Source organism: Podarcis pityusensis (assembly GCF_964106645.2).
Source record: "Podarcis pityusensis genome assembly, chromosome: 2".
Lineage (NCBI taxonomy): Eukaryota > Metazoa > Chordata > Lepidosauria > Squamata > Lacertidae > Podarcis > Podarcis pityusensis.
In genome coordinates, this window is record NC_138029.1 from 745483 (window position 1) to 888996 (window position 143514).

Sequence of the window (143514 nt, forward strand, 5' to 3'; positions counted from 1 at the left end):
GGGATCGTGCTCGGGGGTGGACACGGACCGCTCTTATTGGTGGGACGATCAACCAGAAGTGGGGTGGCGAAGGGGGCCTTGGCAAGCAGCATCGCCTGAAGTAACAGGGGGAGGGAAGGGTTTGGATGTGTTGGGGGAGGACCCCGGTTTCGAGCACGCATACACTGAACTGGAAGCAGAGGAGATCGACGTCGATGAACTGTATCCAGCGTCTACCCCCGCTACAACGGAGCTCCCGGAACCTGCGCCCGAGCAGCGGGAGGGGGGAAGGGGGGGCTTCGAGGGGGGGATGGATGTCAGGGGTTCAGGGACAGAGGCACAGGGTAGGCAGGAGATGGAGAGCGATGGGGATGAATCCCAGGACAGCGAGGAAGAGGATGACAATGACTCTAGGGATTCCATGAGTCTTTCCAGTGAATCAGAGGATTCCCAGAAGGGGGCGCCGGTGGTCAAGGCCAGGGGAGCCCCAGGGGGGACTTGTCAGGAGCAGGGGGCCAGCGGGGGATCCCAAAGTGGCAGCTGGGCGTCAGGACCAGCCTCCCCGCCAGAGTGCAGCGAAGGGGGTGGAGGTTCCAGTGTATCAGGGGAGGCGGCTCCGGCAGTAGAGAAAGGAGGGAGGTCGGAGCAAGCCACCCTCCCGGAAGGGGAGGGGAGTAGTGAAGGGAGTAGCGTAGCTGTCAAAAGGAAAGTTAGAGGTTGGGGGCGCGCGCCAAGTTCAAATGTAGAGGCGCGCGGAAGTACAGGGAGCCCGGAGGAGGGGCCAGGTCCCAAAGCCCGCAGGAGGGGGCAAGAGCAGTCTGATTCCGCGTCGGAGGAATCCAGGAGGGGCGAAACCCCAGCGGGCAGAAAGACCCTGCGGAAAAGGAAAGAGAGAAAGAGGTGGAGCAGCGCAAGCCTCTTAAACTGGTGCAGGGCAGGGACAGATTCGGAAGGGACTTCAGCGGTCTAAGCCTAGCAGACGTAGGGCTGCGCGCCTCGGATCTGAAGCAAACAATGAACTGCAATAAACACTTTTGTATATAAGAAAAGAAAGGCGTTGGTCTTTTGTGAGCTGAGACTTGAGGCAGCCCTGACAACAGGAAACACAGATCACGAAAGAACATCAAGAGTATTGATAAACCCAAATAAGGAGTAGAATTCATTGCAGCTGACAAAGTTAAAAAAAAGAGGAGTGGTGGTGTCAGGGGTTCAGGAGCAGAGGCAAGGGCAAGGGAGGAAACAGAGAGCGAGGGAGAGGAGGCAGAAGAAAAGATGAGTGATGACGACGACCCGAGATCTCCGAGTCTTTCCAGTGAATCAGAAGATTCACAGAAAGGAGCACCAGTGGCCAGGGCAAGGGGGGAGCCTAGGGGGACACCCCAGGAAGATAGAGCCAGAGGGGACTCAGAGGGGAGCAGTTGGAAATCAGGACCAGCGTCACCGCCAGAGAGCAGGGAAGAGGAAGGGCGCCAGGGATCAAGCGCTGGCAGCTCACAACAGGGGGGAGGGCACGAGTCAGGAGTGGCCACACCTCCATCGGGGAGCGAAGAAACGGTCAGACGGAAGGTGGAAGGTTGGGCGCGCGTGCCAAGTTCAAATGCACAGGAAAGTGGCGCAGTAGGCAGCCCGGAAAGGGAGCCAGGTCCTAAAGCCCGCCGAAAGGAGGGAGAAGAGTCAGGGGGGTCAGCGTCAGCGTCAGAGGAATCCCGGAAGGAAGAGACCCCGGGGGGCAGAGGGACCCAGAGAAGAACAGTCAGGCGGAAAAGGTGGAGCAAGGCTAGGATATTAAGTTGGTGTACAAGGGGCGGAGACTCAGATGGAGCTTCGCCGATCTAACCATGAGACGTAGAGTTGCACGCAGCAGCTTGAGAATGGAAACTGTAACTCAATAAAGACTTTTATTTAATGATCGCTGGCTAGCGTGATCCTCTGTGAGCTAGGATCTGGAAGCAGCTCTGACAGTAAGCTCCATCTCTAGATTGTGGGCATCTACGTCCTCGCGGAGAGGAGAGAAAGCGGGTGCCTACTAGCGAGCTCACGAACGGCAGACAACATGACGGCCGAACAGCAGATAGTGGAACTCAGAGAAGCAGTGACACGACTGAATGCCGAGGCTCTTGCATCCAGGAAGAGAGAGGAGGACGCAGCTGCCGCCTACAGGGATCTCCAGGTCAGGTTGGAAGTGCTTACGAAGCAAGGGCAACTGACACCCAAACCGGAGGGGATTGGGTTGGGGAGACGAACAGGCGGTCTGGTCTCTCACTTCGATGGGAATTTGCAACAGTACCCCAACTTTAGAGCAGATGTAATGTGTGCACTGCAACTGCTGAACAAAGACTTTAGAGATGAGCAAGAGAAGGTGGGATTCATCATGTCCCATTTGCATGGAGATGCTAAAGCATGGCTGCGCAATTTGTGGAGAGATAAGGATCCGGCGCTCCAAAATGCGGATGCCTTTATTAAAGCGATGGATGGGTGCTTTTTATCAAGCATTGACGTGGATCTTGCTCGGCAGCAGATACATGGACTGAAGCAAGGGAGGGCCAGCGTAAGGCAGTACCATGCCCGCTTTTTCGCTTTGGTCAGTGCCCTGGAATGGGACAGAGATTCGGCTCCTGTAAGAGACCTGTTTTGGGAGGGATTGCACGGCTCGGTTAAAGATGAAATTGCGAGGGGGGAGAGACCCCGGACCACGCAGGAGATCGTTCAGAGGGCGCTGGCGGTGGGGGTGCGGCTGGAAGGACGTCCGTGGAGCAGGGACGAAGGGCGTGGAGGGCACGAACCAGCCAGGGGCTCCTCCTTCCTTCCCAGAGAAGCAGCGCGTGCGCAATCCACGCCTCCGCCAGGAGGAGGAGCGGAACCTATGGAGGTTGGAGGTGCAAGGGCTCAGTCAGCAGCCAGAGCCCTAGCACCGGCAGCAGTGAAAGCGAAGCCTCCTAGAGGGAACAGGAAGTGTTACATCTGCGATGATCCACAGCATATGGCGAAAGAGTGTCCCCAGAGGCTCCACAAGCACACTGCAGCCTCAGCAATGGTAACTGCAGCAACGCAGCAAGGACAACCACAGCAGGGAAACGACGGAGTCTGGTTGGACGAAGAGGCACTGGGGCCCAGCCAGACGTGTCAGTGAAGCAGTCCCCAGAGATTTTACAGCCCATGGACCCCCTCCCGCCCAAACCGGTAGTGAGGCTCACCGCGTCGCTCCAGCTGCCCAATGGAATCACCATGGACGTGCCAATCACCATTGACTCCGGAAGCAATGCGGACTTTATAGGGCAGGACTTTGTCGACCGGCACGCTATACAGTTGCTGCCTGCCACGCTGCCCCTGCAGGTTGTCACGGTGGATGGCAGGGAGCTGCTAGGGGGGCAAGTGGTGAAGCAGACGCCACCAATGGTGATGCGACTTGGGAATCACAGGGAAATCATCAGCTTCAATGTCACTCAACTATCGGACACGCCCATTGTATTGGGCATGAGTTGGCTGGACAAGCACAGCCCAACGCTGGCTTGGTACCAGAGGCAGCTGACCTTCGGCTCTTCCTTTTGCGCTGAACACTGCATCGTGCCCAGGCAGGAAGGAGGGGAAGAGGAGTCACAGCTGCAGCTAGGCACGCTGCAAGCGGTTCCCCACAAGTACGCAGAATTTTTGGAGGTTTTCTGCGAGAAGGAGGCAGACAGGCTACCCCCCCACAGACCATATGACTGCAAAATTGACCTGCTGCCGGGGGCGGCGCTGCCCAAAGGGAAGCTGTATTCCATGTCTGAGGACGAACTGCAGGAACTCAAAGAGTTCATAGATCATAATTTGGAGCGCGGTTTCATCCGAGAGTCCAAGGCAGCGGGGGGCAGTCCGGTATTCTTTGTTAAGAAGCGGGACACGCCCCAAAAAAGACTTGTAGTGGACTTTCGCATCTTGAACAGTGTGACCAAGCCATCGGACTTCCCCATGCCCCGAATCGACGACCTCCTCGCAAAGGTACGGAAGGGCAGAGTGTTCACCAAGTTGGACCTGCGAGGGGCATACAACCTCATTCGCATGCGGGAGGGAGATGAGTGGAAGACAGCCATGTTCACGCCCCTGGGCACCTACGAATATAGAGTTATGCCTTTTGGATTGCAAAATGGCTCCCACGTTTTTCAAGCTTTCATGCATCACGTGTTGGCGGGGCTCCTCTACAAGACGTGCGTCTGTTTCTTGGATGACATCCTGATCTTTTCGGAATCGCAGCAGGAGCATGACAGACACGTCAAGGAAGTGCTGAGCAGGCTACAGCAACATAGGCTTTACGCCAAGCTGGAGAAGTGCCAATTCGACGTGACCGAGGTGGATTTCCTGGGCTACAAGTTGTCTGATAAAGGGCTCGCCATGGACAGCGCCAAGGTCCGAGCAGTGTTGGATTGGAAAAGCCCACGCAACCGGAAGGAGGTCCAACGGTTTGTCGGCTTCGCGAACTTCTATCGCAAGTTTATCAAAGGCTTTGCGATGCAGACAGCGGCCATCACGGACACGCTCAGCTCCAAGAAAAAGAAGTTCATCTGGACAGAGCAGGCGGAGCAGTCCTTTCAGGCACTCAAGCGTCTCTTCGCGTCGGAAGAGCAGCTGCTTCATGTCAACCCCAGCAGGCCGATGAGGGTGGAGACAGACGCTTCGGACAGAGCCGTGGGAGCAGTCCTGCTGCAGAAAGACCCGCAGGGGGTTTGGAGGCCGGGAGCGTTTTACTCAAGGAAGCTCAGCAAGTCCGAACAGAACTACACCATCTGGGACAGGGAGTTGCTGGCCATTCATGCAGCGTTCAAAGCGTGGAGGCACTTCCTGATCGGCGCCAAGCACACGGTGCAGGTCTGCACGGACCACAAGAATCTAGAGCACTGGCGCACGGCACAGTTCCTGAACCAGAGGCAGATACGTTGGGCTGAGTTCTTTGCGAATTTCGACTTCCGAATAGAGTATGTCCCGGGGGACACCAACATCATGGCGGATGCTCTCTCCCGTAAGCCACAGTATCTGGAGGAGGCAACGCCAGCGGCCGCCATGCACATCTTCGCACCGACAGTGTGGGCGTGCGCGGCGGCAACAGTTGACCTGGATGCGGTGCGACGAGCGTTGCAGGATGACTCCTTCGCGCAAGCAAAGATGGCAGAGGTGCACAGGGGCACGGCAGCGACCGACGAGTTCCAGCTGCGAGATGGTTTGCTCATCCGTAAAGGGGCCATCTACGTGCCGGGAGACGAACTTCGCGCCAAGGTACTGCAGCAGCTGCACGACGCGCCCACTGCCGGGCACTTTGGCAAGGAGAAGACGGTGGAATTAGTAGCCAGAGACTTCTGGTGGCCCGGAATGAGAGGGGAAGTCGCGGACTACGTGGCGAGGTGTGACACCTGCCAGAGGTCCAAACCAGTGCACAGACCGCCGGCCGGACTGCTGGAACCGCTGCAAACTCCGTTCGAGCCATGGGAGAGAGTGGCCCTGGACTTTGTCACGGATCTGCCCAGCTCGAGGGGCAAGACGGCTGTGCTGGTGGTGGTGGATTTGTTCTCCAAGATGGCACATTTCATTCCGTGTGCGAAGGTGGCCACGGCGGAACAAACCGCCAAACTGTTCATAGACCACGTGTTCAAGGTTCACGGTCTGCCGCGGTCTATTCTGTCCGACCGAGGGCGACAGTTCATCTCAAACTTCTGGCAGAGGCTGATGGGCTTCCTGAACGTCAAGATCAACCTGGCGTCGGCTAGACACCCGCAGACCAACGGGCAAGCGGAGCGGGTCAATGCCATCATGCAGCAGTACCTGAGATGTTATGCGAATCAACAGCCTGCGACGTGGGTGGATTACCTGCCTCTCGCCGAGTTCGCCTACAACAACACGAAGCACGTGTCCACGGGGGTCACGCTGTTCTTCGCCAACAACGGGAGGCACCCTAGAACCTTCCCGGGACTGGAAAGAATGGGGGAGGGGGAGCCGCAGACAGCAGATGCGTTCGCGTCGGAGTTGCAGGAGGTCCACGATCAGCTGCGGCGGCACCTGGAGCTGGCTAAACACGCATACAAGGTACAAGCGGACAAACACAGAAGGGTTGGCGAAGAGATCCATGTGGGAGACTGGGTCTGGTTAGCAGCCCACGCAGTGCCGGCCAGGTCGTTGGCGAAGAAGAAACTAGGGCATAAACAACTGGGGCCCTACCAAGTCGAAGAACAGGTCAACCCGGTGGCTTTCAGGCTGGCTCTTCCGGAGGGTTCCAGAATGCATCCGGTGTTCCACAGATCGGTGCTCACTCCCTACAAGGCACCTCACAAGTTTCAGGAACCAGGAACGGCACCGGGTCCACTCCGAGAGAGAACCGGGCAAGGGGGAGTGGCACAGGAGGAGCGCATCAACGAAGTCACGGAGATTTTGGACTCCAGATGGGGGGAAGAGGGGGTAGAATACCTCCTCGCCAAGGAGGGCACCCCGGCCAGTGCCAACAGCTGGGTGCCGGGCTACGCTTTAGACGAACCTCTGCTCAAAGAAGAGTTTCATGCCCTCTTCCCACATAGGCCAATGCCAGCAGACTTTTTCGACGACTGGCTTTTCACGCCCACGCTTTCAGCCAGCACGTTCCGGGGGTTCGACTCGGACGAGGAACCGACACGAGACGCCCGTTCCCCGGAGGGGTCACCCTCGGGATCTGCTTCAGAACCCTCGTATTGGTGGGATGATCGACCAGAGGAGCAGTTCCGCAGAAGGTGGCTGGAGGGTCCAGGACGAGCAACGTCTCCAGAAGGCAACGAGGGAAAGACGGACATGGACGTTTTCGGGGACGACCCGGGTTTCGAGCACGGCGGCACAGAGATGGAAGCGGAGGTGACCGTCGTCAACGAGAGCAGGGAGGAAGAACCGGAAGACTTCGGATGGCGGCCCGCCACGGGAAGCGAACTGTATCCGACATTCGTCCCCCTGACACGGCAGCACCCAGATCCCGCACCGGAAGGAGGGGAGGGGGGAAGAGGGGGCTTTGAGGGGGGGATGGATGTCAGGGGTTCAGGAGCAGAGGCAAGGGCAAGGGAGGAAACAGAGAGCGAGGGAGAGGAGGCAGAAGAAAAGATGAGTGATGACGACGACCCGAGATCTCCGAGTCTTTCCAGTGAATCAGAAGATTCACAGAAAGGAGCACCAGTGGCCAGGGCAAGGGGGGAGCCTAGGGGGACACCCCAGGAAGATAGAGCCAGAGGGGACTCAGAGGGGAGCAGTTGGAAATCAGGACCAGCGTCACCGCCAGAGAGCAGGGAAGAGGAAGGGCGCCAGGGATCAAGCGCTGGCAGCTCACAACAGGGGGGAGGGCACGAGTCAGGAGTGGCCACACCTCCATCGGGGAGCGAAGAAACGGTCAGACGGAAGGTGGAAGGTTGGGCGCGCGTGCCAAGTTCAAATGCACAGGAAAGTGGCGCAGTAGGCAGCCCGGAAAGGGAGCCAGGTCCTAAAGCCCGCCGAAAGGAGGGAGAAGAGTCAGGGGGGTCAGCGTCAGCGTCAGAGGAATCCCGGAAGGAAGAGACCCCGGGGGGCAGAGGGACCCAGAGAAGAACAGTCAGGCGGAAAAGGTGGAGCAAGGCTAGGATATTAAGTTGGTGTACAAGGGGCGGAGACTCAGATGGAGCTTCGCCGATCTAACCATGAGACGTAGAGTTGCACGCAGCAGCTTGAGAATGGAAACTGTAACTCAATAAAGACTTTTATTTAATGATCGCTGGCTAGCGTGATCCTCTGTGAGCTAGGATCTGGAAGCAGCTCTGACAGGTGGTTTACGTTAAGCCCCACCTCGAACCAGAATAATTATTTACAGACCCAGATGGGAGACCAGTAATACTCAAAATAAAATATCAAGGGGAAACAATCTACATAATAGGAATCTATGCACCCAATGGGGGGGGATTAAAAAATTGAAACTAAGATGCTGGAATATACAGAAGAAAAATGATATTAATTGGAGATTTGAATGGGGTTGTGAATCCGCAACTGGACAGATCAGGAAACAGGGGAAAACAAGGGAAATTACCCAGTAACTTTTTTAAACTGGTGGAAAGTTTGGATCTGAAAGACTCCCGAAGGTTCAAACATGAATTAAAAAGAGAATACACCTATTTCTCAGAATTAAAAAAAAAAGGCAAGTAGGATTGATGCCATATGGCAATCTACAGATTTATTGGGGAGAATACATGAGACACAGATCCTAACAAAGACAATTTGGGACCACAATCCGATTTTACTTCAATTAAAACCAGAATGGGAACTAGGAATTTGGATGCAAAATAATTTTGAATTTGCTAATAAACCCGGCAAATAATTGGCTTGGAAATTAAAGAAAATGAAAAATGAATAAATAGGCTAAAAATAGGAGAAAAAATTATAGACGATCCAAAGACAATAACGCAGAAATTTGTGAAATATTATGAAGAGTTATACAATATCTAAAAAGACATCAAATAGTGGCCAATATAAAATAAAAAATAAAAAGTTAAATACCCCAATAACCGTACAAGAAATCAGAAATGTAATGAAAAAAACAAAACCAAGTAAAACACCTGGTCCTGATGAACTGCCAATAGAATATTACAAAAAAGTTAGAAGAAATATTATGTCAGCTTCGTTCCGGGGCTGACAGAGGCTGGGAATCTAAGCAAGCCAAGGGAAATAAGGACACTGGAATGTGAACTGGAATGTGAGAGGGAGGAGGGGAAGCCGAGTGGCATAGCTTCAGAAAACATCAGAGAGCAAGGAGCAGATAGCTCAGAGACAGAAGGGGAATAGCTAGCCCAAAAACTCGAAGGTGCGAAAAGGTCAGTGAGAGGAGGGGGAAAGAGCGGAAGTGAAAGGTTTTTTTTAAAAAAAATTAATTTTTATTAACCGGCCAATCAAATCAAATTAAATCACATCACATAAATTCCGAATTACAAAGCCGAATTTCAAATTTTTGTTGAGGGGACCCATATTTCAAGATCCAAAGGGGGATTCTGATCATCTTCTTGCTACTGCGTTAATGTCCAAATCAGTCCAAATCAGTCCAAACAGAGTTCATAATTCTATCCAGTCTTATCTTGCTGTTTCCACATCACATCTTGTTCATATATTTTCTCTTTTTTCTTTATGATCTCTTCTGATAGTCTCCTTAAGCCGATAAACACCAATAATAATCCTGTGTGAATTTTTCCGTTTTTCCATATAACATCGCCTTCATAGATAACATCGCTCTTTCCATCATTAATTACAGAACTGTCGATCTTAAGTCCCTCTGAGGAGTTTCATCCACAATATAAAAACAGCTCTATTTCTCTATTTCTCCTCTCAGACTTAAGTCCTCCGACAGAACTTCCCAATATGGCGACGATATTTTTAACTGCGTCATTCCAAAGCCCTTATACAGTCCACGCTCTTCTTAAAACATGCTTTGGTTTGAAAGTTTATCTCCACACAGCCTTAAATCCACAGCTTAAGTCCTTAAATCGACATTCCTGACTTGTGAGGGGGGGGATTCTTGTTTAATCACATAAAAGAAAGAAAGGAAAGTTTTTTCCCCCTCCCCCATCAGCCCCTTTGCCATACCGAGTCTTGGCGTATCTTCTCATAATCTATGCTTGTTCCTCTGACTCGTCTTAATTTATCAGAGATCTCTTCTGTTAGCAGTCTTTGCTCCCCTTCCTTCCTCGAAATATGTGCATTCCTTCATCCAAATTGTTTCTTTTGAAGTTCTTGCAGCTAGTGGCGCCAATCAGAGGCGGCGTCCAGGAGCGCCGAAATCCCACAGGAGGGCTTTGGGCCTAGTGCCCCCATCCCCACAAATTCGGGGGTGGTATGGGACACAGCAGGCAAGGGCAGTCCCCCCCCATCCTGGGGGGGTAGGGAGGCTAATTACTCCCATCATAGCCTCCAAATTACCTCGTGTGGTTCGGAGAGATGTTATTGTCAGCCATCTTCTGATGCGCCCCCCCAGTGGCCCCCCCGAAGTGAAAGGGTTTTTTCCACTGTTGGAAGAAGAGGAAGGGGCGGAGTTTAGACTTGGCAACTGCTAACTTAGAGTCAGACACTGAGTGAAGGAGCTCTGGAGTGATTTATGTGTTTGAGCAATAAACCTGAGATAATTACTGCCGGTGTCTCGCTTCTGTGGGAGAGCCAAGCCATTACATATTACTAGCCCCACTACAGGAAATAATGAACCAAACTTTTGAAAATGGGAAAATACCAAGATCCTGGACTGAAGCGTATGTTACATTAATACCCAAAGCAGACAAAGATCTTGAACTAATGCCCAACTACAGACCAATATCTTTACTAAATTGTGACTATAAACTTTTTGCTGGATTAAAAGAGATATTAAAAGAATTAATACACCCCAATCAAGTGGGTTTCTTACCAGGTCGACAAATTTCGAGTATCACCAGAAATATTGTAGATATTTTGGAATATTTAGAATTTAAAACTGATAAAAAAGCAGCACTTTTGCTGCTGGATGCAGAAAAAGCATTTGATAATGTCTCCTGGCATTTTATGAAAAAAAACCAACTAGAAATATTGGGAGTAGAAGGGCAAGTGGGAAAGGCAATAGAAGCGATATACCAACAACAAAAAGCAAGGTTAATTATAAATGGAAACCTGACTGAAGAATTTTCAATTCTTGCCCCCGTTTGAAAAGATAAAAAGAATTACAATTGGGGGAAAAAAACCATATAGAGTTAGAGCATTTGCAGATGACTTGATAATAACAACACAAGAACCAAAAGAAAGTATCTCAGCAGCGCTGGAAGTAAAGCATATGGAAAAGTGGTGGGCCTGAAGGTAAACTACCAAAAAACTAAGATATTAACTAAAAATCTAAATACGGAGGGGGGGCGAAAAGAAATACAACAGCTTACAGAGATTAAAGGCAAGGTAAAATATCTAGGAATCTGTATATCAACAAAGGGTATTAAACTTTATGAAGATAACTACACCAAAGTATGGAAAGAGGTTAAGGAAAATATGGAAAACTGGGCAAGATTACAACTCTCTCTATGGGGCAGAATCTCAGTAGTTAAGATGAATATATTTCCCAAAATGATCTTTTTATTTCAAACAATTCTGATACTGGGAGGGATGAAGTGTTTTCAGGTATTGAAAAGAGATATGGCAAGATTCATATGGAAAGGGGGGGGAGAGAGAACCGAGAATAAAATACCAATTATTAACAGATAAAAAAGAGAGAGGAGGCTTTGCACTTCCAGATTTAGAACAATACCATGCAGCCACAGGTCTTCTATGGCTCAACATCCAGTCTTTGGATTCAGATGCGTTGGATTTGGAGGGATATAATAATCAATATGGGTGGTATGCCTATCAAATTTATGAGAAGGTGAAGGTCGATAGGGGTTTCCTGAATCATCTAATAAGGAAATCATTATATAAGATCTGGATAAAATATATTGGAATATTGGAACCAAAAATACCTCTGTGGACGTTGCCAACAGAAGCAATGGCAGTTAAGAAAAAGAACATGGAGGGGGTATGGGCCACATACCGAGTAATGTTAGAAGAAAAACAGGAAGAGACAACCCTAAAAAAGTATGAAGAAATTTAGGAATATCTGACAAGACAGGCTGCAATATTTTCAAGTAAATCAAAGATTAATTATTGACAGGAAAATAGGTATTGCAAAAGAAACATCGAAATTTGAAAAAGAACTAATACAAAGTAAAGGAAAATATATCTCACGAGTCTATGACCTATTATTAGAATGGGAATTAAAAGAAGAACAGGTAAAGACCGTGATGGTAAGATGGGTGCAAGACCTAGGTTACAACATTCTTATGGAACAATGGGAAAAAGTATGGCAAGAAGACATTAAGTTTACGGCCTGTTATAATCTTAGGGAAAATACTATGAAGGCGATGTACAGGTGGCATCAAACATCCGTACAACTTGCCAAAATGTATAAAAACAGGTCACCCCTATGTTGGAGATGCAATAAGGAAAATGGGTCTTATTTACACATGTGGTGGAACTGTGTAGAAATTTGAGAATTTTTGAATAATGTATACAAGAATTTAAAAAAATATTTAAAATAACATTTTTAAAAAGACCAGAAATATTTCTTTTAAGTGCCGTATTTTTCACTCTATAACACGCACCTGACCACAACACGCACGTAGTTTTTAGAGGAGGAAAACAAGAAAAAAACATTCTAAACGAAACAGTGGATGCATGATTTTTGTGGTTCATGCTGTGGCCACAGACATGTGATCTGACGGTGAGTTTGGGGTAGCCCAATGCAAAAATCCTGAGGATCCATGTGGATCCATGCTTTGTAACCACGTTTTTGCGCCATTGCGGCCCCATGAAACAGTGGGTGCATGTGTGTGTTTTGGTGCAGGCTGTAGCCATGGACATGCTATGTGATCTGATGGTGAATTTGGGGTGACCCAGTGCAAAAATCCTGAGGATCCATGTGGTGCTTTGTAACCACGTTTTAAGTGGGGAGGGAAGGAAAAGCACTCAAGGGACAAGGAGCACGCGTGGGGTGTGTGGAGAAGGAGGAGGAGGAGGAGGAGGAGGAGGAGAAGAAGAAGAAGAAGAAGAAGAAGAAGAAGAAGAAGAAGAAGAAGAAGAAGAAGAAGAGGAGGAGATTGGATTTGAAATCCCGCCTTTCACTCCCCTTCAGGAGTCTCAAAGCGGCTAACATTCTCCTTTCCCTTCCTCCCCCACAACAAACACTCTGTGAGGTGAGTGGGGTTGAGAGACTTCAGAGAAGTGTGACTGGCCCAAGGTCACCCAGCAGCTGCATGTGGAGGAGCGGAGACGCGAACCCGGTTACCCAGATTACGAGACTACCGCTCTTAACCACTACACCACACTGAAGGAGCTTTTTGGGGAGCTGAGTGGGGAGGAGGGAGGGAAAGAGCACTGTTGCTTTAAAGGTATACTTAAGGTATTTGCCCTGTGCCTGGGGTTTTTTCCATTTAACAGTTTGCAGCCTGTTCCTTCCGCTCCTTGTTTTGAAGCAGAATAGATTTGAGCAAGTGAGGAGGACTTGGATTGCAGGGGATTTGCTATTAGCTGTGTAAAAGCGCTCCTCCTTGCAGCCTTCTACTTTGTTTGTACACGTGGCTACTGGTATCAGGTTCAGTTTGAGTGATAAGCAGCCACCAGCAGCAATAGAATGGAGCACAAAAAAGTGGTAGGGGCACTAGGACCCAGACAATGCTCAAATCTATCCTGCCTGAAAACAGCTGAGACGGATTTGCATAGTTTTCCCCTCTCCCTCATCCCGTGCCCTCCCCAGCCTTGTTTTTTACTTCCTGGTTTTCACTGCGCTCGTGGCTCAGAGCTTGAGGTTGGGGTTTTTTTTGCTGCTGGTTGCTTAAATTTTATCTTTCCCGATCCAAGCCCTCCTGTGCCCTGCCGTCCCTCTGCAGCCTCATTGCTCCATTTAGAGAGCGCGCGGACGTCCCCCTCCCTGGCTCCTCCGTAAGCGGCTCTCACTTTGCTTACTTTCAGAGAGTCCCTCCTCCTGGCTGTAAAGCAAGCAAAGCTAGAGCCGCACAAAGCCCTGCAAGCGGCTCCCGCTTTGCTTGACTGACGGCAACCTCAACTATTTTTTCTTCTTTCTTTTCTTTCTTTCTTTTTCTTTTTTTAATAAATTGTAGTGTCATGTGTATTGTGAGGTATACAAAGTATATTTGCTTCAGTTGTCATCATTTTCTTTTTTGTTTCAAACACAAACTGGGTCATGTCTAGAAAGTGATGTTGGAGGATGAGTGTTCAGACCCCTGGGCTCTCACTTGTGGGGTGCCTCAGGGCTCCGTCCTCTCCCCCATGCTTTTCAACATTTATATGGAGATGCTGAGAGAGATCACCAGGGGGTTTGGCCTGGGTGTTCACCAGTATGCAGATGATACCCAGCTCTACCTCTCTTTTAAATCAGAACCAATTATTGGCAATGAATGTCCTGTGTCTGGAGGTGATTGAAGGATGGATGATGACTAATGGATTGAGGTTGAATCCTGACAAGACAGAAGTACTGTTTTTGGGGTTTCCGGCTACATCAATGAGTCAACGGTGGTTGTTCTTTGTAGCCCTCTGTGGGTTGTGAGGAAGTTCAGGCAGAGGAAGGAGAGGAAATGAGGCATAAATCCTCTCAATGCTCCTCTGTGGGGTATGGGGAGTTCACTGCAGTGTCACACAATCTCGAAAGGCAGAGTGGGAGTGACCTGGGAGTGTGCCTCTGCCTATGGGCGAGCCTCCATTATCAACATGATTTGTTGATACCGTATTTTTCGCTCCATAAGACACACTTTTTTACTCTTAAAAAGTAAGGGGAAATGTCTGTGCGTCTTATGGAGCGAATGTGTGGTCCCTGGAGCCAAATTGCCGGAGTGTGGCACGCTCTTGGGCTGCTCTTTGGTGGGGGGGAGCCGCGCTCCTCTGCTGGCAGCCTCAGCTTCCCCCTCAACCTCGGGAAGCTTTGAAGCAGCGGGAGGGCTGTGTGCCCATGCCCCGCGCTCCTGGGCTGCTGATTGGGGGCGGTGGGGAGAGCTGCGCTTCTCTGCCAGCAGGCTCGGCTTCCCCCTGCAGCCCCGGGAATCTTTGAAGCAGCGGGAGGGCTGTGCGTCCATGCTGCTGAATGGGGGTGGGGGATGCTGCTCTGCCAGCAGCCTGCTGTTTCCCCTCAAGGTTTGTAGCAGCGGGAGTTCTTGGGGTTCACAGAAGACTAGAAGAGTACTCAAACCTTAAAGTCTCTCTTCATTTAATGACAGTGATGATGGTTCTTAATGCCATTCTTAATGCCAATGCTTTTCCAACTGGCCCAGGCCCTCACTCTCCCAGCTACAAAAGGACTCCTGTTCAGGGACAGAGGCACAGGGTAGGGAGGAGATGGAGAGCGATGGGGATGAATCCCAGGACAGCGAGGAAGAGGAGGACAATGACTCAAGAGATTCCATGAGTCTTTCCAGCGAATCAGAGGATTCCCAGAAGGGGGCGCCAGTGGTCAAGGCCAGGGGAGCCCCAGGGGGGACGTGTCAGGAACAGGGGGCCAGCGGGGGATCCCAAAGTGGCAGCTGGGCGTCAGGACCAGCCTCCCCGCCAGAGTGCAGCGAAGGGGGTGGAGGTTCCAGTGTATCAGGGGAAGCAGCTCCGGCAGCAGAGAAGGGAGGGAGGTCGGAGCAAGCCACCCTCCCGGAAGGGGAGGGGAGTAGTGAAGGGAGTAGTGTAACTGTCAAAAGGAAAGTTAGAGGTTGGGCGCGCGCGCCAAGTTCAAATGTAGAGGCGCGCGGAAGTACAGGGAGCCCGGAGGAAGGGCCAGGTCCTAAAGCCCGCAGGAGGGGGGAAGAGCAGTCGGGGGATAGCGCGTCAGAGGAATCCAGGAGGGGCGAAACCCCAGCGGGCAGGAAGACCCTGAGGAAAAGGAAAGAGAGAAAGAGGTGGAGCAGCGCAAGGCTCTTAAACTGGTGCAGGGGAGGGACTGACTCAGAGGGGACTTCAACGGTCTAAGCGTACAGACGTAGGGCTGGGCGCCTCGGATATGAAGCAAACAATGAACTGCAATAAACACTTTTGTATATAAGAAGAGATTGGCGTTGGTCTTTTGTGAGCTGAGACCTGAGGCAGCCTTGACAACTCCTGTGGCAGTGAGACCTTGGACCATTGGCTGTGGTGAGGACTGCAGGGCCTGCTCCCTTTCAAGGCCTTTCCAAATGGCCCAGGGGGCATGGCCCAGGCCCTCATTTGGAACAACCTTTTTGGGAAGTGTGGGAAGTTGTTCTGCTATTGTTCCCTGTTCCAAGTGGTTAATGTGTTTTAAAATGTCCTTAAGCAGTCGGTGGCATTTTAAATTTTTCTTTCTTTTTCTCCTTTTTTGCTTTGTTGGGGGTGGGTGGGATGGATATCTGGTTGGAGATTAATTTTAGTATAACTGTTCTGTTTTTGTTTTTTGTTGGAACTCATTGTCTGGTAAAAGGAGAAATTGAACTTGGGGGGGGGGCATGTTGGCTTCCCATGTGTGCCAAGGGCCCTGGGAGGGAGCTGGTGTGGGGGTTGTGACACGCCACCTTGCCTTGAGGAACTTTTCATGGGGCAGGGGAGCAGCATGATCATGGAGCGGTTTGTGCTTGTGTGAGGAAGGATGCAAACTTGGGTTTGAGGCCCCGGCAGGGCTGGGAAGATTCTCCTGCCTGAAGTTCTGGAGAGAAGCTGCCAATCTGTCAGGTCTGTCTGTCTTGGTATAAGGCAGCTTCCTAAACCCAGGAAAGGGAGCTCATCTTCCTGCAGTGGGAAGCAATATTGCATTTTGCAGGGCTGGACATGGTCCTCCGCTAAGGCCTTGGGGAAGCCAAATATAAGCTCAGCCAAATATAATATGTTTAAGTTGAAGAATGACAATGGAAGAGTGTGGTAGATCACTGCCAGTTTTTGATACTGGGTCACAGCCTACTTGAAGTTGGACATACCTGTTCTATATAATCAACTGATACTCTTTTAGCCCCACAGCCATATTGGTAGAATAACAGAAACTGAAGCAAGGAATTCATAGCTAAAGGTAAAATAAGAGGGAAATAATTCTAAGGACTTGGAGAGGAAGATATTTATATATAATAAATTTATTTAATACATAGACAATTTAATACAAATTGTTTGTACTCTGAATATGTAAATAATTTATTTGATGGCCGAAAATGGTACTTCTGAGGGTTGTGTGATAGATCTTTCACATGGTAACTAGAAGAGTTGGACTTTGCTTACTGTGAAAGATGTTTAATATGGTTTAATCTTACAAAAAACATTTTATGCACATCATGTACCACTCAAGTTTAAATGATACTACAACATGGTGATTTAAATGGTGATTTAAATTTTTAACATTTGGTTAGCTGGCCTAAAAAGTGTGTTTTAATGGAGAATTTCTGAAGACAAGCTAGGAAACAATGCTCCCCAAGAGAAAGAAGGAAGGAAAAGCAAACCAAAAACCAAAAACCAATCTCTTACTAGTTGTGATTGAAAAAATAAAACTGCTTCTGAGATCATACAATTTTTGGAAAGAGGATGTCAAGAAATCTGCAGAGAAGAAACTGTAAATATCCTTGCCTTTCCTTGCCTTTTACTCTTTTACTCAAGCAAAGATGGAGAACCTGGGGGCCTCCTGATGTTGCTGGAATACAGCTCCCATCTTCCCTGATCACACTGGCAATGCTAGCTGGGACTGATGATAGTTGGAGTCCAAAAACAGCTGGAGGACCACAGGTTCCCCCAGCCCATGCCTATAGTTAGATTTGTAAACTGCTTGGGGTACAGTTAAATATTTTCCTTTCCTCACTATGAGAAGCTATATTGCCACCATAACCACCAGCAGCAATAAAAATATTGGACTAGATTCAATTAAATAAGTTGTGCTAGTGGGAGTCAGCATGACTCATGCTAGTGCAAATGGGCAGGCCCCCCCATTCTGCTCCAGAGAAGCACATTGAAGTGGAAATCCTTCCCTTCAGACAAGCAGAAATTCTTACACTGATGGAATGATCTCCTTAGCACTACTTTGAACTCCACCCATTTGCAGAATAACAAAACACTTTACGTATTCCTGCTGATATCTATCTATCAATATAGAATTTAATTTCTGAAGTGCTTTATTCCTCCACTTTCCTTCCAATTGCTCTCCACAGGGCTCCTTTCACATCCCTGTTCCTCAGGCTGTAGATCATGGGATTGAGCATGGGAGTGACGACCCCATAAAACACAGCCATTACTTTTTCCTTGTCAGTGACTTTGGCTTGAGGCCTGAGGTACATGGCCAAGGTTGTGCCATAGAAAATTCCCACCACAGCCAGATGAGAACCACAGGTTGACAAGGCCTTACTACGGCCTTGTGATGAGCGGATACGCAGAACAGCGACACCAATGCGACCATAGGTCACCAAAACAAAGGAGAAGGGGAACACCAGAGTGAAGACACTGGTTACCATCATGCTGACTCCACTGGCTTGGGTATTAGAGCAGGCCAATTTCAACACTGCCTGGAGCTCACATTTGAAATGATTCACCACATTGGGCCCACACAAGCGTGCCTGCATACTGAAAAAGGGAACAATGGTCAGGAGGAAAGAGCTAGACCACAGGCTGACTGCCAGAGAGATGCACAACTTTTGGCTCATGATTAAGCTGTAACGTAGAGGGTAGCATATTGCCACAAGACGGTCATACGCCATCATTGCTAGCAAAAGGCACTTGGCCACTGCCAAAAACAGAGCAATGCTCATTTGTGCAAAACATCTGCCCTTGGGGATTGTGGGCCTGTCTGTGAAGCAGTGGGCCAGCATCTGTGGGACAGAGGTGGTGACATAGCAAACATCAATGAGGGAGAGGTTGCTGAGGAAGAAATACATGGGTGTATGGAGGTGCGAATCCATCACAATGAGCACCACAATAAGTCCATTCCCAGCTACAGCAACCACGTACATCAGCAAGAAGAGAATAAACAAAACAGCACGTGCTTTGGGGTTTCTGGAGAGGCCTATTAGAACAAATTCAGTCACTGCAGTTGTGTTGCCCCATTCTTCCATGTTACCTGTAAAAAGTGATATCAAATATCATTGGACCTCATGTACGACATTCCAGCCCTTCTGTTTATTTCCTCAGTTGTGAAATGTTATAAATGGAAAACAAATTAAAAGTTCATGTGTAGAGATCATGACTAAGTCCCAGCCACTAATGAAAGGCAAAATGTAAAGCTTTTGTTGATTAATCTAATTTTGTTGTTGTTTGGTCGTTTAGTCGTGTCCGACTCTTCGTGACCCCATGGACCAGATCAGATCCCCTTCATGGATCACTGCCTTGTCGTGGCGAAGGGGCTTGAATAACTCAGAGAAGCTATGAGCTATGCCGTGCAGGGCCACCCAAGATGGACAGGTCATAGTGGAGAGTTTTGACCAAACGTGATCCACCTGGAGCAGGAACCGCAAGCCACTCCAGTATACCTGCCAAGAAAACTCCATGGACAAAGACAACAGGCATATAATCTAATTTAGGTGATACATTAACATTCACCAGGTTGTACTGCAAACTGACTAACATTTGATAGCAGATTAAAAAATTCAATTGGCTCTGTGTAATTAGGAAAGCATAGAGGGTATTTTCCCTTTCTTCATTTGCATTTTCCCTTTCTTCATTTTCCCTTTCTTCATTTGCATTCAAACCAAACCTCCCCCACTCCTTTCACACTTGCTAGCTTTACTCACAAGGAGCAAACTAAAACATTTGTTTGTTTGTTTGTTTGTTTGTAGTATTTCCTTAGGAGATTTTTCTCCTGCTCTTTGACTTTGACACACTGAAGGTGTTTCACAAAAACAAGAGATAGAAAGTGCAGTAAATAACAATAATAATAATAATAATAATAATAATAATAATAATAATAATAATCTGAAACAAGGCTCTAACAACATGTTTGCATCACAGTGTATTTGGGGAGATGAAGCAACCATATAAAATATCTCTAAGTGTATTCTTTAGGTCCTGAATTAGTGCATGTAGATTTTCAACTCAAAAAGATACTCTTCGTCACTCTTATATTTTATGGAATATCTGTCTACCATAAGGGTCTCCTTCTATATTGAAAGACCATATACAACTGTTTACTAGAAAAAGCGTCAAACACATCTTCAAAACTTTTTATCACACTTACCTCTCAAAAAAATCACTCCACTGTGAATGCGCTTGAACATTCAGCAAACATCCGTTTTAACTTAGTCCTACTTATTGAAATTTAAATCTTTAGATGACTCACTAGTGTTGTAGAATCTTCATCTGGCTAAGAACAAAACATAGTTTTGTCGGAACCAATTAAGATTTACATTTTTATGGTATTGCCAAAGTATTTATATTATCTCCAAACATTTTTAAATCCATGATCTTATGTTGGAAATTCAGAACTGTTTATGAGATCCCAGAGGGACCACATCCCATGAGGATAATTAATGAAGAAGAGCAGAAGCTAGAAGCAACTTCTAAGAATTTGCAACACCAAAATATCAAACATAAACTGAAAAGGATAATATGACTTTTATCTAGGCTTCTTAAAAGTGCACATTGTGTTGCAGAAATTCACTCAAGTTCTGAACTCCTGAACCCTTGAATTTGGTAATTGCTATATCAGATTTTTTTCTGATGAAAAAAGTACCAAACATTTGGCTCAATAGCTTCTTAAATTTACAGCACTAAAATATCAATGACAGACTGAAAGAATGGGAGGAAATATTTCAGTGTTGTATTATTATGATCTTTCCATCAGTGTAAGCATCGCACTTTGTCAGTTGGAACAATCTCCCCCCCATGCTGTTCTGGGGGTTCTCCTGACCTTCCAGAATGGATATGATGGAGGTGCAGAGGTACTTGTGGGGTGAATGGGGAAACCTGACTTTGGGCTAGCGGAAGTCCTTGCATGGGCTTTTGCTGGCACATCAGGTTAGTTGAAGCTGGCCTGATGTGACTTTCCTCTATTTTTTCATTTCAGTTCACTTTTAATTTGTATATTTCCTTTCTGTATTACACAAGGCAGTTTACAACAACGAAATATACAACAAAGATCACACACCTTATAATCTGATCCAATACAACAAGGTCATAATAAAATAATAACTTTAAAATAAGCAACATATCAAATGAAGTAATATTCAATAATCCATTAGAACATAATTGTACACAACAGTAATATTGAGGTACTCTGGGCTTCTACACTATCAGATAAATTCACTCAGGTTCCTGAACTATGGGCAGACTCAGTTGGTGTTACACCAGGACATTTTCTGTTGGTAGGATTGAGGATGCCATTAGTTTCAGCTCAAGATAAATGCAAAGTGATATTGAAGGTTCTTCTCCAAGGAAACATCTGAGAAATTCCATGGGACACGCCCCCAAAACAGCAACCAAATTTGATAAAACTACTGAAAGTTTCAAGGGATCTGTGTAGTATCACAGTATCTGTGTAGTAGCAGTATTCAACTAAATCGTTCACCTTCACTTTCACTCTTTCTCTCTCTTCCCTTCCTTCTCTCTCTCTCTGCTTACTTCCTTCTCTCTATCTCTCTTCCTCTCTCCCTGATCTTTCTCTCGTTCTCTCCATTTCTTATCTCTCTCTCTCTCTCCCTTTCCTCTCTCTCTCTCTCCCCTTCCTTCTCTCTCTCTCTACCTCTCCCTTTCCCTTCCCTCTCTGTACCTCTATCTCTCTCCTTCCTTTTCTCTCTCTCTCTTTCTCTCTCTTTCGTCTCTCTCTCTCCCTTTCTTCTCTCCCTCCCTCTTCTCTTTTTCTTTCTCCATCTCTCTCTCTCTTCCTTTCTTCTATCTTTCTCACTCTCCCTCTCCTCTTCTCTCTTTCTTTCTCCACCTTTCTCTCTCTCTCTCTCCCTTTCTTCTCTCTCTCCCATCCCTCTCTCTATCTCTCTCCTTCCTTTTCTCTCTCTCTTTCTCTCCCTCCCCTCCTTCTAACTCGTTATGTCAAAACAGATTCCTTTTGGTTCAATATGCACAAAAAGAAGACGAATAAGCTTTGATTGGATATCAATTGATTGGATATCAACCAGGTTTCAGGTTCTATGGCTGTGCACCCAAAAATCGCAAAGCGAAGTGAAAGAATCCCGAACAAAGGAAAACAGATTCTTTTTGGTTCAATATGCATAAAAAGAAGACGAATAAGCTTTGCTTGGGCATCTTTCACTTGCACTTGGTTTCAGGTTCTTTCGCTGTGCATCCAAAAATCTCAAAGCGAAATGAAAGAAGCCTGAACAAAATAAAACAGGTTGTTTTTGCTTCCATGTGCATAGAAAGAAGACAAATAAGCTTTGGGCTTCTTTCAATTGTGTTATGTACTGAGTTGAATAGGATCCAAACTGCAGCAGTCTGGACTTCCGGAGGCGGCGCCATCGGCAATGGCGGATTCCCTCTAGTCTCGAGGGAATAGCTCCGCGGAAATCGGGTCGTGCCGCTACGGCGAAGCGGGGACCCCTTCGAAAATCACAGGCGGGTGTAGCTGTGACCGTGGGACTCAGCGGGTACCCTTAGCGCCCCCCCAACTCGCGAGGGAACCCTGGAAAGAGTTCAGGAACGGAGCGGGGAGTTTGGCGCGATGCTGAGAGTCAACTGCTTCTTCCGTGGAGTGAAGCCGCGCAGCTGTTGCCGGAGAGCGCCGACCTTTTTCCTGTGACAATTCGGCTAAGAAACAACTACCCGTGAGTAGGTTAAGACCGAAGATTGGGGGACTTAAGGAAAAAAGGGCTAATTTGGCACCGAAGCGGGAAGGTGTAAACAGGAAGTCCGCCTTCCTTTTATGTAAATAGATCAAAGCAAAGACTGTCAAAAGCAAAGAGCTTGAAACTGCGTTGAAAAAGACTTAAATCCTACATCAATAAAAAGAGAACTCCCTCCCTGTGGTGCGGGAGAGGGGAGGGAGAAGGGGAAGTAAGTTTTGCCCACAAAAGAAGAGAGAAAGTGAACTAAGACCATCACTTAATGCCTGGGAATGGACTGTCAAGGGACATTGATATTGCCGTATTGGGAAACACGCTGTCAAAAGACAATGCAACTTTCTGACAGTTAGCTCTGCGAGAGGGATACTTTGATTTTGAAAAGCTCCACTGGACTTGAAACTGTTGCCCTTTGCGGCTAAGGGGGGATCTTTGAAAGCTGGAATAGCTATTTTATTTTTACAATTTGGAACTGCTGCTGTGTCCCCCTAGAGGAACTTTGAAATTACTACAACTGGCCAGGGAATTTTCCACTTTAAATTGGCTATACTAAAGGGGAATTTTCCACCACAAATAAGCAAGCGTGGGACCGACCTTGACTCTTAGTTAAAGTGTTATGGCAGACTCGACTCAGGAAAAAACAACAAGATCTGGTAAAATTAGACAGCAGCAGCGTAGACCGTCAGCACCCAGCCTTCCTGCCCCACCAGGGGAAGGTTCAGCCCAGGTGGCATCCAAAGGAATGGCAGCTGAAGGGGGTTTATCTTCAGCCTTAGATAAATTTTTTGAATCTTTGGAAAAGTAGAGTGTCAGGGGTTCAGGAGCAGAGGCAAGGGCAAGGGAGGAAACAGAGAGCGAGGGGGAGGAGGCAGAAGAAAAGATGAGTGATGACGACGACCCGAGATCTCCGAGTCTTTCCAGTGAATCAGAAGATTCACAGAAAGGAGCACCAGTGGCCAGGGCAAGGGGGGAGCCTAGGGGGACACCCCAGGAAGATAGAGCCAGAGGGGACTCAGAGGGGAGCAGTTGGAAATCGGGACCAGCGTCACCGCCAGAGAGCAGGGAAGAGGAAGGGCGCCAGGGATCAAGCGCTGGCAGCTCACAACAGGGGGGAGGGCACGAGTCAGGAGTGGCCACACCTCCATCGGGGAGCGAAGAAACGGTCAGACGGAAGGTGGAAGGTTGGGCGCGCACGACAAGTTCAAATGCACAGGAAGGTGGCGCAGTAGGCAGCCCGGAAAGGGAGCCAGGTCCTAAAGCCCGCCGAAAGGAGGGAGAAGAGTCAGGGGGGTCAGCGTCAGAGGAATCCCGGAAGGAAGAGACCCCGGGGGGGAGAGGGACCCAGAGAAGAACAGTCAGGCGGAAAAGGTGGAGCAAGGCTAGGATATTAAGTTGGTGTACAAGGGGCGGAGACTCAGATGGAGCTTCGCCGATCTAACCATTAGACGTAGGGTTGCACGCAGCAGCTTGAGAATGGAAACTGTAACTCAATAAAGACTTTTATTTAATGATCGCTGGCTAGCGTGATCCTCTGTGAGCTAGGATCTGGAAGCAACTCTGACAGTAAGCTCCATCTCATGAATTGTGGGCATCTACAGCCTCGCGGAGAGGAGAGAAAGCGGGTGCCTACTAGCGAGCTCACGAACGGCAGACAACATGACGGCCGAACAGCAGATAGTGGAACTCAGAGAAGCAGTGTCGCGCCTGAATGCCGAGGCTCTTGCATCCAGGAAGAGAGAGGAGGACGCAGCTGCCGCCTACAGGGATCTCCAGGTCAGGTTGGAAGTGCTTACGAAGCAAGGGCAACTGACACCCAAACCGGAGGGGATTGGGTTGGGGAGACGAACAGGCGGTTTGGTCTCTCACTTCGATGGGAATTTGCAACAGTACCCCAACTTTAGAGCAGATGTAATGTGTGCACTGCAACTGCTGAACAAAGACTTTAGAGATGAGCAAGAGAAGGTGGGATTCATCATGTCCCATTTGCATGGAGATGCTAAAGCATGGCTGCGCAATTTGTGGAGAGATAAGGATCCGGCGCTCCAAAACGCGGATGCCTTTATTAAAGCGATGGATGGGTGCTTTTTGTCAAGCATTGACGTGGATCTTGCTCGGCAGCAGATACATGGACTGAAGCAAGGGAGGGCCAGCGTAAGGCAGTACCATGCCCGCTTTTTCGCTTTGGTCAGTGCTCTGGAATGGGACAGAGATTCGGCTCCTGTAAGAGACCTGTTTTGGGAGGGATTGCACGGCTCGGTTAAAGATGAAATTGCGAGGGGGGAGAGACCCCGGACCACGCAGGAGATCGTTCAGAGGGCGCTGGCGGTGGGGGTGCGGCTGGAAGGACGTCCGTGGAGCAGGGACGAAGGGCGTGGAGGGCGCGAACCAGCCAGGGGCTCCTCCTTCCTTCCCAGAGAAGCAGCGCGTGCGCAATCCACGCCTCCGCCAGGAGGAGGAGCGGAACCTATGGAGGTTGGAGGTGCAAGGGCTCAGTCAGCAGCCAGAGCCCTAGCACCGGCAGCAGTGAAAGCGAAGCCTCCTAGAGGGAACAGGAAGTGTTACATCTGCGATGATCCACAGCATATGGCGAAAGAGTGTCCCCAGAGGCTCCACAAGCACACTGCAGCCTCAGCAATGGTAACTGCAGCAACGCAGCAAGGACAACCACAGCAGGGAAACGACGGAGTCTGGTTGGAAGAGGCACTGGGGCCCAGCCAGACGTGTCAGTGAAGCAGTCCCCAGAGATTTTACAGCCCATGGACCCCCTCCCGCCCAAACCGGTAGTGAGGCTCACCGCGTCGCTCCAGCTGCCCAATGGAATCACCATGGACGTGCCAATCACCATTGACTCCGGAAGCAATGCGGACTTTATAGGGCAGGACTTTGTCGACCGGCACGCTATACAGTTGCTGCCTGCCACGCTGCCCCTGCAGGTTGTCACGGTGGATGGCAGGGAGCTGCTAGGGGGGCAAGTGGTGAAGCAGACGCCACCAATGGTGATGCGACTTGGGAATCACAGGGAAATCATCAGCTTCAATGTCACTCAACTATCGGACACGCCCATTGTATTGGGCATGAGTTGGCTGGACAAGCACAGCCCGAGGCTGGCTTGGTACCAGAGGCAGCTGACCTTCGGCTCTTCCTTTTGCGCTGAACACTGCATCGTGCCCAGGCAGGAAGGAGAGGAAGAGGAGTCACAGCTGCAGCTAGGCACGCTGCAAGCGGTTCCCCACAAGTACGCAGAATTTTTGGAGGTTTTCTGCGAGAAGGAGGCAGACAGGCTACCCCCCCACAGACCATATGACTGCAAAATTGACCTGCTGCCGGGGGCGGCGCTGCCCAAAGGGAAGCTGTATTCCATGTCTGAGGACGAACTGCAGGAACTCAAAGAGTTCATAGATCATAATTTGGAGCGCGGTTTCATCCGAGAGTCCAAGGCAGCGGGGGGCAGTCCGGTATTCTTTGTTAAGAAGAGGGACACGCCCCAAAAAAGACTTGTAGTGGACTTTCGCATCTTGAACAGTGTGACCAAGCCATCGGACTTCCCCATGCCCCGAATCGACGACCTCCTCGCAAAGGTACGGAAGGGCAGAGTGTTCACCAAGTTGGACCTGCGAGGGGCATACAACCTCATTCGCATGCGGGAAGGAGATGAGTGGAAGACAGCCATGTTCACGCCCCTGGGCACCTACGAATATAGAGTTATGCCTTTTGGATTGCAAAATGGCTCCCACGTTTTTCAAGCTTTCATGCATCACGTGTTGGCGGGGCTCCTCTACAAGACGTGCGTCTGTTTCTTGGATGACATCCTGATCTTTTCGGAATCGCAGCAGGAGCATGACAGACACGTCAAGGAAGTGCTGAGCAGGCTACAGCAACATAGGCTTTACGCCAAGCTGGAGAAGTGCCAATTCGACGTGACGGAGGTGGATTTCCTGGGCTACAAGTTGTCTGATAAAGGGCTCGCCATGGACAGCGCCAAGGTCCGAGCAGTGTTGGATTGGAAAAGCCCACGCAACCGGAAGGAGGTCCAACGGTTTGTCGGCTTCGCGAACTTCTATCGCAAGTTTATCAAAGGCTTTGCGATGCAGACAGCGGCCATCACGGACACGCTCAGCTCCAAGAAAAAGAAGTTCATCTGGACAGAGCAGGCGGAGCAGTCCTTTCAGGCACTCAAGCGTCTCTTCGCGTCGGAAGAGCAGCTGCTTCATGTCAACCCCAGCAGGCCGATGAGGGTGGAGACAGACGCTTCAGACAGAGCCGTGGGAGCAGTCCTGCTGCAGAAAGACCCGCAGGGGGTTTGGAGGCCGGGAGCGTTTTACTCAAGGAAGCTCAGCAAGTCCGAACAGAACTACACCATCTGGGACAGGGAGTTGCTGGCCATTCATGCAGCGTTCAAAGCGTGGAGGCACTTCCTGATCGGCGCCAAGCACACGGTGCAGGTCTGCACGGACCACAAGAATCTAGAGCACTGGCGCACGGCACAGTTCCTGAACCAGAGGCAGATACGTTGGGCTGAGTTCTTTGCGAATTTCGACTTCCGAATAGAATATGTCCCGGGGGACACCAACATCATGGCGGATGCTCTCTCCCGTAAGCCACAGTATCTGGAGGAGGCAACGCCAGCGGCCGCCATGCACATCTTCGCACCGACAGTGTGGGCGTGCGCGGCGGCAACAGTTGACCTGGATGCGGTGCGACGAGCGTTGCAGGATGACTCCTTCGCGCAAGCAAAGATGGCAGAGGTGCACAGGGGCACGGCAGCGACCGACGAGTTCCAGCTGCGAGATGGTTTGCTCATCCGTAAAGGGGCCATCTACGTGCCGGGAGACGAACTTCGCGCCAAGGTACTGCAGCAGCTGCACGACGCGCCCACTGCCGGGCACTTTGGCAAGGAGAAGACGGTGGAATTAGTAGCCAGAGACTTCTGGTGGCCCGGAATGAGAGGGGAAGTCGCGGACTACGTGGCGAGGTGTGACACCTGCCAGAGGGCCAAACCAGTGCACAGACCGCCGGCCGGACTGCTGGAACCGCTGCAAACTCCGTTCGAACCATGGGAGAGAGTGGCCCTGGACTTTGTCACGGATCTGCCCAGCTCGAGGGGCAAGACGGCTGTGCTGGTGGTGGTGGACTTGTTCTCCAAGATGGCACATTTCATTCCGTGTGCGAAGGTGGCCACGGCGGAACAAACCGCCAAACTGTTCATAGACCACGTGTTCAAGGTTCACGGTCTGCCGCGGTCTATTCTGTCCGACCGAGGGCGACAGTTCATCTCAAACTTCTGGCAGAGGCTGATGGGCTTCCTGAACGTCAAGATCAACCTGGCGTCGGCTAGACACCCGCAGACCAACGGGCAAGCGGAGCGGGTCAATGCCATCATGCAGCAGTACCTGAGATGTTATGCGAATCAACAGCCTGCGACGTGGGTGGATTACCTGCCTCTCGCCGAGTTCGCCTACAACAACACGAAGCACGTGTCCACGGGGGTCACGCCGTTCTTCGCCAACAACGGGAGGCACCCCAGAACCTTCCCGGGACTGGAAAGAATGGGGGAGGGGGAGCCGCAGACAGCAGATGCGTTCGCGTCGGAGTTGCAGGAGGTCCACGATCAGCTGCGGCGGCACCTGGAGCTGGCTAAACACGCATACAAGGTACAAGCGGACAAACACAGAAGGGTTGGCGAAGAGATCCATGTGGGAGACTGGGTCTGGTTAGCAGCACACGCAGTGCCGGCCAGGTCGTTGGCGAAGAAGAAACTAGGGCATAAACAACTGGGGCCCTACCAAGTCGAAGAACAGGTCAACCCGGTGGCTTTCAGGCTGGCTCTTCCGGAGGGTTCCAGAATGCATCCGGTGTTCCACAGATCGGTGCTCACTCCCTACAAGGCACCTCACAGGTTTCAGGAACCAGGAACGGCACCGGGTCCGCTCCGAGAGAGAACCGGGCAAGGGGGAGTGGCACAGGAGGAGCGCATCAACGAAGTCACGGAGATTTTGGACTCCAGATGGGGGGAAGAGGGGGTAGAATACCTTCTCGCCAAGGAGGGCACCCCGGCCAGTGCCAACAGCTGGGTGCCGGGCTACGCTTTAGACGAACCTCTGCTCAAAGAAGAGTTTCATGCCCTCTTCCCACACAGGCCAATGCCAGCAGACTTTTTCGACGACTGGCTTTTCACGCCCACGCTTTCAGCCAGCACGTTCCGGGGGTTCGACTCGGACGAGGAACCGACACGAGACGCCCGTTCCCCGGAGGGGTCACCCTCGGGATCTGCTTCAGAACCCTCGTATTGGTGGGATGATCGACCAGAGGAGCAGTTCCGCAGAAGGTGGCTGGAGGGTCCAGGACGAGCAACGTCTCCAGAAGGCAACGAGGGAGAGATGGACATGGACGTTTTCGGGGACGACCCGGGTTTCGAGCACGGCGGCACAGAGATGGAAGCGGAGGTGACCGTCGTCAACGAGAGCAGGGAGGAAGAACCGGAAGACTTCGGATGGCGGCCCGCCACGGGAAGCGAACTGTATCCGACATTCGTCCCCCTGACACAGCAGCACCCAGATCCCGCACCGGAAGGAGGGGAGGGGGGAAGAGGGGGCTTTGAGGGGGGGATGGATGTCAGGGGTTCAGGAGCAGAGGCAAGGGCAAGGGAGGAAACAGAGAGCGAGGGGGAGGAGGCAGAAGAAAAGATGAGTGATGACGACGACCCGAGATCTCTGAGTCTTTCCAGTGAATCAGAAGATTCACAGAAAGGAGCACCAGTGGCCAGGGCAAGGGGGGAGCCTAGGGGGACACCCCAGGAAGATAGAGCCAGAGGGGACTCAGAGGGGAGCAGTTGGAAATCGGGACCAGCGTCACCGCCAGAGAGCAGGGAAGAGGAAGGGCGCCAGGGATCAAGCGCTGGCAGCTCACAACAGGGGGTAGGGCACGAGTCAGGAGTGGCCACACCTCCATCGGGGAGCGAAGAAACGGTCAGACGGAAGGTGGAAGGTTGGGCGCGCGCGACAAGTTCAAATGCACAGGAAGGTGGCGCAGTAGGCAGCCCGGAAAGGGAGCCAGGTCCTAAAGCCCGCCGAAAGGAGGGAGAAGAGTCAGGGGGGTCAGCGTCAGAGGAATCCCGGAAGGAAGAGACCCCGGGGGGCAGAGGGACCCAGAGAAGAACAGTCAGGCGGAAAAGGTGGAGCAAGGCTAGGATATTAAGTTGGTGTACAAGGGGCGGAGACTCAGATGGAGCTTCGCCGATCTAACCATTAGACGTAGGGTTGCACGCAGCAGCTTGAGAATGGAAACTGTAACTCAATAAAGACTTTTATTTAATGATCGCTGGCTAGCGTGATCCTCTGTGAGCTAGGATCTGGAAGCAACTCTGACATAGAGTAAACAAGTGGCTGAAGCGACAACTAAAATTGATCAAAATACAACAAGCATTAACAACTTGGGGCAGAAGGTGAATTCAAATACAGAATCTATTGAGAAACTGCTGCAGGAATCTACTTTGAATCGAAAAACAGCTGAAGAGGCCAAGCAGAAAGCATTGGCTGTAGAGGAAAAGATAGAGGAAAAGATTCCACCGATATGTAAGCAGCTGGAGGATCATAAGTCATCGCTGTCTATGATCGAATTGAAAGAAAAACAGACAAATCTAAGGGTCAGGGCTGTACCTGAACTTGAGAAAGACAACCTGAGTGACTTTCTTACGCAGGAATTTACTGACTTTTGGGACCTAGAACCAGACAAGCCAGACTTCAAGATACTAAGTGCCTTTAGACTTGGAAGAGGGGGGAGAAAGAACAGGGTGAGAGACTGTTTGATTACCCTCCAATCAAGAGAGGAGAGAGACAGAATATTGAGCTTGCACTTTCAGAAGACCTTGGAAATAAAGGGATCAAAAGTGGAGATATTTAAGGACATCCCTAAACATCTCTTGGATCTCAGGTCTAACTACGGAGACTTGGTGGCCCTGCTAAGAGCAAATAGAATCATCTTTAGGTGGGAATTCCCTCAAGGCCTATCTTTTACCTTTAAAGGGAAAAAGTTCAAAATAAGATCAGTGGAACATAAAGAAACATTTCTGAAAGATTACGAAGAAGACTTACAAAAAGAAACTGGAAAAGAGCCAAGAGCTTTAAAATCAGGAATACAGGACATAGTATCACTACCTTTGGGATTGGACAAGCTAGAGAAGGTGATACCACCAACAGAACAAGAGCATTTACTTGGTGCAGTTGGAGGAAAAGTAAAATAAATACACCATGTCCCTGCAACTATTAAGTTGGAATATTCATGGATTTAATTCCCCGGAGAAAAGGAAAAAAGTCTTTCATTTATTGAAAAAGGAACAATTGGACTTGATTTGTTTGCAGGAAACACATGTGATAAGGCTCCATAGGAAAGTACTGATTAATAAAAGATTGGGCCAGGAGTTTATTTCATCGGACAAAGTCAAAAAGAGAGGAGTTGTGATTTATGCGAAAGAGAGCCTATCGCCTAAATTTATTTTTAAAGATGATCAAGGAAGATATGTGGCAATTGAAATTCAAACACAAGGAGAAAAATTTCCGATAGTAGGAGTATACACTCCAAATGAGGGGAAATCTGAATTTTTTAAGAAGTTGCATGAGACATTGTTGGACTATATGGATTACAACATTATAATGATGGGAGACATGAATGGAGTGGTATCCACAAACATGGACAAGTTGCAGAGACAGGTAGTTACCAAAGATGGCAGACTACCAAAAACCTTTTTTGAGATGACTGACAATATGGACTTGATTGACATTTGGAGAATAAAGAACCCCCTGGCTAGGGAGGGAACCTTCTTCTCTGAAGCCAAAATGACATGGACAAGAATAGACCAAATTTGGATTACTAGAGGACTGGCACCTAAAACTCGAAAAGTGGAAATTTGCCCTAAAACCTGCTCCGACCATAATGCTGTGAAAATGGAGATGAAATTAACACCTACCGGTTCCTTCAGATGGAGGATGAATGACACCCTGTTTAGAGATCAAGAAGTTACCAAGAAGGCCCAAAAAACCTTGAGAGACTATTTTGAGATAAATATGAACACTACCATGGAAAAAAGAGTAATCTGGGACGCAAGCAAGGCAGTTATGAGAGGGTTTCTAATTCAACAAAATGCAATAAAGAAGAGAACCCAAAATGAGAAAAAAGACAAAATTTTGGAAAAAATAAAAGAGGGGGAGAAGAAACTGAGAGCGAAACCAAAATCACAAGAGATTCTGAGAGAAATAAAGTTATACCAAGTTCAATATATGAAGATGATGAATCAGGAAATAGAATGGAAAATTAAACAGATGAAACAAAGGACATTTGAATCGGCTAACAAATGTGGAAAACTGTTAGCTTGGCAAATGAAAAAAAAACAAAAACTTAACACTATTACCAACTTGGAAGTGGAAGGAAAGAACATCCAGAATCCAGGGGAAATTAGAAAATGTTTCCAGAGGTACTTCAAACAGCTATACACACAAGGGCCACAGAAAGAGTGCGATTTAGACAAATTTTTAAAAACAAATGGGCTTCAAAAAATCTCTCAAGAAAATAAGCTAATGTTGAACTATAAAATAACAGAACAGGAGGTGGAAGGTGCCATCCAGAACATGCAGTTGGGCAAATCTCCAGGGCCAGATGGTTTAACCTCCAAATACTATAGATCTTTGTAGGACTGGATAATTCAACCACTAAAGGAGGTTTGTAATGAAATCTTGGAGGGGGAAAAAGCGCTAGAGTCATGGAAAGAAGCTTATATTACACTAATACCGAAAAATGAGGCTGAAAAGACGCAACTTAAGAACTACCGCCCCATATCCCTGCTCAATGTGGATTACAAAATTTTTGCAGATATTTTGGCTAAAAGGTTAAAAAAGGTATTAGTAGAAGAGATCCATAAAGACCAAGCCGGCTTTCTCCCAGGTAGACACTTGTCTGACAACACGAGGAATATAATTGACATTTTGGAGATGTTGCAAGTGAATATCAATACCAAAGCAGTTTTAATTTTTGTTGATGTGGAGAAAGCCTTTGATAATATTTCTTGGAGTTTCATGAAGAAAAATCTTCAGGGGATGGGAGTTGGCCAAGGGTTTGAAAATGGTATAAGTGCAATATATTCAGAACAAAAAGCTGAGCTAATAGTTAATAATGTGGTAACAGAGGAATTTAAGATAGAGAAAGGGACACGACAAGGCTGCCCAATTTCCCCATTGCTTTTCATTTCGGTCCTGGAGGTTTTGCTAAATATGATTAGAAGGGACCGTTTGATTAAAGGTATACAGGTCGGAGCCAAACAGTACAAATTGAAAGCTTTTGCAGACGATTTAGTATTGACACTACAGGAGCCAGAATCTAGTACTAAGAGTCTTAGAATTGATTCAGGAATTTGGTCATGTGGCAGGATTTAAGTTGAACAAGTTGAAAACCAAGGTGCTTGAGAAAAATTTAACATCAATTGAGAAAGAGAGGTTTCAGAAGGAGACAGGTTTAACATTGGTTAAGAAAGTAAAATACTTGGGGGTTAACATGACTGCTAAGAACTTAAACTTATTTAAAGACAATTATGAGAAATGTTGGTCAGAAGTGAAAAAGGATTTAGAGATATGGTCAAACTTGAAGCTTTCCTTGCTAGGTCGAATTGCTGTTATAAAGATGAATGTATTGCCAAGAATGTTATTTCTGTTTCAATCATTGCAAATTGTGGACAAAATGGACTGTTTCAAGAAGTGGCAGAGAGACATTTCTAAATTCGTCTGGCAGGGCAAAAAGCCTAGAATAAAATTTAAAATATTAACCGATGCAAAGGATAGAGGTGGATTTGCCCTGCCAGACCTTAAACTTTATTATGAATCAGCAGCATTCTGCTGGTTGAAAGAATGGCTGCTTCTTGAGAACACAGACATTTTGGATTTAGAAGGATTCAACAATGTTTTTGGGTGGCATGCATATTTGTGGTATGACAAGGTTAAAGCACATAAAGCATTTAAAAACCATATTGTCAGAAAAGCATTGTTAAATGTCTGAATAAGATACAAGGACTTACTGGAAAATAAAACCCCTAGGTGGTTGTCACTGATGGAAGCAAAGGCTCAGAAAAGGCTCAATATGGAGGCCAAATGGCCGAAATATTGGGAAATTTTGGAACAAGAAGGAGACAAATTGAAATTGCAGAGCTTTGAAAAATTAAAAGATAAAGTGCGGGACTGGCTTCATTATTATCAGATAATGGAGGCATATAATTTGGATAAGAAAATTGGCTTCCAGGTGGAAAAATCAAAATTGGAAATAGAATTGTTAGAACCCAATACTAAGATTTTGTCAAGAATGTATAACTTGTTGTTGAAATGGAATACTCAGGATGAAACCGTGAAATCTGCTATGATTAAATGGGCACAAGATCTAGGATATAATATTATGTTTGCTGACTGGGAACAGTTGTGGACCACAGGTATGTAATGCCCTAAGAGAGAATATTATGAAAATGATATACAGGTGGTACATGACACCAGTCAAGCTTGCAAAAATTTACCATGCGCCCGATAACAAATGTTGGAAATGTAAAGAAAATGAAGGTACTTTCTTTCACCTTTGGTGGACGTGCCCAAAGATTAAGGCTTTCTGGGAAATGATATATAATGAATTGAAAAAGGTATTTAAATATACCTTCTTGAAGAAACCAGAGGCCTTTCTCCTGGGCATAGTCGGCCAATTGGTGCCAAAGAGGGACAGAACTTTCTTTATGTATGCCACAACAGCAGCAAGAATACTTATTGCAAAGTATTGGAAGACACAAGACCTACCCACCTTGGAAGAATGGCAGATGAAGGTGATGGACTATATGGAATTGGCGGAAATGACTGGCAGAATCCGAGACCAGGGAGAAGAGTCGATGGAGGAAGATTGGAAAAAGTTCAAAGATTATCTACAGAAATATTGTAAAATTAATGAATGCTAGAATGATGTTGGATAGAAACTAAGTGGTCTTTACCTGAAAGGTTACAAGGGAATATGAAAAAAGGGTTTATTAATATGTAAAAATCTAAAATTACAATATTTTTGTGATTAATGACTAGGATACATAAAGAGGGGAGGGATTTGCTGAACGAAATAACTGAACTGGAATACAAAAAAGGAAGGTGTGAGGAGGTCCTAGAAATAAGCAAATGAAGGTCAAGCAATGAAAGGAATGAATTGTTTTTAAATATTTTTACTTTGTATTTTTTCTTTTTTTATGCGTTTTGTAAAATCTTGAAAACCTTAATAAATATCTTATGAAAAACAAACAAACTGCAGCAGTCTGATTGGTCCTAGAACAATAGGATTCAGAATGCAGCAGTCTGGATTGGTCCTAGAATAATGCAGCAGTATGATTGGTTGGCAGGAACCACCCAATCATTCTCCAGATAGAAGCGAATCCACAACCTGATTGGGTTACAGTAGAATTCCGGAATTAGCCAATCATGTGCAGCCCATTGTGGGTGTGCTTGCATAGAAAGAAGACGAATATGAGCGAGAGAGATAAAAAGATAGAAGTAAGCGAGGGAGGGAAGGAGAAAGCGAAGGAAGGAAGAGAGAGAGGGAGAGAAAAGGGAGGGAGGGAGAGAAGGAAAGAGAAGGGAGAGAGAGAAGGAGGAGAGAGAGAGAGAAGGGGGAGAGAGACAGAGAAGGAAGGAGAAAGACAGAGAGAGAGAAGGAGAGAGAGAGAGGGAGAATAAAGGGAAAGAGAGAGAAGGGGAGAGCTCAGAAGGAAGGGAAAGAGAGAAGAAAGGAAGGGAGAGAGAAAGCGAAGGAAGAGAGAAAGAGAGATGGAGAATGAGAGAGAGAAGGAGAGAGATAGAGAGTAGGAAGGGAGAGACAGAGAGAGCGTGAAGGACGGCAGAGAGAGAGAAGAAAAGGAGCGAGGGAGAGAGAGAAGGGAGGGAGAGGGAGAAAGAGAGAAAGAGACATATGAAAGGGAGAGAGAGACTGAAGGAAGAGCGGGAGAGAGAGAAGGAAGGAGAGAGAGAAAGAAGGGAGAAAGAGAGAGAGAAAGAAGGATGAGAGAGAGAGAGATAGAAGGAGAGAAAGAGAAAGAGAAGGGGGAGAGAGAGAAGGAAGAGAGGGAGAGAGAGAAAGAGAAGGAATGGAGAGAAGGAAGGGAGAAAGACAGACAGAGAGAGAGAGAGAAGGAAGCGGAGAGAGACAGAGAGAAGAAGGAGAGAGAGAGTAGGAAGGGAGAGATCGAGAGAATGAAGGATGACAGAGAGATAAGGAAGGGAGAGATAGAGAGAGTGAAGGACTGCAGAGAGAGAGAAGGGACAGTGAGGGAGAGAAAGAGAGAGAGAGAGAGAGAGAGAGAGAGAGAGAGAGAGAGAGAAGAGAGGGAGAGGGAGAGAGGGGGAGAGAGAAGGGAGGGAGAGGGAGAAAGAGAGAGGAGAGAGAGAGATAGAGGAAATGAGGGGAGAGCGAGAAAGAGAGTGAGTGAGAAGGAAGGAAGAGAAAGAGAGAGAGAAGGGAGGGAGGGAGAGAGGAAAGAGAGAGAAAATGAAGGGAGAGAGGTAGAGAGAGATAGATAAGGGAGAGAGAGAGAAGGAATGAAGAGAGAGGAGGAAGGGAGAAAGAGAGAGAGAGGGAGAAGGACGAAAGAGAGAGAGAAGGAGAGAGAAGGAAGGGGTAGAGAGTGACGAGAGAAGGGAGGGGAGAGAGAGAGACGAGAAAGAGGGAGAAGGAATGGAGAGAGAGAAGGAAGGAGAGACAGAGAGAGAAGGAGAGAGAGAGAAGGAAGGGAAAGAGGCAGGGACAGAGAAGGAAAGAAGAGAGAGAAGGAAGGGAGACAGAGAGAGAAAGAAAGAAGGAAGCGGAGAGAGAGCAAGAGAAAGGAAGGAGAGAGAGGAGAGAAGGGAGAGAGAGAGAGAGGGCGGGAGAGGAAGAGAGAGAAAGAGAGAGAGAAAGAGGAAATTTGGGGGGAGAGAGAAAGAGAGAGGGAGAGAAGGAAGGGAGAGGGAGAAGGAAGGGAGAGAGAGAGGGAGAGGGAGAGAGAGAGAGAGAGAGAGAGAGAGAGAGAGAGAGAAGGGAGGGAGAGGGAGAGGGAGAGAGAGAGAGAGAGAGAAAATGAAAGGAGATAAAGAGCGAGAGAAGAAAGAGAGAGAGATAATGAGAGAAGGAAGGGAGAGGGAGAGAGAGAGGGAGAGGGAGAGAGAGAGAGAAGGAAGGGAGAGGGAGAAAGAGAAAGAGAGAGAGAGATAGAGAAGGGGAGAGAGACATTAGGAAGAACTTCCTGACAGTAAGAGCTGTTCGACAGTGGAATTTGCTGCCAAGGAGTGTGGCGGAGTCTCCTTCTTTGGAGGTCTTTAAGCAGAGGCTTGACAACCATATGTCAGGGGTGCTCTGATGGTGTTTCCTGCTTGGCAGGGGGTTGGACTCGATGGCCCTTGTGGTCTCTTCCAACTCTATGATTCTAAGGGAGGGGAGGGAGAGAAAAAGAGAGAGAAGGAATGGAGCGAGAGAAGGAAGGGAGAAAGAGAGAGGGAGAAAGATAATGAGGAGGGAGAAAGAGATAGAGATAGAAAAGATAGAGATAGAGATAGAAAAGGAGATAGAGATAGAAAAGGAGGGATAGAGGGAGGGAAGGAGAGAGAAGGGAGAGAGAGGAGAGCGACGGAAGGGAGACTGAGACAGAGAAAGAAGGAAGCGGGGAGAGAGAAGAAGGAGTGAGAGAGAGTAGGAAGGGAGAGATAGAGAGAAAGTGACAAACGGCAGAGAGAGAGAGAAGGGATGGGGCTGGAGAAAGATAGAGGAGAGAGAGAAAGAGGAAATTAGGAGAGAGCGAGAAATAGAGACAAATAGAGAGAGAGAGAGAGAGAGAGAGAGAGAGAGAATGAAGAGAGAAAGGGAGAGAGAAGGGAGGGAGAGGGAGAGAGAGAGAGGAGAGAGAGAGAGAGGAAATTAGGAGAGAGCGGGAAAGAGAGTGAGTGAGAAGGAAGGGGGAGAAAGACAGAAAGAGAGAGAAGGGAGGGAGGGAGAGAGAGAGAGGGAAAAGAGAGAGAGAAAATGAAGGGAGAGAAAGAGAGAGAGAAGGAAGGGAAGGAGAAGAGAGAGAGAGAAGGAAGGGAGACAGAGAGATGGGGGAGAGGGAGAAAGAAAGCGAAAAGAGTGAGATAAGGGACGGAGAGGGAGACAAAGAAAAAGAGAGACAGAGAGAGGGGGAGGGGGGAAGGAGGGAGGGAGGTGGAGAAAGAGAGAGGAGAGAGAGGAAATTAGGGGGAGAAAGAGAGAGAGAGTGAAGGAAGTTCTAAGTTTTTAAAAAGAATAGCAGCAATCTCTTCAGAACAAAAAGCCAAACTAATAAATCAGGTGATAACAGATGAATGTAAGATCCAAAAAGGAACAAGACAAGGATGCCCATTATCACCATTGTTGTTTATTTTGGTCTTGGAAGTACTTGCCAAAAACATAAGAGTAGATATAGGTGTAAAAACTGGGAAAAGTGAATTCAAGTTAAAAGCGTATGCAGATGACTTAGTGATAACAGTGGAAGAACCTAAAACTTTACTCCCAAAAGTAATAGAAAAAATTCAGAAATTTGGGGAAGTGGCAGGATTTAAGCTAAATAGGAATAAAACTAAATTATTAGTTTAAAACATGAAGGAAGAAGGAAGAACCGAATTAGAACAAAACATTGAGATTGAAGTCCATAAAAAGGTTAAATATTTAGGGATTTGGTTAAGAAACCTATTTAAAAATAACTATGAAAAAATTTGGTTTGAGGTAAAAAGAGATTTAGAAATATGGAGCAGAATGAATCTCTCAATGTTAGGAAAAATATCGGCAATTAAAATGAATGTGTTGCCAAAAATGCTATTTCTTTTTCTTTCTTTTTTTTTAATAATTTTTATTAAATTTCCAATTAATAAACCAATCACATTAATTCCAAATTACATTAATTCCAAATTATACCAATACATAATAAACTCCAAATATTTAGCTGAATTTTAAATTTTTGTTGGGGGTATCCATGCTTCGAGTTAGGAAAGGGTCCAATCATCTCATATTTCTGCTGCTTTGATGTTCACATGTCCCATCTTTCTGTCTCTTTGCTGTTATCCTTTACAAATCCCGTCTTCCAATCTTCTTTTAAAAAAAAAAAAAAATTATTACTTTTCCAACAATTTAAACACTACAAAAACAATACAATACAATACAAAAACACTACATAACACTAACACATTAAACTAACAAAACAAAACAAAACAAAAACAGTTAAACACATTGTCATGGGCTCAGGGGCTGAGCCACAGGGGAAGGAGGAGATGGAGAGCGAAGGGGAACAATCTGAGGGGAGCTCAGGAGGGTATGCCAGTGATCAGAGAGATTCCATGAGTCTCTCCAGCGAATCAGAGGATTCCCAGAAGGGGGCCCCCAGAGGCAGGGCAAGGGGAGCCAGTGGGGAGTCTCCAAGCGGCAGCTGGAAATCAGGGGTAGCTTCCCCACCCGAGCGTAGCGGGGGGGAAGAATCCCAAGGATTAAAACAAGAGCCTCCTGCAGGAGGAGAGAGTGAGGCTGGACTGACCACGCCTCCGTCAGAGAGTGGGGGGGCGGAGGGAAGAGCAGGTCCGGCCAGCCTCCCTGAAGGAGAAAGCAGTGAGGGGAGCAGTGTAGCCGTTAGGAGGAAAGTAGGCGGCTGGGCGCGCGCGCCAAGTTCAAATGTGGAGGCGCGCGGGCCAGCAGAAAACCCGGATTGGGAGCCAGGTCCTAAAGCCCGCCGGAAGGGTGGGGAGGAGTCAGAAGAATCCGCCTCCGAAGAAAGTAGGAAGGAGGTAACCCCAGAGGACAGGAGGACCCGGAGGAGAAAGGAGCAGAAGCAGGAGAGGAAGAGGTGGAGCAAAGCTCGGGTCTTGAACTGGTGTAGGGGAGGGGAGGAGTCAGACGGAGCTTCGCCGGTCTAAGGACTCAGACGTAGCGCTGCGCGCCACGGATGTCAAACCAACAATGAACCACAATAAAGACTTTTGTTTATAAAGAGCAACTGGCGTTGGTCCTCTGTGAGCTAGGACCTGAGGCAGCGCTGACACACATCAAACAATTTCAATATCTTATCTTTCATTCACTTATTTCCACAACCTCCTCACACCTCCCTTTTTGTATTCCACTTCTGTTAATTGTTTCAGCAATTCCTTTCCATCTTCCTCTGTTTTCTATCCTATAATTATCTTAACACATTCTAACCTTATTTTTCCCTTTAATTCTCTATTTATTTATACTTAATTCCTTATAACATTTCTACTAAAGCCATATAACTTCATTCCAACATTTTTCTAACATTCATTAATTTTACAGTATTTCTGTAAATAGTCTTTAAACTTTTTCCAGTCTTCTTCCACCGACTCTTCTCCCTGGTCTCGGATTCTGCCAGTCATTTCCGCCAGTTCCATATAGTCCATCAACTTCATCTGCCATTCTTCCCGGGTGGGTAAATCTTGTGTCTTCCAATACTTCGCGATGAGTATTCTTGCTGCTCTTGTTGCATACATAAAAAAAGTTCTATCCTTCTTTGGCACCAATTGGCCGACCATGCCCAGGAGAAAGGCCTCTGCTTTCTTCAGGAAGGTATATTTGAATACCTTTTTCATTTTGTTATAAATCATCTCCCAGAATGTCTTAATCCTTGGGCATGTCCACCAAAGGTGAAAGAATGTACCTTCAGTCTCATTACATTTCCAACATTTATTGTCGGGCAAATGGTAAATTTTTGCAAGCTTGACTGGTGTCATGTACCACCTATAAATCATTTTCATTAAATTTTCTCTTAGGGCATTACATGCCGTGAATTTCATACCTGTGGTCCATAACTGTTCCCAGTCGGCCATCATTATGTTATGTCCAACATCTTGTACCCATTTAATCATAGCTGATTCACCATTTCATCCTGAGTGTTCCATTTCAACAGCAAGTTATACATTCTTGACAAATTCTTAATTTTTGGATCTAACAATTCTGTTTCCAATTTTGATTTTTCCACCTGGAAACCAACTTTTTTGTCCAAATTGTATGCCTCCATTATTTGGTAATAATGGAGCCAATCTCGCACTTTATTTTTCTATTTTTCAAAGCTCTGCAATTTTATTCTGTCTCCATCTTGATCCAGAATTTCCCAATATTTCGGCCATTTGGCCTCCATATTGAGTTTTTTCTGTGCCTTCGCTTCCATTGGTGACAACCATCTTGGGGTTTTCTTTTCTAACATATCCTTATATCTTATCCAAACATTAAACAATGCTTTTCTAACAATATGATTTTTAAACGCTTTATGTGCTTTTACCTTATTGTACCACAAATATGCATGCCAGCCAAATACATTATTGAAACCTTCTAAATCCAACACGTCAGTATTTTCAAGAAGCAGCCATTCTCTCAGCCAGCAAAAAGCAGCTGATTCATAATAAAGTTTAAGATCTGGCAGGGCAAATCCACCTCTTTCTTTGGCATCAGTTAATATCTTAAATTTTATTCGAGGCTTCTTGCCCTGCCAAACAAATCTGGAAATATCTTTCTGCCACATCTTGAAACAAGCCATCTTATCCAAAATTTGCAATGTTTGAAACAAAAACAACATCCTTGGCAACACATTCATTTTTATCACAGCAATTCGGCCTAACAATGATAACTTCAAATTTGTCCATATTTCTAAATCCTTTTTCACTTCAATCCAACATTTTTCATAATTATCCTTAAATAAATTCACATTTTTGACAGTCATGTTAACCCCTAAATATTTCATTTTCTTAACCAATGTTAGTCCTGTCTCCTCCTGAAACTTCTCTCTCTCATTCACAGTTAAGTTTTTCTCTAAAACCTTAGTTTTCATCTTGTTCAACTTAAAACCTGCTACCTGTCCGAATTCTTGAATCAGTTCCAATACCCTTTTGGTACTAGATTCTGGCTCCTGTAAAGTCAATACTAAGTCATCAGCAAATGCTTTCAATTTGCACTGTTTAGCTCCCACTTGTATACCTTTAACCTCTTGGTCCTTTCTAATCATATTTAACAAAACCTCAAGGACCGATATAAAAAGCAATGGAGAAATTGGGCAACCTTGTCGTGTCCCTTTCTCAATCTTAAACTCTTCTGTCACTACATTGTTCACAATTAATTTTGCCTTTTGTTCTGAATAAATTGCACCTATACCATTTTCAAAACCTTGACCTACCCCCATTCCCTGTCGATTCTTCTTCATAAAACTCCAAGAAATGTTGTCAAAGGCTTTCTCTGCATCCACAAATATCAAGACTGCCTTAGTATTAATATTCACTTGTAATTTTTCTAGAATATTAATTATATTTCTCATGTTGTCAGACAAATGTCTGCCCGGGAGGAAGCCCGCTTGGTCTTTATGAATTTCTTCTACTAATACCTTTTTTAATCTTTTAGCCAAAATATCTGCAAAAATTTTGTAATCCACATTAAGCAGCGATATAGGGCGGTAGTTCTTGAGCTGTGTCTTTTCAGTCTCTGTTTTCGGTATAAGTGTAATGTAAGCTTCCTTCCACGACTCTGGTGCCTTTCTCTCTTCCAATATTTCATTGCAGACTTCCTTCAATGGTTGTATTAACCATTCATTCAAAGATCTGTAATATCTTGAAGTCAAACCAACTGGTCCTGGAGATTTACCTAATTGCATATTCTGGATGGCCCCTTCCACCTCCTGAACCGTTATTTGTAATTCAACATTAGCTGCTTTTCCTGAGAGATTTTATGTAGTCCATTTATTTTCAAAAATCGATCAATGTCCGTTTCTTTCTGCTTCTCCTGTGTATAAAGTTGTTTGAAATACCTCTGAAAACACTTCCTGATCTCCACTGGATTCTGTATATTCTTTCCTTCCACTTCCAAATTCGTAATAGTATTGAGTTTTTGTCTTTTTTTCATTTGCCAGGTCAACAATTTTCCACACTTATTTGCCGATTCAAATGTCTTTTGCCTCATCTGTTTAATCTTCCATTCTATTTCCTGATTCATCAGCTTCGTATATTGTACTTGGTATAACTTTATCGCTTTCAGGATCTCCTGTGACTTTGGTTTTGCTCTCAATTTCTTCTCTCCTTCCTTTATTTTCCCCAGGATTTTATCCTTTTTTTCATTCTGAGTTCTCTTCTTAATTGCATTCTGTTGTATTAGGAATCCTCTCATAACCCAAATTGCATTCTGTTGTATTAGGAATCCTCTCATAACCCAAATTACTCTTTTTTCCACTGTAGTATTCATGTTTATCTCGAAATAATCTCTTAGAGTTTTTTGGGCCTTCTTGGTCACCGCTTCGTTCCTGAACAAAGTGTCGTTCATCCTCCATCTAAAGGAACCAATTGGCGTCAATTTCATTTCCATCTTCACAGCATTATGGTCGGAACAAGTTTTGGGGCAAATCTCCACTTTACTGATCTTCAGAGCCAATCTCCTAGTTACCCAGATTTGGTCAATTCTTGTCCATGTCATTTTAGCCTCAGAGAAGAAGGTTCCCTCTCTTCCCAGAGGGTTCTTCATTCTCCAAATGTCAACTAAGTCCATATTTTCAGTCATGTCAAAAAAGGTTTTTGGTAGTCTACCATCTTTGGTGACTACCTGTCTCTGTGCCTTGTCCATATTTGTAGACACCACTCCATTCATATCTCCCATCAAGATCATATTATAGTCCATATAATCCATCAGAGTCTCGTGTAGCTTCTTAAAAGAACTCCGATTTTCCTTCATTTGGTGCATAAATACCTACAATCAGAAATTTCTCTCCTTGTGATTGAATTTCAATTGTAACAAATCTTCCTTGGTCATCTTTGAATATGAATTTCGGTGATAGGCTCTCCTTTGCATAAAGGACCACTCCTCTTTTTTTAACTTTATCTGATGAGATAAATTCTTGGCCCAGTCTTTTATTACTCAATATCTTCCTGTGTAGCCTTATCACATGTGTTTCTTGTAAACAAATCAAGTCCAAATGTTCTTTTTTCAATAAATGAAAGACTCTCCGCCTTTTTTCTGGGGAATTTAATCCATTCACATTCCAGCTCAAAACCTGCAACGCCATCATGTAATTACACTGATATTCCTCCAACTGCACCCAATGCTTGCTCTTCTTCTGTTGGTGGTAGTGGTGACACGTTCACTGGGAGATCCAATCCAAAGGATAATGCTGATATATCCAATATTCCCCTGTTTGGTGATCTTCGATGCTTTTTGCTCTAGTCCTCTATCTGATGATCTTCTGTCCGATGCTCCTGGCTCTTTTCCAAGTCCCTTCTGCAGATCTTCTTCGTATTTATGCAAAAACTTTATCCTCTACTGATCTTATTTTTATTTTCCTTCCTTTGAAACTGAAGGATAGACCTTGGGGGAATTCCCACCTAAAGATGATTTTGTTCCTTCTCAGCAGGGCAACAATATCTCCGTAGTTAGGCCTAAGATCCAAAAGATATTTCGGGACGTCTTTAAAAATTTCCACTCTTGACTGTTGTACTTCTAGGTTCTTCTGGTAATGCCAACCCAAGATTCTATCTCTCTCTTCTTTAGTTCAAAGGGTGATCAAGCAGTCTCTTATTCTATTCTTCTCTTTTTTCCCTCCTCTTCCAAGTCTGAAGGCCCTCACAATTCTAAACTCTTCTTGACCCAAGTCCAAGTCCCAAAAGTCTGCAAATTCCTGTGTGAGAAAGTCTGTCAAACTTTCCTTCTCCAATTCAGGTAGGGCTCTGATCCTCAGATTCGTCTGTTTTTCTTTAAGTTCAATCATAGCAAGCGTCAACTTATGTTCATCAAGTTGCCTCTGTAGGGCTGGGACTCTCGCTCTCTCCAGTTGTGTTACTTTACATTCAGCAGCAACGGCTTTCTCCCTGGCTTCCTCCGCAGTCTGCCATATCAAAGTAGATTCCTGTATCAATTTATGGATGGTTTCTGTATTGGTATTCACCTTTTGTCCCAGATTATTTATACTTTCTGTATTTAGGTCGATTTTAATGGTTGCAACATCCACTTTCGCATTTGTCGCATCTGCTTTCTTGTTAAGCTGTTCCAGTGAATCATTTATCTTATTTAATGCAACCGCTAAGGCCTCTTCTGTCGACATTCCTCTTGGTTTCAAATATACTGGTACAGAAGCAGCAGAAGAAGAAGCAGGGGGGCCTGATGTTGAGCCTCTCCTGGGTTGGTGCCAAGTCCTCCCAGACCTTAATGTTTTTTCAGCAGCTGACTGGTCTGTTTTTTCCTTCCCATTTGCCATAACACTTAAAGGATTCAAGGTCAGTCCCAGAGTCTCACAGTTTATCTTGCAGCTGGAAATTCCCCCAACCCAGCTCTTGTAAACCAACCAGTTTCAAAGGCTTCCACTAGGGGGAAACAGTTTCTATTTATATTAGTCAGTAATGTCCTCTTTTAAACACAGTTCAAACAATCCAAAGTTAGTTTCAGTTTTTCAGTTACTTTTACTCCTTTTTAGAAGCAGCCAGAGACAGTAGAAACAATGTATTTCTCTTATTTAGCTAGCTGTCAATGAACATTCTAAACGCTGTCAATGAACATTCCAAAAGACGTCAGTCCTGCTAGCAGCCCGTTTCCAGGGTCAGAGCAGCGGTATTTTAGCTCTCTTCGCTCTCTCCTGCAGGCATACTCAGTCCACAACTCCACCCCTCTTCTCCTGCCTCCAAGGGGGGGTTTAATGTTCTTTACCAATGGAAATTTAGTCTTTTACAAAAGGCTTTCCAAGGCTTCAGCTTGCAGCCTCATTGCTTCAGTCTATTTACAAAAGGGGAAGGCGGACTTCCTGTATTGAGCCTCCCCGTTACAATACCAAATTAAACTTTTAAAAATCCAATTCTCCTGCTTCAGCTCTACTCGCAGGTAATTACTTTAAAGTCAAATTGTCCACAGGAAAAAGTCAGCGCTCTCTGGCAACAGCTATGCGGCTTCGCTCCGTGGAAGAAGCAGATGATTCAAAGCACCGCACCGCTCACCCCACGTCGCCCCCGAAGCTGGGTTTCCCCGCGAGTAGGGGAGGCGCAAAGGGTGCCCGCCGAATCCCACGCTCACAGGCTTCTCCTGCCTGTGATTTTTTGTGGGTCTCCGCCTTCGCCGTGGCGGCCAGACCCAGATTCCCACGGGGCAAATTCCTCCCGATCAGAGGAATTCCGCCATTACCCGAGGCACCAGCCCGGAAGTCTCCGTCTTCCAATCTTCTTGTTGTTATTATTTTTCTTCTTAATAACCTCTGAGTTATCTCCACAAGCAAGTTGAAGCAAACATTGTTATAGTCCTGTGTGGATTTTCACGCTGATCCAAAAGTCTTTCGAACTCGGGGGTGATTTATTGGCAACTGCGGACGAGGCAGCGTTTTCCCATCCCCTGGGAAAATGGGGAGGCTAATTTACTCCCATCATTAGCCTCTTAATTACCTCATGTGAGCCAGAGAGATGGTATTGCCGGCCATCTTCCAAAGTGCCCCTAGCGGCCCCCCCAAAAATGCTATTTCTTTTTCAACCCATACCAGTCATCCCAAAAGATGAATGTTTTAAAAAATGGCAGAAGGAGATTTCAAAATCTATCTGGGGGGGGCAAAAGGCCAAGGATAAAACATAAAACACTTACAGACATAAAAGAGGCAGGTTTGCCCTCCCAGACCTTAAATTGTATTATGAATCTGTTTGTTTGGTATGGATCAGGGACTGGATGAGATTGGATTAAGCAAGAGGCATTAGAACTGGAAGGACATGACAACAGATTCGGCTGGCACACATACTTATGGTACGGGAAAGGGAAGGTTCATAGAAGTTTTTACAACCATATAATCAGGAAATCACTAATGAGAGTATGGGAGAGATACAAAGACTTATTGAAACAAAAGACTTTCACCACATGAAGCATTACTGCTCAAACCACTTGGAAAGAAAGGAAAATGACTCACATATGTTGATTTATTAAAGGAACATGATGGAAAATGGAAATTAAGAGATTATGATGAGATCAAAGACCACTTTCAGAGTTGGTTGCATTATCGACAACTATATGAAACACATAAAGAAGACAGCAAGAAAGGATTTAGTTATACAAGATCTAGGTTTCAAACGGAAGTGATTGAAGGGAAAGTGAAATTACTGAAGGCCATATACAGCATACTATTAGAATGGGAGACGAAAGATGAAGAGGTAAAATCAGTTATGATTAAATGGGCCCAAGATGTAGGTCACAACATTATGATGGAAGACTGGGAAAAATTATGGAAAACTGATTTAAAATTTACAGATTGTTCCCTACTGAAGGAGAATTACATGAAGATGATGTACAGATGGTATATAACACCAGTGCAGTTAGGGGAAATGTACAAAACTAGTTCAAATCTACATTGGAAGTGTAAAGAAAAGGAGAGGACATTTTATCATATGTGGTGGGATTGTAAGGTAATTTAAAAAATTTGGGAAATGATATATAACTGTCATGGGCTCAGGGGCTGAGCCACAGGGGAAGGAGGAGATGGAGAGCGAAGGGGAACAATCTGAGGGGAGCTCAGGAGGGTATGCCAGTGATCAGAGAGATTCCATGAGTCTCTCCAGCGAATCAGAGGATTCCCAGAAGGGGGCCCCCAGAGGCAGGGCAAGGGGGGCCAGTGGGGAGTCTCCAAGCGGCAGCTGGAAATCAGGGGTAGCTTCCCCACCCGAGCGTAGCGGGGGGGAAGAATCCCAAGGATTAAAACAAGAGCCTCCTGCAGGAGGAGAGAGTGAGGCTGGACTGACCACGCCTCCGTCAGAGAGTGGAGGGGCGGAGGGAAGAGCAGGTCCGGCCAGCCTCCCTGAAGGAGAAAGCAGTGAGGGGAGCAGTGTAGCCGTTAGGAGGAAAGTAGGCGGCTGGGCGCGCGCGCCAAGTTCAAATGTGGAGGCGCGCGGGCCAGCAGAAAACCCGGATTGGGAGCCAGGTCCTAAAGCCCGCCGGAAGGGTGGGGAGGAGTCAGAAGAATCCGCCTCCGAAGAAAGTAGGAAGGAGGTAACCCCAGAGGACAGGAGGACCCGGAGGAGAAAGGAGCAGAAGCAGGAGAGGAAGAGGTGGAGCAAAGCTCGGGTCTTGAACTGGTGTAGGGGAGGGGAGGAGTCAGACGGAGCTTCGCCGGTCTAAGGACTCAGACGTAGCGCTGCGCGCCATGGATGTCAAACCAACAATGAACCACAATAAAGACTTTTGTTTATAAAGAGCAACTGGCGTTGGTCCTCTGTGAGCTAGGACCTGAGGCAGCGCTGACAGTAAGCTCCGTCCCAGCTAAAAGTTAACCCTCGCAGCGCGAGTTGGCGCAGCGAGGGGCAAAACTTGGTGTTTTGCGAGCTCACGAAGAGAGACAAAGATGACTTCAGAAGGGAAGATGGAACAGCTGGAAAAAGCAGTTGAGGCGCTTTACGCAGAACTGGCAGTTTCCAGGAAGAGAGAGGAGGAAGCAGCGAAGTTCTGCGAGGATCTGCAGACCAGGTGGGAAAGATTGGGCAAGGAGGGGCTGCCGGGACCCAGATCAACAGAGGGAATTGGCCTCGGAAAGAGGGGGGGCAGCCTAGTAGCCCACTTTGTTTTTTTTTTTTTTTTTTTTTTTTTAAAGCAATTTATTAAATTTTACAATAAAAATAGATATAATAAACAATGTAACATCGATCTTAACATATTTTCACATTTTCTTTGGACTTCCTCGCATCTCCCGCTCCCATTTTCATCGTTAAAACATTTTGTCAGCAATTTATCATCTTATTTAAAATCTTATATCCCTTCTATATTTCATACTCATATAATTCTCAAAAGGAGCTAAATTTTCACAGTCTTACTTAATTTCTTAAAAAACTTCTAAATTTAGTGGTGCTCAGTTGTTTTAGTCTAGCATCTTATTTAGCATTCACTCAAATTACAATGTTTTTGTAAATAGTTCTTAAATTTCTTCCAATCCTCCTCAATCCTCTCTTCTCCCAGGTCACGGATTCTGCCGGTCATTTCAGCCAGTTCCATGTAGTCTATCAGTTGTATCTGCCATTCTTCCAGTGTGGGTAGATCTTGAGTTTTCCAGTGTTTTGCGAGAAGTATCCTTGCTGCTGTTGTTGCATACATAAAAAATGTCTGGTCCTTCTTTGCCACCCCTTGGCCGACAATACCCAAAAGGAAAGCCTCTGGTTTCTTAGTGAAGGTATATTTAAATACCTTTTTCAGTTCATTATAAATCATTTCCCAGAACGCCTTCACTTTAGGGCAAGTCCACCAGAGGTGGAAGAACGTTCCCTCACACTCTTTACATTTCCAACACTTATTATCAGACAGGTGGTAAATTTTAGCAAGTTTGACTGGGGTCATATACCATCTATAAATCATTTTCATTACATTTTCTTTCAGGGCGTTACATGCAGTAAATTTCAATCCATTAATCCACAACCTCTCCCAGTTCTCAAACATGATATTATGCCCAATGTCCTGTGCCCACCTTATCATAGCCGATTTAACCGTTTCGTCTTGTGTATTCCATTTCAACAGCAAGTTATACATCCTTGAAAGTACCTTAATCTTTGGTTCTAACAATTCTGTTTCTAGTTTCGATTTCTCCACCTGGAACCCTAATTTCTTATCATTTTTGAAAACTTCTTTGATCTGAGCGTAGTGTAACCAATCTCGCACTTTGTCTTTCATTTTCTCTAGACTCTGCAATTTCCATTTGTCTCCATCCTTTTCTAATATTTCCCAATATTTTGGCCATTTAGCCTCCATATTGGGTCTTTTTCGGGCCTTGGCTTCCAAAGGTGAAAGCCACCTTGGTGTTTTATTTTCCAGCAAGTCTTTATATTTTGACCAGACATTAAACAATGATTTTCTGACAATATGGTTCTTAAAGGCCTTGTTTGCTTTAACCTTGTCATACCATAAATATGCATGCCATCCAAAGGTATTGTTAAACCCTTCCAAATCCAACACATCAGTGTCTTCAAGAAGTAGCCAGTCTTTTAGCCAGCAAAACGCTGCGGCTTCGTAATACAACTTTAAGTCTGGCAGGGCAAAGCCCCCTCTTTGTTTTGCATCGGTTAATATCTTAAACTTAATTCTGGGCTTTTTGCCCTGCCAGACAAATTTGGAAATATCTCTCTGCCACTTCTGAAAGCACTCCGTTTTGTCCAAAACCTGAAGTGTTTGAAATAAGAACAACATCCTTGGCAATACATTCATCTTGATAGCAGCAATTCGGCCTAACAAAGAAAGTTTCAATTTTGACCAACTATCTAAGTCTCTCTTAATTTCTGTCCAACATTTTTCATAATTATCCTTAAATAGACTTAGATTTTTTACTGTTATGTTTACCCCTAGGTATTTTACTTTTTTTACCACATTAAGTTCCATCTCATTCTGAAACCGTTCTGACTCTGTATTGGTCAAGTTTTTCCCCAAAACCTTAGTTTTCTGTTTATTTAATTTAAATCCAGCCACCCGACCAAAATCATTAATCAGTTGTAATGCTCTTTTCGTACTGGGCTCTGGCTTCTGCAAGGTCAAAACCAGGTCATCTGCAAAAGCTTTTAATTTATATTGTTTCTGGCCGACCTGAATTCCTTCCACCAACCGGTCCCTTCTAATCATGTTCAATAGCACTTCCAGAACCGAAATAAATAACAGCGGGGAAATAGGGCAACCTTGTCGTGTCCCTTTTTCAATTTTAAACTCTTCCGTAACCACATTATTAACTATCAGTTTAGCTTTCTGTTCTGAATATATCGCCTCAATCCCATTCTCAAAACCCCGTCCCACTCCCATCTCTTTTAAATTTCCCATCATAAATTTCCAGGAGATATTGTCAAAGGCCTTCTCCGCATCTATAAAAATTAAAACTGCTTTTGTATTTATATCTGTTTGCAAAAGTTCCAAAATGTCAATAATGTTCCTTGTATTAGCAAACAGATGTCTTCCTGGGAGAAAGCCAGCCTGGTCCTTATGAATTACTTCATTTAAAACTTTTTTAAATCTATTTGCCAAAATGTCTGCAAATATTTTGTAATCCACATTTAAGAGAGAGATGGGACGGTAGTTCTTAAGTTGTGTCTTTTCAGCTTCCGACTTTGGTATTAATGTGATAAACGCTTCCTTCCACGACTCCGGTGCCCTCCTCCCCTCCATAATTTCATTGCTGACCTCCATCAAAGGTTGTATCAAGTAGTCTTTCAATGTCTTATAGTACTTGGAGGTCAGCCCATCTGGTCCTGGAGATTTGCCAAGTTGCATGTTCTGGATAGCTTGTTCGATCTCCTGTCGTGTTATTTTAGAATTCAGGATTGTCCTATTTTCTTGTGACAATTTAGATAATCCGTTTTTTGCCAAAAATTGTTTAATCTCAACGTCATCTTGCGGCCCTTGGGTATATAATTTTTTGAAATATCTCTGGAAACACTTTCTAATGTCCACTGGATTCTGGATATTTTTTCCATCAACCTCTAAGTTTGTAACAGTATTTAATCTTTGTCTTCTCTTCAACTGCCAAGCTAGCAGTTTTCCACATTTATTCGCCGACTCAAACGTTTTTTGTTTCATTAATTTAACCTTCCATTCAATTTCCTGATTTATCAATTTGGAATATTGTGTTTGATAAAGTTTAATTTCTCTCAGAGTTGGCTGTGACTTCGGATTCACTCTTAGTTTCTTCTCTAGTTCTTTTATTTTATCCAAGATCTTATCTTTTTTCTCATTTTGTGTTCTTTTCTTCACTGCATTCTGTTGTATCAAGAATCCCCTCATTACAGCTTTACTTGCGTCCCAGATTATTCTTTTTTCCACCATATTATTCATATTTATCTCAAAATAATCCTTCAAAACTTTTTGGGCCTTCTTGGTAATTTCCTGATCTCTAAACAAATTGTCATTCATCTTCCATCTAAAGGATCCAGTTGGTAATAGTGTCATATCCATCTTTACTGCATTGTGGTCGGAACAGGTCTTTGGGCAGATTTCCACTTTTCTGACCTTAGGTGCCAGGCCTCTAGAAATCCATATTTGGTCGATTCTTGTCCAGGTCAGTTGGGCTTCAGAAAAGAATGTTCCCTCTCTTCCTAGTGGGTTCTTTGTCCTCCAAATGTCAATCAAGTCCATATTGTCAGTCATTTCAAAAAAGGTTTTAGGTAGTCTGCCGTCTTTTGTAACATTTTGACTTTGTGACTTGTCCATGTTAGTTGATACGACCCCGTTCATATCTCCCATCATTATGATGTTGTTATAGTCTAGATAATCCAGCATTGTCTCCTGCAACTTCTTGTAAAATTCCGATTTCCCTTCATTTGGTGCATAAATTCCTAATATCAGCATTTTCTCTCCTTGATGTTGTATCTCAATGGCCAAAATTCTTCCATGTTCATCTTTAAATAGGAATTTAGGTGACAGGCTCTCTTTTGCATATATCACTACGCCTCTCTTCTTAACTTTGTCCGAAGATACAAATTCCTGGCCCAATCTTTTATTTATTAACACTTTTCTGTGGAGCCTCGTCACATGTGTTTCTTGTAAACAAATAATGTCCAATTGTTCTTTTTTTAATATATGAAATATTTTCTTCCTTTTTTCCGGAATGTTACAGCCATTAATATTCCAACTCAACAGTTGCAGAGACATCCTGAATTATCTGGTTATTTTTCAAGGGGTGGTATCTTCTCAGGAACTTCAGGTTCCACAGGTGCTGATGTTGGTGTTGGCGTTGCCTCAGGCCCAGCAGGTAGTTCAATTCTTTTTTGAAGGTCCTCTCCGTGTGTAGACAGGAATTTGTCTCTCTCCTCCAGTGTTCTAACTTTAACCTTTCTCCCTCTAAAGGTAAAAGATAATCCTTGAGGAAATTCCCACCTAAATGGAATTGCGTTGCTCCTTAGTAGTTTAACAAGTTCAGAATAGGCGGTTCTGAGGTCAAGCAGTAATCTTGGGATATCTTTATAAATTTCAATTCTTCTGTCCAACACCTCCAGTGATTTTACAAAGTGTAATCCCAGAATCTTATCCCTTTCCTCCTTTGATCTCAATGTTATCAAACAGTCTCTGGGCCTCTCCTTCTTTATGAATCTTCCAAGTCTGTAAGCTGACACAATTTTAAAGTCCTTTTCTTCCAAATTCCAGAACTTGGAGAATTCTTTAGTCAAAAACTCAGTTAGATTTCCTTCTTCTGCCTCTTGTAGTGATCTAATCCTTAAGTTAATCTCACGATTTCGCAGTTCTATCATCGAGAGATAAATCTGGTGTTCCCCAACTTGTTTAGTGAGTGGTCTTACCTCTTGCTCTAAATTTTCAAATCTTTGTCTAGTGTCCTCAGTCAATTTCCGATTTTCTGCTGAGGCCTCAGTTAGCTGTCCAATTGCTTGTGCATTCTGTGTCACTTGTGTGGTTAATTTGTTTAAACATTCTGTATTTTTATCAATCTTTGCTGATTGGGCATCTGCTTTCTTGTCCAAAGCTTCCAATTTTTCAAAGATTTTATCTAGTATAGAGGCAGATGCTCCTGAGGCCATATCTTCCAATTGTAACTGCTCTGCTTCGCCCTCACCCTCCACTTCTGAGGGCAAAGCAGGCACAGATGATCTGCGTGTCTGTAAGGCTGAGGTTAGAGTTGTTAAAGTTGTTTGTTTAGCTCTCCCTCTTTTTCTTGTGCCACTCATTCCAACGTTATCTATCAGTCAAGGTCACACTGAGTTGTTCCCATGGGAATGGAAAGGTCCAGAGCAAGCAAACAGCAAGGGAATCGAAAGTAAAAAGTGTATGTAAAATCACTGTTATAATCCAGTCCTCTAGAGGGAGCTTGATCTATCTTTCAGAGTCTAAATTAATGTCCAAGAACCTTCAGATACAAATACTTAGCAGAGTTTATAAATGGTTACCTTGTTGCAGACAGTGCTTATTTATTTCCAAAAAAGAATGTTTCAAATTTAAAAGGTATCAATACCCTCAGATTGTTTCCAGTTCCAATATGTTGTATCCAAATCTGCAGTACTGACAGCTCCCTTAGTACTCAGGCAGCTCCTGACTCTGGGTTTCACCTTTAAATTTGTAATCCAATAAGAGGAGGAAAGTCAAGTACAAATAAAGATCCCAAATCTTTAACTTGAAGTCTTTACTTTAAAATGCAAGTTCAAATAGATGCTTAGATCTGTAAAGTTTAAAGTCTCTTTCTTTTCAGCCTCCACTCCTCCAGCTGATTGCTTTTTTTCAAGTTCAATGGCTGCGGAAGACGGACTTCCTGCTTCCACGTCTCTCCGCTCACAGCCAAGTTCAAGCCAATTTAAATTTCTCTTTTAAAATCTCAAATTCCAAGTGATTCAGTCTTTTACTCACAAATTAGTTGCTTTTTCGTCCGGATCCGTAATTTGGCAGGAAAAGGGATCAGCGCTCACCGACAGCAGCAGCGCGGCTTCGCTCCTCAGGCTGCGAAACGGCTCACAGCGCCGCAACCCCCCTCCGTGCTCCGGAGCCCCTTACGGGGTTCCTTCTGCACTTGGAGGGTCGCTCTGGGCGCCCACCGAGCCTCAAGACCCCAGGCTCTTGCCGCCTGGGGTTTTCCGATGTGGGTCTCCGCTTCGCCGTAGCGGACGACCCGTTGCCTGCGGAGCCTCCTCTCCCGTTCAGAAGAGGACCGCCATTGTCGTTCGCGCCGCCCCCGGAAGTCCCTAGTAGCCCACTTTGACGGAGACCTGCAGCAGTATCCTAACTTCAGAGCAGATGTAGTTTTTGCGCTCAGGCTGCTTCGGAAAGACTTTAGAGATGAGGAGGAGAAAGCAGGATTTATCATAACGCACTTGCATGGAGAAGCAAGATCCTGGCTGCGCAATTTATGGCACGACAATGATCCAGCCCTCCAGAATGCGGACGCCTTTATAAAGGCTATGGACGCTTGTTTCCAATCAACCACTGATGTGGACGTGGCTAGAAAGGAGATGCACGGTTTGCGGCAGGGGAAGGCAACAGTAAGACAATACCATGCCCGGTTTTTTGCGTTGGTAAATACGCTGCGCTGGGAAAAGGACTCTGTGGTTGTAAGAGATCTCTTCTGGGAGGGGCTAAACGCTTCCGTGAAAGATGAGCTGGCCAGGGGCGATAGACCTAGCACCACTGCAGAAGTGGTCCAGAGAGCACTCACAATAGGAGTGAGAATGGAGGAACGCCCATGGAACAGAGATGAGGGTCGCTTAGCACGCACACCGGCCAAAGCACCTCCTTTCATGCCCAGGGAGAGTGGACGCGCCCACTCCACGCCTCCTTTGGGGGAGGGAGTAGAACCAATGGAGTTGGGTGTTGCTAAGGCTCAGACAGCGGCCAGAGCCCTAACGCCAGGAGCAGTCAAGCCGAAAAATCCTAGAGGGAACAGGAAGTGTTTCTTATGCGACAGTGCACAACACATGGTCAAAGAGTGTCCCCAGAGGATCCAGAAGCACACTGCAGCCTCCGCAATTATTAAAGGGGGAATTCAGCAGGAGGGGGAACAGCAGGGAAACGACCAAGCCTGGTTGGAAGCAGAGGCACTGGGGCCCAGCCAGGCAAGGTTTTGAAGCAGTCCCCAGAGATTCTGAAGCCCAAAGACCCCCTCCCGCCCAAACCAGTGGTGCAGCTCACTGCATCACTTCAACTGCCCAATGGATTCATCTTGGAGGTTCCTATTACCATCGATTCTGGCAGCAATGCAGACTTTGTGGGGGTGGAATTTGTCAAGCAGCACAGCATAGCACTCCTACCTGCCACGATGCCCCTGAACGTCGTCACAGTCGATGGCAGGAAGCTGCTGGGGGGGCAAGTGGTACAGCAGACACCACCTATGGTGATGCAAATTGGGAATCACCGCGAAGTTATCAGTTTCAATGTCACCCACCTATCCGAAACGCCCATAGTGTTGGGCATGAGTTGGCTGGATAGGCACAGCCCAGCGCTAGCCTGGTACCAGAGGCAACTGACCTTCTGCTCCTCTTACTGCGCGGAACATTGCATCCAGACCAGTCAGGAAGAGGAGGGAAAGGAGGATGCACAACAGCTACATCTCGGCATGGTGCAGGCGGTACCCAACAAGTACAAGGAGTTTTTGGATGTTTTCTGCGAGAAAGAAGCTGACAAGCTACCTCCTCATCGGCCCTACGACTGCACGATTGACCTCCTACCGGGAGCGAAGCTACCAACGGGGAAGCTGTATTCCATGTCTGAGGACGAAATGCAAGAACTCAAGGAGTTCATAGAGCTCAATTTGAAGCGGGGATTCATCCAAGAATCCAAATCAGTAGGGGGCAGTCCCGTGTTCTTCGTGAAGAAAAAAGACACGCCCCAACGGAGACTTGTAGTGGATTTCAGAATTTTAAACTCGAGGACAAAGCCCACTGCATTCCCCATGCCCAAGATAGACGATCTGCTAACAACGGTGAGGAAGGGGAGAATCTTCACCAAGCTGGATCTGCGAGGCGCATACAATCTGATACGCATGTGAGAGGGCGATGAGTGGAAGACGGCCATGTTTACACCCTTTGGCACCTATGAATACAAAGTTATGCCTTTCGGATTACAAAATGGCTCTCACACTTTCCAAAAATTTATGCACCACGTGTTGGTGGGGCTACTCTACAAGAAGTGCGTCTGCTTCCTAGACGACATCCTGATCTTCTCGGAATCGCAGGCAGCTCACGAGGAGGACGTCAGGGAGGTCCTGCAGAGACTAAGGGAGCACAAGCTCTACGCCAAGCTGGAAAAGTGCCAGTTCAACGTGACGGAAGTGGATTCCCTGGGATACAAGCTGTCAGACAAGGGACTCGCCATGGACAGCGCCAAAGTCCGCTCGGTGCTGGACTGGAAGAGCCCACGCAACAGGAAGGAAGTCCAGAAGTTCGTCGGCTTCGCCAATTTCTACCGCAAATTCATCAAGGGGTTTGCGAAGGAGACGGCGGCTATCACGGACACCCTCAGCTCCAAGAAGAAGAAGTTCATCTGGACGGAACAGGCGGAGCAGTCTTTTCAGAGGCTCAAGCGTCTTTTCGCGTCCGAGGAACAGCTGCTGCACGTCAACCCCGGCGACCCGCTGAGGATTGAGACTGACGCATCAGACAGAGCGGTGGGGGCGGTCCTGTTGCAGCAAGATCCGCAAGGGAACTGGAGGCCCTGCGCATTTTACTCCAGGAAGCTCAGCAAGTCGGAGCAGAACTACACAATCTGGGACAGGGAGTTGCTGGCCATTCATGCAGCCTTCAAAGCGTGGCGGCATTTCCTCGTAGGAGCCCGACACACCGTGCAAGTTCGCACAGACCATAAAAACCTGGAGTACTGGCGCACGGCGAGGTTCCTGAACCAGAGACACATCCGCTGGGCGGAGTTCTTTGCGGATTTCGACTTCAGGATAGAGTACATCCCGGGAGACAACAACGTCATGGCGGATGCACTTTCCAGGAAACCGCAGTATCTGGAGGAAGCGGCGCCGGCGGCAGCTAAACACATTTTCACACCGGCAGTGTGGACGTGCTCTGCAGCCACCGTCGACCTGGACGCGGTACGTCGAGCGCTACAGACGGATCCATTCGCGCAATCCAAGATGGAGGAGGTGCGACGGGGCACAGCGAAGGACGGCGAGTTCCAGATACGTGACGGACTGCTCACCCGCAAAGGGGCGCTCTACGTGCCGGGAGATGACCTGCGCGCGAAAGTCCTGCAGCAGTTGCACGACGCGCCCAGTGCTGGACACTTTGGCAAGGACAAGACGGCGGAATTGGTGGCCAGAGACTTTTGGTGGCCCCAGATGCGAGGGGAGGTCGCAGATTACGTCGCCAGGTGTGACACGTGCCAAAGAGCCAAACCAGTGCACAGGAAACCGGCGGGACTGCTGGAACCGCTACAGACGCCGTTCGAACCATGGGAGCAGGTGGCCCTGGACTTTGTCACGGATCTGCCCAGCTCGCGAGGCAAGACAGCGGTTCTTGTGGTCGTAGACCTGTTCACCAAGATGGCGCACTTCATCCCATGCGCGAAGGTAGCCACGGCGGAACAAACTGCCAAGCTGTTCATAGACCACGTGTTCAGGGTTCACGGCTTGCCACGGTCCATCCTGTCTGACAGGGGGCGCCAGTTCATCTCGAGTTTCTGGCAGAAGCTCCTGGGCATCCTGAACGTCAAGATCAACTTAGCGTCGGCGCGACACCCGCAGACCAACGGGCAGGCGGAGAGGGTCAACGCCATCATGCAGCAGTATCTACGATGCTACGCGAATCAACAGCCCTCGACCTGGGTGGACTACCTGCCGCTGGCCGAGTTTGCCTACAACAACACGAAGCACGGGTCCACAGGGGTGACACCGTTCTTCGCCAACAATGGGCGGCATCCCAGAACCTTCCCGGGGTTTGAGAAGAAGGGGGAGGGGGAGTCACGAGGGGGAGCTGAGCACTTGGCAGCAGAGTTACAGGAGGTCCATGAGCAGCTCAGGAGGCACTTGGAACTAGCCAAACACGCCTACAAAGTGCAGGCAGACAAGCACAGGAGGGTAAGGGAAGACATCCAGGTGGGGGACTGGGTATGGCTAGCGGCCCAGGCAGTGCCGGCCAGATCGTTAGCCAAGCAGAAGCTAGGACACAAGCAGTTGGGGCCTTACCAAGTGGAGACACAAATCAATCCAGTAGCCTTCAGGTTGGCGCTTCCGGAGGGTTCCAGGATGCACCCGGTCTTTCATAGGTCGGTGCTCACACCCTACAAGGCACCACACAGGTTTCAGGCACAAGGGTCAGCACCAGCCCCAAGCAGAAAATCACCTGCAGGGGGGGAGTCACAGAGGGTGACACCAATCAACGAGGTCACGGAGATTTTGGACTCAAGATGGGGGGAAGAGGGAGTAGAATATTTCCTCGCCAGGGAGGGTACCCCGGCTAGCGCCAACAGATGGGTACCGGACTATGCCCTGGAAGAGCGCTATCTCAAGGACGAGTTTCATGCACTCTTCCCCCAAAAACCCATGCCAGCAGATTTTTTCGACGACTGGCTTTTCACACCCACACTTTCGGCCAGCACGTTCCAGGGGTTCTCATCAGACGAGGAGGCGGAGCCGGGATGGAGCACACCAAGGGGATCTTGTTCGGGGGTCGACACAGACCGCTCCTATTGGTGGGACGATCAACCGGAGGAGCAATGGAGGCGGAAATGGTTGAGGGGACCTTGGCACGCAGAGTCACCCGAGGTATCGGAGGGTGGGACAAACATGGACGAGTGGGGTGAGGCACAGGGGTTTGAGCACGAATGCAAAGAGATGGAAGCGGAGGAGATAGACGTCGATGAACACAGTACGGACTGGCTGGAGCCAGCGGGAGGGCTGCACGACAGGGGCACCGAACAGTATCCAGCTCTCGCTCCCGAAGCACTGGAGTGCCCGGAACCCACGCCCGGAGAGGGGGAGGGGGGAAGGGGGGGCTTCGAGGGGGGGATGGATGTCATGGGCTCAGGGGCTGAGCCACAGGGGAAGGAGGAGATGGAGAGCGAAGGGGAACAATCTGAGGGGAGCTCAGGAAGGTATGCCAGTGATCAGAGAGATTCCATGAGTCTCTCCAGCGAATCAGAGGATTCCCAGAAGGGGGCCCCCAGAGGCAGGGCAAGGGGGGCCAGTGGGGAGTCTCCAAGCGGCAGCTGGAAATCAGGGGTAGCTTCCCCACCCGAGCGTAGCGGGGGGGAAGAATCCCAAGGATTAAAACAAGAGCCTCCTGCAGGAGGAGAGAGTGAGGCTGGACTGACCACGCCTCCGTCAGAGAGTGGAGGGGTGGAGGGAAGAGCAGGTCCGGCCAGCCTCCCTGAAGGAGAAAGCAGTGAGGGGAGCAGTGTAGCCGTTAGGAGGAAAGTAGGCGGCTGGGCGCGCGCGCCAAGTTCAAATGTGGAGGCGCGCGGGCCAGCAGAAAACCCGGATTGGGAGCCAGGTCCTAAAGCCCGCCGGAAGGGTGGGGAGGAGTCAGAAGAATCCGCCTCCGAAGAAAGTAGGAAGGAGGTAACCCCAGAGGACAGGAGGACCCGGAGGAGAAAGGAGCAGAAGCAGGAGAGGAAGAGGTGGAGCAAAGCTCGGGTCTTGAACTGGTGTAGGGGAGGGGAGGAGTCAGACGGAGCTTCGCCGGTCTAAGGACTCAGACGTAGCGCTGCGCGCCATGGATGTCAAACCAACAATGAACCACAATAAAGACTTTTGTTTATAAAGAGCAACTGGCGTTGGTCCTCTGTGAGCTAGGACCTGAGGCAGCGCTGACAATAACGAATTGAAGAAAATGTTCCATTTAACATTTGTTTAAAAACCTGAAGCATTTTTATTAGGGATTGTAGGGAAAGATCTGCCAAAAAAGCTGAAAAACATCTTCATGTATGCGACAACGGCCGTGAGAGTTTTAATAGCACAAGGATGGAAGACTGAAGAAACCCCAACTAAAGAATCATGGCAAAAAAATTGATGGACTATGCAGAACTGGCAAAACTGACATACAAGCTACAGCACAAGGATAACTGTGACTTTAAAGATGAATGGAAACCCTTTACAAAGTATTTGAAGACACAACAAAGCGAACTGGACTCCTTGGCTGGTTGAATAAACATTCACAAACTTCTTATTGATAATTATTACTTAAACAGTTTGAGGATAAATACAACTGTGTAACATGCAAAAAACAACATTTTTAGAGAAATCAAAGACTGGAACTGAGGGGAGTCGAAGGGTGGGGGTGGGTGGGTCCTGTGGGGGGAGGGGGGGAGGGAGGGAGGGAGGAAAAAAGGGGGAAATAAGGATGATATGTTTCTGGATAATACGTTTTGTTTTAATTTTGAATAAAAAAGTAATTTTTAAAAAAAGAAAGGGGACGCGGGAGGCGCTGTGGGTTAAACCACAGAGCCTAGGGCTTGCCGATCAGAAGGTTGGGGGGTTCGAATTCCAACGATGGGGTGAGCTCCGGTTGCATGGTCCCAGCTCCTGCCAACGTAGCAGTTCGAAAGCACATCAAAGTGCAAGTAGATAAAAGTGCAAGTAGCTCACAGAGGACCAACGCCAGTTGCTCTTTATAAACAAAAGTCTTTATTGTGGTTCATTGTTGGTTTGACATCCATGGCGCGCAGCGCTACGTCTGAGTCCTTAGACCGGCGAAGCTCCGTCTGACTCCTCCCCTCCCCTACACCAGTTCAAGACCCGAGCTTTGCTCCACCTCTTCCTCTCCTGCTTCTGCTCCTTTCTCCTCCGGGTCCTCCTGTCCTCTGGGGTTACCTCCTTCCTACTTTCTTCGGAGGCGGATTCTTCTGACTCCTCCCCACCCTTCCGGCGGGCTTTAGGACCTGGCTCCCAATCCGGGTTTTCTGCTGGCCCGCGCGCCTCCACATTTGAACTTGGCACGCGCGCCCAGCCGCCTACTTTCCTCCTAACGGCTACACTGCTCCCCTCACTGCTTTCTCCTTCAGGGAGGCTGGCCGGACCTGCTCTTCCCTCCGCCCCTCCACTCTCTGACGGAGGCGTGGTCAGTCCAGCCTCACTCTCTCCTCCTGCAGGAGGCTCTTGTTTTAATCCTTGGGATTCTTCCCCCCCGCTACGCTCGGGTGGGGAAGCTACCCCTGATTTCCAGCTGCCGCTTGGAGACTCCCCACTGGCCCCCCTTGCCCTGCCTCTGGGGGCCCCCTTCTGGGAATCCTCTGATTCGCTGGAGAGACTCATGGAATCTCTCTGATCACTGGCATACCCTCCTGAGCTCCCCTCAGATTGTTCCCCTTCGCTCTCCATCTCCTCCTTCCCCTGTGGCTCAGCCCCTGAGCCCATGACATCCATCCCCCCCTCGAAGCCCCCCCTTCCCCCCTCCCCCTCTCCGGGCGTGGGTTCCGGGCGCTCCAGTGCTTCGGGGGCGAGAGCTGGATACTGTTCGGTGCCCCTGTCGTGCAGCCCTCCCGCTGGCTCCAGCCAGTCCGTACTGTGTTCATCGACGTCTATCTCCTCCGCTTCCATCTCTTTGCATTCGTGCTCAAACCCCTGTGCCTCACCCCACTCGTCCATGTTTGTCCCACCCTCCGATACCTCGGGTGACTCTGCGTGCCAAGGTCCCCTCAACCATTTCCGCCTCCATTGCTCCTCCGGTTGATCGTCCCACCAATAGGAGCGGTCTGTGTCGACCCCCGAACAAGATCCCCTTGGTGTGCTCCATCCCGGCTCCGCCTCCTCGTCTGATGAGAACCCCTGGAACGTGCTGGCCGAAAGTGTGGGTGTGAAAAGCCAGTCGTCGAAAAAATCTGCTGGCATGGGTTTTTGGGGGAAGAGTGCATGAAACTCGTCCTTGAGATAGCGCTCTTCCAGGGCATAGTCCGGTACCCATCTGTTGGCGCTAGCCGGGGTACCCTCCCTGGCGAGGAAATATTCTACTCCCTCTTCCCCCCATCTCGAGTCCAAAATCTCCGTGACCTCGTTGATTGGCGTCACCCTCTGTGACTCCCCCCCTGCAGGTGATTTTCTGCTTGGGGCTGGTGCTGACCCTTGTGCCTGAAACCTGTGTGGTGCCTTGTAGGGTGTGAGCACCGACCTATGAAAGACCGGGTGCATCCTGGAACCCTCCGGAAGCGCCAACCTGAAGGCTACTGGATTGATTTGTGTCTCCACTTGGTAAGGCCCCAACTGCTTGTGTCCTAGCTTCTGCTTGGCTAACGATTTGGCCGGCACTGCCTGGGCCGCTAGCCATACCCAGTCCCCCACCTGGATGTCTTCCCCTACCCTCCTGTCCTTGTCTGCCTGCACTTTGTAGGCGTGTTTGGCTAGTTCCAAGTGCCTCCTGAGCTGCTCATGGACCTCCTGTAACTCTGCTGCCAAGTGCTCAGCTCCCCCTCGTGACTCCCCCTCCCCCTTCTTCTCAAACCCCGGGAAGGTTCTGGGATGCCGCCCATTGTTGGCGAAGAACGGTGTCACCCCTGTGGACCCGTGCTTCGTGTTGTTGTAGGCAAACTCGGCCAGCGGCAGGTAGCCCACCCAGGTCGAGGGCTGTTGATTCGCGTAGCATCGTAGATACTGCTGCATGATGGCGTTGACCCTCTCCGCCTGCCCGTTGGTCTGCGGGTGTCGCGCCGTCGCTAAGTTGATCTTGACGTTCAGGATGCCCAGGAGCTTCTGCCAGAAACTCGAGATGAACTGGCGCCCCCTGTCAGACAGGATGGACCGTGGCAAGCCGTGAACCCTGAACACGTGGTCTATGAACAGCTTGGCAGTTTGTTCCGCCGTGGCTACCTTCGCGCATGGGATGAAGTGCGCCATCTTGGTGAACAGGTCTACGACCACAAGAACCGCTGTCTTGCCTCGCGAGCTGGGCAGATCCGTGACAAAGTCCAGGGCCACCTGCTCCCATGGTTCGAACGGCGTCTGTAGCGGTTCCAGCAGTCCCGCCGGTTTCCTGTGCACTGGTTTGGCTCTTTGGCACGTGTCACATCTGCGACCTCCCCTCGCATCTGGGGCCACCAAAAGTCTCTGGCCACCAATTCCGTCGTCTTGTCCTTGCCAAAGTGTCCAGCACTGGGCGCGTCGTGCAACTGTTGCAGGACTTTCGCGCGAAGGTCATCTCCCGGCACGTAGAGCGCCCCTTTGCGGGTGAGCAGTCCGTCACGTATCTGGAACTCGCCGTCCTTCGCTGTGCCCCGTCGCACCTCCTCCATCTTGGATTGCGCGAATGGATCCGTCTGTAGCGCTCGACGTACCGCGTCCAGGTCGACGGTGGCTGCAGAGCACGTCCACACTGCCGGTGTGAAAATGTGTTTAGCTGCCGCCGGCGCCGCTTCCTCCAGATACTGCGGTTTCCTGGAAAGTGCATCCGCCATGACGTTGTTGTCTCCCGGGATGTACTCTATCCTGAAGTCGAAATCCGCAAAGAACTCCGCCCAGCGGATGTGTCTCTGGTTCAGGAACCTCGCCGTGCGCCAGTACTCCAGGTTTTTATGGTCTGTGCGAACTTGCATGGTGTGTCGGGCTCCTACGAGGAAATGCCGCCACGCTTTGAAGGCTGCATGAATGGCCAGCAACTCCCTGTCCCAGATTGTGTAGTTCTGCTCCGACTTGCTGAGCTTCCTGGAGTAAAATGCGCAGGGCCTCCAGTTCCCTTGCGGATCTTGCTGCAACAGGACCGCCCCCACCGCTCTGTCTGATGCGTCAGTCTCAATCCTCAGCGGGTCGCCGGGGTTGACGTGCAGCAGCTGTTCCTCGGACGCGAAAAGACGCTTGAGCCTCTGAAAAGACTGCTCCGCCTGTTCCGTCCAGATGAACTTCTTCTTCTTGGAGCTGAGGGTGTCCGTGATAGCCGCCGTCTCCTTCACAAACCCCTTGATGAATTTGCGGTAGAAATTGGCGAAGCCGACGAACTTCTGGACTTCCTTCCTGTTGCGTGGGCTCTTCCAGTCCAGCACCGAGCGGACTTTGGCGCTGTCCATGGCGAGTCCCTTGTCTGACAGCTTGTATCCCAGGAAATCCACTTCCGTCACGTCGAACTGGCACTTTTCCAGCTTGGCGTAGAGCTTGTGCTCCCTTAGTCTCTGCAGGACCTCCCTGACGTCCTCCTCGTGAGCTGCCTGCGATTCCGAGAAGATCAGGATGTCGTCTAGGAAGCAGACGCACTTCTTGTAGAGTAGCCCCGCCAACACGTGGTGCATAAATTTTTGGAAAGTGTGAGAGCCATTTTGTAATCCGAAAGGCATAACTTTATATTCATAGGTGCCTAAGGGTGTAAACATGGCCGTCTTCCACTCATCGCCCTCTCGCATGCGTATCAGATTGTATGCGCCTCGCAGATCCAGCTTGGTGAAGATTCTCCCCTTCCTCACCGTTGTTAGCAGATCGTCTATCTTGGGCATGGGGAATGCAGTGGGCTTTGTCCTCGAGTTTAAAATTCTGAAATCCACTACAAGTCTCCGTTGGGGCGTGTCTTTTTTCTTCACGAAGAACACGGGACTGCCCCCTACTGATTTGGATTCTTGGATGAATCCCCGCTTCAAATTGAGCTCTATGAACTCCTTGAGTTCTTGCATTTCGTCCTCAGACATGGAATACAGCTTCCCCGTTGGTAGCTTTGCTCCCGGTAGGAGGTCAATCGTGCAGTCGTAGGGCCGATGAGGAGGTAGCTTGTCAGCTTTTATTGGATATTTTCACCAGGTTTCAGGTTCTTTGTGCACCCAAAAATCACAAAGTGAAGTGAAATAATCCGAAACACTGGAAAAACGGTTGTTTTTGCTGCCATATGCATAGAAAGAAGATGAATAAGCTTTGATTGGGTTAGGATTAGGGTTAGGGTTAGGGTTTAGGGGTTGCGGTTGGGGTTAGGGATTATTTAAAAAAAAAATTTTCCGCAAGTTAAGACGTCGAGGGTTTTTCCGATGATAAAAACCCTGTTGTTTCCACCGAAAAACCTTTCAGGGGAGCATTTGCAACAGTTTGGCAGCATTTTTGAGTGAAATGCAGAACGTCAGATTTTGGGTGAAATTGTGACCAGCAGAAGCACAGCAGCTTAGGTCAGCTCCTTCTCACATGGAGCCAGGCACCAATGAGGGAGCCTGCTGTGGGGTTACCTGTTTGTGCCCCCTGACACAATTGTGCCCAGGGCCCACGGGGCCACATTTGTGCCCCCAACAGCCCACACATGCTACACTTCTGGGTGGGGACAAAACCAGAATTACTGTAGTTGGCTCCATCCATGGGCATAGCCAGGATTTTTGTTAGTGGGGGCAGGCCTTTTGTTAGGGGGTGCAGAACGTGAGTTAGCTATGAATTTTTATTTATTTTTATTTATTTGGCCCCCCCCTTGGCTACACCCATGGTTCCATCTATCATAACATTTTGGAAATGCCCTGACCCACCCACCCCAACACTGATGTTGATTTTCTGAGATATCAGGCGCTCAAGCACAAGTCATACATCACTGCTGTTTCTTTTTGTGTAGCCTGTTTAGACTGGAAATTTGCCTCAGTTTTTTATTCTCTAAGGAAGGTTCTGTAAAGTGCAGGATAATGTAGTAGCTCACAGCATGACAGGATGATCCCAAGAAGCTCAGTTAGTTGGGGACATGGGCATAGCCAGGGGGTGAAGCAGCCACCCCTAAATCAAGTAAATAAACAAAAATACAGAGAGTCTGATATTCCAGATGTAATCACACTTCTTCCTTAGAGCAGCCTCCTATTCATTTATTTCTTGTTGAAAGATTGTTGAAAGAAGTGTTTTGCAGAAACTAGCAACAACTTTATCTATCAAGAAGACACATGTAGTTCATAGTAACTGTCTTTCAGGGCAGTTTGTCTAGTAACAAAAGCAACTGTTGCTATGAACACTGACTAGTCACTAGAATAATAAGATGAAAGCTGGAGGTGGGGTTCGGGGTGGGGTTAGTCTTTCTTTAAACAAACATGTAAGTATGGATGCCAAGAAGAAGAAGAAGTAAGACAAGCGTTTCTGTGGGGGAGGGAGTTTATTGACTGCTCAGATATAAGACTCACAACATCATTTTATAACCAAAGAAAGTGCCTTTATGTGACCATTAAAACAAATCAACTGGAATTACCGGTATATTCACAGAAAGCCTTTAGCAGAATCATTTCCTGTCCTTGGAATCCAGCTGGAAGTGTTGGGTGAGCCGACTGCATAATCAAAAAGGCCAGTAAGTTACTGTGAGACATACAGAGGAAGCTGTGTTCCTTTTCAAATCTGTCTGTCAACAGTCACACACACCAAGCAAAAGCCACCCATAACAGACGTTTTCCTTGATAAATGGGAGAACTGTCTGATAATCAACAACCATATAATTTTATCCAGTAGTATTAGTTTGATCTGACAGAAACTGCACATTTCCCGAGAAGCACTGAAAGAATGCTTCATTTAACTACAAACCCCCAAATCTGGGATCCCATCAAAACTGATGTTTGGCAAAAGTTTTGCAGCAAAACCCCCACGTTTTGTAACACCCCATAAACACAGTAATTGATACATCAAACCGGGGTTCATAATTAATATTCAAAACCCAACATTGTCCGATTCACTCCAAACTGGTGCCAAAGTCTGGCTAAAGTTTTGTAGCATTTTGCCAGACATTGTAGCATTTTTGTAGCATTTTGCCCGACAAACCAAGTAACTGACAGGGGTCATAAGGTCACCCCAAAACCCAACATCGTCTGATTCACTCCAAATCAAGGCCAAAGTCTGGCAAAATGTTTGCAGTAAAAACCGCATGTTTTGCAGTGCCCCCCAAACGGAGTGGTTCCTAGCACATCAGGAGGAAGAGTCAAGACAACCAAAAGTGGATAAATAGGTTGTATTTATTAAATATAACAACTTGAGGATCGGCAAAACTAGTCAGATTCGACCAATGTAACCAAATCAAATTAAGTCTGGGCAGGTGTGCTTGTTCACCTCCACCCACAAACACACAAGTGCTCAAACAGAGCTCTTTGCAGATCCTTAAGAATCATGTCACAACCCAAATCAGAAAGATGCATACCACCAGGTCTATACAACTGTGGGGCACAGAACATAATTCTGCCATGAGGGATATAAGCAGCCACATTTTCAAACACAAACGTCGTTGTAGAATGATTAGCTTTATGTCTTGCCCATCCACCTTCTTAGGAAGGCTGCCCCCACTCCATAAGCACCTCTACAACATTCCAAACCAAACTATGATAAGCTCAGGGATGAGGAAGCACAGCTGATGGAGATATTTAGTGATCTCAACTGAATTTACCTCACCAGATTGTTATCCCCAAGATGGATGACCAGAATATCAGGGTTAGGGCAGGGGATAGGTGGATGTTCAGGGTTAGGGTTAGTGCCTGGGTTTTTTTTCATGCTTTTTAAGCTTCTAATGATATTGCTTCATTTTTATGAGACTGGATAATTCCAAAAAATAAGCAAACTACCTGAAATGTAGCAAAACTAAGAGAAATGTGAAAACCAAAAGTGAGATACCAGAAACCCAACAAGGAAGGAATTCATGAAAAAGGAAAATTGCCAGACAGAGACTTCAATCAAATCATATCCAAATTCACCAGAATCCCAAAACCAATTGAAAAGAAGCAGAAATGTGAGAAGCAGAAGAAATACCACCAGAAACCCCCAACAAGAGGGAAAAGGTAAATTGCGCAGAAACCCCAAAGCCAGTTAAACCTTAGTTTTGCATGGTGTGGGGGTGATTTCGCCTTTCCCTGAGATGTTTACTGCGTGGGTTTCTTGTGGTTCTATTCAATTGGTTTTCTCATCTTTGGTGGATGTGGTTTGTTTCTGTTGTTTCTGGTTTGTTTTGGGGATTATGTTGAATTTTTTCTGTGGTTTTCGTTTCATAGATTCTTTTATATAAATTACGATTGTGAAATATACTCAGAGTCTTGTATGTATTTCATGCTCTTTATTGCCCCCCCCCCAACCTCAGGCTTTTATATACATTATTTACACGATGACTGGCTAACTCTGCTTCCCTCTTGGAGCCTGATTGGCCTGCAGGAAAAGACCAATCAGTTGTTGCATTCTAGGGTCCAAGGTTAGTACATAACAGATTGGGTGCTGGATTTATGGTGAGTTTGCTTCATTTCTAGGTTTTTTGGGTTTTGCACCTTTGAGAATATTAATTTGTATGAGATCTGATAATCCCAAGAAAAAAAGGAAAACCACCAGAAATGAAGCAAAACCACCAGAAATGTCTAATGACCATTCCAACAATGAAGTCAACCACTAAAAACACAAAAACCTACTGAAAAGAAGCAGAAGAACCATGTAAAAGCAACATCAATGGAAACTGACAAAGAAGCCAACCAATCCCAAACAAAGCAGATTCACCAGAAACCCCCAAAGCATTCAAAAGTATTACCACCAGAATGCAAAAACAAGAAAACTTCTCAAAAGAAGCAATAAGGCAAAAGTCCAAAAAACAAGCTAAACCAATGGAAAAGAAATGAAGCCAGCTGCAAACGAAGCACATTCACCAGAAACCCAAGACTATGTGAAAACTAGTATGCTATGTTGGTTAATTTCTGTTGCTTGAAGTGCTTTTGGACTCCCATAAATTGCATGCTTGTTGAGTTTCTGGTTTTGCTTTTTAAAAACTGGTTTCCAGTTTCTTGTGGCATTGCTTTGTAATTGGTGGCTTTACTGCTTCTTTTTTTTCTGCTGATTTGTTTAATTTGGGGTGGTTTTGCTTGTTTTTTTGCATTTAATTGTTTTGCTTCTTTTACTTTGAATGGTTCTGCGGTTTTGGGTGAGATTGTTTCTTTTCCATTGATTTGGCTTGGTTTTCATGTCTCCTGGTTTTGCCTCATTTTGGGAATATTTCTTGGTTTTTGTGCTTCTGGTGGTATTTCTTCAATTTTATGACATAACCAAGCCAAAACACCAGAAACACAGAAACAAATCATAAAGAAGCAGAGCTACCAGAAATCCAAAGCAAATTAATCAGAAATCCAAACAACCTATGAAGATGATGCAATACCAAAAGAAACACAAAAGCCAATTAAAAAACTGCTAAATGAAGCAACACCACAAGAAACAAAGAAAGCCTCATAACCTACAAAATGAAGCAATAACACAAAACACCACAAAAAGAATCAAAGCGTTTAGGATTAGGTTTGGGTAAAGGTTAGGGTTACAGTGAGAGTTGAGTTTGAGTTGGATTAGGATTAGGAGTTGGGGTTGAGTTACGGTAAGAGAAGAACAGCAGCAGAAGAAATATAATTTTATTACTTAGGGTTAGGGTTAAATTAGGTTTAGGTTTAGACTGAGGCTTAGGTTTGGGTTAAGGTTAGGGTTAGAGTGAGGATTAGGTTTGAGTTAGGCTAAGAGAATTAGGATTAAGGTTTGGTATTGGGTTGGATTTGAGTTAGGCTAAGAGAACAGCGGCAGGAGCAATATAATTTTATTATTTATACTCCACCCAAGTCACTTGTGACCGCTTTCAATAAAAGGTAAAAACATGAGCGCACTCTAAGTGAATGCTCATGAATATGGAAACTCTTACTTCCCATAGAATTCCCAAAGAAGACCTGGGAATTGTAGCTCTGAGCTTCTTTGCAGAGGGTTGGACTAGATGACCCTTGGGTTCCCCTTCCATCTCTACTAGGATGCTCCCTGTCTCACTCTCACTCACTCACTCACACACACACTCCTCCTCTCCTTTTCATGGCAGTTTCACCTTTTTCTGCACTCCTAGCTCGGAAGGGCGGAAGAGGCTGTGCTGCCGCCATGTTGCGCGAGGGCAGAGGTACCGGAAGGAGGTGCCACCGGAGGAGAGGCGAGAGGACAGGAAGGGGTGGGGGAAGGGCGGAAGAGGCTGTGCTGCCGCCATGTTGGGCGAGGGCAGGGGGTACCGGAAGGAGGTGCCACCGGAGGAGAGGCAAGAGGACAGGAAGGGTAGGGGAGGGAAATGGGCGGAAGAGGCTGTGCTGCCGCCATGTTGGGCGAGGGCAGGGGTACCGGAAGGACGTGCCACCGGAGGAGAGGCGAGAGGACAGGAAGGGTAGGGGAGGGAAATGGGCGGAAGAGGCTGTGCTGCCGCCATGTTGCGCGAGGGCAGGGGTACCGGAAGGACGTGCCACCGGAGGAGAGGCATGAGCACAGGAAGGGGAGGGAAATGGGCGAAGAGGCGCTGCGACGTTGGGCCAGCAGAGACGTGCCGAGCGAGGCTGGCCCTCTCTCTTTCTCCCACCCACTCTCTCTGTCGACCCCGCTCTCCCAGGGTGCAGCCCTGCCCCCCGCCTCGTCCTCACCTGCCTTTCTGCCCCAGTGGCCTTCCTCTCGTGCCCCTTTGCGGTAGGATGGTGCGGGTGGGCCGCGGAAGTTTATATACAAGAATATACATACCTAGATATAGGTGTCCGTTTGTAAATATATAAAAATAAAATGGATATATGTATATGTGTGTGTGTATCTATGCAGTACTTCTTTTCTAAAAAAAGTGACTGGGGATACTCTCATTTTGACTCAAGAAAACCACCATTTTATAGTTCAAACCGGGGAAAATAAATACAGTAAATGGACAAAAGTACATTCACAAAATGTTTTAGGAGTATCCATTCCCCTGCGTCCCCCCCAGAAAAAAAGCGCTGTATATGTTCTGCCAAGGGCAGGGTTTTTTCTGGATCTGGAGCCAATAAGCACGCCAGTGGATGAAGAATAAGCAATGCTTTATTTGCATAAAGTTAACAGGCATACAAAACACAAATTATAGCATACCAGAGAGGAGTCGCACACAATCTCCCCTTCAGCTGCCCGGAGCTCCAGGTAGAGCAGCGAGAGAGACCCCTTGGCCGACAGTCTCACAGCATCTGGTACCTCCATTTGTGAAGAAACTCACTGAGCCCCTTCAGCCTACAGCTTTTATAGACAACTTTGATTTGATTGATTGCACCTGGTTAGCAGGCATCACTCACTGGGACACCAGGTGCAACTAATGCAGAGCAACTGAGAGTCTCCAACCCAATTCACTGCAACTGGGTATCCTCCCCACTAGCCAATCAGCACTTAGAACACAGGGGACCCAGAAAACTCCTGACACAGGTGTGTGAAAAACAAATTATACTATCGTGTTTTAGCAAACCTTAAACCGCGGATGTAAAAGCGAAAGAGACATGTCATCTAACTCCTTGAATTTACAATGGTCTTCCGTGTTTCCCCTACAGTGTGTGTGTGTGTGTGTGTGTGTGTATTATATATCTATAAAATTGATACATGTGTGTGTGCGCGCACGCACACGCGCATGCATATACAGTCAAACCTCAGTTCCCAGACGGCTCCGTTTTGGAATGTTTCGGCTCCAGAATGCTGAAAACCTCCAGTTTTTGGAAGTCAGACATCCAACGCAGCTTCTGCTTGAGTGCAAGAAGCTCTTGCAGCCAATTGGAAGCCATGCTTTGGTTGTCTAATGTTTTGGAAGCCGAACAGGCTTCCGGAATTGATTATGTTCGACAACCAAGGTTTGACTCTGTGTGTGTGTGTGTGTGTGTGTGTGTGTACATAAAATGGATATGTGGATATATGTATGTGTATCTATCTACATATATGCATGGATATATGTATATAAATAAAATGGATGTATGGATATGTATATGTGTGTGTGTGCGTCCATAGACAGATAGATAATTTATATAGATCAACCATCTTGGGGTGAAGGGCGCTCTATATACAATGTATAGAGTGTCACAACAAGCTGTTTGGAAAGCTCTGGTGTAAAAAAAGATATATATAATATGTGTCAGAGCTGCTTCCAGATCCTAGCTCACAGAGGATCACGCTAGCCAGCGATCATTAAATAAAAGTCTTTATTGAGTTACAGTTTCCATTCTCAAGCTGCTGCGTGCAACTCTACGTCTCATGGTTAGATCGGCGAAGCTCCATCTGAGTCTCCGCCCCTTGTACACCAACTTAATATCCTAGCCTTGCTCCACCTTTTCCGCCTGACTGTTCTTCTCTGGGTCCCTCTGCCCCCCGGGGTCTCTTCCTTCCGGGATTCCTCTGACGCTGACGCTGACCCCCCTGACTCTTCTCCCTCCTTTCGGCGGGCTTTAGGACCTGGCTCCCTTTCCGGGCTGCCTACTGCGCCACCTTCCTGTGCATTTGAACTTGGCACGCGCGCCCAACCTTCCACCTTCCGTCTGACCGTCTCTTCGCTCCCCGATGGAGGTGTGGCCACTCCTGACTCGTGCCCTCCCCCCTGTTGTGAGCTGCCCGCGCTTGATCCCTGGCGCCCTTCCTCTTCCCTGCTCTCTGGCGGTGACGCTGGTCCTGATTTCCAACTGCTCCCCTCTGAGTCCCCTCTGGCTCTATCTTCCTGGATTGTCCCCCTAGGCTCCCCCCTTGCCCTGGCCACTGGTGCTCCTTTCTGTGAATCTTCTGATTCACTGGAAAGACTCGGAGATCTCGGGTCGTCGTCATCACTCATCTTTTCTTCTGCCTCCTCTCCCTCGCTCTCTGTTTCCTCCCTTGCCCTTGCCTCTGCTCCTGAACCCCTGACATCCATCCCCCCCTCGAAGCCCCCTCTTCCCCCCTCCCCTCCTTCCGGTGCGGGATCTGGGTGCTGCCGTGTCAGGGGGACGAATGTCGGATACAGTTCGCTTCCCGTGGCGGGCCGCCCTCCGAAGTCTTCCGGTTCTTCCTCCCTGCTCTCGTTGACGACGGTCACCTCCGCTTCCATCTCTGTGCCGCCGTGCTCGAAACCCGGGTCGTCCCCGAAAACGTCCATGTCCGTCTCTCCTTCGTTGCCTTCTGGAGACGTTGCTCGTCCTGGACCCTCCAGCCACCTTCTGCGGAACTGCTCCTCTGGTCGATCATCCCACCAATACGAGGGTTCTGAAGCAGATCCCGAGGGTGACCCCTCTGGGGAACGGGCGTCTCGTGTCGGTTCCTCGTCCGAGTCGAACCCCCGGAACGTGCTGGCTGAAAGCGTGGGCGTGAAAAGCCAGTCGTCGAAAAAGTCTGCTGGCATTGGCCTATGTGGGAAGAGGGCATGAAACTCTTCTTTGAGCAGAGGTTCGTCTAAAGCGTAGCCCGGCACCCAGCTGTTGGCACTGGCCGGGGTGCCCTCCTTGGCGAGAAGGTATTCTACCCCCTCTTCCCCCCATCTGGAGTCCAAAATCTCCGTGACTTCGTTGATGCGCTCCTCCTGTGCCACTCCCCCTTGCCCGGTTCTCTCTCGGAGCGGACCCGGTGCCGTTCCTGGTTCCTGAAACCTGTGAGGTGCCTTGTAGGGAGTGAGCACCGATCTGTGGAACACCGGATGCATTCTGGAACCCTCCGGAAGAGCCAGCCTGAAAGCCACCGGGTTGACCTGTTCGTCGACTTGGTAGGGCCCCAGTTGTTTATGCCCTAGTTTCTTCTTCGCCAACGACCTGGCCGGCACTGCGTGGGCTGCTAACCAGACCCAGTCTCCCACATGGATCTCTTCGCCAACCCTTCTGTGTTTGTCCGCTTGTACCTTGTATGCGTGTTTAGCCAGCTCCAGGTGCCGCCGCAGCTGATCGTGGACCTCCTGCAACTCCGACGCGAACGCATCTGCTGTCTGCGGCTCCCCCTCCCCCATTCTTTCCAGTCCCGGGAAGGTTCTAGGGTGCCTCCCGTTGTTGGCGAAGAACGGCGTGACCCCCGTGGACACGTGCTTCGTGTTGTTGTAGGCGAACTCGGCGAGAGGCAGGTAATCCACCCACGTCGCAGGCTGTTGATTCGCATAACATCTCAGGTACTGCTGCATGATGGCATTGACCCGCTCCGCTTGCCCGTTGGTCTGCGGGTGTCTAGCCGACACCAGGTTGATCTTGACGTTCAGGAAGCCCATCAGCCTCTGCCAGAAGTTTGAGATGAACTGTCGCCCTCGGTCGGACACAATAGACCGCGGCAGACCGTGAACCTTGAACAGTCTATGAACAGTTTGGCGGTTTGTTCCGCCGTGGCCACCTTCGCACACGGAATGAAATGTGCCATCTTGGAGAACAAATCCACCACCACCAGCACAGCCGTCTTGCCCCTCGAGCTGGGCAGATCCGTGACAAAGTCCAGGGCCACTCTCTCCCATGGCTCGAACGGAGTTTGCAGCGGTTCCAGCAGTCCGGCCGGCGGTCTGTGCACTGGTTTGGATCTCTGGCAGGTGTCACACCTCGCCACGTAGTCCGCGACTTCCCCTCTCATTCCGGGCCACCAGAAGTCTCTGGCTACTAATTCCACCGTCTTCTCCTTGCCAAAGTGCCCGGCAGTGGGCGCGTCGTGCAGCTGCTGCAGTACCTTGGCGCGAAGTTCGTCTCCCGGCACGTAGATGGCCCCTTTACGGATGAGCAAACCATCTCGCAGCTGGAACTCGTCGGTCGCTGCCGTGCCCCTGTGCACCTCTGCCATCTTTGCTTGCGCGAAGGAGTCATCCTGCAACGCTCGTCGCACCGCATCCAGGTCAACTGTTGCCGCCGCGCACGCCCACACTGTCGGTGCGAAGATGTGCATGGCGGCCGCTGGCGTTGCCTCCTCCAGATACTGTGGCTTACGGGAGAGAGCATCCGCCATGATGTTGGTGTCCCCCGGGACATACTCTATTCGGAAGTCGAAATTCGCAAAGAACTCAGCCCAACGTATCTGCCTCTGGTTCAGGAACTGTGCCTTGCGCCAGTGCTCTAGATTCTTGTGGTCCGTGCAGACCTGCACCGTGTGCTTGGCGCCGATCAGGAAGTGCCTCCACGCTTTGAACGCTGCATGAATGGCCAGCAACTCCCTGTCCCAGATGGTGTAGTTCTGTTCGGACTTGCTGAGCTTCCTTGAGTAAAACGCTCCCGGCCTCCAAACCCCCTGCGGGTCTTTCTGCAGCAGGACTGCTCCCACGGCTCTGTCCGAAGCGTCTGTCTCCACCCTCATCGGCCTGCTGGGGTTGACATGAAGCAGCTGCTCTTCCGACGCGAAGAGACGCTTGAGTGCCTGAAAGGACTGCTCCGCCTGCTCTGTCCAGATGAACTTCTTTTTCTTGGAGCTGAGCGTGTCCGTGATGGCCGCTGTCTGCATCGCAAAGCCTTTGATAAACTTGCGATAGAAGTTCGCGAAGCCGACAAACCGTTGGACCTCCTTCCGGTTGCGTGGGCTTTTCCAATCCAACACTGCTCGGACCTTGGCGCTGTCCATGGCGAGCCCTTTATCAGACAACTTGTAGCCCAGGAAATCCACCTCCGTCACGTCGAATTGGCACTTCTCCAGCTTGGCGTAAAGCCTATGTTGCTGTAGCCTGCTCAGCACTTCCTTGACGTGCCTGTCATGCTCCTGCTGCGATTCCGAAAAGATCAGGATGTCATCCAAGAAACAGACGCACGTCTTGTAGAGGAGCCCCGCCAACACGTGATGCATGAAAGCTTGAAAAACGTGGGAGCCATTTTGCAATCCAAAAGGCATAACTCTATATTCGTAGGTGCCCAGGGGCGTGAACATGGCTGTCTTCCACTCATCTCCCTCCCGCATGCGAATGAGGTTGTATGCCCCTCGCAGGTCCAACTTGGTGAACACTCTGCCCTTCCGTACCTTTGCGAGGAGGTCGTCGATTCGGGGCATGGGGAAGTCCGATGGCTTGGTCACACTGTTCAAGATGCGAAAGTCCACTACAAGTCTTTTTTGGGGCGTGTCCCGCTTCTTAACAAAGAATACCGGACTGCCCCCCGCTGCCTTGGACTCTCGGATGAAACCGCGCTCCAAATTATGATCTATGAACTCTTTGAGTTCCTGCAGTTCGTCCTCAGACATGGAATACAGCTTCCCTTTGGGTAGCGCCGCCCCCGGCAGCAGGTCAATTTTGCAGTCATATGGTCTGTGGGGGGGTAGCCTGTCTGCCTCTTTCTCGCAGAAAACCTCCAAAAATTCTGCGTACTTGTGGGGGACCGCTTGCAGCGTGCCTAGCTGCAGCTGTGACTCCTCTTCCCCTCCTTCCTGCCTGGGCACGATGCAGTGTTCAGCGCAAAAGGAAGAGCCGAAGGTCAGCTGCCTCTGGTACCAAGCCAGCGTCGGGCTGTGCTTGTCCAGCCAACTCATGCCCAATACAATGGGCGTGTCCGATAGTTGAGTGACATTGAAGCTGATGATTTCCCTGTGATTCCCAAGTCGCATCACCATTGGTGGCGTCTGCTTCACCACTTGCCCCCCTAGCAGCTCCCTGCCATCCACCGTGACAACCTGCAGGGGCAGCGTGGCAGGCAGCAACTGTATAGCGTGCCGGTCGACAAAGTCCTGCCCTATAAAGTCCGCATTGCTTCCGGAGTCAATGGTGATTGGCACGTCCATGGCGATTCCATTGGGCAGCTGGAGCGACGCGGTGAGCTTCACTACCGGTTTGGGCGGGAGGGGGTCCATGGGCTGTAAAATCTCTGGGGACTGCTTCACTGACACGTCTGGTTGGGCCCCAGTGCCTCTTCCTCCAACCAGACTCCTTCGTTTCCCTGCTGTGGTTGTCCTTGCTGCGTTGCTGCAGTTACCATTGCTGAGGCTGCAGTGTGCTTGTGGAGCCTCTGGGGACACTCTTTCGCCATATGCTGTGGATCATCGCAGATGTAACACTTCCTGTTCCCTCTAGGAGGCTTCGCTTTCACTGCTGCCGGTGCTAGGGCTCTGGCTGCTGACTGAGCCCTTGCACCTCCAACCTCCATAGGTTCCGCTCCTCCTCCTGGCGGAGGCGTGGATTGCGCACGCGCTGCTTCTCTGGGAAGGAAGGAGGAGCCCCTGGCTGGTTCGCGCCCTCCACGCCCTTCGTCCCTGCTCCACGGACGTCCTTCCAGCCGCACCCCCACCGCCAGCGCCCTCTGAACGATCTCCTGCGTGGTCCGGGGTCTCTCCCCCCTCGCAATTTCATCTTTAACCGAGCCGTGCAATCCCTCCCAAAACAGGTCTCTTACAGGAGCCGAATCTCTGTCCCAATCCAGGGCACTGACCAAAGCGAAAAAGCGGGCATGGTACTGCCTTACGCTGGCCCTCCCTTGCTTCAGTCCATGTATCTCCTGCCGAGCAAGATCCACGTCAATGCTTGATAAAAAGCACCCATCCATCGCTTTAATAAAGGCATCCGCATTTTGGAGCGCCGGATCATTATCTCTCCACAAATTGCGCAGCCATGCTTTAGCATCTCCATGCAAATGGGACATGATGAATCCCACCTTCTCTTGCTCATCTCTAAAGTCTTTGTTCAGCAGTTGCAGTGCACACATTACATCTGCTCTAAAGTTGGGGTACTGTTGCAAATTCCCATCAAAGTGAGAGACCAGACCGCCTGTTCGTCTCCCCAACCCAATCCCCTCCGGTTTGGGTGTCAGTTGCCCTTGCTTCGTAAGCACTTCCAACCTGACCTGGAGATCCCTGTAGGCGGCAGCTGCGTCCTCCTCTCTCTTCCTGGATGCAAGAGCCTCGGCATTCAGTCGTGTCACTGCTTCTCTGAGTTCCACTATCTGCTGTTCGGCCGTCATGTTGTCTGCCGTTCGTGAGCTCGCTAGTAGGCACCCGCTTTCTCTCCTCTCCGCGAGGACGTAGATGCCCACAATCTAGGGATGGAGCTTACTGTCAGAGCTGCTTCCAGATCCTAGCTCACAGAGGATCACGCTAGCCAGCGATCATTAAATAAAAGTCTTTATTGAGTTACAGTTTCCATTCTCAAGCTGCTGCGTGCAACTCTACGTCTCATGGTTAGATCGGCGAAGCTCCATCTGAGTCTCCGCCCCTTGTACACCAACTTAATATCCTAGCCTTGCTCCACCTTTTCCGCCTGACTGTTCTTCTCTGGGTCCCTCTGCCCCCCGGGGTCTCTTCCTTCCGGGATTCCTCTGACGCTGACGCTGACCCCCCTGACTCTTCTCCCTCCTTTCGGCGGGCTTTAGGACCTGGCTCCCTTTCCGGGCTGCCTACTGCGCCACCTTCCTGTGCATTTGAACTTGGCACGCGCGCCCAACCTTCCACCTTCCGTCTGACCGTCTCTTCGCTCCCCGATGGAGGTGTGGCCACTCCTGACTCGTGCCCTCCCCCCTGTTGTGAGCTGCCCGCGCTTGATCCCTGGCGCCCTTCCTCTTCCCTGCTCTCTGGCGGTGACGCTGGTCCTGATTTCCAACTGCTCCCCTCTGAGTCCCCTCTGGCTCTATCTTCCTGGGGTGTCCCCCTAGGCTCCCCCCTTGCCCTGGCCACTGGTGCTCCTTTCTGTGAATCTTCTGATTCACTGGAAAGACTCGGAGATCTCGGGTCGTCGTCATCACTCATCTTTTCTTCTGCCTCCTCTCCCTCGCTCTCTGTTTCCTCCCTTGCCCTTGCCTCTGCTCCTGAACCCCTGACAATATGATATACTGTATGTTCTACGGTGATGCCTCCTGCAGTCCACAAAATGAATAAATATTACCCTTGGGATGGCATCTTGCTGGCCTTGCCTCAGCACAGGCTACTTCATCTATGTTGCCGGCACCCCCACTCTGTTGGCTCACCCATCTTTCAGCACTGATATTTCCTCCCTCTGACCCAGATTTGGCTTTCATCAGGTGGCCAATATGATGAGAATTATTGAATATTAATAATATTGGCCGACCCTATAATAGGCCTGTGCTCCGTGCTGCCAAGAGGGTTGGACCCTTGGCTCTAGCGCTACGTTTCCCTTCCAGCTGCATGGGTTGGACGCCAACTGTCTGAACATCTAGTCCCAGACAGAGAAGAAGAGGGAGCCGATCTGCAGCCGTGCCAGCAACTTCTGGTTCCCTGAGGAGGCCACTTTCAACGGGACCAAGGACTTCCAGGTGCCTTTATGTTCCTGTCCCAATCCATATAAAGGCAAAGGAGTGCTGCTGCTGCCAGGAATTTGACAGCCATGGTGGTGGGTTTTGCCCTGCCCTAACTTCAGGGTTCAACATTCGCCAGGTGCATTTTGCCACAGGTGTGGGGCCAACTGCAACTACATGGAGATCTCTGGGTGCCAGGTTGGCAATGGATATGTCCATCTGGCTGGACCCTCCAACTTCATTAAAGCAGAAGAGCTTATTTCAAAAAACGTAGAATGATAGAGTTGGACGGGAGTGTGGCGGTCATTAGTCCAACCCCCTACAAGGCATGAATCTCAGTTCAAACATCCAGGACAGACAGCCATCAAAACCCTGCTTCAAAACCTTCAAGGAAGGAGAAGCTTCCTATTGCCTTGGTCTCCCCCAGCTTTCTCCAAGGAGTCCATGGTTCGCCCCACCCATTGTTCCTTGCAACAACCCTGTGAGGTAGGTTCAGAGGATAACACAGGTTGAAAGGATCCCTTGGTGATGGGTTTATATATATTGTCAGAGTTGCTTCCAGATCCTAGCTCACAGAGGATCACGCTAGCCAGCGATCATTAAATAAAAGTCTTTATTGAGTTACAGTTTCCATTCTCAAGCTGCTGCGTGCAACCCTACGTCTAATGGTTAGATCGGCGAAGCCCCATCTGAGTCTCCGCCCCTTGTACACCAACTTAATATCCTAGCCTTGCTCCACCTTTTCCGCCTGACTGTTCTTCTCTGGGTCCCTCTGCCCCCCGGGGTCTCTTCCTTCCGGGATTCCTCTGACGCTGACGCTGACCCCCCTGACTCTTCTCCCTCCTTTCGGCGGGCTTTAGGACCTGGCTCCCTTTCCGGGCTGCCTACTGCGCCACCTTCCTGTGCATTTGAACTTGTCGCGCGCGCCCAACCTTCCACCTTCCGTCTGACCGTTTCTTCGCTCCCCGATGGAGGTGTGGCCACTCCTGACTCGTGCCCTCCCCCCTGTTGTGAGCTGCCAGCGCTTGATCCCTGGCGCCCTTCCTCTTCCCTGCTCTCTGGCGGTGACGCTGGTCCCGATTTCCAACTGCTCCCCTCTGAGTCCCCTCTGGCTCTATCTTCCTGGGGTGTCCCCCTAGGCTCCCCCCTTGCCCTGGCCACTGGTGCTCCTTTCTGTGAATCTTCTGATTCACTGGAAAGACTCGGAGATCTCGGGTCGTCGTCATCACTCATCTTTTCTTCTGCCTCCTCCCCCTCGCTCTCTGTTTCCTCCCTTGCCCTTGCCTCTGCTCCTGAACCCCTGACATCCATCCCCCCCTCGAAGCCCCCTCTTCCCCCCTCCCCTCCTTCCGGTGCGGGATCTGGGTGCTGCTGTGTCAGGGGGACGAATGTCGGATACAGTTCGCTTCCCGTGGCGGGCCGCCATCCGAAGTCTTCCGGTTCTTCCTCCCTGCTCTCGTTGACGACGGTCACTTCCGCTTCCATCTCTGTGCCGCCGTGCTCGAAACCCGGGTCGTCCCCGAAAACGTCCATGTCCGTCTCTCCCTCGTTGCCTTCTGGAGACGTTGCTCGTCCTGGACCCTCCAGCCACCTTCTGCGGAACTGCTCCTCTGGTCGATCATCCCACCAATACGAGGGTTCTGAAGCAGATCCCGAGGGTGACCCCTCTGGGGAACGGGCGTCTCGTGTCGGTTCCTCGTCCGAGTCGAACCCCCGGAACGTGCTGGCTGAAAGCGTGGGCGTGAAAAGCCAGTCGTCGAAAAAGTCTGCTGGCATTGGCCTGTGTGGGAAGAGGGCATGAAACTCTTCTTTGAGCAGAGGTTCGTCCAAAGCGTAGCCCGGCACCCAGCTGTTGGCACTGGCCGGGGTGCCCTCCTTGGCGAGAAGGTATTCTACCCCCTCTTCCCCCCATCTGGAGTCCAAAATCTCCGTGACTTCGTTGATGCGCTCCTCCTGTGCCACTCCCCCTTGCCCGGTTCTCTCTCGGAGCGGACCCGGTGCCGTTCCTGGTTCCTGAAACCTGTGAGGTGCCTTGTAGGGAGTGAGCACCGATCTGTGGAACACCGGATGCATTCTGGAACCCTCCGGAAGAGCCAGCCTGAAAGCCACCGGGTTGACCTGTTCTTCAACTTGGTAGGGCCCCAGTTGTTTATGCCCTAGTTTCTTCTTCGCCAACGACCTGGCCGGCACTGCGTGGGCTGCTAACCAGACCCAGTCTCCCACATGGATCTCTTCGCCAACCCTTCTGTGTTTGTCCGCTTGTACCTTGTATGCGTGTTTAGCCAGCTCCAGGTGCCGCCGCAGCTGATCGTGGACCTCCTGCAACTCCGACGCGAACGCATCTGCTGTCTGCGGCTCCCCCTCCCCCATTCTTTCCAGTCCCGGGAAGGTTCTGGGGTGCCTCCCGTTGTTGGCGAAGAACGGCGTGACCCCCGTGGACACGTGCTTCGTGTTGTTGTAGGCGAACTCGGCGAGAGGCAGGTAATCCACCCACGTCGCAGGCTGTTGATTCGCATAACATCTCAGGTACTGCTGCATGATGGCATTGACCCGCTCCGCTTGCCCGTTGGTCTGCGGGTGTCTAGCCGACGCCAGGTTGATCTTGACGTTCAGGAAGCCCATCAGCCTCTGCCAGAAGTTCGAGATGAACTGTCGCCCTCGGTCGGACAGAATAGACCGCGGCAGACCGTGAACCTTGAACACGTGGTCTATGAACAGTTTGGCGGTTTGTTCCGCCGTGGCCACCTTCGCACACGGAATGAAATGTGCCATCTTGGAGAACAAGTCCACCACCACCAGCACAGCCGTCTTGCCCCTCGAGCTGGGCAGATCCGTGACAAAGTCCAGGGCCACTCTCTCCCATGGTTCGAACGGAGTTTGCAGCGGTTCCAGCAGTCCGGCCGGCGGTCTGTGCACTGGTTTGGCCCTCTGGCAGGTGTCACACCTCGCCACGTAGTCCGCGACTTCCCCTCTCATTCCGGGCCACCAGAAGTCTCTGGCTACTAATTCCACCGTCTTCTCCTTGCCAAAGTGCCCGGCAGTGGGCGCGTCGTGCAGCTGCCGCAGTACCTTGGCGCGAAGTTCGTCTCCCGGCACGTAGATGGCCCCTTTACGGATGAGCAAACCATCTCGCAGCTGGAACTCGTCGGTCGCTGCCGTGCCCCTGTGCACCTCTGCCATCTTTGCTTGCGCGAAGGAGTCATCCTGCAACGCTCGTCGCACCGCATCCAGGTCAACTGTTGCCGCCGCGCACGCCCACACTGTCGGTGCGAAGATGTGCATGGCGGCCGCTGGCGTTGCCTCCTCCAGATACTGTGGCTTACGGGAGAGAGCATCCGCCATGATGTTGGTGTCCCCCGGGACATATTCTATTCGGAAGTCGAAATTCGCAAAGAACTCAGCCCAACGTATCTGCCTCTGGTTCAGGAACTGTGCCGTGCGCCAGTGCTCTAGATTCTTGTGGTCCGTGCAGACCTGCACCGTGTGCTTGGCGCCGATCAGGAAGTGCCTCCACGCTTTGAACTCTGCATGAATGGCCAGCAACTCCCTGTCCCAGATGGTGTAGTTCTGTTCGGACTTGCTGAGCTTCCTTGAGTAAAACGCTCCCGGCCTCCAAACCCCCTGCGGGTCTTTCTGCAGCAGGACTGCTCCCACGGCTCTGTCCGAAGCGTCTGTCTCCACCCTCATCGGCCTGCTGGGGTTGACATGAAGCAGCTGCTCTTCCGACGCGAAGAGACGCTTGAGTGCCTGAAAGGACTGCTCCGCCTGCTCTGTCCAGATGAACTTCTTTTTCTTGGAGCTGAGCGTGTCCGTGATGGCCGCTGTCTGCATCGCAAAGCCTTTGATAAACTTGCGATAGAAGTTCGCGAAGCCGACAAACCGTTGGACCTCCTTCCGGTTGCGTGGGCTTTTCCAATCCAACACTGCTCGGACCTTGGCGCTGTCCATGGCGAGCCCTTTATCAGACAACTTGTAGCCCAGGAAATCCACCTCCGTCACGTCGAATTGGCACTTCTCCAGCTTGGCGTAAAGCCTATGTTGCTGTAGCCTGCTCAGCACTTCCTTGACGTGTCTGTCATGCTCCTGCTGCGATTCCGAAAAGATCAGGATGTCATCCAAGAAACAGACGCACGTCTTGTAGAGGAGCCCCGCCAACACGTGATGCATGAAAGCTTGAAAAACGTGGGAGCCATTTTGCAATCCAAAAGGCATAACTCTATATTCGTAGGTGCCCAGGGGCGTGAACATGGCTGTCTTCCACTCATCTCCCTCCCGCATGCGAATGAGGTTGTATGCCCCTCGCAGGTCCAACTTGGTGAACACTCTGCCCTTCCGTACCTTTGCGAGGAGGTCGTCGATTCGGGGCATGGGGAAGTCCGATGGCTTGGTCACACTGTTCAAGATGCGAAAGTCCACTACAAGTCTTTTTTGGGGCGTGTCCCGCTTCTTAACAAAGAATACCGGACTGCCCCCCGCTGCCTTGGACTCTCGGATGAAACCGCGCTCCAAATTATGATCTATGAACTCTTTGAGTTCCTGCAGTTCGTCCTCAGACATGGAATACAGCTTCCCTTTGGGCAGCGCCGCCCCCGGCAGCAGGTCAATTTTGCAGTCATATGGTCTGTGGGGGGGTAGCCTGTCTGCCTCCTTCTCGCAGAAAACCTCCAAAAATTCTGCGTACTTGTGGGGAACCGCTTGCAGCGTGCCTAGCTGCAGCTGTGACTCCTCTTCCTCTCCTTCCTGCCTGGGCACGATGCAGTGTTCAGCGCAAAAGGAAGAGCCGAAGGTCAGCTGCCTCTGGTACCAAGCCAGCGTCGGGCTGTGCTTGTCCAGCCAACTCATGCCCAATACAATGGGCGTGTCCGATAGTTGAGTGACATTGAAGCTGATGATTTCCCTGTGATTCCCAAGTCGCATCACCATTGGTGGCGTCTGCTTCACCACTTGCCCCCCTAGCAGCTCCCTGCCATCCACCGTGACAACCTGCAGGGGCAGCGTGGCAGGCAGCAACTGTATAGCGTGCCGGTCGACAAAGTCCTGCCCTATAAAGTCCGCATTGCTTCCGGAGTCAATGGTGATTGGCACGTCCATGGTGATTCCATTGGGCAGCTGGAGCGACGCGGTGAGCCTCACTACCGGTTTGGGCGGGAGGGGGTCCATGGGCTGTAAAATCTCTGGGGACTGCTTCACTGACACGTCTGGCTGGGCCCCAGTGCCTCTTCCAACCAGACTCCGTCGTTTCCCTGCTGTGGTTGTCCTTGCTGCGTTGCTGCAGTTACCATTGCTGAGGCTGCAGTGTGCTTGTGGAGCCTCTGGGGACACTCTTTCGCCATATGCTGTGGATCATCGCAGATGTAACACTTCCTGTTCCCTCTAGGAGGCTTCGCTTTCACTGCTGCCGGTGCTAGGGCTCTGGCTGCTGACTGAGCCCTTGCACCTCCAACCTCCATAGGTTCCGCTCCTCCTCCTGGCGGAGGCGTGGATTGCGCACGCGCTGCTTCTCTGGGAAGGAAGGAGGAGCCCCTGGCTTGTTCGCGCCCTCCACGCCCTTCGCCACTGCTCCACGGACGTCCTTCCAGCCGCACCCCCACCGCCAGCGCCCTCTGAACGATCTCCTGCGTGGTCCGGGGTCTCTCCCCCCTCGCAATTTCATCTTTAACCGAGCCGTGCAATCCCTCCCAAAACAGGTCTCTTACAGGAGCCGAATCTCTGTCCCATTCCAGAGCACTGACCAAAGCGAAAAAGCGGGCATGGTACTGCCTTACGCTGGCCCTCCCTTGCTTCAGTCCATGTATCTGCTGCCGAGCAAGATCCACGTCAATGCTTGACAAAAAGCACCCATCCATCGCTTTAATAAAGGCATCCGCATTTTGGAGCGCTGGATCATTATCTCTCCACAAATTGCGCAGCCATGCTTTAGCATCTCCATGCAAATGGGACATGATGAATCCCACCTTCTCTTGCTCATCTCTAAAGTCTTTGTTCAGCAGTTGCAGTGCACACATTACATCTGCTCTAAAGTTGGGGTACTGTTGCAAATTCCCATCGAAGTGAGAGACCAGACCGCCTGTTCGTCTCCCCAACCCAATCCCCTCCGGTTTGGGTGTCAGTTGCCCTTGCTTCGTAAGCACTTCCAACCTGACCTGGAGATCCCTGTAGGCGGCAGCTGCGTCCTCCTCTCTCTTCCTGGATGCAAGAGCCTCGGCATTCAGGCGCGACACTGCTTCTCTGAGTTCCACTATCTGCTGTTCGGCCGTCATGTTGTCTGCCGTTCGTGAGCTCGCTAGTAGGCACCCGCTTTCTCTCCTCTCCGCGAGGCTGTAGATGCCCACAATTTATGGGATGGGGCTTACTGTCAGAGTTGCTTCCAGATCCTAGCTCACAGAGGATCACGCTAGCCAGCGATCATTAAATAAAAGTCTTTATTGAGTTACAGTTTCCATTCTCAAGCTGCTGCGTGCAACCCTACGTCTAATGGTTAGATCGGCGAAGCCCCATCTGAGTCTCCGCCCCTTGTACACCAACTTAATATCCTAGCCTTGCTCCACCTTTTCCGCCTGACTGTTCTTCTCTGGGTCCCTCTGCCCCCCGGGGTCTCTTCCTTCCGGGATTCCTCTGACGCTGACGCTGACCCCCCTGACTCTTCTCCCTCCTTTCGGCGGGCTTTAGGACCTGGCTCCCTTTCCGGGCTGCCTACTGCGCCACCTTCCTGTGCATTTGAACTTGTCGCGCGCGCCCAACCTTCCACCTTCCGTCTGACCGTTTCTTCGCTCCCCGATGGAGGTGTGGCCACTCCTGACTCGTGCCCTCCCCCCTGTTGTGAGCTGCCAGCGCTTGATCCCTGGCGCCCTTCCTCTTCCCTGCTCTCTGGCGGTGACGCTGGTCCCGATTTCCAACTGCTCCCCTCTGAGTCCCCTCTGGCTCTATCTTCCTGGGGTGTCCCCCTAGGCTCCCCCCTTGCCCTGGCCACTGGTGCTCCTTTCTGTGAATCTTCTGATTCACTGGAAAGACTCGGAGATCTCGGGTCGTCGTCATCACTCATCTTTTCTTCTGCCTCCTCCCCCTCGCTCTCTGTTTCCTCCCTTGCCCTTGCCTCTGCTCCTGAACCCCTGACATATATATATATATATATATATATATATACACATATATAATTTTTTATTCGTTTTAAACACATTTATATTGTCATACATTTTACAAATTTCCAACTCTTATACAATCTTTTGGACTTCCGTTAGCTCCTCTGATGATCTCCCGTCTTTAAGATTTCTCCTGCATTTCTTAAATTTATATTACCTTTAACCTCATAACCGATATCATCCCTTTCATTCAATAAGGCAATAATTCAAATTATTCCCCTTACAAAACTTCCTGCAAACCTACAAATGTAATCGAGTCAACACAATTACTTTTCATATAGTCCGTAAATTTACGCCAATCTTCTGTAAATCTCTGGTCCCGCTGGTTTCGGATTCTTCCCGTTAATTTGTCCAGTTCTGCATAGTCCATCAGTTTCATCCTCCACTCTTCTTTCGCCGGTAATTCTTCTTGCTTCCATTTTTCTGCCAATAAAATTCGTGCTGCCGTCATTGCATACAAAAACAACTTACAATCACTTCTATTTATATCAGTTCCTACAATGCCTAATAAAAATGATTCAGGTTTTTTGATACCTGATGAAAGCCAAATCTGGGTCAGAGGGAAGAAATATCAGTGCTGAAAGAGGGGTGAGACAACAGAGTGGGGGTGGCTCCCATATTTCTGTAAATAATAAATAATAAATAAATTACCTACTGTTATCATCTACGATTTTTGTGTGAATGTGCATTCTAACCCCAAAAACACCAATTTGAAATAAGCCCAATCAGAGCATTATCATCTTCTTTTTATGTAGATGGAACCCAAAAGACCTTTTCGCTTTGGTTGGGGGTGATTCTGGTGCACACCCATAAAACCCCATGCGAATTGAAATAAGCACAATCAAAGCTTATTTGTCTTCTTTCTAGGCATATGGAAGCGAAAAGACAATGTTGTGTTATTTTGGTCTCATTACCCACACTTTGCGATTCTGGGTCAATGTGCATTAACACCAAAGAACACGACTTGAAATACGCGAAATGAAAGATTCTTCGTTCTATGTAGCTGGAACCCAAAAGAACCTGTTTGGCTTTGTTTAGGCTTATTACAATTCGCTTTGCTATTTGTGAGTGAATGAACACCGAAAGAACAATGCAAGCTTATTCGTCCTCTTTCTATTGAGATGGAACCCAAACACCTATGCTTGGTTTGAGCTGATAACAAACATGTCACTCTGCGATTTTTGGGTGATTGTGCATTCTAACCCCAAAAACACCAATTTGAAATAAGCCCAATCAGAGCTTTATCATCTTCTTTTTATGTAGATGGTACCCAAAAGACCTTTTTGCTTTGGTTGGGGGTGATTCTGGTGCACACCCATAAAACCCCATGCGATTTGAAATAAGGACAATCAAAGCTTATTTGTCTTCTTTCTACGCATATGGAAGCGAAAAGACAGTGTTGTGTTATTTTGGTCTCATTACAGACACTTTGCGATTTCTGAGTGAATGTGCATTAACACCAAAGAACACGAAATAAGCAAAATGCAAGATTCTTCTTTCTATGTTGCTGCAACCCAAAACAACCTGTTTGGCTTTGTTTTGGCTTATTACACTTTGCTTGGCTATTTGTGGGGGACTGAACACCGAAAGAACAATGCAAGCTTATTCGTCCTCTTTCTATTGAGATGGAAGCAAAACACGCATGCTTGGTTTGAGCTGATAACAAACATGTCATTCTGCGATTTTTGGGTGATTGTGCATTCTAACCCCAAAAACACCAATTTGAAATAAGCCCAATCAGAGCATTATCATCTTCTTTTTATGTAGATGGAAGCCAAAACTGTGCTTTGGTTGGGGGTGATTCTGGTGCACACCCATAGAACCCCATGCGATTTGAAATAAGCACAATCAAAGCTTATTTTTCTTTCTACGCATATGAAAGCGAAAAGACAATGTTGTGTTATTTTGGTCTCATTACACACACTTTGCGATTTCTGGGTCAATGTGCATTAACACCAAAGAACACGACTTGAAATAAGCGAAATCAAAGATTCTTCGTTCTATGTTGCTGCAACCCAAAACAACCTGTTTGGCTTTGTTTTGGCTTATTACAATTTGCTTGGCTATTTGGGGGGACTGAACACCGAAAGAACAATGCAAGCTTATTCGTCCTCTTTCTATTGAGATGGAACCAAAACACCTATGCTTCGTTTGGGCTGATAATAAACATGTCACTCTGCGATTTTTGGGTGAATGTGCATTCTAACCCCAAAAACACCACTATGAAATAAGCCCAATCAGAGCTTTATCATCTTCTTTTTATGTAGATGGAACCCAAAAGACCTTTTTGCTTTAGGTAGGGGTGATTCTGGTGCACACCCATAAAACATGGCTGTTTTTAGGCTTATTACACTTTGCTTTGCTATTTGTGGGGGACTGAACACCGAAAGAACAATCGAAGCTTATTCGTCCTCTTTCTATTGAGATGGAACAAAGACACCTATGCTTGGTTTGGGATGATAATAAACATGTCACTGCGATTTTTGCGTGATTGTGCATTCTAACCCCAAAAACACCTATTTGAAATAAGCCCAATCAGAGCTTTATCTTCTTTTTATGTAGCTGGAAGACAAAAGACCTTTTTGCTTTGGTTGGGGTGATTGTGGTGCACACCCATAAAACCCCATGCGAATTGAAATAAGCACAATCAAGGGTTATTTGTCTTCTTTCTACGCGTATGGAAGCGAAAAGACAGTGTTGTGTTATTTTGGTCTCATTACACACACTTTGAGATTTCTGGGTCAATGTGCATTAACACCAAAGAACACGAAATAAGCGAAATCAAAGATTCTTCGTTCTATGTAGCTGGTACCCAAAAGAACCTATTTACCTTTGTTTAGGCTTATTACAATTCGCTTTGTTATTTGTGGGGGACTGAACACCGAAAGAACAATGCAAGCTTATTCGTCCTCTTTCTATTGAGATGGACCAAAAACACCTATGCTTGGATTGGTCTGATAATAAACTTGTCACTCTGCGATTTTTGGGTGAATGTGCATTCTAACCCCAAAAACACCACTATGAAATAAGCCCAATCAGAGCTTTATCAGCTTCTTTTTATGTAGATGGAAGCCAAAACTGTGCTTTGGTTGGGGATGATTCTGGTGCACACCCAAAAAACCCCATGCGAATTGAAATAAGCACAAAAAGCTTATTTCTCTTCTTTCTATGCATATGGAAGCGAAAAGACAATGTTGTGTTATTTTGGTCTCAATACACACACTTTGCGATTTCTGGGTCAATGTGCATTAACACCAAAGAACACGAAATAAGCAAAATGCAAGATTCTTCTTTCTATGTTGCTGCAACCCAAAACAACCTGTTTGGCTTTGTTTTGGCTTATTACACTTTGCTTGGCTATTTGTGGGGGACTGAACACCGAAAGAACAATGCAAGCTTATTCGTCCTCTTTCTATTGAGATGGAACCAAAACACCTATGCTTGGTTTGGGCTGATAATAAACATGTCTGCGATTTTTGGGTGAATGTGCATTCTAACCCCCAAAACACCATTTTGAAATAAGCTTAATCAGAGCTTTATCAGCTTCTTTTTATGTAGTTGGAAGCCAAAACACCTTTATGCTTTGGTTGGGGGTGATTCTGGTGCACACCCATAAAACCCCATGCGAATTGAAATAAGCACAATCAAAGCTTATTTGTCCTCTTTCTAGGCATATGGAAGCGAAAAGACAGTGTTGTGTTATTTTGGTCTCATTACACACACTGCGATTTCTGGGTCAATGTGCATTAACACCAAAGAACATGAAATAAGCGAAATCAAAGATTCTTCGTTCTATGTAGCTGGTACCCAAAAGAACCTATTTAGCTTTGTTTAGGCTTATTACAATTCGCTTTGTTATTTGTGAGTGAATGAACACCGAAAGAACAATCCAAACTTATTCGTCCTCTTTCTATTGAGATGGAAGCAAAACACCAATGCTTGGTTTGGTCTGATAATAAACATGTCGCTCTGCGATTTTTGGGTGATTGTGCATTCTAACCCCAAAACACCAATTTGAAATAAGCCCAATGAGAGCTTTATCATCTTCTTTTTATGTAGATGGAACCCAAAAGACCTTTTTGCTTTGGTTGGGGGTGATTCTGGTGCACACCCATAAAACCCCATGCGATTTGAAATAAGGACAATCAAAGCTTATTTGTCTTCTTTCTACGCATATGGAAGCGAAAAGACAATGATGTGTTATTTTGGTCTCATTACACACACTTTGCGATTTCTGGGTCAATGTGCATTAACACCAACGAACACGACGAAATAAGCAAAATCCAAGATTCTTCGTTCTATGTAGCTGGAACCCAAAAGAACCTATTTAGCTTTGTTTAGGCTTATTACAATTCGCTTTGCTATTTGTGAGTGAATGAACACCGGAAGAAAAATCCAAGCATATTCGTCCTCTATCTATTGAGATGGAACCAAAACACCTACGCTTGGTTTGGTCTGATAATAAACTTGTCACTCTGCGATTTTTGGGTGAATGTGCATTCTAACCCCAAAAACACCATTTTGAAATAAGCCCAATCAGAGCTTTATCATCTTCTTTTTATGTAGTTGGAAGGCAAAACGGTGCTTTGGTTGGGGGTGATTCTGGTGCACACCCATAAAACCTCATGCGAATTGAAATAAGCACAATCAAAGCTTATTTGTCTTCTTTCTAGGCATATGGAAGCGAAAAGACAATTGTGTTATTTTGGTCTCATTTCACACACTTTGAGATTTCTGGGTCAATGTGCATTAACACCAAAGAACACGACTTGAAATAAGCCAAATCATAGATTCTTCGTTCTATGTAGCTGGAACCCAAAACAACCTGTTTGGCTTTGTTTTGGCTTATTACACTTTGCTTCGCTATTTCTGGGGGAATGAACACCGAAAGAACAATGCAAGCTTATTCGTCCTTTTCTATTGAGATGGAACCAAAACACCTATGCTTGGTTTGGGCTGATATTAAACATGTCTGCGATTTTTGGGTGAATGTGCATTCTAACCCCCAAAACACCATTTTGAAATAAGCTTAATCAGAGCTTTATCAGCTTCTTTTTATGTAGTTGGAAGCCAAAACACCTTTATGCTTTGGTTGGGGGTGATTCTGGTGCACACCCATAAAACCCCATGCGAATTTAAATAAGCACAATCAAAGCTTATTTGTCCTCTTTCTAGGCATATGGAAGCGAAAAGACAGTGTTGTGTTATTTTGGTCTCATTACACACACTGCGATTTCTGGGTCAATGTGCATTAACACCAAAGAACATGAAATAAGCGAAATCAAAGATTCTTCGTTCTATGTAGCTGGTACCCAAAAGAACCTATTTAGCTTTGTTTAGGCTTAGTACAATTCGCTTTGCTATTTGTGAGTGAATGAACACCGAAAGAACAATCCAAACTTATTCGTCCTCTTTCTATTGAGATGGAAGCAAAACACCAATGCTTGGTTTGGTCTGATAATAAACATGTCGCTCTGCGATTTTTGGGTGATTGTGCATTCTAACCCCAAAAACACCTATTTGAAATAAGCCCAATCAGAGCTTTATCATCTTCTTTTTATGTAGCTGGAACCCAAAAGACCTTTTTGCTTTGGTTGGGGGTGATTCTGTTGCACACCCTTTAAAACCCCATGCGAATTGAAATAAGCACAATCAAAGCTGATTTGTCTTCTTTCTACGCATATGGAAGCGAAAAGACAATGTTGTGTTATTTTGATCTCATTACACACACTTTGCGATTTCTGGGTCAATGTGCATTAACACCAAAGAACACGAAATAAGCAAAATCCAAGATTCTTCTTTCTATGTTGCTGCAACCCAAAACAACCTGTTTGGCTTTGTTTAGGCTTATTACACCTTGCTTTGCTATTAGTGGGGGACTGAACACCGAAAGAACAATGCAAGCTTATTCGTCCTCTTTCTATTGAGATGGAACCAAAACACCTATGCTTGGTTTGGTCTGATAATAAACATGTCACTCTGTGATTTTTGGGTGATTGTGCATTCTAACCCCAAAAAGCCGAATCAGAGCTTTATCTTCTTTTTATGTAGCTGGAAGCCAAAAGACCTTTTGGCTTTGGTTGGGGGTGATTCTGGTGCACACCCATAAAATCCCATGCGAATTGAAATAAGCACAATCAAAGGTTATTTTCTACGCATATGGAAGCGAAAAGACAGTGTTGTGTTATTTTGGTCTCATTACACACACTTTGCGATTTCTGGGTCAATGTACATTAACACCAAAGAACACGAAATAAGCAAAATCCAAGATTCTTCTTTCTATGTTGCTGCAACCCAAAACAACCTGTTTGGCTTTGTTTAGGCTTATTACACCTTGCTTTGCTATTTGTGTGGGACTGAACACCGAAAGAACAATGCAAGCTTATTCGTCCTCTTTCTATTGAGATGGACCAAAAACACCTATGCTTGGATTGGTCTGATAATAAACTTGTCACTCTGCGATTTTTGGGTGAATGTGCATTCTAACCCCAAAAACACCTATTTGAAATAAGCCCAAACAGAGCTTTATCTTCTTTTTATGTAGCTGGAAGACAAAAGACCTTTTTGCTTTGGTTGGGGTGATTGTGGTGCACACCCATAAAACCCCATGCGAATTGAAATAAGCACAATCAAGGGTTATTTGTCTTCTTTCTACGCGTATGGAAGCGAAAAGACAATGTTGTGTTATTTTGGTCTCATTACACACACTTTGAGATTTCTGGGTCAATGTGCATTAACACCAAAGAACACGAAATAAGCGAAATCAAAGATTCTTCGTTCTATGTAGCTGGTACCCAAAAGAACCTATTTACCTTTGTTTAGGCTTATTACAATTCGCTTTGTTATTTGTGGGGGACTGAACACCGAAAGAACAATGCAAGCTTATTCGTCCTCTTTCTATTGAGATGGACCAAAAACACCTATGCTTGGATTGGTCTGATAATAAACTTGTCACTCTGCGATTTTTGGGTGAATGTGCATTCTAACCCCAAAAACACCACTATGAAATAAGCCCAATCAGAGCTTTATCAGCTTCTTTTTATGTAGATGGAAGCCAAAACTGTGCTTTGGTTGGGGGTGATTCTGGTGCACACCCATAAAACCCCATGCGAATTGAAATAAGCACAAAAAGCTTATTTCTCTTCTTTCTATGCATATGGAAGCGAAAAGACAATGTTGTGTTATTTTGGTCTCAATACACACACTTTGCGATTTCTGGGTCAATGTGCATTAACACCAAAGAACACGAAATAAGCAAAATGCAAGATTCTTCTTTCTATGTTGCTGCAACCCAAAACAACCTGTTTGGCTTTGTTTTGCCTTATTACACTTTGCTTGGTTATTTGTGGGGGACTGAACACCGAAAGAACAATGCAAGCTTATTCGTCCTTTTTCTATTGAGATGGACCAAAAACACCTATGCTTGGATTGGTCTGATAATAAACTTGTCACTCTGCGATTTTTGGGTGAATGTGCATTCTAACCCCAAAAACACCAATTTGAAATAAACCCAATGAGAGCTTTATCATCTTCTTTTTATGTAGTTGGAAGGCAAAACTGTGCTTTGGTTGGGGGGTGATTCTGGTGCACACCCAAAAACCCACATGCGAATTGAAATAAGCACAATCAAAGCTTATTTCTCTTCTTTCTAGCTATTTGGAAGCGAAAAGTCAGTTGTGTTATTTTGGTCTCAATACACACACTTTGCGATTTCTGGGTCAATGTGCATTAACACCAAAGAACACGAAATAAGCAAAATGCAAGATTCTTCTTTCTATGTTGCTGCAACCCAAACAACCTGTTTGGCTTTGTTTTGCCTTATTACACTTTGCTTGGCTATTTGTGGGGGACTGAACACCGAAAGAACAATGCAAGCTTATTCGTCCTCTTTCTATTGAGATGGAACCAAAACACCTATGCTTGGTTTGGGCTGATAATAAACATGTCACTCTGCGATTTTTGGGTGAATGTGCATTCTAACCCCAAAAACACCTATTTGAAATAAGCCCAATCAGAGCTTTATCTTCTTTTTATGTAGCTGGAAGACAAAAGACCTTTTTGCTTTGGTTGGGGTGATTGTGGTGCACACCCATAAAACCCCATGCGAATTGAAATAAGCACAATCAAGGGTTATTTGTCTTCTTTCTACGCGTATGGAAGCGAAAAGACAATGTTGTGTTATTTTGGTCTCATTACACACACTTTGAGATTTCTGGGTCAATGTGCATTAACACCAAAGAACACGAAATAAGCGAAATCAAAGATTCTTCGTTCTATGTAGCTGGTACCCAAAAGAACCTATTTACCTTTGTTTAGGCTTATTACAATTCGCTTTGCTATTTGTGAGTGAATGAACACCGAAAGAACAATCCAAACTTATTCGTCCTCTGTCTATTGAGATGGAAGCAAAACACCTATGCTTGGATTGGTCTGATAATAAACTTGTCACTCTGCGATTTTTGGGTGAATGTGCATTCTAACCCCAAAAACACCACTATGAAATAAGCCCAATCAGAGCCAAAAACACCACTATGAAATAAGCCCAATCAGAGCTTTATCAGCTTCTTTTTATGTAGATGGAAGCCAAAACTGTGCTTTGGTTGGGGGTGATTCTGGTGCACACCCATAGAACCCCATGCGAATTGAAATAAGCACAATCAAAGCTTATTTGTCTTCTTTCTACGCAAACGGAAGCGAAAAGACAATGATGTGTTATTTTGGTCTCATTACACACACTTTGCGATTTCTGGGTCAATGTGCGTTAACACCAAAGAACACGAAATAAGCAAAATCCTTTCTATGTTGTTGGAACCCAAAACAACCTGTTTGGCTTTGTTTTGGCTTATTACACTTTGCTTTGCTATTTGTGGGGGACTGAACACCGAAAGAACAATGCAAGCTTATTCGTCTTTCTATTGAGATAGAACCAAAACACGTATGCTTGGTTTGGTCTGATAATAAACTTGTCACTGCGATTTTTGGGTGAATGTGCATTCTAACCCCCAAAACACCATTTTGAAATAAGCTTAATCAGAGCTTTATCAGCTTCTTTTTATGTAGTTGGAAGCCAAAACACCTTTATGCTTTGGTTGGGGGTGATTCTGGTGCACACCCATAAAACCCCATGCGAATTGAAATAAGCACAATCAAAGCTTATTTGTCCTCTTTCTAGGCATATGGAAGCGAAAAGACAGTGTTGTGTTATTTTGGTCTCATTACACACACTGCGATTTCTGGGTCAATGTGCATTAACACCAAAGAACATGAAATAAGCGAAATCAAAGATTCTTCGTTCTATGTAGCTGGTACCCAAAAGAACCTATTTAGCTTTGTTTAGGCTTATTACAATTCGCTTTGCTATTTGTGAGTGAATGAACACCGAAAGAACAATCCAAACTTATTCGTCCTCTTTCTATTGAGATGGAAGCAAAACACCTATGCTTGGTTTGGTCTGATAATAAACATGTCGCTCTGCGATTTTTGGGTGATTGTGCATTCTAACCACAAAAACACCTATTTGAAATAAGCCCAATCAGAGCTTTATCATCTTCTTTTTATGTAGCTGGAACCCAAAAGACCTTTTTGCTTTGGTTGGGGGTGATTCTGTTGCACACCCTTTAAAACCCCATGCGAATTGAAATAAGCACAATCAAAGCTGATTTGTCTTCTTTCTACGCATATGGAAGCGAAAAGACAATGTTGTGTTATTTTGATCTCATTACACACACTTTGCGATTTCTGGGTCAATGTGCATTAACACCAAAGAACACGAAATAAGCAAAATCCAAGATTCTTCTTTCTATGTTGCTGCAACCCAAAACAACCTGTTTGGCTTTGTTTAGGCTTATTACACCTTGCTTTGCTATTAGTGGGGGACTGAACACCGAAAGAACAATGCAAGCTTATTCGTCCTCTTTCTATTGAGATGGAACCAAAACACCTATGCTTGGATTGGTCTGATAATAAACTTGTCACTCTGCGATTTTTGGGTGAATGTGCATTCTAACCCCAAAAACACCAATTTGAAATAAACCCAATGAGAGCTTTATCATCTTCTTTTTATGTAGTTGGAAGGCAAAACTGTGCTTTGGTTGGGGGGTGATTCTGGTGCACACCCAAAAACCCACATGCGAATTGAAATAAGCACAATCAAAGCTTATTTCTCTTCTTTCTAGCTATTTGGAAGCGAAAAGTCAGTTGTGTTATTTTGGTCTCAATACACACACTTTGCGATTTCTGGGTCAATGTGCATTAACACCAAAGAACACGAAATAAGCAAAATGCAAGATTCTTCTTTCTATGTTGCTGCAACCCAAACAACCTGTTTGGCTTTGTTTTGCCTTATTACACTTTGCTTGGCTATTTGTGGGGGACTGAACACCGAAAGAACAATGCAAGCTTATTCGTCCTCTTTCTATTGAGATGGAACCAAAACACCTATGCTTGGTTTGGGCTGATAATAAACATGTCACTCTGCGATTTTTGGGTGAATGTGCATTCTAACCCCAAAAACACCTATTTGAAATAAGCCCAATCAGAGCTTTATCTTCTTTTTATGTAGCTGGAAGACAAAAGACCTTTTTGCTTTGGTTGGGGTGATTGTGGTGCACACCCATAAAACCCCATGCGAATTGAAATAAGCACAATCAAGGGTTATTTGTCTTCTTTCTACGCGTATGGAAGCGAAAAGACAATGTGTTATTTTGGTCTCATTACACACACTTTGAGATTTCTGGGTCAATGTGCATTAACACCAAAGAACACGAAATAATGTAGCTGGTACCCAAAAGAACCTATTTACCTTTGTTTAGGCTTATTACACTTTGCTTGGTTATTTGTGGGGGACTGAACACCGAAAGAACAATGCAAGCTTATTCGTCCTTTTTCTTTTGAGATGGACCAAAAACACCTATGCTTGGATTGGTCTGATAATAAACTTGTCACTGCGATTTTTGGGTGAATGTGCATTCTAACCCCAAAAACACCAATTTGAAATAAACCCAATGAGAGCTTTATCATCTTCTTTTTATGTAGTTGGAAGGCAAAACTGTGCTTTGGTTGGGGGGTGATTCTGGTGCACACCCAAAAACCCACATGCGAATTGAAATAAGCACAATCAAAGCTTATTTCTCTTCTTTCTAGCTATTTGGAAGCGAAAAGTCAGTTGTGTTATTTTGGTCTCCTTACACACACCTTGCGATTTCTGGGTCAATGTGCATTAACACCAAAGAACACGAAATAAGCAAAATGCAAGATTCTTCTTTCTATGTTGCTGCAACCCAAAACAACCTGTTTCGCTTTGTTTTGGCTTATTACACTTTGCTTTGCTATTTGTGGCGGACTGAACACCGAAAGAACAATGCAAGCTTATTCGTCCTCTTTGTATTGAGATGGAACAAAAACACCTATACTTGGATTGGTCTGATAATAAACATGTCTGCGATTTTTGGGTGAATGTGCATTCTAACCCCCAAAACACCAATTTGAAATAAGCCCAATGAGAGCTTTATCATCTTCTTTTTATGTAGATGGAACCCAAAAGACCTTTTTGCTTTGGTTGGGGGTGATTCTGGTGCACACCCATAAAACCCCATGCGATTTGAAATAAGGACAATCAAAGCTTATTTGTCTTCTTTCTACGCATATGGAAGCGAAAAGACAGTGTTGTGTTATTTTGGTCTCATTACACACACTTTGCGATTTCTGGGTCAATGTGCGTTAACACCAAAGAACACGAAATAAGCAAAATCCTTTCTATGTTGTTGGAACCCAAAACAACCTGTTTGGCTTTGTTTTGGCTTATTACACTTTGCTTTGCTATTTGTGGGGGACTGAACACCGAAAGAACAATGCAAGCTTATTCGTCCTCTTTCTATTGAGATAGAACCAAAACACGTATGCTTGGTTTGGTCTGATAATAAACTTGTCACTCTGCGATTTTTGGGTGAATGTGCATTCTAACCCCAAAAACACCAATTTGAAATAAGCCCAATCAGAGCTTTATCATCTTCTTTTTATGTAGTTGGAAGGCAAAACGGTGCTTTGGTTGGGGGTGATTCTGGTGCACACCCATAAAACCTCATGCGAATTGAAATAAGTACAATCAAGGGTTATTTGTCTTCTTTCTACGCGTATGGAAGCGAAAAGACAATGTTGTGTTATTTTGGTCTCATTTCACACACTTTGAGATTTCTGGGTCAATGTGCATTAACACCAAAGAACACGACTTGAAATAAGCCAAATGTCAGAGTTGCTTCCAGATCCTAGCTCACAGAGGATCACGCTAGCCAGCGATCATTAAATAAAAGTCTTTATTGAGTTACAGTTTCCATTCTCAAGCTGCTGCGTGCAACCCTACGTCTAATGGTTAGATCGGCGAAGCTCCATCTGAGTCTCCGCCCCTTGTACACCAACTTAATATCCTAGCCTTGCTCCACCTTTTCCGCCTGACTGTTCTTCTCTGGGTCCCTCTGCCCCCCGGGGTCTCTTCCTTCCGGGATTCCTCTGACGCTGACGCTGACCCCCCTGACTCTTCTCCCTCCTTTCGGCGGGCTTTAGGACCTGGCTCCCTTTCCGGGCTGCCTACTGCGCCACCTTCCTGTGCATTTGAACTTGTCGCGCGCGCCCAACCTTCCACCTTCCGTCTGACCGTTTCTTCGCTCCCCGATGGAGGTGTGGCCACTCCTGACTCGTGCCCTACCCCCTGTTGTGAGCTGCCAGCGCTTGATCCCTGGCGCCCTTCCTCTTCCCTGCTCTCTGGCGGTGACGCTGGTCCCGATTTCCAACTGCTCCCCTCTGAGTCCCCTCTGGCTCTATCTTCCTGGGGTGTCCCCCTAGGCTCCCCCCTTGCCCTGGCCACTGGTGCTCCTTTCTGTGAATCTTCTGATTCACTGGAAAGACTCGGAGATCTCGGGTCGTCGTCATCACTCATCTTTTCTTCTGCCTCCTCCCCCTCCCTCTCTGTTTCCTCCCTTGCCCTTGCCTCTGCTCCTGAACCCCTGACATCCATCCCCCCCTCGAAGCCCCCTCTTCCCCCCTCCCCTCCTTCCGGTGCGGGATCTGGGTGCTGCTGTGTCAGGGGGACGAATGTCGGATACAGTTCGCTTCCCGTGGCGGGCCGCCATCCGAAGTCTTCCGGTTCTTCCTCCCTGCTCTCGTTGACGACGGTCACCTCCGCTTCCATCTCTGTGCCGCCGTGCTCGAAACCCGGGTCGTCCCCGAAAACGTCCATGTCCATCTCTCCCTCGTTGCCTTCTGGAGACGTTGCTCGTCCTGGACCCTCCAGCCACCTTCTGCGGAACTGCTCCTCTGGTCGATCATCCCACCAATACGAGGGTTCTGAAGCAGATCCCGAGGGTGACCCCTCCGGGGAACGGGCGTCTCGTGTCGGTTCCTCGTCCGAGTCGAACCCCCGGAACGTGCTGGCTGAAAGCGTGGGCGTGAAAAGCCAGTCGTCGAAAAAGTCTGCTGGCATTGGCCTGTGTGGGAAGAGGGCATGAAACTCTTCTTTGAGCAGAGGTTCGTCTAAAGCGTAGCCCGGCACCCAGCTGTTGGCACTGGCCGGGGTGCCCTCCTTGGCGAGAAGGTATTCTACCCCCTCTTCCCCCCATCTGGAGTCCAAAATCTCCGTGACTTCGTTGATGCGCTCCTCCTGTGCCACTCCCCCTTGCCCGGTTCTCTCTCGGAGCGGACCCGGTGCCGTTCCTGGTTCCTGAAACCTGTGAGGTGCCTTGTAGGGAGTGAGCACCGATCTGTGGAACACCGGATGCATTCTGGAACCCTCCGGAAGAGCCAGCCTGAAAGCCACCGGGTTGACCTGTTCTTCGACTTGGTAGGGCCCCAGTTGTTTATGCCCTAGTTTCTTCTTCGCCAACGACCTGGCCGGCACTGCGTGGGCTGCTAACCAGACCCAGTCTCCCACATGGATCTCTTCGCCAACCCTTCTGTGTTTGTCCGCTTGTACCTTGTATGCGTGTTTAGCCAGCTCCAGGTGCCGCCGCAGCTGATCGTGGACCTCCTGCAACTCCGACGCGAACGCATCTGCTGTCTGCGGCTCCCCCTCCCCCATTCTTTCCAGTCCCGGGAAGGTTCTGGGGTGCCTCCCGTTGTTGGCGAAGAACGACGTGACCCCCGTGGACACGTGCTTCGTGTTGTTGTAGGCGAACTCGGCGAGAGGCAGGTAATCCACCCACGTCGCAAGCTGTTGATTCGCATAACATCTCAGGTACTGCTGCATGATGGCATTGACCCGCTCCGCTTGCCCGTTGGTCTGCGGGTGTCTAGCCGACGCCAGGTTGATCTTGACGTTCAGGAAGCCCATCAGCCTCTGCCAGAAGTTCGAGATGAACTGTCGCCCTCGGTCGGACAGAATAGACCGCGGCAGACCGTGAACCTTGAACACGTGGTCTATGAACAGTTTGGCGGTTTGTTCCGCCGTGGCCACCTTCGCACACGGAATGAAATGTGCCATCTTGGAGAACAAGTCCACCACCACCAGCACAGCCGTCTTGCCCCTCGAGCTGGGCAGATCCGTGACAAAGTCCAGGGCCACTCTCTCCCATGGTTCGAACGGAGTTTGCAGCGGTTCCAGCAGTCCGGCCGGCGGCCTGTGCACTGGTTTGGCCCTCTGGCAGGTGTCACACCTCGCCACGTAGTCCGCGACTTCCCCTCTCATTCCGGGCCACCAGAAGTCTCTGGCTACTAATTCCACCGTCTTCTCCTTGCCAAAGTGCCCGGCAGTGGGCGCGTCGTGCAGCTGCTGCAGTACCTTGGCGCGAAGTTCGTCTCCCGGCACGTAGATGGCCCCTTTACGGATGAGCAAACCATCTCGCAGCTGGAACTCGTCGGTCGCTGCCGTGCCCCTGTGCACCTCTGCCATCTTTGCTTGCGCGAAGGAGTCATCCTGCAACGCTCGTCGCACCGCATCCAGGTCAACTGTTGCCGCCGCGCACGCCCACACTGTCGGTGCGAAGATGTGCATGGCGGCCGCTGGCGTTGCCTCCTCCAGATACTGTGGCTTACGGGAGAGAGCATCCGCCATGATGTTGGTGTCCCCCGGGACATATTCTATTCGGAAGTCGAAATTCGCAAAGAACTCAGCCCAACTGTCAGGGGTTCAGGAGCAGAGGCAAGGGCAAGGGAGGAAACAGAGAGCGAGGGGGAGGAGGCAGAAGAAAAGATGAGTGATGACGACGACCCGAGATCTCCGAGTCTTTCCAGTGAATCAGAAGATTCACAGAAAGGAGCACCAGTGGCCAGGGCAAGGGGGGAGCCTAGGGGGACACCCCAGGAAGATAGAGCCAGAGGGGACTCAGAGGGGAGCAGTTGGAAATCGGGACCAGCGTCACCGCCAGAGAGCAGGGAAGAGGAAGGGCGCCAGGGATCAAGCGCTGGCAGCTCACAACAGGGGGGAGGGCACGAGTCAGGAGTGGCCACACCTCCATCGGGGAGCGAAGAAACGGTCAGACGGAAGGTGGAAGGTTGGGCGCGCGCGACAAGTTCAAATGCACAGGAAGGTGGCGCAGTAGGCAGCCCGGAAAGGGAGCCAGGTCCTAAAGCCCGCCGAAAGGAGGGAGAAGAGTCAGGGGGGTCAGCGTCAGCGTCAGAGGAATCCCGGAAGGAAGAGACCCCGGGGGGCAGAGGGACCCAGAGAAGAACAGTCAGGCGGAAAAGGTGGAGCAAGGCTAGGATATTAAGTTGGTGTACAAGGGGCGGAGACTCAGATGGGGCTTCGCCGATCTAACCATTAGACGTAGGGTTGCACGCAGCAGCTTGAGAATGGAAACTGTAACTCAATAAAGACTTTTATTTAATGATCGCTGGCTAGCGTGATCCTCTGTGAGCTAGGATCTGGAAGCAACTCTGACAGTAAGCCCCATCTCTTAAATTGTGGGCATCTACAGCCTCGCGGAGAGGAGAGAAAGCGGGTGCCTACTAGCGAGCTCACGAACGGCAGACAACATGACGGCCGAACAGCAGATAGTGGAACTCAGAGAAGCAGTGACACGACTGAATGCCGAGGCTCTTGCATCCAGGAAGAGAGAGGAGGACGCAGCTGCCGCCTACAGGGATCTCCAGGTCAGGTTGGAAGTGCTTACGAAGCAAGGGCAACTGACACCCAAACCGGAGGGGATTGGGTTGGGGAGACGAACAGGCGGTCTGGTCTCTCACTTCGATGGGAATTTGCAACAGTACCCCAACTTTAGAGCAGATGTAATGTGTGCACTGCAACTGCTGAACAAAGACTTTAGAGATGAGCAAGAGAAGGTGGGATTCATCATGTCCCATTTGCATGGAGATGCTAAAGCATGGCTGCGCAATTTGTGGAGAGATAATGATCCAGCGCTCCAAAATGCGGATGCCTTTATTAAAGCGATGGATGGGTGCTTTTTGTCAAGCATTGACGTGGATCTTGCTCGGCAGCAGATACATGGACTGAAGCAAGGGAGGGCCAGCGTAAGGCAGTACCATGCCCGCTTTTTCGCTTTGGTCAGTGCTCTGGAATGGGACAGAGATTCGGCTCCTGTAAGAGACCTGTTTTGGGAGGGATTGCACGGCTCGGTTAAAGATGAAATTGCGAGGGGGGAGAGACCCCGGACCACGCAGGAGATCGTTCAGAGGGCGCTGGCGGTGGGGGTGCGGCTGGAAGGACGTCCGTGGAGCAGTGGCGAAGGGCGTGGAGGGCGCGAACCAGCCAGGGGCTCCTCCTTCCTTCCCAGAGAAGCAGCGCGTGCGCAATCCACGCCTCCGCCAGGAGGAGGAGCGGAACCTATGGAGGTTGGAGGTGCAAGGGCTCAGTCAGCAGCCAGAGCCCTAGCACCGGCAGCAGTGAAAGCGAAGCCTCCTAGAGGGAACAGGAAGTGTTACATCTGCGATGATCCACAGCATATGGCGAAAGAGTGTCCCCAGAGGCTCCACAAGCACACTGCAGCCTCAGCAATGGTAACTGCAGCAACGCAGCAAGGACAACCACAGCAGGGAAACGACGGAGTCTGGTTGGAAGAGGCACTGGGGCCCAGCCAGACGTGTCAGTGAAGCAGTCCCCAGAGATTTTACAGCCCATGGACCCCCTCCCGCCCAAACCGGTAGTGAGGCTCACCGCGTCGCTCCAGCTGCCCAATGGAATCACCATGGACGTGCCAATCACCATAGACTCCGGAAGCAATGCGGACTTTATAGGGCAGGACTTTGTCGACCGGCACGCTATACAGTTGCTGCCTGCCACGCTGCCCCTGCAGGTTGTCACGGTGGATGGCAGGGAGCTGCTAGGGGGGCAAGTGGTGAAGCAGACGCCACCAATGGTGATGCGACTTGGGAATCACAAGGAAATCATCAGCTTCAATGTCACTCAACTATCGGACACGCCCATTGTATTGGGCATGAGTTGGCTGGACAAGCACAGCCCGACGCTGGCTTGGTACCAGAGGCAGCTGACCTTCGGCTCTTCCTTTTGCGCTGAACACTGCATCGTGCCCAGGCAGGAAGGAGAGGAAGAGGAGTCACAGCTGCAGCTAGGCACGCTGCAAGCGGTTCCCCACAAGTACGCAGAATTTTGGGAGGTTTTCTGCGAGAAGGAGGCAGACAGGCTACCCCCCCACAGACCATATGACTGCAAAATTGACCTGCTGCCGGGGGCGGCGCTGCCCAAAGGGAAGCTGTATTCCATGTCTGAGGACGAACTGCAGGAACTCAAAGAGTTCATAGATCATAATTTGGAGCGCGGTTTCATCCGAGAGTCCAAGGCAGCGGGGGGCAGTCCGGTATTCTTTGTTAAGAAGAGGGACACGCCCCAAAAAAGACTTGTAGTGGACTTTCGCATCTTGAACAGTGTGACCAAGCCATCGGACTTCCCCATGCCCCGAATCGACGACCTCCTCGCAAAGGTACGGAAGGGCAGAGTGTTCACCAAGTTGGACCTGCGAGGGGCATACAACCTCATTCGCATGCGGGAGGGAGATGAGTGGAAGACAGCCATGTTCACGCCCCTGGGCACCTACGAATATAGAGTTATGCCTTTTGGATTGCAAAATGGCTCCCACGTTTTTCAAGCTTTCATGCATCACGTGTTGGCGGGGCTCCTCTACAAGACGTGCGTCTGTTTCTTGGATGACATCCTGATCTTTTCGGAATCGCAGCAGGAGCATGACAGACACGTCAAGGAAGTGCTGAGCAGGCTACAGCAACATAGGCTTTACGCCAAGCTGGAGAAGTGCCAATTCGACGTGACGGAGGTGGATTTCCTGGGCTACAAGTTGTCTGATAAAGGGCTCGCCATGGACAGCGCCAAGGTCCGAGCAGTGTTGGATTGGAAAAGCCCACGCAACCGGAAGGAGGTCCAACGGTTTGTCGGCTTCGCGAACTTCTATCGCAAGTTTATCAAAGGCTTTGCGATGCAGACAGCGGCCATCACGGACACGCTCAGCTCCAAGAAAAAGAAGTTCATCTGGACAGAGCAGGCGGAGCAGTCCTTTCAGGCACTCAAGCGTCTCTTCGCGTCGGAAGAGCAGCTGCTTCATGTCAACCCCAGCAGGCAGATGAGGGTGGAGACAGACGCTTCAGACAGAGCCGTGGGAGCAGTCCTGCTGCAGAAAGACCCGCAGGGGGTTTGGAGGCCGGGAGCGTTTTACTCAAGGAAGCTCAGCAAGTCCGAACAGAACTACACCATCTGGGACAGGGAGTTGCTGGCCATTCATGCAGCGTTCAAAGCGTGGAGGCACTTCCTGATCGGCGCCAAGCACACGGTGCAGGTCTGCACGGACCACAAGAATCTAGAGCACTGGCGCACGGCACGGTTCCTGAACCAGAGGCAGATACGTTGGGCTGAGTTCTTTGCGAATTTCGACTTCCGAATAGAATATGTCCCGGGGGACACCAACATCATGGCGGATGCTCTCTCCCGTAAGCCACAGTATCTGGAGGAGGCAACGCCAGCGGCCGCCATGCACATCTTCGCACCGACAGTGTGGGCGTGCGCGGCGGCAACAGTTGACCTGGATGCGGTGCGACGAGCGTTGCAGGATGACTCCTTCGCGCAAGCAAAGATGGCAGAGGTGCACAGGGGCACGGCAGCGACCGACGAGTTCCAGCTGCGAGATGGTTTGCTCATCCGTAAAGGGGCCATCTACGTGCCGGGAGACGAACTTCGCGCCAAGGTACTGCGGCAGCTGCACGACGCGCCCACTGCCGGGCACTTTGGCAAGGAGAAGACGGTGGAATTAGTAGCCAGAGACTTCTGGTGGCCCGGAATGAGAGGGGAAGTCGCGGACTACGTGGCGAGGTGTGACACCTGCCAGAGGGCCAAACCAGTGCACAGACCGCCGGCCGGACTGCTGGAACCGCTGCAAACTCCGTTCGAACCATGGGAGAGAGTGGCCCTGGACTTTGTCACGGATCTGCCCAGCTCGAGGGGCAAGACGGCTGTGCTGGTGGTGGTGGACTTGTTCTCCAAGATGGCACATTTCATTCCGTGTGCGAAGGTGGCCACGGCGGAACAAACCGCCAAACTGTTCATAGACCACGTGTTCAAGGTTCACGGTCTGCCGCGGTCTATTCTGTCCGACCGAGGGCGACAGTTCATCTCGAACTTCTGGCAGAGGCTGATGGGCTTCCTGAACGTCAAGATCAACCTGGCGTCGGCTAGACACCCGCAGACCAACGGGCAAGCGGAGCGGGTCAATGCCATCATGCAGCAGTACCTGAGATGTTATGCGAATCAACAGCCTGCGACGTGGGTGGATTACCTGCCTCTCGCCGAGTTCGCCTACAACAACACGAAGCACGTGTCCACGGGGGTCACGCCGTTCTTCGCCAACAACGGGAGGCACCCCAGAACCTTCCCGGGACTGGAAAGAATGGGGGAGGGGGAGCCGCAGACAGCAGATGCGTTCGCGTCGGAGTTGCAGGAGGTCCACGATCAGCTGCGGCGGCACCTGGAGCTGGCTAAACACGCATACAAGGTACAAGCGGACAAACACAGAAGGGTTGGCGAAGAGATCCATGTGGGAGACTGGGTCTGGTTAGCAGCCCACGCAGTGCCGGCCAGGTCGTTGGCGAAGAAGAAACTAGGGCATAAACAACTGGGGCCCTACCAAGTTGAAGAACAGGTCAACCCGGTGGCTTTCAGGCTGGCTCTTCCGGAGGGTTCCAGAATGCATCCGGTGTTCCACAGATCGGTGCTCACTCCCTACAAGGCACCTCACAGGTTTCAGGAACCAGGAACGGCACCGGGTCCGCTCCGAGAGAGAACCGGGCAAGGGGGAGTGGCACAGGAGGAGCGCATCAACGAAGTCACGGAGATTTTGGACTCCAGATGGGGGGAAGAGGGGGTAGAATACCTTCTCGCCAAGGAGGGCACCCCGGCCAGTGCCAACAGCTGGGTGCCGGGCTACGCTTTGGACGAACCTCTGCTCAAAGAAGAGTTTCATGCCCTCTTCCCACACAGGCCAATGCCAGCAGACTTTTTCGACGACTGGCTTTTCACGCCCACGCTTTCAGCCAGCACGTTCCGGGGGTTCGACTCGGACGAGGAACCGACACGAGACGCCCGTTCCCCAGAGGGGTCACCCTCGGGATCTGCTTCAGAACCCTCGTATTGGTGGGATGATCGATCAGAGGAGCAGTTCCGCAGAAGGTGGCTGGAGGGTCCAGGACGAGCAACGTCTCCAGAAGGCAACGAGGGAGAGACGGACATGGACGTTTTCGGGGACGACCCGGGTTTCGAGCACGGCGGCACAGAGATGGAAGCGGAAGTGACCGTCGTCAACGAGAGCAGGGAGGAAGAACCGGAAGACTTCGGATGGCGGCCCGCCACGGGAAGCGAACTGTATCCGACATTCGTCCCCCTGACACAGCGGCACCCAGATCCCGCACCGGAAGGAGGGGAGGGGGGAAGAGGGGGCTTCGAGGGGGGGATGGATGTCAGGGGTTCAGGAGCAGAGGCAAGGGCAAAGGAGGAAACAGAGAGCGAGGGGGAGGAGGCAGAAGAAAAGATGAGTGATGACGACGACCCGAGATCTCCGAGTCTTTCCAGTGAATCAGAAGATTCACAGAAAGGAGCACCAGTGGCCAGGGCAAGGGGGGAGCCTAGGGGGACACCCCAGGAAGATAGAGCCAGAGGGGACTCAGAGGGGAGCAGTTGGAAATCGGGACCAGCGTCACCGCCAGAGAGCAGGGAAGAGGAAGGGCGCCAGGGATCAAGCGCTGGCAGCTCACAACAGGGGGGAGGGCACGAGTCAGGAGTGGCCACACCTCCATCGGGGAGCGAAGAAACGGTCAGACGGAAGGTGGAAGGTTGGGCGCGCGCGACAAGTTCAAATGCACAGGAAGGTGGCGCAGTAGGCAGCCCGGAAAGGGAGCCAGGTCCTAAAGCCCGCCGAAAGGAGGGAGAAGAGTCAGGGGGGTCAGCGTCAGCGTCAGAGGAATCCCGGAAGGAAGAGACCCCGGGGGGCAGAGGGACCCAGAGAAGAACAGTCAGGCGGAAAAGGTGGAGCAAGGCTAGGATATTAAGTTGGTGTACAAGGGGCGGAGACTCAGATGGGGCTTCGCCGATCTAACCATTAGACGTAGGGTTGCACGCAGCAGCTTGAGAATGGAAACTGTAACTCAATAAAGACTTTTATTTAATGATCGCTGGCTAGCGTGATCCTCTGTGAGCTAGGATCTGGAAGCAACTCTGACAGTAAGCCCCATCTCTTAAATTGTGGGCATCTACAGCCTCGCGGAGAGGAGAGAAAGCGGGTGCCTACTAGCGAGCTCACGAACGGCAGACAACATGACGGCCGAACAGCAGATAGTGGAACTCAGAGAAGCAGTGACACGACTGAATGCCGAGGCTCTTGCATCCAGGAAGAGAGAGGAGGACGCAGCTGCCGCCTACAGGGATCTCCAGGTCAGGTTGGAAGTGCTTACGAAGCAAGGGCAACTGACACCCAAACCGGAGGGGATTGGGTTGGGGAGACGAACAGGCGGTCTGGTCTCTCACTTCGATGGGAATTTGCAACAGTACCCCAACTTTAGAGCAGATGTAATGTGTGCACTGCAACTGCTGAACAAAGACTTTAGAGATGAGCAAGAGAAGGTGGGATTCATCATGTCCCATTTGCATGGAGATGCTAAAGCATGGCTGCGCAATTTGTGGAGAGATAATGATCCAGCGCTCCAAAATGCGGATGCCTTTATTAAAGCGATGGATGGGTGCTTTTTGTCAAGCATTGACGTGGATCTTGCTCGGCAGCAGATACATGGACTGAAGCAAGGGAGGGCCAGCGTAAGGCAGTACCATGCCCGCTTTTTCGCTTTGGTCAGTGCTCTGGAATGGGACAGAGATTCGGCTCCTGTAAGAGACCTGTTTTGGGAGGGATTGCACGGCTCGGTTAAAGATGAAATTGCGAGGGGGGAGAGACCCCGGACCACGCAGGAGATCGTTCAGAGGGCGCTGGCGGTGGGGGTGCGGCTGGAAGGACGTCCGTGGAGCAGTGGCGAAGGGCGTGGAGGGCGCGAACCAGCCAGGGGCTCCTCCTTCCTTCCCAGAGAAGCAGCGCGTGCGCAATCCACGCCTCCGCCAGGAGGAGGAGCGGAACCTATGGAGGTTGGAGGTGCAAGGGCTCAGTCAGCAGCCAGAGCCCTAGCACCGGCAGCAGTGAAAGCGAAGCCTCCTAGAGGGAACAGGAAGTGTTACATCTGCGATGATCCACAGCATATGGCGAAAGAGTGTCCCCAGAGGCTCCACAAGCACACTGCAGCCTCAGCAATGGTAACTGCAGCAACGCAGCAAGGACAACCACAGCAGGGAAACGACGGAGTCTGGTTGGAAGAGGCACTGGGGCCCAGCCAGACGTGTCAGTGAAGCAGTCCCCAGAGATTTTACAGCCCATGGACCCCCTCCCGCCCAAACCGGTAGTGAGGCTCACCGCGTCGCTCCAGCTGCCCAATGGAATCACCATGGACGTGCCAATCACCATTGACTCCGGAAGCAATGCGGACTTTATAGGGCAGGACTTTGTCGACCGGCACGCTATACAGTTGCTGCCTGCCACGCTGCCCCTGCAGGTTGTCACGGTGGATGGCAGGGAGCTGCTAGGGGGGCAAGTGGTGAAGCAGACGCCACCAATGGTGATGCGACTTGGGAATCACAGGGAAATCATCAGCTTCAATGTCACTCAACTATCGGACACGCCCATTGTATTGGGCATGAGTTGGCTGGACAAGCACAGCCCGACGCTGGCTTGGTACCAGAGGCAGCTGACCTTCGGCTCTTCCTTTTGCGCTGAACACTGCATCGTGCCCAGGCAGGAAGGAGAGGAAGAGGAGTCACAGCTGCAGCTAGGCACGCTGCAAGCGGTTCCCCACAAGTACGCAGAATTTTGGGAGGTTTTCTGCGAGAAGGAGGCAGACAGGCTACCCCCCCACAGACCATATGACTGCAAAATTGACCTGCTGCCGGGGGCGGCGCTGCCCAAAGGGAAGCTGTATTCCATGTCTGAGGACGAACTGCAGGAACTCAAAGAGTTCATAGATCATAATTTGGAGCGCGGTTTCATCCGAGAGTCCAAGGCAGCGGGGGGCAGTCCGGTATTCTTTGTTAAGAAGAGGGACACGCCCCAAAAAAGACTTGTAGTGGACTTTCGCATCTTGAACAGTGTGACCAAGCCATCGGACTTCCCCATGCCCCGAATCGACGACCTCCTCGCAAAGGTACGGAAGGGCAGAGTGTTCACCAAGTTGGACCTGCGAGGGGCATACAACCTCATTCGCATGCGGGAGGGAGATGAGTGGAAGACAGCCATGTTCACGCCCCTGGGCACCTACGAATATAGAGTTATGCCTTTTGGATTGCAAAATGGCTCCCACGTTTTTCAAGCTTTCATGCATCACGTGTTGGCGGGGCTCCTCTACAAGACGTGCGTCTGTTTCTTGGATGACATCCTGATCTTTTCGGAATCGCAGCAGGAGCATGACAGACACGTCAAGGAAGTGCTGAGCAGGCTACAGCAACATAGGCTTTACGCCAAGCTGGAGAAGTGCCAATTCGACGTGACGGAGGTGGATTTCCTGGGCTACAAGTTGTCTGATAAAGGGCTCGCCATGGACAGCGCCAAGGTCCGAGCAGTGTTGGATTGGAAAAGCCCACGCAACCGGAAGGAGGTCCAACGGTTTGTCGGCTTCGCGAACTTCTATCGCAAGTTTATCAAAGGCTTTGCGATGCAGACAGCGGCCATCACGGACACGCTCAGCTCCAAGAAAAAGAAGTTCATCTGGACAGAGCAGGCGGAGCAGTCCTTTCAGGCACTCAAGCGTCTCTTCGCGTCGGAAGAGCAGCTGCTTCATGTCAACCCCAGCAGGCAGATGAGGGTGGAGACAGACGCTTCAGACAGAGCCGTGGGAGCAGTCCTGCTGCAGAAAGACCCGCAGGGGGTTTGGAGGCCGGGAGCGTTTTACTCAAGGAAGCTCAGCAAGTCCGAACAGAACTACACCATCTGGGACAGGGAGTTGCTGGCCATTCATGCAGCGTTCAAAGCGTGGAGGCACTTCCTGATCGGCGCCAAGCACACGGTGCAGGTCTGCACGGACCACAAGAATCTAGAGCACTGGCGCACGGCACAGTTCCTGAACCAGAGGCAGATACGTTGGGCTGAGTTCTTTGCGAATTTCGACTTCCGAATAGAGTATGTCCCGGGGGACACCAACATCATGGCGGATGCTCTCTCCCGTAAGCCACAGTATCTGGAGGAGGCAACGCCAGCGGCCGCCATGCACATCTTCGCACCGACAGTGTGGGCGTGCGCGGCGGCAACAGTTGACCTGGATGCGGTGCGACGAGCGTTGCAGGATGACTCCTTCGCGCAAGCAAAGATGGCAGAGGTGCACAGGGGCACGGCAGCGACCGACGAGTTCCAGCTGCGAGATGGTTTGCTCATCCGTAAAGGGGCCATCTACGTGCCGGGAGACGAACTTCGCGCCAAGGTACTGCAGCAGCTGCACGACGCGCCCACTGCCGGGCACTTTGGCAAGGAGAAGACGGTGGAATTAGTAGCCAGAGACTTCTGGTGGCCCGGAATGAGAGGGGAAGTCGCGGACTACGTGGCGAGGTGTGACACCTGCCAGAGGGCCAAACCAGTGCACAGACCGCCGGCCGGACTGCTGGAACCGCTGCAAACTCCGTTCGAACCATGGGAGAGAGTGGCCCTGGACTTTGTCACGGATCTGCCCAGCTCGAGGGGCAAGACGGCTGTGCTGGTGGTGGTGGACTTGTTCTCCAAGATGGCACATTTCATTCCGTGTGCGAAGGTGGCCACGGCGGAACAAACCGCCAAACTGTTCATAGACCACGTGTTCAAGGTTCACGGTCTGCCGCGGTCTATTCTGTTCGACCGAGGGCGACAGTTCATCTCGAACTTCTGGCAGAGGCTGATGGGCTTCCTGAACGTCAAGATCAACCTGGCGTCGGCTAGACACCCGCAGACCAACGGGCAAGCGGAGCGGGTCAATGCCATCATGCAGCAGTACCTGAGATGTTATGCGAATCAACAGCCTGCGACGTGGGTGGATTACCTGCCTCTCGCCGAGTTCGCCTACAACAACACGAAGCACGTGTCCACGGGGGTCACGCCGTTCTTCGCCAACAACGGGAGGCACCCCAGAACCTTCCCGGGACTGGAAAGAATGGGGGAGGGGGAGCCGCAGACAGCAGATGCGTTCGCGTCGGAGTTGCAGGAGGTCCACGATCAGCTGCGGCGGCACCTGGAGCTGGCTAAACACGCATACAAGGTACAAGCGGACAAACACAGAAGGGTTGGCGAAGAGATCCATGTGGGAGACTGGGTCTGGTTAGCAGCCCACGCAGTGCCGGCCAGGTCGTTGGCGAAGAAGAAACTAGGGCATAAACAACTGGGGCCCTACCAAGTTGAAGAACAGGTCAACCCGGTGGCTTTCAGGCTGGCTCTTCCGGAGGGTTCCAGAATGCATCCGGTGTTCCACAGATCGGTGCTCACTCCCTACAAGGCACCTCACAGGTTTCAGGAACCAGGAACGGCACCGGGTCCGCTCCGAGAGAGAACCGGGCAAGGGGGAGTGGCACAGGAGGAGCGCATCAACGAAGTCACGGAGATTTTGGACTCCAGATGGGGGGAAGAGGGGGTAGAATACCTTCTCGCCAAGGAGGGCACCCCGGCCAGTGCCAACAGCTGGGTGCCGGGCTACGCTTTGGACGAACCTCTGCTCAAAGAAGAGTTTCATGCCCTCTTCCCACACAGGCCAATGCCAGCAGACTTTTTCGACGACTGGCTTTTCACGCCCACGCTTTCAGCCAGCACGTTCCGGGGGTTCGACTCGGACGAGGAACCGACACGAGACGCCCGTTCCCCAGAGGGGTCACCCTCGGGATCTGCTTCAGAACCCTCGTATTGGTGGGATGATCGACCAGAGGAGCAGTTCCGCAGAAGGTGGCTGGAGGGTCCAGGACGAGCAACGTCTCCAGAAGGCAACGAGGGAGAGACGGACATGGACGTTTTTGGGGACGACCCGGGTTTCGAGCACGGCGGCACAGAGATGGAAGCGGAAGTGACCGTCGTCAACGAGAGCAGGGAGGAAGAACCGGAAGACTTCGGATGGCGGCCCGCCACGGGAAGCGAACTGTATCCGACATTCGTCCCCCTGACACAGCGGCACCCAGATCCCGCACCGGAAGGAGGGGAGGGGGGAAGAGGGGGCTTCGAGGGGGGGATGGATGTCAGGGGTTCAGGAGCAGAGGCAAGGGCAAGGGAGGAAACAGAGAGCGAGGGGGAGGAGGCAGAAGAAAAGATGAGTGATGACGACGACCCGAGATCTCCGAGTCTTTCCAGTGAATCAGAAGATTCACAGAAAGGAGCACCAGTGGCCAGGGCAAGGGGGGAGCCTAGGGGGACACCCCAGGAAGATAGAGCCAGAGGGGACTCAGAGGGGAGCAGTTGGAAATCGGGACCAGCGTCACCGCCAGAGAGCAGGGAAGAGGAAGGGCGCCAGGGATCAAGCGCTGGCAGCTCACAACAGGGGGGAGGGCACGAGTCAGGAGTGGCCACACCTCCATCGGGGAGCGAAGAAACGGTCAGACGGAAGGTGGAAGGTTGGGCGCGCGCGACAAGTTCAAATGCACAGGAAGGTGGCGCAGTAGGCAGCCCGGAAAGGGAGCCAGGTCCTAAAGCCCGCCGAAAGGAGGGAGAAGAGTCAGGGGGGTCAGCGTCAGCGTCAGAGGAATCCCGGAAGGAAGAGACCCCGGGGGGCAGAGGGACCCAGAGAAGAACAGTCAGGCGGAAAAGGTGGAGCAAGGCTAGGATATTAAGTTGGTGTACAAGGGGCGGAGACTCAGATGGGGCTTCGCCGATCTAACCATTAGACGTAGGGTTGCACGCAGCAGCTTGAGAATGGAAACTGTAACTCAATAAAGACTTTTATTTAATGATCGCTGGCTAGCGTGATCCTCTGTGAGCTAGGATCTGGAAGCAACTCTGACACCAACGTATCTGCCTCTGGTTCAGGAACTGTGCCGTGCGCCAGATTCTTGTGGTCCGTGCAGACCTGCACCGTGTGCTTGGCGCCGATCAGGAAGTGCCTCCACGCTTTGAACGCTGCATGAATGGCCAGCAACTCCCTGTCCCAGATGGTGTAGTTCTGTTCGGACTTGCTGAGCTTCCTTGAGTAAAACGCTCCCGGCCTCCAAACCCCCTGCGGGTCTTTCTGCAGCAGGACTGCTCCCACGGCTCTGTCTGAAGCGTCTGTCTCCACCCTCATCGGCCTGCTGGGGTTGACATGAAGCAGCTGCTCTTCCGACGCGAAGAGACGCTTGAGTGCCTGAAAGGACTGCTCCGCCTGCTCTGTCCAGATGAACTTCTTTTTCTTGGAGCTGAGCGTGTCCGTGATGGCCGCTGTCTGCATCGCAAAGCCTTTGATAAACTTGCGATAGAAGTTCGCGAAGCCGACAAACCGTTGGACCTCCTTCCGGTTGCGTGGGCTTTTCCAATCCAACACTGCTCGGACCTTGGCGCTGTCCATGGCGAGCCCTTTATCAGACAACTTGTAGCCCAGGAAATCCACCTCCGTCACGTCGAATTGGCACTTCTCCAGCTTGGCGTAAAGCCTATGTTGCTGTAGCCTGCTCAGCACTTCCTTGACGTGTCTGTCATGCTCCTGCTGCGATTCCGAAAAGATCAGGATGTCATCCAAGAAACAGATGCACGTCTTGTAGAGGAGCCCCGCCAACACGTGATGCATGAAAGCTTGAAAAACGTGGGAGCCATTTTGCAATCCAAAAGGCATAACTCTATATTCGTAGGTGCCCAGGGGCGTGAACATGGCTGTCTTCCACTCATCTCCTTCCCGCATGCGAATGAGGTTGTATGCCCCTCGCAGGTCCAACTTGGTGAACACTCTGCCCTTCCGTACCTTTGCGAGGAGGTCGTCGATTCGGGGCATGGGGAAGTCCGATGGCTTGGTCACACTGTTCAAGATGCGAAAGTCCACTACAAGTCTTTTTTGGGGCGTGTCCCTCTTCTTAACAAAGAATACCGGACTGCCCCCCGCTGCCTTGGACTCTCGGATGAAACCGCGCTCCAAATTATGATCTATGAACTCTTTGAGTTCCTGCAGTTCGTCCTCAGACATGGAATACAGCTTCCCTTTGGGCAGCGCCGCCCCCGGCAGCAGGTCAATTTTGCAGTCATATGGTCTGTGGGGGGGTAGCCTGTCTGCCTCCTTCTCGCAGAAAACCTCCAAAAATTCTGCGTACTTGTGGGGAACCGCTTGCAGCGTGCCTAGCTGCAGCTGTGACTCCTCTTCCTCTCCTTCCTGCCTGGGCACGATGCAGTGTTCAGCGCAAAAGGAAGAGCCGAAGGTCAGTTGCCTCTGGTACCAAGCCAGCGTCGGGCTGTGCTTGTCCAGCCAACTCATGCCCAATACAATGGGCGTGTCCGATAGTTGAGTGACATTGAAGCTGATGATTTCCCTGTGATTCCCAAGTCGCATCACCATTGGTGGCGTCTGCTTCACCACTTGCCCCCCTAGCAGCTCCCTGCCATCCACCGTGACAACCTGCAGGGGCAGCGTGGCAGGCAGCAACTGTATAGCGTGCCGGTCGACAAAGTCCTGCCCTATAAAGTCCGCATTGCTTCCGGAGTCTATGGTGATTGGCACGTCCATGGTGATTCCATAGGGCAGCTGGAGCGACGCGGTGAGCCTCACTACCGGTTTGGGCGGGAGGGGGTCCATGGGCTGTAAAATCTCTGGGGACTGCTTCACTGACACGTCTGGCTGGGCCCCAGTGCCTCTTCCAACCAGACTCCGTCGTTTCCCTGCTGTGGTTGTCCTTGCTGCGTTGCTGCAGTTACCATTGCTGAGGCTGCAGTGTGCTTGTGGAGCCTCTGGGGACACTCTTTCACCATATGCTGTGGATCATCGCAGATGTAACACTTCCTGTTCCCTCTAGGAGGCTTCGCTTTCACTGCTGCCGGTGCTAGGGCTCTGGCTGCTGACTGAGCCCTTGCACCTCCAACCTCCATAGGTTCCGCTCCTCCTCCTGGCGGAGGCGTGGATTGCGCACGCGCTGCTTCTCTGGGAAGGAAGGAGGAGCCCCTGGCTGGTTCGCGCCCTCCACGCCCTTCGCCACTGCTCCACGGACGTCCTTCCAGCCGCACCCCCACCGCCAGCGCCCTCTGAACGATCTCCTGCGTGGTCCGGGGTCTCTCCCCCCTCGCAATTTCATCTTTAACCGAGCCGTGCAATCCCTCCCAAAACAGGTCTCTTACAGGAGCCGAATCTCTGTCCCATTCCAGAGCACTGACCAAAGCGAAAAAGCGGGCATGGTACTGCCTTACGCTGGCCCTCCCTTGCTTCAGTCCATGTATCTGCTGCCGAGCAAGATCCACGTCAATGCTTGACAAAAAGCACCCATCCATCGCTTTAATAAAGGCATCCGCGTTTTGGAGCGCCGGATCCTTATCTCTCCACAAATTGCGCAGCCATGCTTTAGCATCTCCATGCAAATGGGACATGATGAATCCCACCTTCTCTTGCTCATCTCTAAAGTCTTTGTTCAGCAGTTGCAGTGCACACATTACATCTGCTCTAAAGTTGGGGTACTGTTGCAAATTCCCATCGAAGTGAGAGACCAAACCGCCTGTTCGTCTCCCCAACCCAATCCCCTCCGGTTTGGGTGTCAGTTGCCCTTGCTTCGTAAGCACTTCCAACCTGACCTGGAGATCCCTGTAGGCGGCAGCTGCGTCCTCCTCTCTCTTCCTGGATGCAAGAGCCTCGGCATTCAGGCGCGACACTGCTTCTCTGAGTTCCACTATCTGCTGTTCGGCCGTCATGTTGTCTGCCGTTCGTGAGCTCGCTAGTAGGCACCCGCTTTCTCTCCTCTCCGCGAGGCTGTAGATGCCCACAATTCATGGGATGGAGCTTACTGTCAGAGTTGCTTCCAGATCCTAGCTCACAGAGGATCACGCTAGCCAGCGATCATTAAATAAAAGTCTTTATTGAGTTACAGTTTCCATTCTCAAGCTGCTGCGTGCAACCCTACGTCTAATGGTTAGATCGGCGAAGCTCCATCTGAGTCTCCGCCCCTTGTACACCAACTTAATATCCTAGCCTTGCTCCACCTTTTCCGCCTGACTGTTCTTCTCTGGGTCCCTCTGCCCCCCGGGGTCTCTTCCTTCCGGGATTCCTCTGACGCTGACGCTGACCCCCCTGACTCTTCTCCCTCCTTTCGGCGGGCTTTAGGACCTGGCTCCCTTTCCGGGCTGCCTACTGCGCCACCTTCCTGTGCATTTGAACTTGTCGCGCGCGCCCAACCTTCCACCTTCCGTCTGACCGTTTCTTCGCTCCCCGATGGAGGTGTGGCCACTCCTGACTCGTGCCCTACCCCCTGTTGTGAGCTGCCAGCGCTTGATCCCTGGCGCCCTTCCTCTTCCCTGCTCTCTGGCGGTGACGCTGGTCCCGATTTCCAACTGCTCCCCTCTGAGTCCCCTCTGGCTCTATCTTCCTGGGGTGTCCCCCTAGGCTCCCCCCTTGCCCTGGCCACTGGTGCTCCTTTCTGTGAATCTTCTGATTCACTGGAAAGACTCGGAGATCTCGGGTCGTCGTCATCACTCATCTTTTCTTCTGCCTCCTCCCCCTCGCTCTCTGTTTCCTCCCTTGCCCTTGCCTCTGCTCCTGAACCCCTGACACCAAATCATAGATTCTTCGTTCTATGTAGCTGGAACCCAAAACAACCTGTTTGGCTTTGTTTTGGCTTATTACACTTTGCTTCGCTATTTCTGGGGGAATGAACACCGAAAGAACAATGCAAGCTTATTCGTCCTCTTTCTATTGAGATGGACCAAAAACACCTATGCTTGGATTGGTCTGATAATAAACTTGTCACTCTGCGATTTTTGGGTGAATGTGCATTCTATCCCCCAAAACACCATTTTGAAATAAGCTTAATCAGAGCTTTATCAGCTTCTTTTTATGTAGTTGGAAGCCAAAACACCTTTATGCTTTGGTTGGGGGTGATTCTGGTGCACACCCATAAAACCCCATGCGAATTGAAAGAAGCACAATCAAAGCTTATTTGTCCTCTTTCTAGGCATATGGAAGCGAAAAGACAGTGTTGTGTTATTTTGGTCTCATTACACACACTGCGATTTCTGGGTCAATGTGCATTAACACCAAAGAACATGAAATAAGCGAAATCAAAGATTCTTCGTTCTATGTACTTGGTACCCAAAAGAACCTATTTAGCTTTGTTTAGGCTTATTACAATTCGCTTTGCTATTTGTGAGTGAATGAACACCGAAAGAACAATCCAAACTTATTCGTCCTCTTTCTATTGAGATGGAAGCAAAACACCAATGCTTGGTTTGGTCTGATAATAAACATGTCGCTCTGCGATTTTTGGGTGATTGTGCATTCTAACCCCAAAAACACCTATTTGAAATAAGCCCAATCAGAGCTTTATCATCTTCTTTTTATGTAGCTGGAACCCAAAAGACCTTTTTGCTTTGGTTGGGGGTGATTCTGTTGCACACCCTTTAAAACCCCATGCGAATTGAAATAAGCACAATCAAAGCTGATTTGTCTTCTTTCTACGCATATGGAAGCGAAAAGACAATGTTGTGTTATTTTGATCTCATTACACACACTTTGCGATTTCTGGGTCAATGTGCATTAACACCAAAGAACACGAAATAAGCAAAATCCAAGATTCTTCTTTCTATGTTGCTGCAACCCAAAACAACCTGTTTGGCTTTGTTTAGGCTTATTACACCTTGCTTTGCTATTAGTGGGGGACTGAACACCGAAAGAACAATGCAAGCTTATTCGTCCTCTTTCTATTGAGATGGAACCAAAACACCTATGCTTGGTTTGGGCTGATAATAAACATGTCACTCTGTGATTTTTGGGTGATTGTGCATTCTAACCCCAAAAAGCCGAATCAGAGCTTTATCTTCTTTTTATGTAGCTGGAAGCCAAAAGACCTTTTGGCTTTGGTTGGGTGTGATTCTGGTGCACACCCATAAAATCCCATGCGAATTGAAATAAGCACAATCAAAGGTTATTTGTCTTCTTTCTATGCATATGGAAGCGAAAAGACAGTGTTGTGTTATTTTGGTCTCATTACACACACTTTGCGATTTCTGGGTCAATGTGCATTAACACCAAAGAACACGAAATAAGCAAAATCCAAGATTCTTCTTTCTATGTTGCTGCAACCCAAAACAACCTGTTTGGCTTTGTTTAGGCTTATTACACCTTGCTTTGCTATTTGTGTGGGACTGAACACCGAAAGAACAATGCAAGCTTATTCGTCCTCTTTCTATTGAGATGGAACCAAAACACCTATGCTTGGTTTGGGCTGATAATAAACATGTCACTCTGCGATTTTTGGGTGAATGTGCATTCTAACCCCAAAAACACCTATTTGAAATAAGCCCAAACAGAGCTTTATCTTCTTTTTATGTAGCTGGAAGACAAAAGACCTTTTTGCTTTGGTTGGGGTGATTGTGGTGCACACCCATAAAACCCCATGCGAATTGAAATAAGCACAATCAAGGGTTATTTGTCTTCTTTCTACGCGTATGGAAGCGAAAAGACAATGTTGTGTTATTTTGGTCTCATTACACACACTTTGAGATTTCTGGGTCAATGTGCATTAACACCAAAGAACACGAAATAAGCGAAATCAAAGATTCTTCGTTCTATGTAGCTGGTACCCAAAAGAACCTATTTACCTTTGTTTAGGCTTATTACAATTCGCTTTGCTATTTGTGGGGGACTGAACACCGAAAGAACAATGCAAGCTTATTCGTCCTCTTTCTATTGAGATGGACCAAAAACACCTATGCTTGGATTGGTCTGATAATAAACTTGTCACTCTGCGATTTTTGGGTGAATGTGCATTCTAACCCCAAAAACACCACTATGAAATAAGCCCAATCAGAGCTTTATCAGCTTCTTTTTATGTAGATGGAAGCCAAAACTGTGCTTTGGTTGGGGGTGATTCTGGTGCAAACCCATAAAACCCCATGCGAATTGAAATAAGCACAAAAAGCTTATTTCTCTTCTTTCTATGCATATGGAAGCGAAAAGACAATGTTGTGTTATTTTGGTCTCAATACACACACTTTGCGATTTCTGGGTCAATGTGCATTAACACCAAAGAACACGAAATAAGCAAAATGCAAGATTCTTCTTTCTATGTTGCTGCAACCCAAACAACCTGTTTGGCTTTGTTTTGCCTTATTACACTTTGCTTGGCTATTTGTGGGGGACTGAACACCGAAAGAACAATGCAAGCTTATTCGTCCTCTTTCTATTGAGATGGAACCAAAACACCTATGCTTGGTTTGGGCTGATAATAAACATGTCACTCTGCGATTTTTGGGTGAATGTGCATTCTAACCCCAAAAACACCTATTTGAAATAAGCCCAATCAGAGCTTTATCTTCTTTTTATGTAGCTGGAAGACAAAAGACCTTTTTGCTTTGGTTGGGGTGATTGTGGTGCACACCCATAAAACCCCATGCGAATTGAAATAAGCACAATCAAGGGTTATTTGTCTTCTTTCTACGCGTATGGAAGCGAAAAGACAATGTTGTGTTATTTTGGTCTCATTACACACACTTTGAGATTTCTGGGTCAATGTGCATTAACACCAAAGAACACGAAATAAGCGAAATCAATGTTCTTCGTTCTATGTAGCTGGTACCCAAAAGAACCTATTTACCTTTGTTTAGGCTTATTACAATTCGCTTTGTTATTTGTGGGGGACTGAACACCGAAAGAACAATGCAAGCTTATTCGTCCTCTTTCTATTGAGATGGACCAAAAACACCTATGCTTGGATTGGTCTGATAATAAACTTGTCACTCTGCGATTTTTGGGTGAATGTGCATTCTAACCCCAAAAACACCACTATGAAATAAGCCCAATCAGAGCCAAAAACACCACTATGAAATAAGCCCAATCAGAGCTTTATCAGCTTCTTTTTATGTAGCTGGAACCCAAAAGACCTTTTTGCTTTGGTTGGGGGTAATTCTGGTGCACTCCCATAAAACCGCATGCGAATTGATATAAGCACAAACAAAGCTTATTTGTAAGCTTCTTTCTACGCATATGGAAGCGAAAAGACAATGTGTTATTTTGGTCTCATTACACACACTTTGCGATTTCTGGGTCAATGTGCATTAACACAAAAGACCACGAAATAAGCAAAATGCAAGATTCTTCTTTCTATGTTGCTGCAACCCAAAAAACCTGTTTGGCTTTGTTTTGCCTTATTACACTTTGCTTGGTTATTTGTGGGGGACTGAACACCGAAAGAACAATGCAAGCTTATTCGTCCTTTTTCTATTGAGATGGACCAAAAACACCTATGCTTGGATTGGTCTGATAATAAACATGTCTGCGATTTCTGGGTGAATGTGCATTCTAACCCCCAAAACACCAATTTGAAATAAGCCCAATGAGAGCTTTATCATCTTCTTTTTATGTAGATGAACCCAAAAGACCTTTTTGCTTTGGTTGGGGGTGATTCTGGTGCACACCCATAAAACCCCATGCGATTTGAAATAAGGACAATCAAAGCTTATTTGTCTTCTTTCTACGCATATGGAAGCGAAAAGACAATGATGTGTTATTTTGGTCTCATTACACACACTTTGCGATTTCTGGGTCAATGTGCATTAACACCAACGAACACGACGAAATAAGCAAAATCCAAGATTCTTCGTTCTATGTAGCTGGAACCCAAAAGAACCTATTTAGCTTTGTTTAGGCTTATTACAATTCGCTTTGCTATTTGTGAGTGAATGAACACCGGAAGAAAAATCCAAGCATATTCGTCCTCTATCTATTGAGATGGAACCAAAACACCTACGCTTGGTTTGGTCTGATAATAAACTTGTCACTCTGCGATTTTTGGGTGAATGTGCATTCTAACCCCAAAAACACCATTTTGAAATAAGCCCAATCAGAGCTTTATCATCTTCTTTTTATGTAGTTGGAAGGCAAAACGGTGCTTTGGTTGGGGGTGATTCTGGTGCACACCCATAAAACCTCATGCGAATTGAAATAAGCACAATCAAAGCTTATTTGTCTTCTTTCTAGGCATATGGAAGCGAAAAGACAATTGTGTTATTTTGGTCTCATTTCACACACTTTGAGATTTCTGGGTCAATGTGCATTAACACCAAAGAACACGACTTGAAATAAGCCAAATCATAGATTCTTCGTTCTATGTAGCTGGAACCCAAAACAACCTGTTTGGCTTTGTTTTGGCTTATTACACTTTGCTTCGCTATTTCTGGGGGAATGAACACCGAAAGAACAATGCAAGCTTATTCGTCCTTTTCTATTGAGATGGAACCAAAACACCTATGCTTGGTTTGGGCTGATATTAAACATGTCTGCGATTTTTGGGTGAATGTGCATTCTAACCCCCAAAACACCATTTTGAAATAAGCTTAATCAGAGCTTTATCAGCTTCTTTTTATGTAGTTGGAAGCCAAAACACCTTTATGCTTTGGTTGGGGGTGATTCTGGTGCACACCCATAAAACCCCATGCGAATTGAAATAAGCACAATCAAAGCTTATTTGTCCTCTTTCTAGGCATATGGAAGCGAAAAGACAGTGTTGTGTTATTTTGGTCTCATTACACACACTGCGATTTCTGGGTCAATGTGCATTAACACCAAAGAACATGAAATAAGCGAAATCAAAGATTCTTCGTTCTATGTAGCTGGTACCCAAAAGAACCTATTTAGCTTTGTTTAGGCTTAGTACAATTCGCTTTGCTATTTGTGAGTGAATGAACACCGAAAGAACAATCCAAACTTATTCGTCCTCTTTCTATTGAGATGGAAGCAAAACACCAATGCTTGGTTTGGTCTGATAATAAACATGTCGCTCTGCGATTTTTGGGTGATTGTGCATTCTAACCACAAAAACACCTATTTGAAATAAGCCCAATCAGAGCTTTATCATCTTCTTTTTATGTAGCTGGAACCCAAAAGACCTTTTTGCTTTGGTTGGGGGTGATTCTGTTGCACACCCTTTAAAACCCCATGCGAATTGAAATAAGCACAATCAAAGCTGATTTGTCTTCTTTCTACGCATATGGAAGCGAAAAGACAATGTTGTGTTATTTTGATCTCATTACACACACTTTGAGATTTCTGGGTCAATGTGCATTAACACCAAAGAACACGAAATAAGCAAAATCAAAGATTCTTCTTTCTATGTTGCTGCAACCCAAAACAACCTGTTTGGCTTTGTTTAGGCTTATTACACCTTGCTTTGCTATTAGTGGGGGACTGAACACCGAAAGAACAATGCAAGCTTATTCGTCCTCTTTCTATTGAGATGGAACCAAAACACCTATGCTTGGTTTGGTCTGATAATAAACATGTCACTCTGTGATTTTTGGGTGATTGTGCATTCTAACCCCAAAAAGCCGAATCAGAGCTTTATCTTCTTTTTATGTAGCTGGAAGCCAAAAGACCTTTTGGCTTTGGTTGGGGGTGATTCTGGTGCACACCCATAAAATCCCATGCGAATTGAAATAAGCACAATCAAAGGTTATTTGTCTTCTTTCTATGCATATGGAAGCGAAAAGACAGTGTTGTGTTATTTTGGTCTCATTACACACACTTTGCGATTTCTGGGTCAATGTGCATTAACACCAAAGAACACGAAATAAGCAAAATCCAAGATTCTTCTTTCTATGTTGCTGCAACCCAAAACAACCTGTTTGGCTTTGTTTAGGCTTATTACACCTTGCTTTGCTATTTGTGTGGGACTAAACACCGAAAGAACAATGCAAGCTTATTCGTCCTCTTTCTATTGAGATGGAACCAAAACACCTATGCTTGGTTTGGGCTGATAATAAACATGTCACTCTGCGATTTTTGGGTGAATGTGCATTCTAACCCCAAAAACACCTATTTGAAATAAGCCCAACCAGAGCTTTATCTTCTTTTTATGTAGCTGGAAGACAAAAGACCTTTTTGCTTTGGTTGGGGTGATTGTGGTGCACACCCATAAAACCCCATGCGAATTGAAATAAGCACAATCAAGGGTTATTTGTCTTCTTTCTACGCGTATGGAAGCGAAAAGACAATGTTGTGTTATTTTGGTCTCATTACACACACTTTGAGATTTCTGGGTCAATGTGCATTAACACCAAAGAACACGAAATAAGCGAAATCAAAGATTCTTCGTTCTATGTAGCTGGTACCCAAAAGAACCTATTTACCTTTGTTTAGGCTTATTACAATTCGCTTTGTTATTTGTGGGGGACTGAACACCGAAAGAACAATGCAAGCTTATTCGTCCTCTTTCTATTGAGATGGACCAAAAACACCTATGCTTGGATTGGTCTGATAATAAACTTGTCACTCTGCGATTTTTGGGTGAATGTGCATTCTAACCCCAAAAACACCACTATGAAATAAGCCCAATCAGAGCTTTATCAGCTTCTTTTTATGTAGATGGAAGCCAAAACTGTGCTTTGGTTGGGGGTGATTCTGGTGCACACCCATAAAACCCCATGCGAATTGAAATAAGCACAAAAAGCTTATTTCTCTTCTTTCTATGCAATGGAAGCGAAAAGACAATGTTGTGTTATTTTGGTCTCATTACACACACTTTGCGATTTTTGGGTCATTGTGCGTTAACACCAAAGAACACGAAATAAGCAAAATGCAAGATTCTTCTTTCTATGTTGCTGCAACCCAAAACAACCTGTTTGGCTTTGTTTTGCCTTATTACACTTTGCTTGGCTATTTGTGGGGGACTGAACACCGAAAGAACAATGCAAGCTTATTCGTCCTCTTTGTATTGAGATGGAACAAAAACACCTATGCTTGGATTGGTCTGATAATAAACATGTCACTATGCGATTTTTGGGTGAATGTGCATTCTAACCCCAAAAACACCAATTTGAAATAAGCCCAATGAGAGCTTTATCATCTTCTTTTTATGTAGTTGGAAGGCAAAACTGTGCTTTGGTTGGGGGTGATTCTGGTGCACACCCAAAAACCCCCATGCGAATTGAAATAAGCACAATCAAAGCTTATTTGTCTTCTTTCTTTCTTTTTCGCTTTCTTTGGAAGCGAAAAGTCAGTTGTGTTATTTTGGTCTCATTACACACACTTTGAGATTTCTGGGTCAATGTGCATTAACACCAAAGTACACGACTTGAAATAAGCCAAATCAAAGATTCTTCGTTCTATGTAGCTGGAACCCAAAAGAACCTATTTAGCTTTGTTTAGGCTTATTACAATTCGCTTTGCTATTTGTGAGTGAATGAACAGAGAAAGAACAATCCAAGCTTAAGCGTCCTCTTTCTATTGAGATGGAACCAAAATACCTATGCTTGGTTTGAGCTGATAACCAACATGTCACTCTGCGATTTTTGGGTGATTGTGCATTCTAACCCCAAAAACACCAATTTGAAATGAGCTCAATCAGAGCTTTATCATCTTCTTTTGATGTAGATGGAACCCAAAAGACCTTTTTGCTTTGGTTGGGGGTGATTCTGGTGCACACCCATAAAACCCCATGCGAATTGAAATAAGCACAATCAAAGCTTATTTGTCTTCTTTCTAGGCATATGGAAGCGAAAAGACAATGTTGTGTTATTTTGGTCTCATTACACACACTTTGCGATTTTTGGGTCAATGTGCGTTAACACCAAAGAACAAGAAATAAGCAAAATCCTTTCTATGTTGCTGGAACCCAAAACAACCTGTTTGGCTTTCTTTGGGCTTATTACAATTCGCTTCGCTATTTGTGAGTGAATGAACACCGAAAGAACAATGCAAGCTTATTCGTCCTCTTTCTATTGAGATAGAACCAAAACACGTATGCTTGGTTTGGTCTGATAATAAACATGTCACTCTGCGATTTTTGGGTGAATGTGCATTCTAACCCCAAAAACACCAATTTGACATAAGCCCAATCAGAGCTTTATTTGTTTATTTGTGGGGGACTGAACACCGAAAGAAAAATCCAAGCTTATTCGTCCCCTTTCTATTGAGATGGAACCAAAACACCTATGCTTGGTTTGAGCTGATAACAAACATGTCACTCTGCGATTTTTGGGTACATTCTAACCCCAAAAACACCAATTTGAAATAAGCCCAATCAGAGCTTTATCATCTTCTTTTTATGTAGATGGAAGCCAAAACTGTGCTTTGGTTGGGGGTGATTCTGGTGCACACCCATAAAACCCCATGCGAATTGAAATAAGCACAATCAAAGCTTATTTGTCTTCTTTCTACGCAAACGGAAGCGAAAAGACAATGATGTGTGTCAGGGCTGCCTCAAGTCTCAGCTCACAAAAGACCAACGCCTTTCTTTTCTTATATACAAAAGTGTTTATTGCAGTTCATTGTTTGCTTCAGATCCGAGGCGCGCAGCCCTACGTCTGCTAGGCTTAGACGGCTGAAGTCCCTTCTGAATCTGTCCCCGCCCTGCACCAGTTTAAGAGGCTTGCGCTGCTCCACCTCTTTCTCTCTTTCCTTTTCCGCAGGGTCTTTCTGCCCGCTGGGGTTTCGCCCCTCCTGGATTCCTCCGACGCGGAATCAGACTGCTCTTGCCCCCTCCTGCGGGCTTTGGGACCTGGCCCCTCCTCCGGGCTCCCTGTACTTCCGCGCGCCTCTACATTTGAACTTGGCGCGCGCCCCCAACCTCTAACTTTCCTTTTGACAGCTACGCTACTCCCTTCACTACTCCCCTCCCCTTCCGGGAGGGTGGCTTGCTCCGACCTCCCTCCTTTCTCTACTGCCGGAGCCGCCTCCCCTGATACACTGGAACCTCCACCCCCTTCGCTGCACTCTGGCGGGGAGGCTGGTCCTGACGCCCAGCTGCCACTTTGGGATCCCCCGCTGGCCCCCTGCTCCTGACAAGTCCCCCCTGGGGCTCCCCTGGCCTTGACCACCGGCGCCCCCTTCTGGGAATCCTCTGATTCGCTGGAAAGACTCATGGAATCTCTAGAGTCATTGTCATCCTCTTCCTCGCTGTCCTGGGATTCATCCCCATCGCTCTCCATCTCCTGCCTACCCTGTGCCTCTGTCCCTGAACCCCTGACATCCATCCCCCCCTCGAAGCCCCCCCTTCCCCCCTCCCGCTGCTCGGGCGCAGGTTCCGGGAGCTCCGTTGTAGCGGGGGTAGACGCTGGATACAGTTCATCGACGTCGATCGCCTCTGCTTCCAGTTCAGTGTATGCGTGCTCGAAACCGGGGTCCTCCCCCAACACATCCAAACCCTTCCCTCCCCCTGTTACTTCAGGCGATGCTGCTTGCCAAGGCCCCCTTCGCCACCCCACTTCTGGTTGATCGTCCCACCAATAAGAGCGGTCCGTGTCCACCCCCGAGCACGATCCCCTTGGAGGGCTTGATTCCGGCGTGGTCTCCTCTGCGGAGGAGAACCCCCGGAAGGTGCTGCCTGAAAGTGTGGGCGTAAAAAGCCAGTCGTCAAAATACTCCTCTGGCATGGGCCTGTGTGGGAAGAGTGCATGGAACTCGTCTTTAAGAAGAGGTTCCTCCAGAGCATAATCTGGCACCCAACTGTTGGCGCTGGCCGGGGTACCTTCCCTGGCGAGGAGGTATTCCACTCCCTCCTCCCCCCATCTCGAGTCCAGAATTTCCGTGACCTCGTTGAGTGTCGGGGTCCTCGGTGACTCCCCCCCCCCGGTGATTCTCTACGTGGGTCTGGTGCCGTCCCTGGCTCCTGAAATCTGTGTGGGGCCTTGTAGGGTGTAAGCACCGACCTATGAAAGACCGGGTGCATTCGGGAACCTTCTGGAAGGGTCAACCGAAAAGCTACGGGATTGATCCTGCCCTCAACTTGGTATGGCCCTAGCTGTTTGTGTCCTAGCTTCTTCTTAGCTAACGACTTGGCCGGCACCGCCTGGGCTGCTAACCATACCCAGTCCCCCACCTGGATGTCTTCTCCTGCCCTCCTGTGCCTGTCTGCCTGCACTTTGTAGGCGTGTTTAGCTAGTTCCAAGTGCCGTCGTAGCTCCTCGTGGACCTCCTGCAATTCTGCTGCTAAATGCTCAGCTCCCTGCGACTCCCCCTGCGTCGTTGTCTCCAACGCCGGGAAGGTTCTGGGATGTCGCCCATTGTTGGCGAAGAACGGTGTCACCCCCGTTGACGCGTGCTTCGTGTTGTTGTAGGCAAACTCGGCCATCGGTAAGTAGTCCACCCAAGTTGCAGGCTTTTGATTGGCGTAACATCGCAGGTACTGCTGCATGATGGCGTTGACCCTCTCCGCTTGGCCGTTGGTTTGCGGGTGTCTCGCCGACGCTAAGTTGATCTTGACATTCAGGATGCCCAGGAGCTTCTGCCAGAAACTGGAAATGAATTGGCGACCCCGGTCGGACAGGATGGACCGCGGTAAGCCGTGCACCCGGAACACATGGTCTATGAACAGCTTGGCGGTCTGTTCCGCTGTTGCCACCTTCGCGCAAGGAATGAAGTGCGCCATCTTGGTGAACAGGTCTACAACCACAAGCACCGCCGTCTTGCCCCGCGAACTGGGCAGATCAGTAACAAAGTCCAGTGCCACCCGTTCCCACGGCTGTAGTGGCGTCTCCAGCGGTTCCAGCAATCCCGCTGGCTTCTTGTGCACTGGCTTGGACCTCTGACAAATGTCACACCTGGCGACGTAATCCGCGACCTCTCCCCGCATCTGGGGCCACCAAAAGTCTCTGGCTACTAAGTCCGCCGTCTTTTCTTTGCCGAAGTGACCCGCGCTGGGTGCGTCGTGTAACTGCTGTAAAACCTTCGCGCGGAGATCGTCTCCGGGCACGTAGAGAGCACCTTTGCGGGTCAGCAGACCGTCGCGTATCTGGAATTCGCCGTCCTTTGCTGTCCCCCTTCGCACCTCCTCCATCTTGGATTGTGCGAACGGATCCGTCTGTAGCGCGCGTCGTACCGCGTCCAGGTCCACGGCGGCGGAAGCGCACGCCCACGCTTGCGGTGCGAAAATGTGCCTGGCTGCCACTGGTGCCGCTTCCTCGAGATACTGCGGTTTCCTGGAGAGCGCATCCGCTATGACGTTGTTGTCTCCCGGGATATACTCTATCCGGAAATCGAAATCCGCAAAGAACTCCGCCCATCTCATGTGCCTCTGGCTCTGGAGCTTCGCCGTGCGCCAATACTCTAGGTTCTTGTGGTCCGTGCGGACCTGCACGGTGTGCTTGGCTCCGATAAGGAAGTGCCGCCACGCCTTGAAAGCCGCGTGGATGGCCAACAACTCCCTGTCCCAGATGGTGTAGTTCTGTTCCGACTTGCTGAGCTTCCGGGAATAGAAAGCGCAGGGCCTCCAGTTCCCTTGCGGATCCTCCTGCAAGAGGACGGCCCCCACTGCTCTGTCAGAGGCGTCAGTCTCAACCCGCATGGGCCTGCCGGGATTCACGTGTAGCAGCTGGTCTTCGGACGCGAAGAGACTCTTAAGTCTCCTGAAGGACTGCTCCGCCTGGTCCGTCCAGGTGAACTTTTTCTTCTTGGAACTGAGGGTGTCCGTGATAGCTGCCGTCTCTTTCGCGAAACCCCTGATGAACTTGCGGTAAAAGTTGGCGAAACCGACGAACCTCTGGACCTCCTTCCGATTGCGCGGACTATTCCAGTCCAACACCGCGCGGACTTTGGCGCTGTCCATGGCTAGTCCCTTGTCGGACAGCCGGTAGCCCAGGAAATCCACCTCCGTCACGTCGAACTGGCACTTCTCCAGTTTGGCGTAGAGCCTGTGCTCCCGTAGCCTCTGCAGGACCTCCTTTACGTCTCTCTCGTGAGTCTCCTGCGATTCTGAGAAGATCAGAATGTCGTCGAGGAAGCATACTGTCAGGGGTTCAGGAGCAGAGGCAAGGGCAAGGGAGGAAACAGAGAGCGAGGGGGAGGAGGCAGAAGAAAAGATGAGTGATGACGACGACCCGAGATCTCCGAGTCTTTCCAGTGAATCAGAAGATTCACAGAAAGGAGCACCAGTGGCCAGGGCAAGGGGGGACCCTAGGGGGACACCCCAGGAAGATAGAGCCAGAGGGGACTCAGAGGGGAGCAGTTGGAAATCAGGACCAGCGTCACCGCCAGAGAGCAGGGAAGAGGAAGGGCGCCAGGGATCAAGCGCTGGCAGCTCACAACAGGGGGGAGGGCACGAGTCAGGAGTGGCCACACCTCCATCGGGGAGCGAAGAAACGGTCAGACGGAAGGTGGAAGGTTGGGCGCGCGCGCCAAGTTCAAATGCACAGGAAGGTGGCGCAGTAGGCAGCCCGGAAAGGGAGCCAGGTCCTAAAGCCCGCCGAAAGGAGGGAGAAGAGTCAGGGGGGTCAGCGTCAGCGTCAGAGGAATCCCGGAAGGAAGAGACCCCGGGGGGCAGAGGGACCCAGAGAAGAACAGTCAGGCGGAAAAGGTGGAGCAAGGCTAGGATATTAAGTTGGTGTACAAGGGGCGGAGACTCAGATGGAGCTTCGCCGATCTAACCATTAGACGTAGGGTTGCACGCAGCAGCTTGAGAATGGAAACTGTAACTCAATAAAGACTTTTATTTAATGATCGCTGGCTAGCGTGATCCTCTGTGAGCTAGGATCTGGAAGCAACTCTGACAGTAAGCTCCATCTCTTAAATTGTGGGCATCTACAGCCTCGCGGAGAGGAGAGAAAGCGGGTGCCTACTAGCGAGCTCACGAACGGCAGACAACATGACGGCCGAACAGCAGATAGTGGAACTCAGAGAAGCAGTGTCGCGCCTGAATGCCGAGGCTCTTGCATCCAGGAAGAGAGAGGAGGACGCAGCTGCCGCCTACAGGGATCTCCAGGTCAGGTTGGAAGTGCTTACGAATCAAGGGCAACTGACACCCAAACCGGAGGGGATTGGGTTGGGGAGACGAACAGGCGGTTTGGTCTCTCACTTCGATGGGAATTTGCAACAGTACCCCAACTTTAGAGCAGATGTAATGTGTGCACTGCAACTGCTGAACAAAGACTTTAGAGATGAGCAAGAGAAGGTGGGATTCATCATGTCCCATTTGCATGGAGATGCAAAAGCATGGCTGCGCAATTTGTGGAGAGATAAGGATCCGGCGCTCCAAAATGCGGATGCCTTTATTAAAGCGATGGATGGGTGCTTTTTGTCAAGCATTGACGTGGATCTTGCTCGGCAGCAGATACATGGACTGAAGCAAGGGAGGGCCAGCGTAAGGCAGTACCATGCCCGCTTTTTCGCTTTGGTCAGTGCTCTGGAATGGGACAGAGATTCGGCTCCTGTAAGAGACCTGTTTTGGGAGGGATTGCACGGCTCGGTTAAAGATGAAATTGCGAGGGGGGAGAGACCCCGGACCACGCAGGAGATCGTTCAGAGGGCGCTGGCGGTGGGGGTGCGGCTGGAAGGACGTCCGTGGAGCAGTGGCGAAGGGCGTGGAGGGCGCGAACCAGCCAGGGGCTCCTCCTTCCTTCCCAGAGAAGCAGCGCGTGCGCAATCCACGCCTCCGCCAGGAGGAGGAGCGGAACCTATGGAGGTTGGAGGTGCAAGGGCTCAGTCAGCAGCCAGAGCCCTAGCACCGGCAGCAGTGAAAGCGAAGCCTCCTAGAGGGAACAGGAAGTGTTACATCTGCGATGATCCACAGCATATGGCGAAAGAGTGTCCCCAGAGGCTCCACAAGCACACTGCAGCCTCAGCAATGGTAACTGCAGCAACGCAGCAAGGACAACCACAGCAGGGAAACGACGGAGTCTGGTTGGAAGAGGCACTGGGGCCCAGCCAGACGTGTCAGTGAAGCAGTCCCCAGAGATTTTACAGCCCATGGACCCCCTCCCGCCCAAACCGGTAGTGAGGCTCACCGCGTCGCTCCAGCTGCCCAATGGAATCACCATGGACGTGCCAATCACCATTGACTCCGGAAGCAATGCGGACTTTATAGGGCAGGACTTTGTCGACCGGCACGCTATACAGTTGCTGCCTGCCACGCTGCCCCTGCAGGTTGTCACGGTGGATGGCAGGGAGCTGCTAGGGGGGCAAGTGGTGAAGCAGACGCCACCAATGGTGATGCGACTTGGGAATCACAGGGAAATCATCAGCTTCAATGTCACTCAACTATCGGACACGCCCATTGTATTGGGCATGAGTTGGCTGGACAAGCACAGCCCGACGCTGGCTTGGTACCAGAGGCAGCTGACCTTCGGCTCTTCCTTTTGCGCTGAACACTGCATCGTGCCCAGGCAGGAAGGAGGGGAAGAGGAGTCACAGCTGCAGCTAGGCACGCTGCAAGCGGTTCCCCACAAGTACGCGGAATTTTTGGAGGTTTTCTGCGAGAAGGAGGCAGACAGGCTACCCCCCCACAGACCATATGACTGCAAAATTGACCTGCTGCCGGGGGCGGCGCTGCCCAAAGGGAAGCTGTATTCCATGTCTGAGGACGAACTGCAGGAACTCAAAGAGTTCATAGATCATAATTTGGAGCGCGGTTTCATCCGAGAGTCCAAGGCAGCGGGGGGCAGTCCGGTATTCTTTGTTAAGAAGAGGGACACGCCCCAAAAAAGACTTGTAGTGGACTTTCGCATCTTGAACAGTGTGACCAAGCCATCGGAGTTCCCCATGCCCCGAATCGACGACCTCCTCGCAAAGGTACGGAAGGGCAGAGTGTTCACCAAGTTGGACCTGCGAGGGGCATACAACCTCATTCGCATGCGGGAAGGAGATGAGTGGAAGACAGCCATGTTCACGCCCCTGGGCACCTACGAATGTAGAGTTATGCCTTTTGGATTGCAAAATGGCTCCCACGTTTTTCAAGCTTTCATGCATCACGTGTTGGCGGGGCTCCTCTACAAGACGTGCGTCTGTTTCTTGGATGACATCCTGATCTTTTCGGAATCGCAGCAGGAGCATGACAGACACGTCAAGGAAGTGCTGAGCAGGCTACAGCAACATAGGCTTTACGCCAAGCTGGAGAAGTGCCAATTCGACGTGACGGAGGTGGATTTCCTGGGCTACAAGTTGTCTGATAAAGGGCTCGCCATGGACAGCGCCAAGGTCCGAGCAGTGTTGGATTGGAAAAGCCCACGCAACCGGAAGGAGGTCCAACGGTTTGTCGGCTTCGCGAACTTCTATCGCAAGTTTATCAAAGGCTTTGCGATGCAGACAGCGGCCATCACGGACACGCTCAGCTCCAAGAAAAAGAAGTTCATCTGGACAGAGCAGGCGGAGCAGTCCTTTCAGGCACTCAAGCGTCTCTTCGCGTCGGAAGAGCAGCTGCTTCATGTCAACCCCAGCAGGCCGATGAGGGTGGAGACAGACGCTTCAGACAGAGCCGTGGGAGCAGTCCTGCTGCAGAAAGACCCGCAGGGGGTTTGGAGGCCGGGAGCGTTTTACTCAAGGAAGCTCAGCAAGTCCGAACAGAACTACACCATCTGGGACAGGGAGTTGCTGGCCATTCATGCAGCGTTCAAAGCGTGGAGGCACTTCCTGATCGGCGCCAAGCACACGGTGCAGGTCTGCACGGACCACAAGAATCTAGAGCACTGGCGCACGGCACAGTTCCTGAACCAGAGGCAGATACGTTGGGCTGAGTTCTTTGCGAATTTCGACTTCCGAATAGAATATGTCCCGGGGGACACCAACATCATGGCGGATGCTCTCTCCCGTAAGCCACAGTATCTGGAGGAGGCAACGCCAGCGGCCGCCATGCACATCTTCGCACCGACAGTGTGGGCGTGCGCGGCGGCAACAGTTGACCTGGATGCGGTGCGACGAGCGTTGCAGGATGACTCCTTCGCGCAAGCAAAGATGGCAGAGGTGCACAGGGGCACGGCAGCGACCGACGAGTTCCAGCTGCGAGATGGTTTGCTCATCCGTAAAGGGGCCATCTACGTGCCGGGAGACGAACTTCGCGCCAAGGTACTGCGGCAGCTGCACGACGCGCCCACTGCCGGGCACTTTGGCAAGGAGAAGACGGTGGAATTAGTAGCCAGAGACTTCTGGTGGCCCGGAATGAGAGGGGAAGTCGCGGACTACGTGGCGAGGTGTGACACCTGCCAGAGGGCCAAACCAGTGCACAGACCGCCGGCCGGACTGCTGGAACCGCTGCAAACTCCGTTCGAACCATGGGAGAGAGTGGCCCTGGACTTTGTCACGGATCTGCCCAGCTCGAGGGGCAAGACGGCTGTGCTGGTGGTGGTGGACTTGTTCTCCAAGATGGCACATTTCATTCCGTGTGCGAAGGTGGCCACGGCGGAACAAACCGCCAAACTGTTCATAGACCACGTGTTCAAGGTTCACGGTCTGCCGCGGTCTATTCTGTCCGACCGAGGGCGACAGTTCATCTCGAACTTCTGGCAGAGGCTGATGGGCTTCCTGAACGTCAAGATCAACCTGGCGTCGGCTAGACACCCGCAGACCAACGGGCAAGCGGAGCGGGTCAATGCCATCATGCAGCAGTACCTGAGATGTTATGCGAATCAACAGCCTGCGACGTGGGTGGATTACCTGCCTCTCGCCGAGTTCGCCTACAACAACACGAAGCACGTGTCCACGGGGGTCACGCCGTTCTTCGCCAACAACGGGAGGCACCCCAGAACCTTCCCGGGACTGGAAAGAATGGGGGAGGGGGAGCCGCAGACAGCAGATGCGTTCGCGTCGGAGTTGCAGGAGGTCCACGATCAGCTGCGGCGGCACCTGGAGCTGGCTAAACACGCATACAAGGTACAAGCGGACAAACACAGAAGGGTTGGCGAAGAGATCCATGTGGGAGACTGGGTCTGGTTAGCAGCCCACGCAGTGCCGGCCAGGTCGTTGGCGAAGAAGAAACTAGGGCATAAACAACTGGGGCCCTACCAAGTCGAAGAACAGGTCAACCCGGTGGCTTTCAGGCTGGCTCTTCCGGAGGGTTCCAGAATGCATCCGGTGTTCCACAGATCGGTGCTCACTCCCTACAAGGCACCTCACAGGTTTCAGGAACCAGGAACGGCACCGGGTCCGCTCCGAGAGAGAACCGGGCAAGGGGGAGTGGCACAGGAGGAGCGCATCAACGAAGTCACGGAGATTTTGGACTCCAGATGGGGGGAAGAGGGGGTAGAATACCTTCTCGCCAAGGAGGGCACCCCGGCCAGTGCCAACAGCTGGGTGCCGGGCTACGCTTTAGACGAACCTCTGCTCAAAGAAGAGTTTCATGCCCTCTTCCCACACAGGCCAATGCCAGCAGACTTTTTCGACGACTGGCTTTTCACGCCCACGCTTTCAGCCAGCACGTTCCGGGGGTTCGACTTGGACAAACACCAATTTGAAATAAGCCCAATGAGAGCATTATCATCTTCTTTTTATGTAGCTGGAACCCAAAATGTAGCTGGAACCCTGTCAGAGCTGGCTCCAGGTCCCAGCTCACAGAGGACCAACGCTAGCCGGCAGTAATGTACAAAAGTCTTTATTGAAGTACAGTTTCCATTTTCAAGCCGCAGCGCCCCAGCTCTACGTCTAGGGGTTAGATCAGCGAAGCTCCATCTGAGTCTCCGCCCCCTGTACACCAGTTTAAGATTCTAGCCTTACTCCACCTCTTCCGTCTCTCCTTTCTCCTCTGGGTCCTGCTACCCCCCGGGGTCCCTTCCTTCCTGGATTCTTCTGACGCTGACGTTGACCCCCCTGACTCCTCCCCCTCTTTTCGGCGGGCTTTGGGACCTGGCTCCCTATCCGGGCTGCCAACTGCGCCGCCCTCCTGTACGTTTGAACTTGGCGCGCGCGCCCAGCCTTCAACCTTCCTCTCGACCGTTTCCTCGCTCCCCGATGGAGGCGTGGCCAATCCTGACTCATGTCCTCCCACTGGCAGTGCGCCGCCTGATCCCGATGCCTGGGACTCCTCCCCCCTACTGCACTCTGGTGTGGACGCTGGTCCTGATTTCCAACTGCTGCTCTCTGAGTCCCCTCTGGCCCCTTCTTCCTGGGGTGTCCCCCTAGGCACCCCCCTTGCTCTGACCATGGGAGCCCCTTTCTGTGAATCTTCCGATTCGATGGAAAGACTCAGAGACCTCGGACCGCTGTCATCGCTAACATTTCCTTCGGACTCCTCCCCCTCGCTCTCTATTTCCTCCCTTTCCTGTGCCTCTGCTCCTGAACCCCTGACATCCACCCCCCCCTCGAAGCCCCCCCTTCCCCCCTCCCCTCCTTCAGGTGTGGGTACTGGGTGCTCCGTCGTTGTGGGGGTGAGTGCCCGATACAGTTCGTCCCCCGTGGCGTGCATCCAGCCGGATAAGTCCGGCTCGTCCTCCGTGCTCTTGCCGACCTCAATTTCCTCTGCTTCCATCTCTTTGCCGCCGTGCTCGAACCCAAGGTCCTCCCCCAACACGTCCATGTCCGTCTCTCCCCCGGTCTCCTCCGGGGACGTTGCCTGCCAAGGACCCCCCAGCCACTTCCTGCGCCACTGCTCCTCTGGTCGATCGTCCCACCAATAGGAACGGTCTGAGGCAGACCCCGAGGGTGATCCCTCCGGGGAACGTGTTTCTAGTGCCGGTTCCTCGGCCGAGGTGAACCCCTGGAATGTGCTGGCTGAAAATGTGGGTGTGAAAAGCCAGTCGTCGAAATACTCGGCTGGCATGGGCCTGTGTGGGAAAAGGGCATGAAACTCGTCCTTGAGAAGAGGTTCGTCCAAGGCATAGTCTGGCACCCAACTGTTGGCGCTGGCCGGGGTACCTTCTCTGGCGAGAAGATATTCTACTCCCTCTTCCCCCCATCTCGAGTCTAAAATCTCTGTGACCTCGTTGACGGGTTCCCGCCTTGGCGACCCCCCCCCTTGTGGGCGTCTCCCTGAACGGGTCTGGTGCCGTGCCTGGCTCCTGAAATCTATGAGGTGCTTTGTAGGGCGTGAGCACTGATCTATGGAAAACTGGGTGCATTCTGGATCCCTCCGGCAGTGTCAACCGGAAGGCCACTGGATTGACCTGTGCCTCGACTTGGTAAGGTCCTAGCTGCTTATGCCCTAGCTTCTTCTTCGCTAACGATCTGGCCGGCACTGCCTGGGCTGCTAACCAAACCCAGTCTCCCACCTGTATGTCTTCCCCAACCCTTCTGTGCTTGTCGGCCTGCAGTTTGTATGCGTGCTTTGCTAGTTCTAACTGCCTCCGAAGCTGTTCGTGAACCTCCTGCAACTCTGATGCTAAGGCTTCCGCTGCCTGTGGCTCCCCCTCCCCCGCTCTCGCTAATCCCGGGAAGGTTCTGGGATGCCTCCCGTTGTTGGCGAAGAACGGTGTCACCCCCGTGGACACGTGCTTCGTGTTGTTGTAGGCGAACTCAGCGAGCGGCAGGTAGTCCACCCATGTTGCCGGCTGCTGATTTGCGTAGCATCGCAGGTACTGCTGCATGATGGCGTTGACTCGCTCCGCTTGTCCGTTCGTCTGCGGGTGTCTCGCCGACGCTAGGTTGATCTTGACGTTCAGGAAACCCATCAGCTTCTGCCAGAAGTTCGAGATGAACTGTCGCCCCCGGTCGGACAGGATAGACCGTGGCAGACCGTGAACCCTGAACACGTGGTCTATGAACAGTTTGGCGGTCTGTTCCGCCGTGGCCACCTTCGCGCACGGAATGAAGTGGGCCATTTTGGTGAACATGTCCACCACCACTAGCACTGCCGTCTTGCCCCTCGAGCTGGGTAGATCCGTGACAAAGTCCAGGGCCACCCTCTCCCACGGTTCGAGCGGTGTCTGCAGCGGTTCGAGCAGTCCCGCCGGCGGTTTGTGCACTGACTTGGCCCTTTGGCAGGTGTCGCACCTCGAGACGTAATCCGCGACTTCCCCCCGCATCTTGGGCCACCAAAAATCTCTGGCTACTAATTCTATCGTCTTCTCTTTGCCAAAGTGCCCGGCGGTGGGTGCGTCGTGCAACTGCTGCAGTACTTTCGCGCGGAGGTCGTCTCCCGGTACGTAGAGGGCCCCTCTGCGGATGAGCAATCCGTCGCGTATCTGGAACTCGTCGTCCTCCGCCGTGCCCCTGTGCACCTCCTCCATCTTGGCTTGTGCGAAGGGGTCCTCCTGCAGTGCTCGGCGTACAGCATCCAGGTCCACGGTTGCTGAAGCGCACGCCCACGCTTTCGGTGCGAAAATGTGCTTGGCCGCTGCTGGTGCCGCCTCCTCGAGGTATTGCGGCTTTCTGGACAGTGCATCCGCCATGATGTTGTTGTCGCCTGGGATGTACTCTATCCTGAAGTCGAAATCCGCAAAGAACTCCGCCCATCGTATGTGCCTCTGGTTCAGGAACCTTGCCGTGCGCCAGTACTCCAGGTTTTTATGGTCCGTGCGGACCTGCACTGTGTGTTTGGCTCCAATGAGGAAGTGCCGCCACGCCTTGAATGCTGCATGAATGGCCAGCAACTCCCTGTCCCAGATGGCGTAGTTCTGCTCTGACTTGCTGAGCTTCCTGGAGTAGAAGGCACACGGTCTCCAGTCCCCATGCGGGTCTTGCTGCAACAGTACTGCTCCCACGGCTCTGTCTGAGGCGTCCGTTTCAACCCTCATCGGTCTGCTGGGATTCACATGCAGTAGCTGCTCTTCGGACGAGAAGAGACGCTTGAGTTTCTGAAAGGACTGCTCCGCTTGCTCCGTCCAGATGAACTTCTTCTTCTTGGAGCTGAGCGTGTCGGTAATGGCCGCCGTCTGCATCGCGAACCCCTTGATGAACTTGCGGTAAAAGTTGGCGAAACCGACAAACCGCTGGACCTCCTTCCGATTGCGCGGGCTCTTCCAGTCCAACACTGAGCGAACCTTGGCGCTGTCCATGGCGAGCCCCTTGTCCGACAACTTGTAGCCCAGGAAATCTACCTCCTTCATGTCGAACTGGCACTTCTCCAGCTTGGCGTACAGCCTGTGCTCCTGCAGTCTCTGCAGAACTTCCTTGACGTCTCCCTCGTGGGTCTCCTCTGATTCTGAAAATATCAGGATGTCGTCCAGGAAGCAGACGCATTTCTTGTAGAGGAGACCCGCCAATACGTGATGCATGAAGGCTTGAAAACAGTGGGAGCCATTTTGTAATCCAAAGGGCATAACTCTGTATTCATAGGTGCCCAGGGGCGTGAACATGGCCGTCTTCCATTCGTCGCCCTCCCGTATGAGAATCAGGTTGTACGCCCCTCGCAGATCCAACTTTGTGAAAACGCGTCTGTCAGAGCTGCTTCCAGATCCTAGCTCACAGAGGATCACGCTAGCCAGCGATCATTAAATAAAAGTCTTTATTGAGTTACAGTTTCCATTCTCAAGCTGCTGCGTGCAACTCTACGTCTCATGGTTAGATCGGCGAAGCTCCATCTGAGTCTCCGCCCCTTGTACACCAACTTAATATCCTAGCCTTGCTCCACCTTTTCCGCCTGACTGTTCTTCTCTGGGTCCCTCTGCCCCCCGGGGTCTCTTCCTTCCGGGATTCCTCTGACGCTGACGCTGACCCCCCTGACTCTTCTCCCTCCTTTCGGCGGGCTTTAGGACCTGGCTCCCTTTCCGGGCTGCCTACTGCGCCACCTTCCTGTGCATTTGAACTTGGCACGCGCGCCCAACCTTCCACCTTCCGTCTGACCGTTTCTTCGCTCCCCGATGGAGGTGTGGCCACTCCTGACTCGTGCCCTCCCCCCTGTTGTGAGCTGCCAGCGCTTGATCCCTGGCGCCCTTCCTCTTCCCTGCTCTCTGGCGGTGACGCTGGTCCTGATTTCCAACTGCTCCCCTCTGAGTCCCCTCTGGCTCTATCTTCCTGGGGTGTCCCCCTAGGCTCCCCCCTTGCCCTGGCCACTGGTGCTCCTTTCTGTGAATCTTCTGATTCACTGGAAAGACTCGGAGATCTCGGGTCGTCGTCATCACTCATCTTTTCTTCTGCCTCCTCTCCCTCGCTCTCTGTTTCCTCCCTTGCCCTTGCCTCTGCTCCTGAACCCCTGACATCCATCCCCCCCTCGAAGCCCCCTCTTCCCCCCTCCCCTCCTTCCGGTGCGGGATCTGGGTGCTGCCGTGTCAGGGGGACGAATGTCGGATACAGTTCGCTTCCCGTGGCGGGCCGCCATCCGAAGTCTTCCGGTTCTTCCTCCCTGCTCTCGTTGACGACGGTCACCTCCGCTTCCATCTCTGTGCCGCCGTGCTCGAAACCCGGGTCGTCCCCGAAAACGTCCATGTCCGTCTCTCCTTCGTTGCCTTCTGGAGACGTTGCTCGTCCTGGACCCTCCAGCCACTTTCTGCGGAACTGCTCCTCTGGTCGATCATCCCACCAATACGAGGGTTCTGAAGCAGATCCCGAGGGTGACCCCTCTGGGGAACGGGCGTCTCGTGTCGGTTCCTCGTCCGAGTCGAACCCCCGGAACGTGCTGGCTGAAAGCGTGGGCGTGAAAAGCCAGTCATCGAAAAAGTCTGCTGGCATTGGCCTATGTGGGAAGAGGGCATGAAACTCTTCTTTGAGCAGAGGTTCGTCTAAAGCGTAGCCCGGCACCCAGCTGTTGGCACTGGCCGGGGTGCCCTCCTTGGCGAGAAGGTATTCTACCCCCTCTTCCCCCCATCTGGAGTCCAAAATCTCCGTGACTTCGTTGATGCGCTCCTCCTGTGCCACTCCCCCTTGCCCGGTTCTCTCTCGGAGCGGACCCGGTGCCGTTCCTGGTTCCTGAAACCTGTGAGGTGCCTTGTAGGGAGTGAGCACCGATCTGTGGAACACCGGATGCATTCTGGAACCCTCCGGAAGAGCCAGCCTGAAAGCCACCGGGTTGACCTGTTCGTCGACTTGGTAGGGCCCCAGTTGTTTATGCCCTAGTTTCTTCTTCGCCAACGACCTGGCCGGCACTGCGTGGGCTGCTAACCAGACCCAGTCTCCCACATGGATCTCTTCGCCAACCCTTCTGTGTTTGTCCGCTTGTACCTTGTATGCGTGTTTAGCCAGCTCCAGGTGCCGCCGCAGCTGATCGTGGACCTCCTGCAACTCCGACGCGAACGCATCTGCTGTCTGCGGCTCCCCCTCCCCCATTCTTTCCAGTCCCGGGAAGGTTCTAGGGTGCCTCCCGTTGTTGGCGAAGAACGGCGTGACCCCCGTGGACACGTGCTTCGTGTTGTTGTAGGCGAACTCGGCGAGAGGCAGGTAATCCACCCACGTCGCAGGCTGTTGATTCGCATAACATCTCAGGTACTGCTGCATGATGGCATTGACCCGCTCCGCTTGCCCGTTGGTCTGCGGGTGTCTAGCCGACGCCAGGTTGATCTTGACGTTCAGGAAGCCCATCAGCCTCTGCCAGAAGTTTGAGATGAACTGTCGCCCTCGGTCGGACAGAATAGACCGCGGCAGACCGTGAACCTTGAACACGTGGTCTATGAACAGTTTGGCGGTTTGTTCCGCCGTGGCCACCTTCGCACACGGAATGAAATGTGCCATCTTGGAGAACAAATCCACCACCACCAGCACAGCCGTCTTGCCCCTCGAGCTGGGCAGATCCGTGACAAAGTCCAGGGCCACTCTCTCCCATGGCTCGAACGGAGTTTGCAGCGGTTCCAGCAGTCCGGCCGGCGGTCTGTGCACTGGTTTGGCCCTCTGGCAGGTGTCACACCTCGCCACGTAGTCCGCGACTTCCCCTCTCATTCCGGGCCACCAGAAGTCTCTGGCTACTAATTCCACCGTCTTCTCCTTGCCAAAGTGCCCGGCAGTGGGCGCGTCGTGCAGCTGCTGCAGTACCTTGGCGCGAAGTTCGTCTCCAGGCACGTAGATGGCCCCTTTACGGATGAGCAAACCATCTCGCAGCTGGAACTCGTCGGTCGCTGCCGTGCCCCTGTGCACCTCTGCCATCTTTGCTTGCGCGAAGGAGTCATCCTGCAACGCTCGTCGCACCGCATCCAGGTCAACTGTTGCCGCCGCGCACGCCCACACTGTCGGTGCGAAGATGTGCATGGCGGCCGCTGGCGTTGCCTCCTCCAGATACTGTGGCTTACGGGAGAGAGCATCCGCCATGATGTTGGTGTCCCCCGGGACATACTCTATTCGGAAGTCGAAATTCGCAAAGAACTCAGCCCAACGTATCTGCCTCTGGTTCAGGAACTGTGCCGTGCGCCAGTGCTCTAGATTCTTGTGGTCCGTGCAGACCTGCACCGTGTGCTTGGCGCCGATCAGGAAGTGCCTCCACGCTTTGAACGCTGCATGAATGGCCAGCAACTCCCTGTCCCAGATGGTGTAGTTCTGTTCGGACTTGCTGAGCTTCCTTGAGTAAAACGCTCCCGGCCTCCAAACCCCCTGCGGGTCTTTCTGCAGCAGGACTGCTCCCACGGCTCTGTCCGAAGCGTCTGTCTCCACCCTCATCGGCCTGCTGGGGTTGACATGAAGCAGCTGCTCTTCCGACGCGAAGAGACGCTTGAGTGCCTGAAAGGACTGCTCCGCCTGCTCTGTCCAGATGAACTTCTTTTTCTTGGAGCTGAGCGTGTCCGTGATGGCCGCTGTCTGCATCGCAAAGCCTTTGATAAACTTGCGATAGAAGTTCGCGAAGCCGACAAACCGTTGGACCTCCTTCCGGTTGCGTGGGCTTTTCCAATCCAACACTGCTCGGACCTTGGCGCTGTCCATGGTGAGCCCTTTATCAGACAACTTGTAGCCCAGGAAATCCACCTCCGTCACGTCGAATTGGCACTTCTCCAGCTTGGCGTAAAGCCTATGTTGCTGTAGCCTGCTCAGCACTTCCTTGACGTGTCTGTCATGCTCCTGCTGCGATTCCGAAAAGATCAGGATGTCATCCAAGAAACAGACGCACGTCTTGTAGAGGAGCCCCGCCAACACGTGATGCATGAAAGCTTGAAAAACGTGGGAGCCATTTTGCAATCCAAAAGGCATAACTCTATATTCGTAGGTGCCCAGGGGCGTGAACATGGCTGTCTTCCACTCATCTCCTTCCCGCATGCGAATGAGGTTGTATGCCCCTCGCAGGTCCAACTTGGTGAACACTCTGCCCTTCCGTACCTTTGCGAGGAGGTCGTCGATTCGGGGCATGGGGAAGTCCGATGGCTTGGTCACACTGTTCAAGATGCGAAAGTCCACTACAAGTCTTTTTTGGGGCGTGTCCCTCTTCTTAACAAAGAATACCGGACTGCCCCCCGCTGCCTTGGACTCTCGGATGAAACCGCGCTCCAAATTATGATCTATGAACTCTTTGAGTTCCTGCAGTTCGTCCTCAGACATGGAATACAGCTTCCCTTTGGGTAGCGCCGCCCCCGGCAGCAGGTCAATTTTGCAGTCATATGGTCTGTGGGGGGGTAGCCTGTCTGCCTCTTTCTCGCAGAAAACCTCCAAAAATTCTGCGTACTTGTGGGGGACCGCTTGCAGCGTGCCTAGCTGCAGCTGTGACTCCTCTTCCCCTCCTTCCTGCCTGGGCACGATGCAGTGTTCAGCGCAAAAGGAAGAGCCGAAGGTCAGCTGCCTCTGGTACCAAGCCAGCGTCGGGCTGTGCTTGTCCAGCCAACTCATGCCCAATACAATGGGCGTGTCCGATAGTTGAGTGACATTGAAGCTGATGATTTCCCTGTGATTCCCAAGTCGCATCACCATTGGTGGCGTCTGCTTCACCACTTGCCCCCCTAGCAGCTCCCTGCCATCCACCGTGACAACCTGCAGGGGCAGCGTGGCAGGCAGCAACTGTATAGCGTGCCGGTCGACAAAGTCCTGCCCTATAAAGTCCGCATTGCTTCCGGAGTCAATGGTGATTGGCACGTCCATGGTGATTCCATTGGGCAGCTGGAGCGACGTGGTGAGCTTCACTACCGGTTTGGGCGGGAGGGGGTCCATGGGCTGTAAAATCTCTGGGGACTGCTTCACTGACACGTCTGGTTGGGCCCCAGTGCCTCTTCCTCCAACCAGACTCCTTCGTTTCCCTGCTGTGGTTGTCCTTGCTGCGTTGCTGCAGTTACCATTGCTGAGGCTGCAGTGTGCTTGTGGAGCCTCTGGGGACACTCTTTCGCCATATGCTGTGGATCATCGCAGATGTAACACTTCCTGTTCCCTCTAGGAGGCTTCGCTTTCACTGCTGCCGGTGCTAGGGCTCTGGCTGCTGACTGAGCCCTTGCACCTCCAACCTCCATAGGTTCCGCTCCTCCTCCTGGCGGAGGCGTGGATTGCGCACGCGCTGCTTCTCTGGGAAGGAAGGAGGAGCCCCTGGCTGGTTCGCGCCCTCCACGCCCTTCGTCCCTGCTCCACGGACGTCCTTCCAGCCGCACCCCCACCGCCAGCGCCCTCTGAACGATCTCCTGCGTGGTCCGGGGTCTCTCCCCCCTCGCAATTTCATCTTTAACCGAGCCGTGCAATCCCTCCCAAAACAGGTCTCTTACAGGAGCCGAATCTCTGTCCCATTCCAGGGCACTGACCAAAGCGAAAAAGCGGGCATGGTACTGCCTTACGCTGGCCCTCCCTTGCTTCAGTCCATGTATCTCCTGCCGAGCAAGATCCACGTCAATGCTTGATAAAAAGCACCCATCCATCGCTTTAATAAAGGCATCCGCATTTTGGAGCGCCGG

The 143514-nt window shown here is 49.7% G+C and overlaps 1 protein-coding gene and 1 long non-coding RNA gene across 2 annotated transcripts; one reads left to right on the forward strand and one right to left on the reverse strand.

Moving 5' to 3' along the window:
• Positions 1-16625: 16625 nt before the first annotated feature.
• LOC308471849 (olfactory receptor 13H1-like) lies at positions 16626-69460 on the reverse strand. Its single transcript, XM_080996136.1, has 3 exons — positions 69338-69460; positions 65726-65801; positions 16626-18541 (listed from the first exon to the last, which is right to left on the reverse strand). Exons 2-3 carry the CDS (start codon positions 65757-65759, stop codon positions 17604-17606), a joined length of 972 nt encoding a protein of 323 aa, XP_080852262.1. The 5' UTR covers positions 65760-65801; positions 69338-69460; the 3' UTR covers positions 16626-17603.
• A 13-nt stretch (positions 69461-69473) lies between these two features.
• On the forward strand, positions 69474-70057 carry LOC308471873. Its single transcript, XR_013983201.1, has 2 exons — positions 69474-69555; positions 69767-70057. It is a non-coding gene; the product is annotated as an uncharacterized lncRNA (long non-coding RNA).
• The last annotated feature ends 73457 nt before the right edge of the window (positions 70058-143514 follow it).

What these genes read in the sequence shown, in the direction of transcription:
- LOC308471849 (XM_080996136.1), bottom strand. Translation starts at nt 65,759, where the DNA reads ATGATTCTGCTAAAGGCTTTCTGTGAATATACCG. An exon ending in GGCTTTCTGTGAATATACCG is followed by an intron (nt 18,542 to 65,725) that starts GTAATTCCAGTT and finishes CACTTTTTACAG; the next exon opens with GTAACATGGAAGAATGGGGC.